At 41.1% G+C, this 140,016-nt stretch overlaps 4 long non-coding RNA genes across 7 annotated transcripts; 2 read left to right on the forward strand and 2 right to left on the reverse strand.

The window, feature by feature from the left end:
• Positions 1-32,995: 32,995 nt before the first annotated feature.
• LOC140621666 (uncharacterized) lies at positions 32,996-49,004 on the reverse strand. 3 transcript variants are annotated; one of them, XR_012021438.1, is made up of 5 exons: positions 48,547-48,998; positions 48,179-48,273; positions 47,182-47,328; positions 35,926-36,171; positions 32,996-35,488 (listed from the first exon to the last, which is right to left on the reverse strand). It is a non-coding gene; the product is annotated as an uncharacterized lncRNA (long non-coding RNA). The 3 variants fall into 3 exon arrangements; XR_012021439.1 differs by lacking the exons at positions 32,996-35,488; positions 35,926-36,171 and adding exons at positions 41,646-41,789; positions 42,305-44,033 and having other exon boundaries at positions 48,547-49,004; XR_012021437.1 differs by lacking the exons at positions 32,996-35,488; positions 35,926-36,171 and adding an exon at positions 41,646-44,033 and having other exon boundaries at positions 48,547-49,004.
• On the forward strand, positions 45,812-49,083 carry LOC140621667 (uncharacterized). The gene is made up of 2 exons (XR_012021440.1): positions 45,812-46,187; positions 48,783-49,083. It is a non-coding gene; the product is annotated as an uncharacterized lncRNA (long non-coding RNA).
• Positions 49,084-74,291: 25,208 nt separating this feature from the next.
• On the reverse strand, positions 74,292-95,043 carry LOC140621344 (uncharacterized). Its single transcript, XR_012021056.1, has 2 exons — positions 93,327-95,043; positions 74,292-74,584 (listed from the first exon to the last, which is right to left on the reverse strand). It is a non-coding gene; the product is annotated as an uncharacterized lncRNA (long non-coding RNA).
• Positions 95,044-95,215: 172 nt separating this feature from the next.
• LOC140621345 (uncharacterized) lies at positions 95,216-107,534 on the forward strand. 2 transcript variants are annotated; one of them, XR_012021058.1, is made up of 4 exons: positions 95,216-95,314; positions 104,386-104,547; positions 104,931-104,988; positions 107,306-107,534. It is a non-coding gene; the product is annotated as an uncharacterized lncRNA (long non-coding RNA). The 2 variants fall into 2 exon arrangements; XR_012021057.1 differs by lacking the exon at positions 107,306-107,534 and having other exon boundaries at positions 104,931-105,565.
• The last annotated feature ends 32,482 nt before the right edge of the window (positions 107,535-140,016 follow it).

Below are 140,016 nucleotides of genomic sequence, written 5' to 3' on the forward strand. Positions count from 1 at the left end.
TAAGAAATTAAGTGCCTTTGCTATGAAGGGAGTTTCAGATGGTTTTACCTCTGAGGGATTTTAGTGCTGATCTTTAGCACTTTCACCCTCCACTTAATCAATTATTGCTTCTCTTGCTTGGATAGACTTTCATCTCCTATACATTTCCTACAGTTACTTTCCTTCCTTACTTTGGAATTCCATTCACTATCCCTATTAATCTTAAATTGTAAGGGCTTATAAGTATTTCAAAATTATGCATTTTATGTTTTTGTTCTGTGGCTTGATAAATGAGTCCAATCTAAAGGTTGATTTGATAAATTCTTTCTTATATAATGTTTTATTAGTTCATCATTTAGTAGGTATCATGCCTTTTAATCACAGTGTCTCCCCCAAGGAATTCATTAAAATGCAATTTGAAAAAGTCATAATAGCTTCAAATATAATATTTCAAAAGACCACGGGAGGTGATGATTACAAACAATTGCATAAATTAGTCTTTCTGTACCTCTTACTGGAAATAATTTTAATTAACATGAAATCTGTGCAACATAAACATTAAGGACCAAAACAAAAAACTTGAATTTGTAAGATGCTCTTTCTGTAGTTATCCATGTGCTAAAATGCCCAGATTCTTTGTTTTACGTTTTTGTTTCTGTTTTAACTGACACTCTTAGCAAGAAGGCTATGAGTTGGAAAGAATGAGATAAAGTTCTTTCTTTTGTATACTACTGCAACTCTCTGTGTGTCATTTCCTACAGTCATGCTGGACACAAAGCAGAACTGGACTTTGTTTACTCTCAGTAATGGTGGGGCTCCAGCCTAGCTTTCACAGCTTCCATGGCTCTCCCAACTGGGCCTTCCCAGCCTTCTTTCCCAGAGATACAACCCAGAGTCCAGTTCCAAATTCCAGATCAGCCTTGGTGGTCTTAAGCAAGATTTGTATATTGAAGCAGTCTTGGCCCCCAGCGCCCATGCCAAGTGATGGGCTTTATCATTTTATCTGTAAAATGGTGTTGCAGGTTGGGTTCTTTGGGAAGCAGACTCTGAAATGCACTTTAGTGTGCTGAATGTTTTAGGGATATTTCTCAGAATGTTATGTACATGAGGTCAATACCTATGAAAGAGAAGGTAAGGAAGTGTGAGTGAGAAGCAGGGCTGACCTCAGTCTTGGCACATCCCACCTAGAGCTCCAAAGATAAAGCATTGGAATTGTCCTGTATTAAGCCAAGACAGCCCCCACTGGATCGGTCCCTGGATAGGAGCCGCTTGGGAAGGGCATGACTTTGGGCAAGGAGGCTTTATTTAGGTAGTCTGTATCTGGTGGCTAAAAACTGCCTGCTTATAGCCTTCTAGCAGTTAGGTCAGTAAGCTGTCTCTTGAGGGAGGATCTTAGTGACACATCTCTGCAGCTACCCAAAATGGGGATAATAGCATTACATATTGTATAGGGTTCCTGTGACTATTATATGACGTATTATATGACACAATCTATATAAAAAGTGGAGCCCACAGTCTGGCATATAGTAGCTGCTTAATAAATGCCGGCTATTTATTAATCAATGATGCTTGTCATTTTTATGATTAAACAAACTCCGAATTGTGTGCTTTTACATACTTCCAGATCTGTATCCATGCAGTTTCAAGTCCCCTTCCAAGTACTAGAAAAATACTGAAAATACTTCTTGTCTCTGAGTAGCTAACAAGTCCAATTCCTGAATCAATTACCATGGTTGGGAGGATGTTATGCTAGACTTGGCCTGTTGGCACCCAGCATCCATTTCTACCATTTTCTGGTACCCTGATTTGGGACTAGGGCACCTTAATTCATGTTCAAAGAGAGATTTAATGTCAGACTGGAGGTAAAGACATTTCCGAGAATGGGAAGAACCCAAGGCTCTGGCATCAGCTGCTTTTCCTCCCATCTGAAAGGGAAGGGGTCTAGGGAGGAATAAATGTTTAGTATATGATATATATTTAATTCTCTAATTATACTGTATATCATTCTCTAATCACACAAGGAAGTTAGGTTCTCTCTTTATGAGAAACAATGGTAAGAATGATCTTTTTGTAGTCTCATAGGAGACGCTGGTAATCAGACAGTGGTTTGCTTTTCCTTGTTATGCAATTCTCACCACTCAGTGATGTATTTAGGTAATTCTTTCCTCTTCTTTTCTCTTTATTTGGAACTAAAGTGGGAGAAATGGAGTAGAGAGTCAGTAAAAATTCCAAAGTCCACAAGGAAAATAAACATCCCAGCCTGGAAGGTACAGTGATGCTGAAGTTTAGCTTGGGATCCCTGAAATTGATTGCTGGTGGCAAACAAAGAAGGGCAGATCTCATTTGCAGCCTCAAGTCCCCGGAGCTGTTGTCACTCCTTGTATTCATCTGCTGACTCAAGACCCACGGAGCAGTAGGAAAAAGAACACTGGTAAAAAAAAAAAAAAAAAAAAAAAAAAAAAAGACAACATAAAGGTGATAAAACCACAGACTATACAGAATGTTGAAGTCACCTCACAGATTATTTGATCTGTGTTTAATCCATGAGCCTTTCTCTGACCCCAACCCAGAGTCCCGAGGCTGCCTCTACCACCCAAACACTTGTGATTCATTGCCACTTTGCAGCTCTTAGATCTGCTTCTTTTTGACCAAGTCCAAGTCTCTAACATCTACTCTTAGCTTGTTTCTTACCTTTGACCCTCCCAGAATAATTTCCCTTCTTCTCAAAGCTATCCGTTCTCAAGTTTGATCCTATTGACTCATTCTTTCTGGTTCCTTATTCTCAGTCTGTCTCATGCATTAAAGAGATTATTTATAGTACCATAAATGTGACAGGCACAAACTTATTCCCCATAGAGTTATATGATCCTTTCCAAACAAATATAATTCAGGGAAGAAATATGATACAAGATAATAAGATAATGGGGTAGAGTCTTGTCCAAACGTTTCACTAGTAACAAGATAATAATAAAGCCTTTAGAAATTTCAGGGATCTTGGGAAAATTACTTAGCTTTTTGGCCCTCTAAAACAGGAATCATTATAATACCTTGTATTAGTTTTCTATTGCTGCATAACAAATAACTACAAACTTAGTAGCTTAAAAAATATCCATTTATTAACTCTTAGTCCTATAGGTCCAAAGTCCAGCAGGGCATAGTTGGGTTCCCTGCCTATGGTATCACAATGTGGAAATCAAGCCATCAGCCAGGCTGAGCTCTAGTCTGGGAAAAAAAATCTACTTCCAAGCTTACTCTTGCTATTGGCAGAATTTGCTTTCTTGAGGTTGTAAGACTGAGGTCCCCATTTACTTATTGTCTGTTAGCAGGAGATTCTCCTTTGCTCCTAGAGGCTTCTTATATTCCTTGTCATGTGGCCCCTCCATCCTCAGGCCAGGAAAGGCACAGAGGATTCTTTTCACTTCTTAATTCTCTGATGACCTCTGCTACTACGAGCCAGAGAAAACTCTGCTTTTGAAAGACCCATGTCATGAGATCAAGCCCACCTAGATAATTTCTCTGTTGAGGTCAACTGATTTGGGACCTTAATTATGCCTGAAACATTCCTTCACAACAGCACTCGGGATAATGTTTGGCTGAATAAGGGGAGAAGGTGTGTGTATACTAGGGGCTAAGAATCTCGGGAGCTATCTTAGAATTCGGCCTACCACATACCAACCTCAGAGAGTTTTTATTAGATGAGATGATACATAGGTAGCCAGTATATTAAAAGCAAAGTTTTTATTTTTTAAAAAAGATTTTATTCATTTATTCTTGAGAGACACAGAGACACAGGCAGAGGGAGAAGGAGGCTGCCTATGAGGAGCCTGATGCAGGACTCAATCTCAGGACCCCAGGATCATGACCTGAGCCAAAGGCTGACACTACCACTGAGCCACCCAGGTGCCCCTAAAAGCAAAGTTTTAATGGAAACACTGAGATACTCATGGTTTTGTTGATCTGCCGATTCATTTCATTGGCATGAAGTAGCAGCTGATCATGCAATTAATTGACCCACCTTTCTCTACTTCCTCTAGTTTCTCTGACTCCTGAGCATGTGTGTTTCCACCTCTGTGATGAGGGATTTCTGGAGAACACTCTTGTCACCAAGGCCAGAGGCACTACGAACTGACATGAGGTTCAGTTCATCCTTGTGGGGTTCCAGACTGTTTGTACCTTATTATGCCTTTGCTATAGTTGCCACATCTCTACCTTGTCCTACAGCTAAGATCATAGTAGTGGATGCATTTTTCTTTCACTATCTCGTGTTCCCTTTACTTTCAGCACATTGACAGGATGGACTACATTACCTAGACAGGTAACTCCAACCTTTATGGGTTAGAATGGGGGCCCTTGGTGGTATTATCATTGTTAAGTTGCCATGATTTTCCAGCACTATTGAACAAGGGAATAAGAGGTGCCCCAGTAAATTATTGAATCAGAAATAGACCTGCTTGCCCATGCTATTGAAATAACAACTCAACTTGTTTCTGGTAATCAGGATCTGTAACCACAACAGCCAGGGGTTCCTTTTCTACCTACTGGTCTGGTCTAGTAACATAAGGAGTCCCAACAGGCCAGGGTGCAATCTCAGCTTCCGATGCATCAGACTACTACTATGTTTTGTAGTAGATACCTTCTTCCCTCAAATACTAGGACCTCCAAACCCATCAAGTCAAGGTACTAGGGATGAAACATAATTCGGTAAAATAGTATGGGGGCTACTCCCCCCATCACCCCCTTGGTTACTGGATTTGCATTTCATGCATTCTAGCTCTGGCACTGACAACATATGTATTAGTTGCCAGTTTAGGGCATTTACCACATCCTGTAAGAGAGAACCCAATGTCACAGTGGCTGTTTCCCAGTTGGTATGACAGAGTTTTCGGAGGACCATTCCACCTTTCTGCCTAGGAAGCTACTTCCTGGTGATGGAATGTATGGTAAGATCAGTGAATTCCATTGGCATGTGCCCATTGACACACTTAGTTTATCAAAAATTTGACCCTTGCTCACTAGGACAGTATGACACAAGTAAGGGAGAAGTTGTTGAAGCAATGAGGCTTGATGGAAGAGGCTCAGTGGAGTGCATCTACTACAAATTGACCTCCTGATTCCCTAAGACTTGTTCTCTGCAGAGGAGAGTGGCTTTGATCTAAGACATGAATACCTTCACATCCTGTGCCCTTTCGTTGAGGCCCATATATATACTTCCTCCTAGACCTCATTATTATCAGTCTTCTAATCCTGATGACATGAATCAGGGCATACCTGTAACTCAGTCCATTTTTTTCTTCCACCTTACAACGAAAATTTAAAACACTTCTCACATGCTTGCCGATAGGGTGATTTCCCTTCACTACCTTCTTTTCTGGACAACTTCTATCTGGTATAAACAACTCAGGGTCTTGATTTTTCTTCCTTCATTAACTGGTCATAAGAAATTCCCAATAAACCATAACCTTGTATTGATGGATAAAAGGCAGAGCAGTAGAATCAATAAATCAATAAATATCTGAACAACTTGCTTGTGGAGTTTACTTGGAACTTCCATTCTATTTTGACTCCAAGTCTTATTTACCTGTGCTAGATTGTTACCCTAACAGCCCCCAACAGATCCTGCATCTGGGTATCTAAGTCCTTATATTGTCCCCTCTCATACTGTCTGTGCTTGGACGAGTGACTTATATTGGTTAATGGGCATCAGCAAATATGATGATTTGTGTACTGGGTTTAATCCTCTTGGAACATTGTCCTGAGATTGCATGTGAGGAAACCATGTCTGGCTTCCTGGAGAATGAAAGACCATAGTGCGATAGACTTGAATTTCTGAGCTGTCTCTATTAAGCCCATTCCCCAGCTGGCCTTTCAGCTTAAAAACTGAGGAAAAACCAGCCTGAGAACCAATCATAAGAAATCAACAGAATCACAAACAATATTTTTTTTTTAAATTTTTTTTTTTATTTATGATAGTCACAGAGAGAGAGAGAGAGGCAGAGACACAGGCAGAGGGAGAAGCAGGCTCCATGCACCGGGAGCCCGACGTGGGATTCGATCCCGGGTCTCCAGGATCGCGCCCTGGGCCAAAGGCAGGCGCCAAACCGCTGCGCCACCCAGGGATCCCACAAACAATATTAAAGTATTGTGTGATTTTTGTTTGTTTTGATTTAAACTTCTAGGTTCTGGGGATGGTTGTTATTCAGCAATAGATAACGGGGAGAAAAATCAGTACCTGGTAGTGGGGAGCTTCTGTGGTAAAAACTTAAAACATGAAGGATCACCTTTAAGGCTAGGCGCTGTGCATAGGCTGGGAGGTAAGGAAATTGCCGTTGGAGACTGGAAATGTGCAATTGAAGGCTTATAGTAGTAAGGCAATTTGCAAAGCTGTCACCAGTAGTAGCTTGGGAGATAGAAAATGTACCTTAACTTAAGGATCTTGCTAAGGAGATCCTCAGGTAGAATGTTGAAAATACTCATGGCTTCCTTTAGCTGGGTATAACAGGAACTGTTTATTAATTTATTTTAAAGATTTTATTTATTTATTTATTCATTAGAGACACACAGAGAGAGGCAGAGACATAGGCAGAGGGGTAAGCAGGCCCCCTGTGGGGAGCCTGATGTGGGACTCCATTCTGGGACCCTGGGATCATGACCTGAGCCAAAAGCAGATGCTCAACCACTGAGCTACCCAGGCATCCCAATAAGGAACTATTTAATAAGAGAGTAAACTGCTCCATTTGTAAGCAGAAGTTAGGGGAAATTCAAGAGACAGAACCTGTTAGTTGAAAAAGAAAACAGTTTCTCATTTCTAGTCTTTCCTACCAGCAAATCAGACTCAGACTAAGGAATAGTCACAGGGCAGAGATCTAATGAAGGATATGGCATTTTACAATGAAATACTGCTATGAACATCTGGTTTTGGATGGTTCAGTGGATCAGATAACACTCAGTGAGGAATAATTTGAGTGGCATGGTCACTTGGTGATCCATGGTAGACATGGATCTTTACCAGAGCCCAAAAATAAGTAAAGAGTTGCTTGTCAAATGGAAAAATTCTGTTAGCAGAAGGGAGCATGGCTTTGCTCCTAAAGCCTAAGTATATATTCTGTGACTTTTCCTATAGGATTTTTTTCTGGTCTGATATCTGTAGCCACACTGCATAGTCCTTCCTCAAGAAACCTGACTGCCACTTGTCCATCAAGGGGCTTCAGTCTACAGCTGACTTAGGTCTGGAAACTGGACTAGAGACTGTGAATCCTCACAAAGGTAACTTGACTTAAGGCTAGACCCACCCTCCAGACTGGACTTTTTCTGATTTTATAAGCAGAGCAATAACCTTAGGAAAAAAGCATTGATTTTATTTCTAGGGATGCCATCACTGGTCAGATCCCTGCAGGCCAAAATATTGACCAGCACCAAGTTCCTGAGGTTCATAATGGAATGGGATTTCAGGTTATGGCTTCCAAAGCATTATTATTTCAATGTAGGTTTGTGATTTGTTTGATTTATATTGAAGTTTTTATTATTAATGGATACTGGGAACTCTAGATAACCTGATTATCTTAGTCAAAACAGAAGGAATCTTGGAATAACAAGTTCTCAATTATAAAATGACTGCCTAGGCAAAAAGAGAGTTAGAAATATCAGGAGACGCTAAGTAATTAATTCTATTATAGTAATATTGGAAAAGCTGAAATTTTGGGGGATGTCAGATTCATGCAGCTGCAAAAGCAGCTAGACATTATCTCTCAGTGGGTCAGTTGTTACAAGTGGACTTGCTATTTGTTTGTTTCTTTATTTCTATATTTATTTGTTTTTTGCTTTGCTTTTCAGTCTTCATATCTCATAATGGAAGGGAATAGGATAAATCTCTTGCTTCTTTTCTTTAAACACAATTCTTAACTCAGAGGGGGACACTAAACGGTATTCAAACTGTAATTATTAATTAACAAACTCAGACAGACGGGAATACCTTGTAATAATGAAAATAATTTTGGAGCATGTTTATTTGAAGGAAAGTGGGCAGGAAACTCTCTCCCCACCATTCTTTTGCATAACTTTTTATAAGCCAAATGAAATATGAAGTAAATTGTTAGAGACTGAAGTACCCAGTGGACTCAGGCTCCCATCATTAAGTGACTCCCTCATCACTAGCTTGCAAGGATCCAGAAACTAGGACTAAGTCAAATGTGTGTCTTGTTGCAATAACCCCACAGCTGAAGACCTCAGACTTCAGATTGTTACTGTCACGGCAACACAGAGTCTGACAGTCCAACTCCTGGAGGAGGCATAAAATTATCTTTCTACTTTTTATTTTTCTTCTGATTTATGTCTTTTTTCTTTAGACACTGACTTCACAGCCAGAAGTGTATGATTTTATTCGAAACATTGTTAGCCATAAGTCAGTGGATTTACGGAAATGAGGAATTCCAGTTTATATTTCTTTTTCCTTGAAATGAAACAAATCATACACTGTTCTATTATTTTAATGACAAATTTGTTAGAACAGCAAAGAACTTGGAGCTATTAATCGGTCTGTTGAAATATTCATGGTGTTTAGGGTGAAGAAATATACTTGGAGGATGTGTTTTTAAGTAGCTCCGTGTTCCAGGTAATTAAAAAAAGCAACACAGTTAAAAAACAAATCCCCCAAAGTATCGGAAAGTTCCCCACTCCCTCAAGCAATTGACTACAATCTATCAAGCGATATTTTCTGGGGGAATTTAGGTGCCATTATAATGTTATGTTTTTAACTGAATTAATAGAGCACATCTTTTCTTTCTCTCAAATTAGGATAATGGAGAGGCAATGCCCTTGGATAAAACTTAGGCCATTATTAGAAAGGTCCTTTCAGGGGATGTCCTGTGTGCTAAGGGGACAGCTGTATACCATGAATGTGGAGCTATTCTTACTCTGCAAAACCCCAGATGGAAACTAACTTCATGATTTTAGAGAAGGAAATCTTTCAGATTGCTAGAGAATTGCCTTCCTCACTGGATGCTAGTGTTAGCCCTCAAAGAAAGGTGTGTGCGTGCACGTGTGTGTGTGTGTGTGTGTGTGTGTGTGACATTGCTCTCATAGATAGATGTTGATGATAGAAGCAAGTATGTCTGCAACTTAATCTGGCACCACTTTGCACAGACCACACCTCAAGGTGTGTCCTTAGGCCTAAGCACCCCACCCCCATTAGCCTATCTGGAACCTGGAAGGTTGAGGAGCAATACTAGTGTCTGGCTAGGACTAAACCCCAGGGTGATTGACTCAAGCTCAGGAAATGCACTAATTGAGAATAGAGGAATTGATAGTCTGCTGGACTTGGTGTATTAGGTGAGTCCCTGTGGTTAAGGGCTGATGTTCTTCACTAGGTGGGAAGAGATTCAAGAGGGGAAAGTCTGCCAAGAATTTTTGGAGGGAGGCACTTTTCTGAAGGCAAATGAACCAGCTGGGGCTCACTTATGATGTCACCAATGTTAGCAAACCGTACGTGCTTTCCCTGTGAATTCAAAAGTCTAATTTAGCCCCTAGCTTCCCCCTTTCTTCCTTCCCTCCCCATGTGTAGTATTTTCTTTTGTAAATTTTTCCAGCTTTTCAAGAGAGATTCATGTGTGCTAGCATAGGCATCTCAGCTTTAGGCAAATGAAAGTACCCCCTTCCTTTTTTTAAAAAAAGATTTTATTTATTTATTCATGAGACACACACACACACACAGAGGCAGAGACACACACAGAGGGAGAAGCAGGCTCCATGCAGGGAGCCCTATGTGGGACTCGATCCTGGGGGATCATGCTCTGAGCCAAGGCAGATGCTCAACCACTTGAGCCACCCAGGCATCCCTGAAAGTGCCCTTTGATCATGAAAATGGTGGCCTGTATTACCTCTTTTGACACTGTGGTGGAGAAGGGAGCAGTTTCCAATTGCAGATCATTCTCCTGGTCTCAGAATTCTATGTGGTGAGTGGCAGCCCAGGTACAGTCGGCTCGAGGAGTGAACCTGCAGTGCTCAGGGATAGCTTTCAAATGAACAGCTCAAGAGGATTAGAGACTTACCCTTCTGCATTACAGCTCAGACATATGAAGACATAGGAAAGAAAAGATCTCTTTTCTCTTTGCTAAAGAACTAAGAGTAGGAAGTAGATTGGCTGATGTCTGGGTTCTATCTAGGGTAACTGAATAGGCTGGCTATTGTTGCAAAAGAAACTAACTAATGCTGATAAATGTATGCATAGGTCAGAAAAAAAAACTTAGTTGAACAAATTTACAAACCTGTGTAAACACGAAATATATTGCAACAGTTATGTATATATTCTTAATTAACAGTGCATAAAGCATCATGTCGAATGAGAAAAGGGAGAAATCAAGTTTGAGTGTGGAGTTTTTACTATTGAGCTAGACGGCAAAACATCGTGGCTTGTTTTTTTTTTTTTTTTTAAGATTTTATTTCTTTATTCATGAGAGACACAGAGAGAGAAGCAGAGACACAGGCAGAGGGAGAAACTGGTTCCTCACAGGGAGCCCAATATGGGACTTGATTAGCAGACCCGGGATCATGCCCTGAGCCTAAGGCAGTCGCTCAACCCCTGAGCCACCCAGGAGTCCCAGCACTGTGGTTTTTTAATATACGGAATGACTGTAGCTGTGCTTAAAGACACAACATACATCAATATCACCAAGCTAAGCTTTCAATTAAGTAAAATGTTATCTGGGACTCCTGGGTGACTTGGCAGTTGAGCATCTGCCTTTGGCTCTCTGCCTTTGGCTCAGGGCGTGATCCTATGGTCCTGGGAACGACTTCTACATTGGGCTCCCTGCATGGAGCCTGCTTCTCCCTCTGCCTGCGTCTCTGCCTCTCTCTGTGTCTCTCATGAGTAAGAAATAAAATCTTTAAAAAAAAGGATTTAAAAAGTAATGTGGTATCTTTTCTAAAGAGAATTTTATTCTTCTCATTAATATACTAATGTTGCAAAAAATTGCACTCAATTATTAGCATAGGCATGCTTTAGAGATATTGTAGGTTCGGTTCCATACCACTACAATAAAACAAATATCACAGTGAAGTGAATCAAATGAATTTGTTGGTTTCCTAGTGTATATAAAAGTCATATTTATACTCTATTGTAGTCTATTAAAGAAACTATAGTGTTATGCCTAAAAAACAATGTACATACCTTAATTTAAAAAATACTTTATTGCTTAAAAATGCCAACCATCACCTAAGCTTTCAGTGAGTTGTAATCACTGATCACAGATCACAATAACAAACATAATAAAAAGTTTGAAATATTGAGAAAATTAAGAAAATGGCACATGGAGACATGAAATGAGAAAATACTGTTGGAAAAATGTTGGAAAAATAATGCCGATAGAGTTGCTTGATTCAGGGTTGCCACAAGCCTTCAATTTGTGCAAAATATAGTATCTTCAAAGTATAATAATACGAATCAAAATAAAACGAGGTGTACCTGTATTAAATTTTGAATTTTCAATAAAACTTTTGTAGAAATTTGTTTTCTCTTTTCTCAATATAATGCTTTAAATTTTTCCTCTTAATGGTCAAGACACACAGTGTATCTATCTAGTTGTTTGCAGAAAATGTTGGGGAACTCCTGACCTAAATATATACAGATTACAGCATGCTTATGAATTGGCGTATTTAATACTTTTAACATGTCAATTCTCCTCAAATTGATCCATGAATTCAATGCATGTCCAAGGAAAATTTCAACAGGAATTTTTGTAGAGATTGGCTAGTTGACAAGTTAAAGGAACTAGAACAGCCAAAACAATACTGAGAAAGAGGAAAAAAGATGGAGTATGTATAGAACCTGATTTCAAGACTTAGTATAAAGCTATAGTAATCAAGACAATATGGTATTGCCAAAGAAATAACATATATATTGATGAAACAGAATCCAGAATCCTGAAATAGACCACACATTTATGGCCATAGGATTTTTTTTATTAATTAAAATTTTAATTTTAATTCCAGTATAGTTGAAAACAGTGTTGTATTAGTTTCAAGTGTATAATATAGTGATTCCACAATTCTATACATTACTCAGTGCTTATCAGGATAAGTATACTTATTAATCCCCATTACCTATTTTCCCCATCACCCCATTCACCTCCCTTCTGGTGATCATCAATTTTTCCCTAAAGTTAAGAGTCTGTTTCTTGGTTTGTCTCTGTCTCTCTTTTTCCTTTGCTCATTTATTTTGTTTCTTTGTTTCTTAAACTCCACATAAGAGTGTAATCATATGGTATTTTTCTTTTCCTGTTTGACTTATTTTGCTTATTTTGATTTATTTTGACTTACTTGCTTAACATTATAAACTAGTTCTATTCCATGTTGTTGCAATGGGGATATATATATTCACATTTTCTGAATGCTATTATATATATATATATATATATATATATATATATATATATATATATGATTATATGTCCCCCACATCTTTGTCCATTCATCTATTGATGGACACTTGGGCTGCTTCCATAATATGGCTATTATAAATAATGTTGCAATAAACATAGGAGTGCATGTATCCCTTTGAATTAATGTTTTTGCATTTTGGGGGGAAGTATCCAGTAGTGTGACTACTGGATCATAAGGTAGTTCTATTTTTAACTTTTTGAGGAACTTCCATACTGTTTTCTACATGGCTGCACCAGTTGGCATTCCCACCAACAGTGCACAAGGGTTCCCTCTTTCTCTACATCCTTGCCAACACTTATTGTTTCTTGTGTTTTTGATCTTAGTGATTCTGAGAGGTGTGAAGTGGTATCTCGTTGTAGTTTTGATTTGATTTCCCTGATGATGAATGATAATGAGCATCTTTTCATGTGTCTGCTATGTCCAAATGATTTTTGAAAAATATGCAAAGGCAAGTAAATGAAGAAAGTGTAACCTTGTCAACAGATGGGGATAGAATAACTGAATATTTTTGCTCAGACTACCATGTGCTGGTTATCAATCCCAAGGGAGTAGGATGCTGTGTTCCAGTTATCAATCTCAAGGGAGGTCTCAAATCATTTCTTCATGGTATCTTGGCATCTGAGGTGCCTATACGAACTAGACAAATTCTTTGAAAACACACACTATCTTGATAGATAACTCAAAACCAGAAAATTTGAATATTTCTGTATGAAGTAAAATAATGGATTAGTAATTTAAAATATCCCTACACACACACAAAAAAAATCAGGGAGTTAGTTTTGTGAAATATTAAGGGAAGAAACAATGCCGATTCTCTTTTAGAAAAGAGAGAAGAGTAATCCTTAACTCATTCTATGAGGCCACCATTACTCTGATACTCAATAATATATAAAAATGATATACACCACGACAAACTGGGTTTTACCATGTGAATGCAAGGTTGGTTCAAAATCCCCAAATCACTTAATATACTATATGTGGTAGGTGGAATAGTGACTCCCCAAAGATATCCATGTCTTAAATCTCTTAAACCTGTGGATAGATTATCCTGTAAGGCAAAAGGGACATTGCAGATGTGATTCTGGTTAAACACCTTGATATGGGGAGATTATCCTGGATTAACTGGGTGAGCCCAGGGTAACCACAAGACCCTCCTAAGTGACAGTGGAGGGCAGAGGGACACATGGCTAATGAGGAGGAGGTCAGAGTGATTCTATATGAGAAGAACTTGATCCACCTTTGATGGCTTTTACAAAGGAGGAAGAGGGTCATGAGCCAAGGAATTTGAGAGTTTCTAGAAGCTGAAAAAGGCAGGAAAATGGGTCCTTTCCTAAAGCTTCCAAAAAACAAGGCAATCTTGCTGACATCTTCATTTTAGTTCAGTGAGACGTACTTTAGACTTCTGAACAGCACAACTGGAAGATAAATTTGTGTTGCTTTAAGCCACTAAGTTTGTGGATCATCTATTATAGCAGCAATATACTATATTGCTATATTCACAAATATAGCAATATTTATGAAATAAAGATGAAAATCATATAGTCATTTCCATAGATGCACAAAAATATTTGATAAAATTCCACACACTTTTATGATAAAAACTCCTAGCAAACTAGGTCTAAAATGGAACTTTTGGAATTTGATAAAATGCATCTTCTAAAAGCCTATAGTTAGCATCATACCAATATTTTCTACCCAGGACTATTAACAAGGCAAGGCAATCCACTTACTACTTCTCTTCAACCTTGTCCTGGACATGTCCTCACTAGTGCAATACGGCAAAGCAAAGAAACAGAAGGCCTATACATTGAGAAAGAAGTTAAGCTGTCTTATTTGCATAAGACATGATTTGACAAACAAAAATCTAGGGAAGCTACAATAAATCTACTAGAACTATTATGTGAATTTAGCAAGGTTACAGGCTACCAGAGCATCGTACAGAAATCAGCTATATTTCTACACACCAACAACACAGAATTTAAACACAGAATTTAAAAAGTTCCCTTGGCAATAGCATCAAAAACAAAATACTCTGAATTCAGCCTAACAAAAGATGTGCAAGATCAGTACACTGAAAATTACAAACCATTGCTGGGGACGTTTAAAAAGACCAAGGTAAATGGAGAGTCCTCTGTATTCATAGATTGGAAGACTCCATATTGTAAAGATGACAATTCTGCTCAAATTAACCATAGATAACATGCAATCCTAATGAAAACGCCAGCAACCATTTTTTGAAATGATGAAAGACTCTAAAATTTATATTGAACGGTAAAGTATCTGGAATAGACAAAATGGTTTTATAAAAAGCAATATCAGAAGAATTATATTACTTTCTTTTGGAACTTATTATAAAGCTCATCAATCAGGAAAGATTAGTCATACAGGTAAAAGGAATAATAATGAGAAATCTAGCAATAGAACCACACATATATAGTTAATTGATTATTTGTCAAAGGAGGTATATGTTAGGGGGATATGTGTGTCTTTTCAATAAATATTGCTGGAATGACTGGATATCTGTATGAAGAATAAAATACTTTGATTATTGCCTCACACATAAAATTAATTCAAAATTTGTTATAGACCTATATATACTGGGACACTTGAGTCGCTCAGTTGGGTAAGTATCTGACTCTTGATTTTGGCTCAGGTCACAATCTCAGGGTTGTGGGATTGAACCCCATGTTGGGCTCAGTGCTCAGCACAGAATCTGCTTGTCTTTCTCCCTCCTTCTGCTTGTACACAGACACAGGCACAGACGCACACACACACGCACACACACACTATTTCTCTCTCTCTGCCTCTCAAATAAACAAATGAAATCTTTTTAAAAAACCCCAAAACTTTAGACCTACATACTAAGACCAAAGCCTTTGATGTTAGATACGCACATGCTACTAATTCCTTATTGACTTTTACTTTACATACAATCCTAACAAACATGCTTATTTAGACTTACAGCCAACAGCAAGTGAGAATGAGTGGTTTTGGGAGATTATGTATTAAGGGCAGAAATATTGTTGATAAAAAAACCCACAACACTGTACTTATTTACTGTACTATATTAAATAACCATGATTCATCATTAAAATTTTAAATTATGTTCATTGTTCTTTTTTTAGAAAGATGGAAACCATGCTGTGTATTTTAGGATAATTTCCATTAAAATAGCTCAATTATTTAAATTAATTCTTATGCTAGATGAGGAAGTTTTGATTCTCTGGAGATCACTCATATATAAATAGAAGCTGATAATGCCAAATGACCAAGATATTAACATAGGACACGTGCCTCTTTTTCTCTTCTACTCTGTAAATATTTTATTTTATTCACGCTGTTCAATTTCTTTGCATAGTATGTATCTGCCTTTAAAGCCAAGATTTTGGGAAGTATTTTTTTATAGTAACAGGTGTCTTTGGGTCTTCTGCAGCGAACTCTCTCAGACAGTATGTGGATTTTGAAATGATATGGCTCATAGAAAATATTAACCATTGTTCTTGCTTACAAAATTCCAACCAGAGCAAGGCTTTTGTTCAGAAGACAGAAGGGGAATAATAAGTGCCAGTTGGAAGAATTCAGTGTAGATGCAATTAGGCATTCTATGCACCAAGGTAACGGATGATAGACAATTGTAGTCAGTGTGATTGACAATTGTAGGCAGTCTTAAGCACGCCATATTACAAGCTACACACTGGGTTGCTGCTTTGCTGAGAAGGGCAGAAAAACATGCCTGTCCTGCTGCAGAACAGCAACTTCAGGAAGGCTGCAAAAGGCTGGGAGCCTAGAGTTAAGCCAGACAACTTTGTTGTGTACCAGGAGTAGGCACCCAGGAGTAAAGACAAAAAAAGGCAAAGAAACCTCTGGTTTTGGTTGGCTACGTTTCTGTTGGGAATAAGATCCCTGAAATGGGTAGAAGGCCAGCAAGATAGATAAACATCTGGGACATGAATGCAGCTGGATTTTTAGATCCAATTCTGCAACCATACAGGTATGGGAAGTGAGTGCTCACCGGGCCAGTTTGTCTCCAGTCTTGGAGAACAGGTAATGTCTACCCAGACATGTATAAAGCATTCCAACAACAGAAGACCTGAGTGGGGGAGGGCCCCATGAGATAGGGTATACTCCATGATTATTGAGTTGGTTATCCAATTGAAAATGTTGATTTTATAATCAGATCCATGCTCTACCGCTGTAGTTGGGTGACTCAGGCAAGTGCATTCATATCTCTGATTCCCGTACACTCATGTTTAAAATGCAGCTCACAGTAGCACCTACTCATAGGCTTGTTATGTGAGATTAAAAGAGAATTTGTTAGCACGTTCAAGCACTTAGCCCAATGTGTGGCACAGAATAAACACCTGCTACGTGGTGGGAGATGTGTTTTTATGTGTGGGTCTAATTCTGGATTCTTTAGCCTTCTTCTTCTTCTTCTTTTTTTTTTTTTTTTTTTGTCTTTACACCAATACCACGTTGTTTTGGTTACTACTGTTTTATAATGTCTTGAAATTAGGTAGTGTTAGCTAACTCTATATTCTTTTCTTATTCTTATTCCAAGTTGTTTTTTCTGTTCTAGATTCTTTGCATTCTCATATGAATTTCAGGATCAGTTTATCAATTACTGCAAAAAAAGCTTTTTCTGGGATTTTGATTGGGATTGCATCAACTGTGTGGGTCAGTTCAGGGGAAATTTACATTTTAACAATATTGAATAAAAGAAGTTTATGCCACCCTTTATGTCTTTAATGTCAGTCAGCAATGTTTTATAGTTTTCAGTGTAGAAATTACTCAAATCTTTTGTCATATTTATCTGTATTTCTTATTGTTCATTGGTAATAGAAATGCAGTTGACCTCTGTTTATTGATCTTGTGTCCTGAAGACTTACTAAATTTACTTATTAGCCCTCATAACTTTTTTGTATGTTCCATAGATTTTTTGCATAAATGACCCTGTTATTTGTGAATGAACAGTTCTACTTCTTCCTTTCCAGATACCTCTTGTTCCCCTCTTGCTTGTTTGTACTGGCCACAACCTCTAGTCCAATGTCAAAAATGAATATTGAGAGTGGACACACTTATCTCATTCCTGATTGTAAGGTTAAAGCATCCTGACTTTCACCATTAAGTGTAATGTTTACTATGGGTTTTTCATACATGCTTTTATCAAGTGGAGGAAGTTTTCTTCAATTCCTAGATTGCTGAGTGTTTTTTTTATTAAGAGTGGATATTGGAATTTATCAAATGCATTTTCTGCATCTACTGAGATGGTCATATGGTTTTCTTTTTTGTTGGTTAATACGGCAAATAACGTTTTTTTTTAAATATTGAATCATTTTGCATTCTTAGGATAAATCCCACTTCATCATGATGCATTGCCCTTTTTATACATTGTTGAATTTGACTTGCTAAATTAAAAAAAAGACTTCTCTGTTTATTTATGAGTGATACTGGTCTATAGTTTTCTTAATTTTTTTTTTTTATTTATGATAGTCACACAGAGAGAGAGAGAGAGGCAGAGACATAGGCAGAGGGAGAAGCAGGCTCCATGCCGGGAGCCCGACGTGGGATTCGATCCCGGGTCTCCAGGATCGCGCCCTGGTCCAAAGGCAGGCGCTAAACCGCTGCGCCACCCAGGGATCCCTATAGTTTTCTTTTCTTGTGTTTTTGCTGGTTTTAGTATTTGGGTAATGTTGGCCTCTAAGAATGAATTGGGAAGAGTTCTCTCCTCTTTGATTTTCTGGAAGAGTTTATGTAGAATTGGCATTCTTTATTCCCTAAATGTTTGATGGAATTTACTAGTAAAGCCATCTGGGCCTGAAGGGTTCTTCTGTAGGGAGGTTTAAAACCTAAATTCAATTTCTTTAGTAGATTTTGGGCCATTTGGGTGGATTCTGGCCCTTTACATTGTTTCCTACAACTTCCTACATCTTGCCCCTTGCCCTGGGGAACTAGAAGATTCCAGTTCTTCCAAAGCGAGGACTGTCGTTAGTGTGTGCAGTTTCACCTAATTCCTCTTAGTTCTAGATCCGCAGATACTTTATGCCTTTTCTAAGATGTTGTCATGCAAACACCCAGAGTCGATGCCACTTCCTTGTAATCTGTGGTCTTGTTTCTGTTTGTTCCCCATCACTTTGACTTAAGTCTCTGAGCCCTCCGATGGATCTACTATCTCTATGCAAACTCTGATGTTTTCTGTGGTCAGAAGATCCAGGGAGAAAATTGGAGCTCCCTTATGTTAGAATCCATTGTCCTTGGGGATCAAGACTCTCGATCAATTAAAAAAATGCAAGAAGGAAATAGTGGTTGGTATTCCTTTCTGGTTTACTTAATATGCAGAAGGGTGGCTGGCCTTGAAGGGAAAGTGAGCAAATGAGCTTTTGCTGGCTCCATTGTCATCTTCATTGGCTGTGATTCTCCTTTTCAAGGACTCTCTTCATTGATCAACATGACAAGCCTCTGATGGTCGGCAAGTGATGGGGTTATTATAATGGTTTATCTTGTAATCCAGTGATTCTTATCTCTAATGGCCATCAGAGTCATCTGAAAGGCTCATCAAGATAGATTGCTGGGCCTGCTCCCAGAGTTTCTGATTTATTGGGTCCAGGGTGGAGGCTTTACAAGGGAAGGAAAAGAAGGCTGCAGAATGGCCATGTTCCTGAGACTGCAGACTGTCACAAGCCAGAACAACCTGCAGGACAATATCTTAAATAGATGAACCTGTGCAGGCTTCCTTCTGGGTAACCATGGTTACCATGGGCTCTCTCTGCCCCTTTCAGGGTAGCACAAGGAGAAAAGCTTTAAACCAGAGGAATGAGCAGTAAGTGGGGGTGGAGCAGCCTTCTCTGGCTGCCCTGTAGGGGCCTGGACTGGGACTGGAGGGAGAGTCAGTGGAGTAGCAGGGATGTAGTGGAGTAGCAGGGATGTGTCCTGAGATTGTGGATTAAAGATGTGACAAGGTGCCTCTGGCACTACAGCTTCCTGTGTTGACACCCAGTTGGTAGCTGGTATAGATAAATGTAGTGACTCATTCATGTACACTGCTTCCTCTGACTTCCTGGAGGAAATTCCAGCACTGGGGGTCAGCTGACCCCCTTCTTCCAGCACAGGGAATTCAGAGAACTGGCTTGAGCCATTAGGCACTTGTTATAGCCTATCTCTGGTCCTTGTTGGCACAGAGAGGGTGGAGACCACCACCCAGGGGAGAGGATAGGCAGACAGGGAGCCCTGAGAGCACCTTGCCTGGGTGGGGAGGTGGGTGGGAGATTCTTGGCTCAGCAGCCAGTCTCCTTACAGCTAGTAAGTAGCCTTTCCTGAGCAGGCCCCCAAATGTCCCACTTGGGCCATGACCATGACGCTGTGCTTGACTCCCTTTACTATGCAGATGCCACTTGTCCCTGGTCTTATAACGTGCCTACCAATGTCCCATTTCCCTTCTGCCTGTGAGATGTTGAAATCTCTCAAAGGAGGTAGTTGTTCTAAAAGAACTTAATCCATATACTTAACAAAATCGTCTTTTCTTTGACAACAAAGGTCAACCTGGGCCACTGTACCAAATTACCTAGAGTTTAAAAATTTTTTTCAATTCTTTCTTAGTTCATCCAGAAAGCACTTAATGAATGTCTGTAGTATACTTGGATACTGTGTTGGGGAATCAATAAAAAAAGGTTCATGACCTTGGGCAACTCAGATTCCCAATCTAGCCAGAAAACTGGCCATTGAGCAAATGTTACTATAATAGGTAGGAACCATGACAGAAGTAAGTTCAGAGTGCCCTGGGAACACAGAGGAAAACCTAACCAATCAGGAAGGCTGCTTGGAGAAGGTGGCTCCTGAGATTATCCCAGAAATATAAATAAGATCAGTTAGTCTAGGGCAGCCTGGGTGGCTCAGCAGTTTAGCATTGCCTTCAGCCCAAGGTGTGATCCTGGAGACCCAGGATCCAGACCCATGCTCCTGCATGGAGCCTGCTTCTCCCTCTGTCTATGCCTCTGCATCTCTCTCTCCATCTCTCATGAATAAATACATAAAATCTTAAAAAAAAAAAAAACAACATCAGCTAGTCTACAATGGGGACAAGGCATTCCAGGAAGAAGGAAAAGCACAAACAAAGCCATAAATGCAAGAAATAATCATGCGGGTGGCGCATACATGTGTGCATACATATTGATGCTTATGTGCATGCATGCATTTGTGTGTGTGCATCTGTGTGTGCATTGTGTTTGTGTAGGTACACACATATGCACATGTGTTTGTGTGCACGTGTGTGAGTGTGTGTTTATGCATGTGAATATACATGTATGCATTGGTGTATATGCATATGCTTTTGTGTGCATGTGTGTTTGTGTAAGTACACAGGTGTGCACGTGCGTGTTTGTGTGTGAATGTGCATTTATGCGTGTAAGCTCACACATGGCTGTGTGGTAGAATTTTCCAAAGGAGGGGTGGATGTAGAGAATAGGGGTAATTCCACATTTCTGAAGGAAAAGTACAAGGTGTGGTAGGAACATAAAGATGGAAGCAGATCCTGAATGGCCATAAAAGATGGCCACATCAAAGAGTTATTATTCCATCAAAGGGTTATTATTCCAGGGATCCTCTCAGTGATAGCCAGGGAATGAGGCCTGTAGTGGGAATAAGTCAGGACAGGTAGCTTCTATGCCTTTGGAATAGGTTAGGCTCTCCAGAAGTAGAGCTTGAGGCAGGGATGCAGGAGTCCTGGGTCTTTAGATACTGTGCTCTCAGGAGAGGGAAGCAGGATAGAGCAGGGGGAGATGCTAAGCAAAGCTATGGGCTCAGCTGGAGGCCTTCTTTGGCCTCATTCTATGGGGTAAGATCCCACCACAGAATCAGCCCCTTCTCCTGGAAGGAAAGTGGCTCTTGATCATGGTTACAGTTAGTTATTGGCTTCAGGCTGGGGAGGGGAGAGTGGACAGTGCCAATCCTCCAGAGAAGGGGAGCTGTGCACACTTACTGGTCCACACCTGAGGGATGGGTGCACACACTGTGACGGGGCTCTGGGCAGGTCACTCACAGCTTCTATTACCAGTGATATTTTTATAAATTCTCTGAGCAGTTCTAGAATTTGGGGGCTGAAACCAATAATACATTATATGTTAATTAGTTGAATTTAGATAAAAAATTTTTAAAATTTAAAATAAAATAAAATAAAAATAGAATTTGGGGGCTTTAGTTTGACAGTGGTTGCTTTAAGTGAAAAACCTTGCTTCTTTAGTATCATGGAACAAATACTCTTGATAAATGTGTTATTGAGTTTTGTAGAATATTTCTCAGTTTCACATGGGATTCTAGATTCTTAGATTACTGATTTCTGCCATTGGTTTTATCCAAAAAAAATCACTTCTGTAGCATTCTAAATAGAAAACATTCTTTTTACCAAAGCCTTAAAAAACTTTCAAATTGAATAAGATCTGTTTGAATCAATAAAACCTCTACTGGAGAATGCTGGTAGAGATTCCTCTGTTTGATATAGGCACAAGGCTTTGATGCATGGCTTTCTCATCCCTAACTCATAAGGGTGAGAATATTGAGGAGAGGGCCAACTATTAAACTGACATTTAGCTACTGTTAAGAGCTATTTATTTTGATATTTTGAGAATTTGTTTTGATTATTTTGATATTTGTTAAAATGGTAAGGGAAATTTTATTCAAGACTATAGCAATAGGGCAGAGAGACTGAACCCAATTCCAAACTGAACCCAATTCCAAGCAAAGACAAGTGAGATGTATGACCAATGAGTAGGGTGAGGGGGTCAGTGGATGATAAGTTGCTCAGGGAGGGAGATTCTTGCTAAAGGCAGGCCAAGAATTTAGACATCAAGGGAGAAGGACGAGGAATTTGATCAGATATTAAGGGTAGAGGATTCAGTAAACTGATGAAGCACGTGTATTAATTGTGTCTTTAGTTTTCATGTATCTTATGATATTTCAACATCTCTCATGGATTTTACAGTCCTGCACATCCTAGGTGCAGCTAATGGTTGGGGGCAGTGGGCAGCTTGCATGGAAGGTGACTTTCATGAGCAGACAGGTGGTCTAAGGCCATGTCTTCCCCACCTTACCCAAGTGTCACGTAGCCAGCCAATATTTCCCTGTTCTAAATCAGTCCAAGGCTAGCTAGAGACCACCCTTCTGTCCCAAAGCCTGGGAATTATTTAAACTAACCAATACTAGAGTGTTTACTCTGCCCTGCCTTGCCTCCCTGCAGAGACCCTGAGAAAGCCTAAGGTCAAGGTCTTCCCCTCATTCCTGCTTCTGCTTCCTGACCCCAACCTGGTGGCCCTCCAGTGGCCTATGTAGTGAGCCATGCCTCTTGCTTCTACAGACACTATGAATAAAGTTCAGTTTTTTTTCTATGGCATTGCTCTCTCCCTGTCTTCATTCATTATTTTTATAAATCAAGACCCGGTGCAGGACAGCAGTATTCTTTGCTAAAACTGGGCTTAGGAAGGATGCATCTAGTTGAGAAGAGGGCTCAGGAGAGCCTGACTAACGTTTGGTCAAAGACAGTATCTTTGTCAACACCATACCCCACTGCAAACATCCCCAGGGGTGTGTTCCTGAGCCTTGAAGCTTTAAAGCAATGGGGCTAATAATTAATAATCATGAAGTGAATTGGCTTTAAAATTCTGGGAGCATATTTCAAGGCAGACGAAACCTAAATGGGTAGCAGCTCTGACCCAAGTGACTTTGATGGACAGTAGAACTGTCTTCAAGAATACCAAAGATGGCCTATTACCTCAACCATTGCTCAGAATCATGAGGCAGCATGATCAATTAACATTTAAAGGAATTGAAATATATCACATGGCCTTTTAGGTTTATGTGTATGTGGTCTTAACTTAAATATTTTCCAGTTTCAGTTCTTGTGTTATGTTTTATTTTATGTACTTAGAGAAGCAGAGCTTGCTTGTTAAGTGGAGCATAGGGCATTGATGGCCAAGGGTGGCTGCAGTCTTACTGTGGGGGAGGAAAATGTGTTCCAAAGAGCCACGCAGCTCTGTTGAAAATTTCCAGGGAGGGCTTTACTTTAAACAGCAAGAAAACAGTATGTTTTAAATAATATCCACCTCTTTCCCAAATCTATTAAAAAAAAAACAATCTTGAAAACTCTATCTTAATCTTCAGTTCTTTTTTAGAAATTATCCTCCTCAGGCTGCTTTAGAAAAATAGCTTACACTGCACTCAACCCATCAGAGTGAGAGCCTGTGATGGGGTTTATTTGTTGTTTTCCATCTCCTCTCCGCCAAACGGGAATATTATCAGTTGTGTACCCAAGGCCTCCAGTGGTCAGTGAGTAATCACTCCTGATTCACTTGGCTAGGGCCCAGAAAATGTTGAATTTAAACATTGACATTCCTAAAACGTAAGCAGTGATGCATATTACTAAGTGAAAGCCGACAATCTGAAAGAGTACATAGTATATGACCCCAGCTGTAGGACGTTGTGGTAAAGGCAAAATGATGGAGGCAGTAAAGAACGACAAATACCCACCATTTGCTTCAATGTGGTTGGAACTGGAGGGTATTATGCTGAGTGAAGTAAGTCAATCGGAGAAGGACAAACATTGTATGTTCTCATTCATTTGGGGAATTAAATAATAGTGAAAGGGAATATAAGGGAAGGGAGAAGAAATGTGTGGGAAATATCAGAAAGGGAGACAGAACATAAAGACTCCTAACTCTGGGAAACGAACTAGGGGTGGTGGAAGGGGAGGAGGGTGGGGGTGGGGGTGAGTGGGTGAAGGGCACTGAGGGGGGCACTTGACAGGATGAGCACTGGGTGTTATTCTGTATGTTGGTAAATTGAACACCAATAAAAAATAAATTTATTAAAAAAAAAAGAAATCAGTGGTTGCCAGAGGGTGAAGGAGTAGCAACGGTGGACGAATAGTCAGAGCATAGAGAATTTTTAGGGTGGTGACACTATTCTGTGTGAGACTATAGTGGTAGGTACATGTCGTCATATGTCTTTCCAAGAATGTATGACACCAAGTGTGAGCTGTAATGTAAACTATGGGCTGTGGGTGATGATGTGTCAATGTGGGTTCATCAGCTGTAACAAACATACCACTGTGGTGGGGATGTTGGATAGTGGAGGAGGCTGTGCATGGGGGAGGGCCGAGGGTAGGTGGTAAATCTCTATATCTCCTGCTCAGTTTTGCCGAAAGTTGGCAATTGCTCTAAAATATGAAGTCTGTTAAAAAAAATGTTTGCAGTGCATTATGTCAAGGGGCATGTTGGCTGTGGAAGAAGCTGAGATTGGTCATGGCTTTAGGTCAAGGGAGATTTGCATCTTCCTCACCTACCACGTTCTCCTGCATGGACTTGATGACTCAGCCAAAGTCTCCTGGTACATCCCATTCCCGTTTATATAGTAGCTCATGTTCTCTAAAGTTACTGCAAACACTGAACTAGTGAATAATGAATCTTTGCTCCCGGGAGAAATATAGGGCTGAGTTCCCATGAGCCTCTGGTCACAACATTTCATCAATAGATTAATACATAACCTTGTTTTGTGTTTGTATCTGTTTAAAGACACTCTATTTAATAAGTATTGTTGACTCATTAACATTGAACTCATGGCCAATGGCACTATTACTCACACCTGAAAGAAGCTTACTTGACACACATATTTTCTTCATAAGGCACATATGGCCTTCTTGCACTTACTGATATGAGCAGCACTTCAGCACTACGCATCAAATGGGAGCCATTTTAAACAGCAAAGTCACCAACAAAAAGCACAAGAAATGCAAAGCAAAAGATTGGCACCAACATAGACCGAGAAGAGGACACTTGTCTATAGTATCAGAGTTGAAACAAGAAGGCACAGTATTATCTTGTTCAGCCTCAGCTGGGAACATGAGTGTCAGGCAAGTCAAATTTTTCACTGCTCTGTGCATGCCCACAAATTGCCACTAAACACCATAGTATTGATTTTGTGGCTGCAAATAAATTTAAAGGAGGAGGTGAATTCGCAAATACTGAAACCTGTGAATAATGAGACTAGGCTGTACATGCTTTGGGTCCAGACAAGGGCGTGGCTGCCTCACTACTGCTGTATTGTGTTGATTGTCCAGGAACCTTGGCATAACTCTGGCTCGAAAGACCTGGAAAACTTTAGTAACTTGAGAACGATGTTAGAACATTGTGTGGGGTTTGTTTAAAGAAGGGAACATTTCAGCTCCATGTCTCTGTGGGCATGAGAAAAAAATCCAGGCTATAGCCTGTAAAGGTCAAGGCGCCAGCCTGTATTGACATAGGCTCCTGTTCATTTCTCTCTCTGTTGGCACAAACGTCCAGATCAGAGAGATGCCCCATGTGTTTCCTTGAGTGCTGCCTGGCCATTCCATATTGCTACCCCCTTTCTCCCCCATCTGCTGTCTGTCAATGCCTTTCATTCATTAAAGCCTGTTTCTGTCTTGACCACTGAGGACCTTTCTTATATACCTTTGTCTTGCCTTTGGATGTGATCATAATTCACTTTATCCAGACTGTGGCCGTGCAAGGTGGCCAGGAGAGCCCATTTGTAATCCTGACATTCCATCCCAAACTGCCTCTTGGAAAGATGTGAATAAATACAATGAAAGCAAGTCAAGGCTTTGGCTAATACACATTTGATATAATAGATTTCAAATGAGCAAAGGGACACAAAGAAACTTTTGGAGGTGATGGAAATATTTATTACCTCAATTGTGGTGATGTGTCCTGGGTGTGTGCAGATGTCCAAATCATCAAGTTGTATACATTAAATACGTGCAATTTTTTTGTATATCAATTATGCCTTAAGAAAGCTTTTAAGAATTTCAACCAACAATGAAGTGTAAGTATGTCCCATGCAATATTTGATATATATTTATATTAAGAAATTATTTATTATTTACCTGAAATGTAAATTTAACTGTCTTCCCTGTATTTTTACAACCTAAATCTGTCATCACTATCTCTCAGGAGCCATGTGGGGCAGTGGCCAGAACTGGTAGTGGTGGTGTGAGAATCCAGGAACCAGTTTACCAGTGACCAACTGTGAGGTCTCAGGAAACTTAGCTCCCCTCAGGGCCTCTGTTACTCCATCTGTGAAATGCACATGATTTCTAGTTTCTGCAACTCTGAGCTTGTTACTGAGAACCAGAGTTTGGACCTCGTTTTTGAATTCTTTCTTTCTGCCTACTAATTTGATGGTTTAGAAGTTCCCAAAGGGAGCTCCGCAAATAAATGTGAATGTACATGTTTATTTTCCAGCAAAACTTTTCCTTTGCTGAAAGAAAGCCCACTCATTTGGGCCAAAACAACATGTTGCCTTGGCAGGAAAATTAATTTGTTGAAAACCATTAAAGTGCTTTTTCCCTCACCTTCCTGCTAGGCCTGATGCACAGGCTATTAAGAGCATATTCTCTGAGAAGACAGGAAGGAGAGGTGCAGGTCCAGGGCTGTAAATCATCACTTTCAGCAGAATGACAGGCTGAGTTTCCATGCACCATGTCCCACTAGACTGTGCTCCATGTACAAGGGGTAGTTCATAAATTAGGCCTCTGGGTCAGGGGACTCAGGATGGTGACAGTCAAAGTCTGGTTCTCTACCTCCAGCGAACCAAGGCAAGACCCAGGCTGTACAACTGTGAACACATTCTTAGCTATAGGGTGTTGCCATTCAGAGATGAGCTGTGCAACAGGGGGTGGCTGGTGGGCCCCTCGCAAAGCCACAGTCTGCATTGCGAACAGAGGCACCCATGTGGGAGTGGTGGGTGGTAGTAGAGGACTAGAGCTGGAATGGGGAGACAAATATTGTCATGCATTTGCTCCAGGAACCCCCATTTCAGAAACCTCAGACAGTACTTCCCTCTTGGTCTGAACTGAGGCCCAGCTCCCCGGGGGAAGATTTTCCAGCAGTTGTGGTGTCCAGAGAAGGGTTTTCCTGCAGGTAGAATGCCCATCTGTGAGTGGTGGCTGGGGCACTGCAACCATAGAACAATGGGCACCTGGCTCTGGTTTCGCTGGCTTTAAACCAAGTTCCATCAAGGATTTGAAGGCTATCGGATCCCTGCAAGCTGTGATTAGTGAATGCTCTCAGAGATCCTCAGTCTTTCATGCATCTTAGGTAGTGGACAGGTGGGGTGAGATAAATATTTTGCTCAGATAAACAAGTAATTTTTCTTGTATATGTATGTTTCATGCAATATTTGGAACATACTTATACTAAGAATATTTTTGTTGATATCCGAAGGACAAACTGGTCGTTGCCAGAACTTTTTATTTTGATGAAGTACAATGATGAATTTGTTTATGTTGTTTTATCTAAGAAGCCTTGGCCTTACTCAACGTCACAAAAATCTGGATTATGCATGTAAGTCTGAGATCTATTTTAGGTGAATTTTTGTGTATGGTGCAAGGGACAAATTGCAGTTTCTGTTTTTGTACATGGAGCTCTGATTTTTCAGTGCCATTAGGTGAACAGGTTATCCTTTCTTCACCAAATTGTCTTTGCTTCTCTGTCAAAAATCGGTTGCCCATTAATATGTGGGTCTAATTTTGGACTCTCTGTCCCGCTGTGTTGTTTTATATGCCTGGCTGTACACCAATACCATCCTGTTTTGGTTACTGTAGTTTCATAATAATTCTTGAATTTAGTAGGATTAGCTCTCCAACTAAAGCGGGAATCCAAGCCCTCCGAGCCAGGGAGTGAGTGCTAAACTCAACTGGTCCATTACTTGGTGATCTTCAGAAAGGAAAGCTAAACTCCATTTACATTTAAGAAGAACAGAAGCCTAACAAAGTAGGGGGGCTGGTCCACCTGCTAGTACATAATGGAGAAGAATATAGGATCCAGCTCTCCCTACCAGAATCTTAGCAAAATTCCCTTCTAATTATCAAATATTGATAGGAATAACTAGATCTGCCTTTTTTTGAGTACTAGCTATAACACTAAGCATTTTACATGTAGTATTTCATGTAATTGCGTGCATGTCTGTGATGCAGTCTTATTCTGTGCTTGTGGCCCACGAGGAAGCTGAGGCACAGAGAGGCTGAGTCGTGTGTGTGAGGTTGTACAGCTGCTAGGTGGCTGTGCTGAGCTACAAATCCAGGATGGCTCATGGCAAAGCCTGGATTCAAAGTGAAGTCCCTGAACCAGCAGCATTAGCCTCTAACAAGGGGAGTTTGTTAGAAATGCAAATTATTATGCTAGCAATATTTGGATGCCTACTGAAGTCAGAACTACTGAAGGGACACTGCTCTGCCAGCAGGCAGCTCCCATGTGCTTAAATCTTCACTGAGAGATAAAAGATCGGAGAGGCTGAGGGGTGTGTATCTGTGATTCTTTTTCTTGGTCATACTCTATGGCAAGGACTTCAGAGGAAGGAGTCATGTATGCCGAGGCAAGTATCACATCCAAGTGAAATGCATGGGCTTTTGAGGATTGGCCGGAGCCCTGATTTTAACCCCCAACTTTCTTTTTCCTCTTCTGTGGCATGGAGATAACAGTAACAGCTGCCTCCTAAGAGGGCTATAAATGTGAATGACACAAGTCATGGAAAGTACTCAGCGTAAGATCTAGTTTAATCTGGTTAGACACTTACTTCAAAGACTGACCACAGTCTGTAGTCCTTCCATGGAACTCTTGAGGTAAGCTTATATAGGATGCACAGTTAAATTTAAATTCCAGATAAACAAGTAATTTCTTTTTCAGCATAAGTATATTTCATGCAATGTCTGGGACATACTTATGCTAAGTAGTTGTTATCATTGATATCTGAAAACTAAATTTAACCTGTCATCCTGTAATTTTTTTTGGCAGTCTGGTAACTCTACCACCTGAACAACAGCGACTCTTTCAGCAGAAGGGATTGGCTCTGCATAGTGGAGGAAGGTCTGCTGCACCGACTCTAAGCCCGTCTGTTTGCTTTCAGGGTGGGGGCTCGGGATATGTTCATGTTGCCTGGAAAGAAGCAGCAGGGCCAAAGACCAGCAGGGCTCCTGTTTCATCCTCTTTTTCAGTATTCAGCCACATGGTATGAAACAACAGAGACAGGTTGAAAAGCACAGGGTGGTTAAGGGACCAGCTTAAAGTGTCTATAATTTGGCCTGCTATAGTGAAAAACCAAAGGGAAACCAAAAACCATTGGCTGCTTTGTTCTGGGAGATAAAGGGAGAAAAAAAATCCCCCACCAGCAAAACAAGCCCCACACAGACATTTAACCAGGAGTAGATTTATTTAGTCTTCTGAAACATCCTAATATGAGGCTAACTGTTCTGTTTTATAAATCGGAATTGCATGTAATTTGCACTGCTCGAATGAGAACATTGCAGGATACTTGTGCGTGTGCGCGTGCGCGTGTCTGTGTGTGTGTGTGTGTGTAGTCAATGGCATTAATTGCGGAGCAGAGCTATATAACTTAATTAACCTGAGAATATGGGCTTCCGTTAAAAATCCACCTCTTCCAGGTGAGCCTGTGTTCCAGGAACAGCAGAGTTTAAACATCTAAAGGCTGTAAATTATTGATGGCCGTCATCAGTGCTTCTGACAAGCAGCCTACTGGGTGACTGGGTTGGAAAGCCAGAAGTTGGAAAGCATCGGATCCCTGTAGGTGGAGACATTCAGGGTACAATAGATGGTGGCAAGTTCCTTCCAGAACCACAGGCCACAGGTGAGAACTGGTGCCAGCGGTCCCCACGGTCGGCTGGTGTCCTCTCTCCATGTCCTCCCTGCACGTCCCCGGGCTACATCCACCCCAGGTCCTCAGCCTGTGCTCAGGTCACAGGAGGGGAGGAAATAAACCAGGTGGGGGACGGAAGTGGGCATCTGAACAGAAGCCACAATAGGCAGAAATAAAAATTCACAAAGGCAATCTTGCATTTCATCCTCATGCCTTCTTTCCTTTCCCTATTCAAACGGGGATTTTGTTTTTTAATGATGATTTCTTTCTTCCTGGAAGGAATTGTCTTCTGTAATTCTAGCTGGTGGAAGAGCTGAACTTAATTTGATGGGATGAAAAGAAATGTGCCTTTGTTTTCTTAAAAGGAATGAATGTTTGCCATTTCTTATTTATGAACACAATAAACCAGGCTCTGCCGGGGAGAGATGTGGCAGGGAAGCAGCAGATGCGCGGAGAAAAGGACACGATGTTTATACCATTGTGAATGAGACAGTGAAGACAGGCGAATGGGAACAATCCTTCTGCAGAAGGGACATACGTATTGCTCGGAACTCACATGCACTTGTTCCAGCCTCTTCTTTGCCATCACGCTGAATGCCGAGCTTATCGGTAATGGGAGAATTTGATGTGAAGTTTGTGTTTTTAAAGGAATCGTCATATGTGTTTGTTCACACACAATAAAATGCAAGCGAGTACACCATGCAGCATCGCACTTCTGGAAGCTTTTTTTTTTTTTTTTTTTTTTTTAAAGATTTTATTTATTCATGAGAGATACAGAGAGAGAGAGAGGCAGAGACCCAGGCAGAGGGAGAAGCAGGCTCCATGCCGGGAGCCTGATGTGGAACTTGATCCCGGGACGACTCCAGGATCATGCCCTGGGCTGAAAGCACCAAACCCTGAGCCACCCGGGCTGCCCACTTCTGGAAGCTTTTTAAGCAGAAAAATGCCATTCTCAAGCTGTCTCACAGGGTGGATACTACATCAAAGGAGAGAATGTTTTGACTTTAATATGTAGTGTGCAGTTACACCCCAAGATATTTACCCAGAGCAGTGGAAGCACACGTGCACACAAAGACTTGCTTGAAAATGGTCATGGCAGCCAAAACCCGAGAAACGACTCAAATGGCCATCAAGTGGGAAATGGGTAGATAACTTGTGTATTCGTACAGTGGAGTAGTAGCCAGCAGTGAAAAGAAACAGACTGTTGGCACATGGAAAAGTGTGGTTGAATCTTAAAAACATTATGCTGAGCAAGTGAAGCCAGAAGTATGTCAAATCTGGACTTGCCTGAAAAGATTTTATTCAAGAGGATATTTTTGCAAGGGGTAGGGGCTAGTGCCTCGGGGAGACCATTCTGACCCTACGATCAGTGGATGTCTTGAAGGTTAGGCATGTAAGATTCTTCTGGATCGAGAGGAGTGAACAAGGCCAGAAAGAAGCTGGTGTGGGGAAGTGGGGTGAAGGGGAGGTTGGGTAGCCGAGTGAGAATGTCCGACCCTGAAGCCAGCATGTGTATAGGAGGGGCAATGTAGTCCAGGCTGTCTGTCTGGGAGGGGCTGTCTGCAGGCTGAGGTTGGGGGTAGGGGGAAGATAGGGCAGGGTTCAGAGCCTAGGGAAGGGGAGACCCTTTTTTTTTTTTTTAGAAAAAAGAAATATTTATTTATTCATGAGAGACAGAGAGAGAGAGAGAGAGAGAGAGAGAGGCAGAGACACAGGCAGAGGGAGAAGCAGGCTCCATGCAGGGAGCCTGACGTGGGACTCCATCCCGGGTCTCCAGGATCACGCCCTGGGCCGAAGGCAGATGCTCAACTGCTGAGCCACCCAGGTGTCCCAGGGGAGACTCTTAACCCAAGTTTAGTTAACAAGCATTTTGTTCTGATTGATTAATGGGATCAAGCAGTTCAGCTTATCATTTATAAAAGAAAGGGAGTTTGTAGGGTCTGTGTCTGGCCCTGTCTTTCGTAATCAAGGGGACATCTAAGTCATGTGAGGAAGGGTGTTCTTTTTTGTTTTTAATTTTTTTTTGTATTTTTTTTATTGGAGTTCGATTTGCCAACATATAGCATAACACCCGGTGCTCATTCCATCAAGTGCCCCCCTCAGTGCCTGTCACCCAGTCACGCCATCCCCCCGCCCACCTCCCCTTCCACTACCTCTTGTTTGTTTCCTAGAGTTAGGAGTCTCTCATGTTCTGTCTCCCTCTCTGATATTTCCCACTCATTTTCTCTCCTTCCCCTTTATTCCCTTTCACTATTTTTATATTCCCCATATGAGTGAAACCATATAATGTTTGTCCTTCTCCGACTGACTTATGTCACTCAGCATAATACCCTCCAGTTCCATCCACGTCGAAGCAAATGGTAGGTATTCATCGTTTCTAATGGCTGAGGAATATTCCATTGTATACATAAACCACATCTTCTTGATCCATCTGTGGAATATACCAATATTCCATTGTATACATAAACCATATCTTCTTGTGTCCATCGACACTGAGGCTCCTGAGGAAGGGTGTTCTTTGCAGTAAGCTGTTTTCCAGAACACAGAGTGGGGAGTTTCCTGAACCTGTGCTGTTTTCCAGGAGCTCAGAGCTTGGGTAATTATATTAAAGGATATCATTCCATTTACATGACATTCTAAGCTATGGTGGTAGAAAGCCAAAGGGCCGCTGCCTGGGGCAGCAGTGGTGGGGTGAGGACTGGCTGCAAAAGAACACCAGGAGGGATGCCTGGGTGACTCAGTGGTTGAGCATCTGCCTTTGACTCAGGGTGTGATCCTGGGGTCCAGGGATCGAATTTCACATCGGGCTCCCTGCGTGGAGCCTGTTTCTCCCTCTGCCTGTGTCTCTGCCTCTCTCTCTGTGTCTCTCATTAATAAATAAAATCTTAAAAAAAATAAAAAAGAACACAGGAAACTTCTGGAGGTGATGGTTGCATTGTGTATACATTTCCCAAAATTCATGGAGGCAGACAGGTTTGGGATTGAACACCAAATCCATCCCTTGTGAGCTGTGAGGCAGGTATTGGACAACTGCTTATCCTCCTTAAGCACCATTTTCTACACTAGTCTCCACCTCATGAGATTGCTTGGAGCTTTAAAGCCACAAACCTAGTGGGAATTTTGTCATGTTAGCCTTATTATTCCACAACAATTGTGACTCCATTTCCCTTCATGTGTTTCTCAAGGGCAGTGTGATGTCTCAGAGAGAAAATGGAATTTCAAGGCAGGATATCGAGGCTGTGTGTTCTTTAGCTTCAGTGTTTTCAGATGTTAAATCTCGGCTCAGCTATGTTACAGTGTAGTTATGAAAATTAAATATGAACGTAGATGGGAAAGTGTTCATAAGCTAGTATCAGAAGTGCAAACAGGCTAATAAATGGGATGGATCATAAGTGTTCTTTTCCTTCATTATGCCTCTGTGTTTTCTGATTTCTTTTTCATAAAGAAGATGGATTATCCTTATAATCAGTAAAAACTTACAATTTCCATCCAGAAAAAGATGCTGTAGGCCTGGAGTAAGTCCTTAGATGTTTATTTAAAAAATAGGTATAGAAGAAGTGATTATATAGTTTATCTACTAAGGTCACTTTTGGAAGTCTAGTGGAGACACTGGACAGTTCCTTGTCTGGGTGATCAAAACAAATGTCCCAGTGAGTATCAGTGGCCATTCTGTGCCTCTGGCTCTGAGCCCCTGAGAAGGACAAACAGCTACCATCTAGAATTCCAGCTGGAGATATACTCTGATCATGAGGAAACATCAAAGAGACCCTCTTGGAGAAATTCATTAAAAAACGGACGACCTATGTTCTCCCCTGATGGGAACATGATGATGGAGAGAGAGAGAGGTCAAGTGAAAAATCTAGAGACATGACAGATGAATGTATGATCCCAAACTGAGTCTTAAGCTGGAGGGAAAATTGCACAAAGGGCATTTTTAGGTGATTGGCAACATTGAAATATGGTCTAAATTTAGATAAAAGTATTTTACCAATGTTATTTTTCCCAAATCAGCAACTGAACTGTGTTTTTTTAATAAGAAAACATTCTTGTTCATAGGAAATCACACTGAAATATTCCTAGGCAATGAGGCATGATGTTTGAAATCTACTTTCAAAAGGTTCAGAGAAAATAAATTGTGTGTGTGTGTGCAAAGTCATTTATTGGGACTTTGAGAGAACACAATAAAGCCAATATAGTAAAATATTAAAAATGGATGAATCTTAATAAAGGTCTCAGGGGAACACTCTGAATTATTCTTGCAAATACTTTTGTAAATTTAAAGTTATTGTGAAATAAAGGTATTTAAAAATTCAGGAAGGTGCTAAGTGGTGATGAGTAATTGAACGTCAGGCTGTCATAAAGCCCAGATGGAGAAGGGGCTGCTGCAGCAATGAGCTGGAGACAGAGAAGCTGACTGTGGTTTGGAGGGACAAGGGGAGGGCATGCATTTCTCTTTTGCTGCTGAAATTTGGACTTTTAGGCTTCGCTGGGGTTGACAGCATGGGGTATAAGAATTATAGGGGTAGTTAGTGCTGAACAATCTGACTCCTCTTGTAACTAAGCTTGAGGAAAGATCAAAATCATCCACTAAGGGGTCATTGCCTCCCCAAAAGTAAGTTCTTTATGCATTATAATACCATTTGAAGATGCCAAGTGATCCCTGTAGAGGAAGGTGTCCCAGAACAGGCTACAGTTTCACCCTTTCCAGAGTCAAATGCAAGTCAGAGTATCAGGCTGAGTGCAGAAATACTGGAAAACACCATTTCTAAAGCATTGATGAGGTGCCAGGCATTGAGGTGGGCAATTAGGACAATGAGCTAGACTGAACGTGACAATACAATTGTGGTTCTCTCATTGCAACAGTACAAGCAAGAGACAAATCAGAGGTAGTGACTGCCTGGCATTCCATTTCCCCCATGGGATAGCACCAGGTGAGGATTAGGTGCATGAGGACAATAGTCTCATTGCTAAGGAGCTCTGAACTAAGGGCTACTATGTTTATGGGCATAGGGGCCAGAAAGGTAGGGTGAGGCCAGAAGTGGAAAGGTAGTCAGGGTGGAGAAAAGTTCCCTAGCCAAGGGCCCTCAATGTTCTGGTCTTAGTGAAGGCTCTGGGCTAGGAATGCAGATGTAGGTAAGATCATGGCTGGCCTGGCAGGGCTCAGGCCTTGACTATAGCACCCTCCAGGAAACTGTAATGCACGGCTGTGCACCAAGTGTGATGTGAGAGTGACAGCTTCCCTGCTGAGGCCCGCCACAGAAGGCCTTGTGTGAGTCAGGTCCAGAGACACAGAATCAACAGGAGGCTGACAAGTTCAAGATCTGCAGTTGACAGGCTGGAGACCCAGGAGACTCATGGCATTGTTCCAGGGCAAGTTAAAGTCCAATGGCAGGAGACAGTGTCCCAGCTGGAAAAGAGAGCGAGCTAGGGTCGGGCCTGAAATATCACACATAGGATTTTTTTTTTTTTAAATTTGAGCACAGTTCACACACAATGTTATTACTTTCAAGTATACATAGTGATTGAACAACTCCATAGTTTATGTTATGCTCACCGCCCTCTGTCACCATATAACGAGGTGATAATATCACCAGGCGGCCAGCAGACACATGAAAAGATGTTCAACATCAGTCATCATCTGGGAAATGCAAATCAAAACCACAATAAACTATCACCCCACACCTGTCAAAGAGGCTAAAATAAAAAAAGATGAGAAAGAACAAGTGTTGGCAAGAATGTGAGAAGAGGGAACACTGATGTACTGTTGGTGGGAATGTAACTTGGTGCAGCCACCGTGGAAAATAGGATGGAGGTTCCCCCCCAAATTAAAAATGGATTCCTTACATTCTTTGTGGAAGAACACCCGAGTGAAGTCAGGGACTGCTCTCTGTTGGGTGGTGCCGGGTTGCACTTTCTCCCTGTAGGAGCCCAGTATGGATCTTGGGGACTGCAGCTGGAATGCCCAGCCAGGCTTTCTCAGCTCCTGGGAGCAGGCTGTGCAGGGTGGCAGATGGGCTTTAGTGCCTTGCTGGTGCTCTGCAAGCTGGTGGTTATGTGAGCATCTCCTAGCTTCCTTTTGTCTCCTGGCTTCTGCAGAATAAATTGACACCTCAGGAAACTCAGAGTTGGGCATGTGCTTCTTGAGACTGCCCTGTGTCACCATTTATAGCTTGTGAGGAGGGGATTGCCATCTACTACTGTGAGTTGGAACCCTTGGTGAGACAGTTCTCAAGCTCCAGGCCAGTATAGGTGGTTGGGAAAAGTCACAGCTTGGAGACACAGAGAGGGCCTCCTGTGCATTCTCAGGGCATAGTTTAAATTCATTCATTTTTGAAATCATAAGGGTGGTGGGCATGATCTGCAGAAGATTGCAGTCCATTCATTGCTTTCAAGAGTGGGAAAAATATCCTTGGGTGATGATGAAAAGATAGTACACAGAGCAGAGAGACACACATGGCCGTGTCCACATGGAGCTATCTACCGTTCAGCTGCTTTGGAGCCTCAGACAAGGAATTGGAACTACACCTCAGTGTCCGTGTCCTATGATTTGCTGATTTTCATAGTACCTCGTTCACAGGGTTGTTGTGAGGAGTGACTAAGATGATGCTGGTAAAAGCACGAGACAAGTTGGACCCATTCTGAGTGCTGGCTGTAAATATAGGCGTATTCTATACACACATATGTCACACCTGCGTGTAAATATGCAGGGTACTATAAAATGAATATATGTATAGAGACATTTATATACAAAGGTGAAGTCTATTTGTGGTCCGAGTAGAATGAATCTATTTGCATGCTAGACAACAGTGATCATTTGGCCAAGCTTTCAAAGGAATGATACATTGAAAAGCGATTTGTGTATAACCATGGAAATGGACTGGTTTTCCTTCCCGAAAGACATACTTATCAAGGACAGAAGGATAGAAGCCTATGTTAGACTTACTCACTGTGAGCTTAGAAGTGAACACTTCCCTAAGGTCAGGAAGTGAGAAGTGGAAGGTGGTCATAGTTGAAATTGCTGATGTTGTGTGCACACGCTCGGGGATTATGTGCATGTTATGTGGGACCTGGCCCATGGCTCTTCAGATCTCCTCTCCTCCAGACTTCTCTTCCCCCTCCATTCTTTTCTCTATCTCTCTGTTCTGTTCTCATATTTTCCTCTTTCTGTTTTGTCCTTTTCTGATGTTCGCCTCCTGGTTCCCTGGCATCTACACTTACTCATTTGAGAGTCTAAAAAAGGTAAGAAGAAAGCTGAAATATGAAGAAGCACTTCATATTTTTTAAAGATTTATTTGAGAGAGAGTGAGTGTGAGAGAGAGATAGAGAAAGCATGAGCAGGGGGAATGAGTAGAAGGAGAGGGAAAAGAAGAGACCTTGCTGAACAAGGAATCTGACACGGGGCTCAATCTCAGGACTGCAGGATCAAGACCTGAGCTGAAGCTCAGATGCTTAACCTACTGAGCCATCTAGGCATCCTGGTATGTCACTACCAAGTTCTTTTTTTATTGCTAGGAACATCTCCTCCTGTTCAAAAATGGCTGTGAAACTTGGTTCATGGGAAACACAGAAGGACTTGGAAAAGTATATTTCTTCTTGACCTGTTGCTGCTGAGTTGGAGGTCACCCACAGCAGTGAGCTGCTAAAGGAGGAAGAAAGAAACATCAGGGAATCATGGGGGCCACTGCTGTCCATCTGAGAGAATTTCTGGAATGTTCTTCAGTCACAGCCTCCATCAGGGCACTATGACTTCATTCTCTGCCCCCCACCCTAGAATGTCTTCCTCCCACTCGGATCCCAGCAGTAAGCTCCCAGGAGCTCACTTTAGCTTGCCTGGGGGTGCCAGAGACCTCTGAGCTCAGAGATTTCCACTCATGGTGAATTTATGGAGAATCTGGTCACTCAGGATAACAAGTGGAGCCTATTGTAAGTGGATACTAATGAAACTGGAGATTTTGTTGTTTTGTGGAAAGTGTTTGCAAATCTTCCATCAGATGGTATCATGAGTGCTACAATGCAGTGAGATGTGGATGCACATGCATTTTGCTTTCCAGAATGAGTTTGACATAAGATGCACTTAAATCAGTGGATTGATTTGGAGAGAACATTCCACATTGCTAATTTAAAAATCCCACATAGAGGTGCCTTGAGTGGCTAACTTGATTTCAGCTCAGGACATGATCTTAGATCTTGGCAGCAAGGCTTGCATAGGACTCCACACTCAGTCTGCTTGAGATTCTCTCTCTCCACCTCTGCTCTCCCAACTGTCTTTCTCCCAAATAAATAAATACATAAATAAATCTTAAAAAAATACCCATGTATATGAAGATGGAATGTAGGAAGAGAGGAGAAGTGAGAGAGGCATGTATGATACTTTGAATTCTGGTAACCTCTATTTTACACATAAAAGATAATTGATTTTTATTATTTCATTCTATTATTATTATCTTTCACTTTTCTCAAGCACTAGTGATGGAGGTAAGTGTGATGGATTTTACTATAGTATAGGCAATGAAAATCTAAATACCTGACTCTTCCTATTTACTTAGTTGCCACCCATTTATCTTCACAGCTAAAGAACTCATTTTGGAGTTGACTGAATATGACACTTAATTCAAAATGATTCCTCAAGTGACCAGAATTCTCATCATAGCAGCATAAAACTGTATGATACCTATTATTCAAAACACGGTGCAAAGAAACAAGTTATTCTGCAGAACATGAGTCTGTGTTAAATGTCTTCATTTGAATGCCATTCTATGTCTGGCAGTTTTTGAATGCAGTTGTACTCATGTCAAATACTGCTGTTTGGAAATAATATGTTTGAAGTATAACAGTCATCTTTTTCTTGAATGTGCTGGTTTTCTCCTATTATCTTTGCTTAGGTGTTTTCCAGAGTCCTGCTTGAAATGTTTGGTTTCCTGAGTGTCCATCCTGAAATGGATTTTTCTCTTCCTCCCACATGTCTTGAGCACAAAGTAGCTGATCAGTCAGTATTTTACTGAGTGGCAGAGACAGGAATATCCAGACTTCATGTGCTAGGTGACTCCTCAGACACTAAACATTTGATCAGGAGACAAGTCGTTCATAGCCGGAAGTTGGGAGGACATCCTACATCTCATGGCTCTTCACACCATTGTCCTTAACATGGATGGTACCTGAGTGTATTGGGGAACCTCTGGGGCTGGATTGGACATGAGGGTCAAGTCTGAACAGCTAGACTTGAAACAGTTATAACAACTCTGTGTTAAGCTCTTTACATTTTAATCTCATTTGATATTCACAAAAACCCTATGGGTAGATTCTGTGATTATAATAGGAAGACCTCAGCCAACCCAGAGATGGGACCCAGATGATATACAGGGCTAGGAGGATCAAGTGAGAGTCTGGGAGAACTAGGCTGAAGGGAATGGCGCATTGCCTCAGATCTAGAGTATTCAGGTTCATGAACCAAAGGATCAGAGAGCTGTGAGGAAGCAGTGTGAGTGAGTCCAGGGCTGGCTAGCCCACTATGGGTGGTTTCTAAGTTTGAATTAGGGAGCTGCTTCCAATGGTGTACTTGACCAATGCAAGGGAGCAGAGTAAAAATCAGGAGGCCATTAGCTCACCTGAGCAGTGGCCAGGATTCATAGGGTTGTGCACACTCCCTTAGGCTCTAGAAGCAATAGAACTTCCCAGGCCTGCTCCACAATTCTGACATGAGCCATCTGGGACTCCAGCTGACTCATCTGCTCAGCCACTGGGCTCTACTCAGGAGGGTGGTGAGCAAGCAGACACTGGTTTCTGCACTGCCTTGCCTTCTCCACGTGTCACTGCAAAGCCACGAGCTAATATCCTTAGCATTTGTTGTGTGGCTTTTTTTGTTTTTTGTTTGTTTTGGTGTTAAGAGATAGCAGAAGCTTTGCAGGAACAATTATACTGTCAGTACTGTTTGATGATGCTGAGCTAGCTCCTTGCTGATCAAGCCATTACATTTCTAAATATCATGTGTCTGTGTAGCTTGTTTTAACTTCTGAGCTGTCTAGGGAGGGGATGACAAGTTGGTAGCATGACACCCTCTGTTCAGCTGGATGATGTTACTAAATGGTGATATTACCCCAACTCAGCCTCAAAATCTTTCTCAATGGAAATTCTGGGCAGCCACTTTTTATTGGTCATAATCACCTGCCTTTCTCCTGGAAAATGTGATGATATCTGAGTAACCAGGAATTGAACTTTTAAGAATATTGAGTTCTGATGGCTTCTTGGATTATAGCATTCCAATAATCAATTGTCAGTAGTTAATTTATCATTGGTATAGAGTTAGTTGTTGAATATATTACTCCTGTTGATTGTACTTTTACTTTAGGACATCTTTCTCCTTCCTGCCTTTGTCCTCACCCCAAGTAGAGAAGATTCAAAATCAGCTACGATACAATTACTACAGTACTCTGTGCCCGTCATTCTGGTCAATGCTTCAAAGTCATTTTCTCATTTATTCTTTGCAGCACCCTTGCAAGGTAGGCTGGAGTACTGAAGGGATGAGGAGACAGGCTCAAACAACTCACTCAGAGTCACACAGTAGATGGCAAAAGGAGGACTGGAACCCTGATCCACTTGACTCCAATGTCTATTATTTGTCCTATGATCTGAACCCAGCTTGTTTGAAAGGCACATTCATCCTTTGTGCTTTAGGAGGAGCCTGGGTAGTGCCATCATCCATGTGACCAATCTGTTAGAGTGGTCTCCCTCCAAGCAAGGTGTCCCGGGATGGTCCAGAACTCACGTCAGGGCTGGATTAGAACCAGGACAAGTAGAGCTGACTGGAACAGGAGGCCAATCTAACAGGTGAGTTTTGTGTAACAGAGGTGAGGGAGCAGCAGAAGCAGTGCTGGAAACTCCTGGCTCCTATTTTCTGAGGCACAGTTACTTTGTTGTATTTCATGGCAAAGGAGCATTGTTTTGATTGATTTTAGGTGGAGAGGGATGAAGGCACTGAGGCTGGCTGTGAAGGGGATTAAGAAATTTAAAGCTAGATTTGTTTTGGGGCTGGATTTTGGAATTCAGGAGGTTAACACCACCTGAGTTTAGGAAACTTGTCTTCTCCTGGCTCAAAATATTGTGGTGTTGTTGTTGTGTGTATGTGTATTAAAAAAAAAATCTGTGTGAAGACACCAGTGTTAATATTCATAATAAAAGCTAATGCCTATGAGTCTCTAATGGTCTGGGCTCTCTCTTTTTTCTTTTTCTTTTTTTATTATTAGCCTCAGTTTAGCACCCTCAGAGAGATTGTTAGACTCAGATCTCCTGTACCATTGCTGTGGGAATAGGCATTAATGTCATTCTTCTTTGGTTGTAAATCCAGCTTTTAAAAACAGAACATCGGCAACACTCTGCCCGTAAACAATCCCAAATACTATGTGATCACCACCTTGGCCAAAAAAATGAACATTAATGAGACTGTATCCTAGCCATTGGTACAAATACTGCAGGTTCTGGGCATAATTTCTACTAATGATTGAATTATACGCTTGGGTTAGGAACAAATAATTTTACTCAAAACCTCATCACAGAGATTAAGCGGAGCATTCTTCATTTTACTTAAGAGATGTAGACAGCTCGATAAGGGACTCTGGGCACCTGCCATATTTCCCCATTTGGAAGCGATCAGTCCCTGACCTGTGGGCATTTACTTGGTCTCAGAGCAGAGGAGTGGTGTGAGTATATCTGACCTGTCGGGGAGAAACAATCATAAATCATGCTCTACCGACTGAGCTAGCCAAAGAGGGAGAAACAATTTTAAACTCTGTTAATTCTGCTGTGCTCCCTGAATTTGGAAAAGCCCTTTAGTGTGATTTTGCCTGGAAACCTGTGCCATCCTCCACAATCCGCGCTTTGCTCCCAAGATATCTGCTAAAGTGTAGTTTGGTGACTCCAGACTAGTGCTTTAGTGCTGGACAACGATTAGGGTGACACATTTCTTTTGGGCTATATCTGATTATTTTAAATTCTGAGATTTTTACAATGCCTTGGTGGAATTTCCAGGACACCAGGAGTTCTCACAGCCTTGAGAATGTTCTCTACTCCAAAGGGTATTACTTGGCATTTAGAGGGCTATATCTCTGCTTGAGAGATGGGTTTTCCAAGCCTATGAGTGGATATGAAGACCCCTCTTACAATTTTGCGGGGGTAGGTGTAGATGGTTTTGCCCATCTACAGAGATGTCCTGATTCTGTTTTTGACCTACCTTTGGGCTACAGCATTGAATCTGACCCTATAACTCCATTTCCTCCCTCGAGCTGGTTCCACTGCAGAGCCTTCTGTCTTCCAGGGGATGCACTGTAGTCATAAGAGAAGATTCAGCATCTTCTTTGTTAAGCATCATTGAAGCATTATGTGCTTTTTGTGTAGCAGTGTGTAAACTCTCTTCTGAAGAAAGGACTCATCTATCTCAGGGTCATTTAAGTACAACGCTGACAGTTTGCTGGTTACAGCGGTTCCTCAAAAGGGAGAGGAGGACAATCTCTAATTGTGCAGCAAAGGCTAGGGAATTTTGGATTACAAAGGGAATTTGAGCAAGGATCTCCTAGCACCTTGAGCCAAGTCATATTTTGTCTAGGTCCTCTGAGAAGCATGTGTCAGGGTGGGATGAAACAGGGGTGGGCTTTATTAGGGGGAGCTATTGTGTGAGGGAAAATGGGGAGAAAATCAAGGCAGGCTGGTGGACGCATCCTAGACTCTCATGCTGCTAGTCTCTGGAAGGTTCTGCAGGGTTGTTGGGGCTCACTGTGTCTTCAGGAGCAAGGCTGTCTGGGTCATTGGCTAAGAGAACCCTGGGAAGCTGTGCAAATGTGGGGATGAGGAATTTCAGCACAGCACCTTGGTCAGTTACAGTCCTGGCAGTTGGAGGTCCGTAGGGCAGGCACCTCCAGGGGTTGCCACCGTCCACTTCTTTGAGCTTCCCGTGTCCTTAACTTAAAATAGAGAACTTGCTTTCATTAAATGCCTATTTTGTTCCAGATGCTGGACACATTCTGGAATCATAAAGGAAACAGAGGTGGGGGCCACGTGCCCCGCAGCAGAGGTGCTTTCGTTGCCAGCCTCCCTCTACAGACCAGAATTTTATTATAGGCTGGTTAGCATGTGAGCAGTAGAGACCGAATTAGGTTCACAGGCAGCAAAACCTCTTGGCCTGTAATGTCCCCTGTCCCACTGCTACTGGTCATCACCGCTGATTATGGCTGGACACTGACTATGAGCAGCTCCCGTCACTCATGGATGGCTTATATCTTTGCTGCCCCTTCTCCCTGTGTTTTCCTCACCCTCTTTGATGAGGCACAATTCAGGAACTTTCTCTCACATTCCTCTGCCAAGTTTGTAACAGGAGGGAGCAGCCACTCATACCCTTGCCTAGTCGGAAATGAGATTCCCGGCTGCCCTTTCAAATCTTTGCAAAAGTTTACAGTGTCCCTCTGTCTTCTCTGTGGAGTGAGGGTCTCATGCTTTTTGAGAGACAGTGCCACATGTGTGGGGCCAGAGCCAGGCTGCCCACCTGCCTCTGAGTCCACTTTGCACCTGCTGGCTGCGTGATTTAGAGCACATTGTCCAAGTGCTCTGTGTCTCAGTTCTTATTTGTAAGTGGGGACAGCAGAACCTGTGCACCAGGATGTTGGTGTCCTGGCCCTTTTCAGTCCAGAAAACCATCTAGGTGGAGGAGCTGGTTCTCCAGAATTTCTTGTATCCTTTCCAGGCTTTTCCATCACTCTACTCTATTTTTCATTTACTCAGAGCTTGAGTCTTTCCAGGGAACGAGCAGAACAACCAAGAGACAATAGAACACAGGGAATCATTGGGAGTCATCGAGAAGAAGATCCATGGATGTCCATTTGGGCAGAACTTTCTCCACTGACTGCGTTTTCTCCATTTCCGGGCAGTGTTGCTCAGCTGCTCTTCCCATTTCTCTTCCCATCATGGGCCTGAATAAGACAAAAGGCAGACCAGAGCCCACTTCCAGCTATGCTCTGGGCATGGCCATGGAATTACTTCCTCCCAACACAGCTTGAAGGACTTTGAACTTACCAGAGATGGTTTTGGGGATAAGGTGCACTTGTCATCCTGACTTTGGTACAGAACCCGTGTGCCATGCATGAGGCTCCAGGGAGGTGAGATGCTTGCACACAGCCACACAGCTGGCCCAAGAAGAACTTAATTCTGCTGTTTAAACCCACTGCTTTCCCACATAATGTTAAATTGCCTCTCATGTAAAAATGTATTGGTATTTTAATAGTGGCTCTGGGAAGTAAATGTGTTGATCTCAAGGCATACCTGTGATTTTAAGCATCCAAGTGGGAGTGAGGACAGTCAGCCAGTGGAGGTCCCTGTCCCTCGCCATCAGGGTCTGTCCACACGCTGACCTGGGGCAGTTCTAAGAAGGAGCGCCTTTCATTGCATGGCTAGCATAGAAGAATTCCTATGGCCCTGCAGAATTTTAGGCCATTTTCTACAAGGACAGGCTCTTCACAGAATTGAGATCACCACAAGAAAATCTGCTTGGACAGTGGCGGCTAATTTTATGTGTCCACTTGACTGGGCCACGGGTTAACCAGACAGCTGGTTAGACATTACTTCTGGGTGTGTCTGGAAGAGAAGAGGGTTAAATGGGCAGATGGAGTAAAACAGATTGCCCGTGCCAGTGTCAGTGGGCCTTGTCTAATCCACCGTGGGTCTAAATAGAACAAAGAGGCAGAGAAGGAGGGATTGTCTCTCTCTGCCTGACCGCTAAGCTGGAGTGTCATCTTCCCCCTCTGATTTCCTGGACTTGGACCAACACTTACACTATCAGCCCTACTGGTTCCTGGGCCATAGGACTCAGACAAGAACTTACATCATCAGTTTCCCTGGTTCTCAGACTTTTGGGTTTGGGCTAGAACTACACCCCGAGCTTTCCAGGGCTTCTACCTTGCAGATGGCTGAACTCAGTTAATTTTTCTGTTTTGATGCCAGAACCAGTATCCAATAAACAATCACTGTATGAACATCTCAAAACAAACTCTCCTTCAGTTTTCTGGGGGCAGTTTCTCTGGGCAACATCATTTATATATAAACTAGGCAGCAATGTTTGTGACTTAATTTCAGGGACATGATAAATTCCTCCAGATTAAAATCTTTACTTATCTTATTAGACTTTATCCAACTCTTGAAATTGATTTCAGGTTTGATTGGATTGGCTTTCATAATGATAGACTGTCTAGAAGCATGCTACCTTTTCCTACCTATTCCATAATCCCTAAAAGACTGACAACAAACAAGTTAAAACTGAATAGAGATGCCACAATCCAAGATAAGATCACACACATGCTTCTGTAGAAGTTGAGAGCAACATCCAGGCCCTTTCTAATGTGGACTGGAGGAAGCAAGAAGCAGGTGGAGTCCCAGGGGAAACTGAAGGCTGGTTTGTGAGGGTATGATTGTGGTAGTCACCAGCAAGGTTCACTCTACCCCTTCTCCTTTCTCCACAATATTTGGGCTGTAACAATGTATGAGAGACAACAGATTCAATAAATGAAAAAGAGTACAGCTAAGGAAATGGAAATAATAGAACAATCAGGGTGTATAATTAGTTTATCAAAGAGGTGAAGGTTTTTGGAAAGAACTAGATCTCTCAGGGATGGTTGTCAGACTTCTGCAGTGACATTCTTAACAAGTACTCTCTTATATCTGGAAAAAAAAACAAAATGAAGCAAAATGAAGCAAAAGAAGTTTCTTCTTCTTCTTCTTCTTCTTCTTCTTCTTCTTCTTCTTCTTCTTCTTCTTTTTGAGAGGAGTGGGTTCCATCATCCCATGACCCACTCATTCATTCAACATGTATGTTGAGTCCCTTCCAGGAGTCATACACTGTTCGAGGTGCTGGGATACAGTGAAGAACCAGACACACTTGGTCTCTGTTGTCACAGATCTTGCAGTGGGAGGATGGAAGGAGATACACAGTCAGTTGATAACTGAAGCAATAAGAAAACTTGGGAGTGCCATGTGTAAGAAGTGAAGCAGAGCAATATCATGGAGAATGTGTATCAATTGGCTGTGAAACTTAAGTGACATCTGAAGCTCAAGAAGAAGTCAGACATGTGAAGGTAAGGAAAGAAGAACAGTAAGTGCAGACTCCCTGGTTGGTCTGAGGAACCATAAGGCTGGTATTCTTAAAACCTAGTGGGTGAAGGGAGGTGGGCTATGGAAGTAGACTAGGAAGATGGGTAAGGGACCAGGTTCACCTAGGACTTTGTGAGGTGAGAACTAGCTCATTGTGCCATTCTAAGCTAAGTTGTTATTACCCCAAATTTTTTTTCAGTGCATAGCACTGTGAAGCTAACATGATAAATCCAAGCTCTATGGAGGTAAAACTCACCATGGGCCATAGAAGGCTCAATGTGACACATTGCAGGTTTGGTCATGGGGAGAACACCACTAGATGAGAACAGAAAGACCTCTTACTTTATTTAAGGAATAAACAGCAGCTTAAACTAAAAGCAAAATATATGACCACAGGAGCAAAGTTAAAATTGCTGCTTTTTAAAATATATCATTAAGGAAAGTAATAAGCCACAGACTGGAGGAAAATATTAGCAACACGTATACTTGGCAAAGGATTTACATCCAGAACACATAAAGAATGCCTGTAAATAAGTATGAAAGAGAAACACAATTTAATAACAAAAAATTGGGCAAAAAAACTTGAACAGATACTTCATACAAAAAGATATGGGAATAGCCCATAAGCACATGAAAAGATACTTGACTGTATAAGGAAAATAAGAAAGCATAATCATTAGGAAAATATAAATTAAAACCATAAGATACCACTGCAAACCCACTGGAATGTGCTAAAATTAAAAAAGACTGATAACCTTAATCATTGGCAAGGATGTGGAGCAAAGAGTACTCACAGACATCCTCGATGGCAGTGTAAAATGGCACAGCCACTTTGGAAATCTGTTTGATGGCATCTTGGAGAGTTAACCACACACCTTCCCAATGAGTCAGCAATTCTGCTCCTGGGTATGGCCCAAGACAAACAACATTTACCTACAAAAAGACTCATACAAGAACATTTATAGGAGGTTTACTCACATCAAAGACTGGGGATAATCCATACTTCATCAACAGGAAAATGGATAAGCAAATTGTGGTATATTTACAGTCATTTACTTGTGTGTCCCTTGGTGTGGCTCCACTCTAGTGCAGTTAGGTCTGTACCTTGTAGTAGCCAACACTGTCCTATAGAAGAAACACTGTTAAGGAAATGAAGTGATCACTCTAATATTGTTATTACCACTAGATCAATTGTAGATCAATGCATCATTAATTTATAAAGTTTGAGCTTTTTTTCTCTTTCTCACTGTTTCTTTTCTTTTACTCCCTTTCTCCCTTCTTCCTGGATTTTATTACATATATATTTCAGACAAAGTATCAGACAGCTCCAAGACCATACTCAGATTCTACTTACTACTTGAGATGGATGTATTGCTTGCCAAAGACTTTACTGCTTACAGGAATAAATTCATCTAGAGCCACTCTATGACCTCACAAAGGAATCAGTACACTGGCTTCTTAACCTGATATCCCCACTTTTGCAGTTTCTGCCCTATCAGTAACTAAACACACAGCACTATTAAACTTCCTAAATGACCAGTTAACTGAAAATCCCATAGACCCTAAGAATAAGAATCCTTAAGAATAAGACCTTAAGAATCCTAATTACTTAAAGGATAAAGTCCAAATTTACTTCCCATCTAAGACTTGCAATGATAGACTCCCACATTCTTGTCCAGTTTTACATTCTGAAGCTGCTCTATCCCAAAGCAAAGATGGACTCCACGTTGTCCCCACCTACTAAATATATTTGTAACTCCAAACATTTGTTAACATTCTCCCTCTTGGAATGCCTTTGCTCCCTGTCCCACATGAATCCTACCCCACCCACCAAATATTCAGCCCCAGTGCCCCTTTTTCTAGAAAGCCTTTCCTAATGGTTTCAGTTCTCAATGAATCTCTTTACTGATTTTTTCCCCATGTTTATTGCTTAAACACTCTCAAGTATGGGATCCCCGAAAACATCTAAACTCACCTTGACCTTGACCTGAGTAAGGGCTAGAGCTTGCATAATTTGAACTTCCCATTGATGCTAATGATAGGAACACTTAGATTTCTTTAGCTGCCAAGCTGTGGGGTAGAAGAGGAAGAGGGTATAGTGGGGCCTGAAAGCTGTCAATAGACACTAAACATGGAGTCAAACTCTGCATTTCACCTCTACTCAACCCTCTCATTTCTCCTTCTTTATCCCCTTCACCATCTAAAGAATCCTATGAATAGTCTTCTCACATATGTGAAGAGGACTGAGGGAATACAGTACATTGAAGTTGTTATACTCAATGTTCTTAAGAATTCAGTAGAAATTCTAGTGTGTAATACTAACTTTAGAAACAAAACACTAACCTATGCTGTGGTGGACAGACTCTAAGATAACCCCCATTGACCTGCCTTCCGCTCTTCATGCCCTCTATATAATCTCTCTCCCCTTGAGTGGAAGCAGATCCTACAACTTCCAGAATGTGGCAAAGGTCAAAGGGTTTCTCAGATGCAATCAGGATCACAAAGAAGTTGATTATGAGTTAATCAAAGGGGAGATTATCATTGGTGGACCTGATGGGAGACTCCCTTTGCTGGCTAAGGTGCCTTTTAGGAGGGAGTCAGCCGAGCTCCTGGAAGTCTCTAGGAGCTGAGATTGGCCTCTGGCTGACATTCAGCCGGTAATTGGGATGCTCAGTCATACAACTGCCAGGAGATGCATTTTGCTAACAGCCTGTGTGAACTTGGGAGTGAATTCTTCCCCGTTAAGCCTCCAGATGAGAATACAGCCCAGCCAACATCTCGATTGCAGCCTGGTGAGATTGTGAGCAGAGGACTCGACTAAGCTATACCCCAAATCCTGATCCACCTAAACTGTGAGATAATAAATGTGCATTGTTTAAAGCGATGAAGTTTGTGGCTATTTGTTATGTGGTAATAAAGAACTGATGTATATGTGTTGAAGTAGTAGTTTACTCTCTTAAGGTAGAGAATGGAAACAGTATCTCAAATTTCCTTAAGAATATAAGAATAAAAGCAGTCAGTGTATTTGGTGTATTTAAGGGTATTTAGCAGGGTGTCCTTATTATACAAAAATGGATTGGCCACTGTTTCAGTACCTTCTGCATTTCACTCTCTAAGGAATATTGTCTTTCCTGTCCAGGTTTCCCTTGTCAAGTCCTCATCACCTTGCATATAGCGTAGGCAAGCAGCCACGAGTGTCTGGCCTCCTGACTCAGTTCACAGATGGCACAAATATTATCTACCTGTAATGGGAAGACTCTAATTACACACTAACAATTGGATCCATTCCAGTCTTATAACATTCTAAATTATTTGCACCAGAACATAACCCCTAAGAACCATTTTCAGATATATGGCACCATAAAACATAACCCAAATTAACTTGGCCATGAGCTTCATACCCTGTCACTGAATGTTTGCTTGCTAATATTTGCATAACTCATTACCACCTTTTTGTGTGTTTAGACAATGTATTGTTCATTTCTCCCTGTGATTAGCATTTTATTTAGATGCAATCTTTTCTCTGTTATGTGGCATAGTCCCTCAGGCAGAGGCTTGGGGCAGTTCCTTACTACGTACTTGCTTATGGGGTGGATGACTAGCCTGTGGCTGCCTTCTGGGTTGCCTAAGGCAATGACTATGTATTCTGAAATGAGTCGTAGTTAATAGTTTTTCTTTTGCATAAGACTCTCTCTACCTGTTTGGGGAAACAAACTGAAAGCTGTTGGAGGGGAGGTGAGTGGGGGGATGGGATAACTGGGTGATGGGCATTAAGGAGGGCACTTAATGGAATGAACACTGGATGTTATATGCAACTGATAACTTACTAAATTCTACTTCTGAAACTAATAATACACTAAATATTAATTAAATTGAATTTAAATTAAAAAATAGTAAGCTCTTCTTTCAAAAACTTTTTTTTTTTTTTAGTTTGCAAGGACAGCACCTCCCCCCACCTAATCAATCTGCCCAGCACTATTGTGGTAGACCCTACATGAAAACATAGCTTAAAGCTTCCTTTGCCTACTCAAAATGATCTATATCCTTACTCTCATTCAAGAGAATAATTTCTAGGGATGCCTGGGTGGCTCAGCTGTTCAGCGTCTGCCTTTGGTCTGCCTGATCCTGGGTCTGGGGATCGAGTCCCACATTGGTCTCCCTGCATATGGAGCCTGCTTCTCCCTCTGCCTGTATCTCTGCTTCTCTCTCTCTGTGCCTCTCATGAATAAATAAATAAAATCTTAAAAAAAGAGAGAGAATAATTTCTAGAGAAGGTAAAAGGGAGAATATATGTTCAATAAAATTATGAGTAGGCCAAAGTCTACTTGGTGACTAACCCTATTTTATGACCATTTATTCTCTGTGGGAATCCCGCCTGGCATCTGTATTAGTTAGCTAGCACTGCCATAACAAAATATCATAGACAAGATGGCTAACCAACAGAAATTTCTTTTCTCACAGTTCCAGGGGTTGGATTTCTGAGGTCAAAGTATCAGCAGGTTTCTTCTGAGGCTTCTCTTCCTGACTTGTGGATGGCCACCTTCTCACTATGTTGTCATGTGGCTTTTATTCTGTGTGTGCGTATCTGTATTCTAATCACATCTTCTTATGAAAACACTAGTTGTACAGGATAGGACCAAGCCTAATGACCTCATTTTAACTTAAGAACTGCCTGAAATTCCAGTCTCCAAATACAGTCACATCTTGAGGCATTGGGAGTTAAGGGATTCAATGTATGAATTGGGGAAGGGCACAATTTAGCCCCTAGCAGCATCCCACTTAGAATCCAATTTCAGCAACATAATGAAGATTGACTCTGGAGGTGGAGGAGCTCCTGGAAACCTCTGAAGTGATAGGTACAGAATTGGTTTTCAAGGTTGGCCAAAGTCTCCTCTGGACAGTGAGTCAAGAATGGCCCATGGCCATTCTCAGAGATTGGATCAATTGAGGCAAAGCCAATGCCAGTTTTCTCCAAGACCCAAGAAGAGGCAGTAGAAACCCAGAATTCATATTTTCTTTGAGGACACTTCAGAGGTGTTCACAAAGAATTGAGGAGCTTCACTTTACAATGGCATATGGGAGGGTCTTACAGGGAATGGCAGATGGAACACAGGACCAAGGCAGAACCAACTCCTCTGCTCTAGTACTTATGCAGAGATACAGTCAGTGGAGACAAAAAGCAATCCAGGGTGTCACACACAGAAATAACTAGATAGCCAAATGGTTAGGAAGCAGAGATACTGTGGACACACAATGAGACCAGGGCTGTTCAGTAGACTCACCCAGGGGTCCAGGACAGGAGGCTTGGACACTAAGGCATGACAGGACACTTGTCTTCTGCAAGATGGAGAGACAGGCGAGCTTCCTTTGGAGGGGTCCCAGAAAGTTCATGAACAATGTTCCATACTGTTGCAAGGAGTTTTTGATTTATGGCAGTATTATGATGTTTTTGTGATGCAGGGTTACCTTTAGGAAGTTTCTGCTCTGCAGGGTTTGCCTCAGAATGCAAAAGTTTAGGAGGGGAGCCTTTTCCTCTAAGATGTATGAATGTGAATCCCAGGGTCCCAGCTGACATGTATGACATGCTGAAAGTCACACAGATCTAGACAAAGGACAGAAGAGGGTCAGGACACTTTCCCCTTTCCTGGTGATAAAACCTCATCCATAGACTAAGAAGACTGAGCAAGTTAGTCTTCTGGATTCATATCCCACAAATAAACAAGCAAGGAAAACAAAAAGAAAGCCTCTATCTGTTTTGAACCAAAGCCTGTGGACTTTGCATCTCTTGCAACACTCTTTTAAGGAGTTATGACACCAAAGGGGAACTTTCTAAGCTAATAACTTAGGGTGCCCTATGGTATGTTTCCATGAGAACAAATATCACATGGTATAGAGTTTCATGAACAGAATGTATCAGACACCTGATGGGTGCCTGGGTAGCTTAATTGGTTAAGAGTCTGACTCTTGATCTCAGCTCAGGTCTTTATCTCAGGATTGTGAGTTTAAGCCCCACATTGGGCTCCACACTGGGTGTGGAGCCTAGTTAAAAAAAAGAATGTATCAGACACCTGAATGGAGACCTCATACATTCACATAACTTAACCATCCGGAGGGGGATCTAAGGATGGTTATAATAACATAGTTCATTTTCCTTCTAGGAAATTCTTTCTTAGTAAGAGAATAATTTTGTTGTTTCAGGAATTTCCCAGATGAATTTATTCAAACACTGGATGTCTCAAATAGCCCCCTTTCTGGATGGTAGATCATCCAGCAGGATAAATTTATCCTGGTTTATCATCCCCCAGTTTACATATCCAGACTTGCTTGGAGACCCTGATTGAGTTGTGCTTCCAATCCTAAATGAATATACGATGAATCTTTTCCATTCCTGGTTAAATTCCTGCCTAGAAAGACATTCCTTGAACCTTTGGAGTCCAGACTCTGAAACACTATAAATATCCACTATGCTCTCTCTCTTCTGAGACACATTTTACCCTGTCAAGATGGCACCCTTCCTCACTGCAGTGGGTAATAAACTTGGCTTTGCTTGATCAACAGTAATTCTGGCAGCCTTTTTAGAGAATTGGCAATTGACATGCCCCCAAATTAGTTCCTAATGAAAAGTTAAGACCTTGGATGGTTTCTTGGGTCCATTTTCTACGTGCACATTCTGGCAAAGTATGAGATATTGCAGAGGAAATATCAGAAATGCAAAGTAGCTTTCCTTTTGCCTTCCTTGAATCTGTTGCTATAGGCAGTGCTGTCTTCTTAAAAGGCAAATGGAATCAAATGACTCGCTTGCCTCCCAATGTCCTTAGAATCTCTGCATGCCCTGCTCTCAGCCCGTCCCAGCATCTATGCCTAGGACTGAAGGACTGAGATGGTGCAGGCACCTGTTGCCATACACTTATCATGTTCTCAGGTCAAGTCTAAGGAAAGATGCGGCCTGTTTGGATCTACTGAACCCTGATCTGGAATTGGGTGTTGGCCACATGGGGGCGGGGCAGAGCTCATCTTTTGGTTTCCATCACTGGCCTCAGTGGCCTCAAAGGGACATGAATGTGCTAACCATCACGCAATACCCCCATTCATCTCCGAGCTTTAGTCTCCTATGATTCAGGACTCTCCTCAAATCACAAAATTTCTGAGGATCCATCTTTAGTAATGTTTTTTTCACAGAGATGAAGTGATTTGTGAGTGACTCCCTAAGCACTCATTAACAGCAACAACAAAAATATAAGAAAGAAAGAAAATAAAAAGAAAAAGACCTTCTTCTGTAATTTTATATGAATCAGGACACTTTTTGGCTGTGGATGACACATACTCAACTAAAAGTGGCTTAAAGAGATGACATTTACCATCTGTGGCAGTAGAAGCCTGGGAGTGCCAAAAATGTTACCCACCATGGTTGCCAGACGGCTGTTCTTGCTTGTATATCGCATTCTGAAATAACTGTCTAAAAAGTAGGAAGGTATGTGTGGGGAAATAAAAGTCCCTTGAATGTCTCAGTGATCCTATGAAAAGTCCTGACCTCCTAAGACTCTTCACAAATGAAGACAATGGGATCTTGAGTCATCTGGCTAATGTCCACTGATGGATGAATGGATAAAGGAAATGTGTTCTATACAAACAATGGAATACTATTCAGCTTTAAAAAGGAAGGAAATCCTGTTGTAAGCTATAACGTGGATGAACCTGAAGGACATTATACTAAGTGAAATAAGTCAGCCACAGAAGAACAAGTTTTGCATGACTCCATGTACATGAAGTATCTAAAGTGGTCAAACTCATAGACATGGATTGCAGAATGGCGGTTACCGGGGCTTACAGAGAGGAGGAAATGGGAGTGGCCCTTCAGTGGGTGCAAAGTTTCCATTCTGCAAGATGAGGAAGCTCTAGAAACCTGCTTTGCCACAGTGCCTCCAATTAACAATATATAGTGTGCTCTTGGAACTTTGTTAGGAGGGTAGAGCCCATATTAAGTGTTCTTACCACAGTAAAAAAAAGAAGTAAAAAAGAAAAAGAAAGAAAAGGAAATGAGTATTTCTAGCTTTTCTGAAGCAACCTTCCTGCCCTCTCACTCAATACTTGCCCAGTATCTTGAAACCCAGTATCTTGATTAACAAATTAATTTTTTTCTAATTTGGTCTTCATATGCATATAATTACAAGAAATGTACCCTGTTTTCATCTGGCTTCAACATAATGTCGTTCAGCATTATATATGCAAGCTCTTCCACATTGTTGCATGGTTCATCCATCCTTGTTGGTGTATATCATTCCATTATATAAATACACCAACTTTGTATATTTTGCTGTTGGTGGATATTTGAGTTGGCTTTTGCAAACAGTATAGTGCTGTGTAATAACAACAAAGAGCTGCTATGATTGAGTGTATAGGTACATGGGAAAATCTGATGAAAAAAACAAAACAAAAAATGAAGAAAACTTGAAAGGATATTAAAATTTTTCTTCTCCTCTTCTAAACTCCAAGTAGTTATAGCCCCCCCCCGCCCCGCCCCTCTGCAGCCAGGGTGCTAGAAAGACTGGAAACACTACCTGCCTCGGTTTTACATTTCAAGGGGGAAACAAGACATGGAAAACTCCCAGGTCTTAAATGCTGAGACACACCTGGGGCTACCTGGCTTCTAGGGGGATCTTTTCAGGAGCGGAGTTGCCTCCTTTTCTTTATAAATGTAGAAAACTCATTTCTCTTTGTGTTTCATCTATGGGCTATTGGACCACTTGAACAGGAAAGATTTCTGTAGGCTATTACCACGCTGCCTTTTGGGTCAGCACGGAGGCAGGGGCAGACAGGTATTCTTTACCACAAAGTATTTAATAAGAAACCCAAGTCTGACCCCGCACCTTTTGTGTGTGTGTGCATCTAGGATAAAATGAATAAAAACAAATATTAACAATGCGACAGTAGAGCACAGTGTGCCTTCTACCTCATTCTCTCTTCCTGGAGGAGATTTTTTTCTAAAAACCTCTTTTGCAAAATTTTCCTTTGATTTCATGGAGAGCAACTGGATTATAAACCCAACCCTGGCTAAGAAAGTGTGTCTCTGGCACTCATAGCCTATCAGAGGCAGGTTCCCAACAACAAGAGGCAGAGACAGAGAAGTGGCTGCTGTCCAGGCGATACACATCATTTCCATGTATTATCAATATCAACGATGACAGATGTGGTCTTCCAATAAAGTCTATGTTTTTAGTCAATTTTAGAAAATTCATTACTTTGTATCCAGGGCTCAACAATACTAAATTTTATTTCCTGTTCCAATTTAATTTGCATTACATTGAAAATTACATGAGGAAAAGTTACTCTGACAGAAGAATACAATATTGATGGAGACAGTGGCAAAGCAGTTACTCCTCTGGAAGATGTCCAGGCTGGTTGCTGTCCCTTTGGGCTCTGAGTTTGCAAAACCAAGCCAAGGATAGACTTTCTCTCATGGCAGCTGCATTTTGCCTGAAGCTAAGGTCAGTCCACTAACCCAAGACTAACTTCTAGCAATTAAAATACCATTACTTGTGTAAGGGAGACATACATCTCTCTATCAGAACAAAATAGTTCACCCAATAGATTATTTATGTCAGACAGGGTTCAGAGTGGCGCTCTAGTGGAAGGATATCTGAGGGTTTCCCTGTTCTCTGTGATCAGCAGCCCACGCAAATAGCTCGGTTTACATTGTCCTTAGCGATGGCTGTGTTTCTCACAAGGGAAGACTAGAGAAGGTTTCACATCTTCTCTGCAGAACTAAAACAAAGACACTGGTAACCCAGGACACACACTCACACACACACACACACACACACACACACATATACTCCACACACACACTCTCTGTCACACCCACACAGTCTTAAACGCTCACTATATTCTCAACCACAAAAAGAAGGGCAAGGCTGTGGCCTGATGTATTCACTTTGAATATATTCTAAATATTCCCAGTTTCTTTACCTCTTTTTATTTTTAAAAAGATTTTATTTATTCATGAGAGACACACAGAGAGAGGCAGAGGCACAAGCAGAGGGAGAAGCAAGCTCCCTGTGGGGAGCCCGATGTGGAACTCGATCCCAGGACCCCGGGATCATGCTCTGAGCCAAAGGCAGACACTCAACTACTGAGCCATCCAGGCGCCCTCTTTTCCCCTTTTTACTCAGATCTGAAATATAGTACACCGATTGTAATTTGGGTAGATCAGAAGAGGATAGACTGTCACCCCCCTTTTCTTAAAAACATAATTCTGCTCATACAACTTAATTTAAGATTTATTCTTGAATGCTTCATATTGTGTTTGTGAACTCCCAAGAGCTTTAGGTTTTGTTTTATAATCCACATTGCCATTGTTAAGCCACGTCTTCCAGCTGAAATTCAGGTTGGTGGTTGAGTTTGGGGCTTTGGTATAGGCTATTCTCTCAAACTTTCTTTCTCCTCCTCCTCCCTTCCTCCTCCCTCTCTCCCATCTCCTCCCCTCCCTTCCTCTCCCTCTTCCTATCTTTTTTTTTTTAAAGATTTATTTATACAGAGAGAGAGAGAGAGAGAGAGAGAGAGAGAGAGGCAGAGACAGAGGCAGAGGGAAAAGCAGGCTCCATGCAGGAAGCCCGACGGGGGACTCAATCCGGGGTCTCCAGGATTGCGCCCTGGGCCAAAGGCAGGCGCCAAACCACTGAGCCACCCAGGGATACCCTCCCTCTTCCTATTTCTGTCCTCCTTCTCCCCCTCTCCCTCCTCCCTCCCTCTTCCCCTCACTTTTTCCCTCCCTCCCCTTTACCAGGTTTCTCTTTTTCCATTTAACTGATTTCTTTTTTTTTTAAGATTTTTTTTTAAATTTTTATTTATTTATGATAGTCACACAGAAAGAGAGAGAGAGAGAGAGGCAGAGACACAGGCAGAGGGAGAAGCAGGCTCCATGCACCGGGAGCCCGATGTGGGATTCGATCCTGGGCCAAAGGCAGGCGCTAAACCGCTGCGCCACCCAGGGATCCCTAACTGATTTCTTTTTAATCTCTCTCCAATTCTTCAGACTCAAATTCACCTGTTAAACTTCTTTTGTATTTCTAATTGGTATCTACAACATTACATTTTGTAATTATTGCTCACCATCCGTCCATGTGTTCACTTAGACAGAGCTCCTGACCAATGTGCTGCAGGATGAAGTAAGGAATGTCAGTTTTAAGCCAAAACTTGCAAAAGCTGGTGCCTGACCCTCCTGCTTTTTCTGCCAAAGTGACCATGGGTGCCTTGTCTTCCAGAAGGTACAGGATCTTTGAATACTGGTTATATAATTAAATTTCTCATTTGAATAGTTTTATGTGTGTCTACAGTCAAATATACTAAGATGCTTTATTATATCAAGCCTAACTCCTAATCGTAATATGTTGATCTAGTCTTTTAATTGTTATATAATGTGGTTTATTCTTAGTAGAATATTTTAAATTAATGCAGATATTTAGTTAATGGCAAAGGACATTTTCTTCTAAAAATTGAAAATATTTCTGGTATAAAGGTTGGATACATACATTAAGCAGAAAATGGTTTATTTGTTTTTGGCTTTCCTCCATAATTGTTAGAATTCCACTTAACATTCTTGGCTGTCTATAAAGAGTCATGAATTACAGGAGCTTAAGAGTTATCCTCTTTCAGTTGAGATTATGATTCATCAATAAAAATGCTACATGTTAATAGTTTCTAAATTGATTACCGTCACATAAAAGACCACATTAGGTTGTGATCATCTATGACTACATCATAGAGTGTGAAGCACGCTTGGGCAACAAGGTGACGATTTCCAATTTTTCTCAAATTATTACATGATACCCTTTCACCTAAATTGTTGTTCTTTACATTGAACTAGAAGAGGGGAAGGAAAGAAAATAAACTCATAATGCTCAGCTTATTATTCAAAGTTTTATCATCATATTTATTTGTGGGTCATACAAAGGTCTTTTTTGAATACCCAGTCTATCAAAGATGACAGAACTAAATTTGCTGAATTGATTGGAGAGATGAAATACGAGAAAAATAAACAGTGACTTCTATTGTTTGTCTTCGAGGATTTATTGCGCCATTACATTATGACTGAAAACTGGTTAGGAATAGTGTTTCCTGACTCTGTAAGGCAGCCAACGGAGTACCATGTTTCAACCTTATTGTTAGAATGAACTAATCACCTTAATGGCCAAAGTAAGAAAAACAAACACTTACTGCATGTAAGTGTAACAATCACTCTTCCTGTAGGAACCCATTTATTCTCTATCAGATCATTTGGCTCTGCAGCCACCTTTTCCCTGAGTTGGTGATTCTTGCTCTAGTGCTTTCCTGTACGACACTTACTTTTTATGCTTCATCGATGGCTATTTTCCTGCTACAGTGGCAGAGCTGTGCTGTTGCTGCAGACACCATATGGTTGCAAATCTTAAGATATTTACTATCTGGCCTTTACAAAAACTATTTGCCAGCCCCTGGTTTAGATAAAGTTCGTGGGGTCTAGACAAAAGTGGTATTATTTGATTCACTCTATTTTAGTTTTCATGAGATGACATAACACTTTCCCCCATGATCTGCCACTTCTCTAAATCTCAGTCCAAAACAATTAATTCTCTTCACTATGGAGCATGTTGTTTTTAATTCACTCAACCTTATTTCAAATTTAGAGAGGAGATAGATGTCTATTTATCAGTGCGTTGAGTACTATGGGAATTTTCAAAAGTCTCCAACAAAAGGGCCATGTTTCAGGTTTCAAAACAGTTCATCTGGGACTAGAATAGAGGAAAGAGGTTTGATGCAGAAGGAGGTTTGATGCACTTTTTTGGAATTAGGTTCTGAGTATCCCTGAGTCATAAGGCGGGCCTTCCCATTTTGCCTTTACTGGAGAACAGGGAGTATCTCCAAGAAGCTGTCAGCACCCCGTTTTCCTGCCCCACACAAACTTAGCCTAATACAAACAGCGTAATTCCAACATCTATACTCAAGCTCAGTACTTCTCAGCTTTCTCTTTCCCATGTGAGAAAAGAGCAGTGATTGTTTTTGCTGCTGCTTTAAACAGGGAGTCTGATGGCACACTCTAAAAAAAATGATTTTCTCATCCTAAAGTCCTTTACAAATTATCTTTGTCTTATGATCCCACCGTTTGCATTATGCTGGATATTAGTAAATGACGTGAGTTTAAAAGGGGGTCTGTAAAAGCAGGAGTTCTAGGGACTTCAGCCACCTTGGTGGAAAGGATGTTCAGTAGGGCTCAGGAGGCCAGAGCTTGTTTGAGCTGGAGGGAAATGGAGTCCTTCTATCCTCTGCTGTCTGAAGAAACCCAATGAAGATGGGTGTGGAGTGATGGGTTTAAGGAAGAACTTTATTTGAAGGACAATATTTCTCTGGAAAGGATTAGAAAGGATATCTAAGGAGGATCTGGGAATTCTAATCTTGAAAGTTCTCTTAACATAGGATCCTAACCATCTGCCTTAGAAGGTTTGATTGTAGAAACAATAACAAGGCAGTAGTAAACAAAATGCTTTTAAAGGTTGGAAAGTGAAAAATTCAGATGAAATACTTATTGGATTCCATGGAAACTAACACATAACAATCCACTCATTCCCACTAGTTCCCTTCTCTGCCCCTTCACCACGCAGAATAAATCTAATTGTGCTGGCATTAACCTGTGTTTGAAAAATTGAATTCAACCAGACAAGTGAGCAAGTAGACAGGGGGTGTTACCTCAACCCTTGAACCAGCCTGGGTCTGCTGACCATCTAGTTCTTTCCTCATCTGTGAAATGAGCATAAAAGAGGTCCTGACTCCATAGGGCTTTTGTGAGTTATACACACAGAGCTCTTAGAGCATTACATGGTCCATAGCAGGTGCTCATTCTTGTGACTGTTGTAATGAAGTGGAAATCTCTTTAGATCCCTCACACGTATTAGAGCCTCTTATTTAAAGGATTTCTACCCACAGTTTGTCTATTTGTTTACTTTTCATATTGTAAAAGTAGTATTTGATCTGAGTGAAAAATTTATAAAACATAGACATAAATATACATGAGTATTGTTTTTGTTACATTTTTATCTTTTAAAATGTATATTCATTATTATTTTTATAAAATTGGGATCATACAACTGTGTTGTATGCTTATTTTTAAATTTAGTATTGTTTTAATAATATTTAGTATTTATGTATTTAGTATTTATGTATTTAGTATTTATGTATTTAGTATTATGTTTTAATAATATTTAGTATTGTTTAGTACTATGTTCTGAAAATTGTTCTAGGTCATTAGATATCTTTTGAAAACAAGCATGATTTGAAACACCCCCAGGAAGAGCACCATGTGATGATGCAGGCAGAGATTGGAGTGATGCTTCTACAAGGCAACAAATGCCAAAGATTTTCACCAAATCTCAAAAGCTGGAAAAAGGGTGGAACAGATTCTTCCTCATGGCCCTCAGGAGGAATCAGTCCTGCTAACTCCACACTTTGATTTTGACTTTGTAGCCTCCAAAGCTGTTTCAATTCAAGGATATGAGAACATCACAAGATCGCTTGAACCCCATCACGATAGGGCTTGCTAAGAGTGGAATGGATGGGACATTGTCAGTGACTTCAGCTCTCATCCATCAGACTTTTACTTTCCAAAGCACACAACCAAGTAGTCAGGTATTAAGTTAGCTCATTCTTTAGCTTCTGTCTTCCTGACACCAAGACAAATTTTATAACTTGAAGATCAACCAACCAAACCAGCAAGAAAACAAACAAAGAGAAGAATGCCCAGAGATCAGTAAGGTAACATCTGGGTGATTTGGAGAACACTGATGGGGTTTTGGTGGCAGGGGGCAGTTGATTTGTTTTTATATAGATAGGTGACTGTATCTTAAATTCCATACTCATCCTCTTTCTGCCTCCTCTCATGTGAATCAATAGCCATGTATGGGGTGTGTGTCTTTCTGAACTTTCTAGTGTTTTCCATTGGTTTAGAGGTTTTACATATTTTTTGGCAGATTTCTGGATACTTGATTTTTTTATTGATAATTTATTTAAATTTCATTTTGAAACTTTGTCACTGGTGTGTAGAAATCCTATATGTATCTATATATCTACACAATATATAGAAGTATATATCTATAGACACACATATATGTATCTCCAACAAATTTTTATTTTATTTTTTTATTTTTTTATTTATTTTTTTAAATTTTTATTTATTTATTTATGATAGTCACACACAGAGAGAGAGAGAGGCAGAGACACAGGCAGAGGGAGAAGCAGGCTCCATGCACCGGGAGCCCGACGTGGGACTCGATCCCGGTTCTCCAGGATTGCGCCCTGGGCCAAAGGCAGGCGCTAAACCACTGCGCCACCCAGGGATCCCTCCAACAAATTTTTTTTTTTTTTTTTTTTTTTTTTTATTGGTGTTCAATTTACTAACATACAGAATAACATCCAGTGCCCGTCACCCATTCACTCCCACCCCCCGCCCTCCTCCCCTTCTACCACCCCTAGTTCGTTTCCCAGAGTTAGCAGTCTTTATGTTCTGTCTCCCTTTCTGATATTTCCCACACATTTCTTCTCCCTTCCCTTATTTTCCCTTTCACTATTATTTATATTCCCCAAATGAATGAGAACATATAATGTTCGTCCTTCTCCGACTGACTTACTTCACTCAGCATAATACCCTCCAGTTCCATCCACGTTGAAGCAAATGGTGGGTATTTGTCATTTCTAATAGCTGAGTAATATTCCATTGTATACATAAACCACATCTTCTTTATCCATTCATCTTTCGTTGGACACCGAGGCTCCTTCCACAGTTTGGCTATCGTGGCCATTGCTGCTAGAAACATCGGGGTGCAGGTGTCCCAGCGTTTCATTGCATTTGTATCTTTGGGGTAAATCCCCAACAGTGCAATTGCTGGGTCGTAGGGCAGCTCTATTTTTAACTCTTTGAGGAACCTCCACACAGTTTTCCACAGTGGCTGCAAAGTATTACTAATTTTATTAAATTGTCTGTGGGCTTATTTGGGTTTTTACTTGTATTATTTTATTATCTGTGATTAGTGAGGGCTTTGTTTTTTACTATAGCATTCTTAAAGTTTCATTTCTTTCTCTTGCTTTGATATAATGCATCATACCCCTTGCTAAATAGAAATTGTGACTGAAACTGCTAAATAGAAATTGTATATACTTTTTTTCCTCTGGATTCCAAAGCAAAATTTTCAATGTTTTAACACTATGTGTTTCATAGATACATTTATCAGAAAAAAAAAGATGCTTTCTCCTTTTGCTAATTTACCATGAGTTTTTTTGTTAAATGAACTGATATTACATTCATTGAATTTTTTTTCTGCATCTGCTGACATGGTTGTACTTTTAAAACTATTAATGTGGTTGATCATATTAGTTGAAATTCCATTGTTAAACCAAATTATCTTTCCTCAAATAAACCAATTGGTTCATGATGTGTTAAAAAAATTAGCAAGATTTTCATTGTTGAATAATATTCCAGATGAATGCTTCTCAAATTTGTGTGTGTCTACAAACCCTCTGGATCTTATTAACACAGACATGCTAACTCACTAGCTTTGGTCTGGTGCCTCAGATTCTTCATTCAGCTCCCATGTGATCCTGGTGCTGGGCCCATGGACCACACTTTGAGAAGAAAGACTATAATTGTGTTTACATTATTAATGTAAACAATCACTTACTCATAGATATATCAATTAAAGTTTTATTGGACTTTTAAAAATAATTCTCTGATGAGCTTTGAATTTAAATATTTTCCTACTTTCCTGGATATTGAATTGGTAGGTCAAAGACTATATAAATTAATAAATATAAATTTTAAAATTTATTGTCAAATACTTATGTTAGAGGATGTGTACATTGTAGTCTCATCATCAATATTAAGATCTCCTCTACCTGGGCAACTGAAAAGCTTCTAGGAATTGACGATAAGTCCTTCTGTTTGTAAGTCCCCATGATACTAGTTTTCTATTCATGCATAACAAATTATCAAACTTATCAGCTTAAAACAACATCCACTTATTAGCTTTTAGCTCTTGTGGGTCAGAGTCCAGCACACTGTGGCTGGATTCTCTGTTCAGAGTCTCACAAGGTCAAAATCAAGCTGTTGGCAGGACTGTGCTCCTACCTGGAAGCTCTTGACAGAAATTTGTTTTCAAACTCCTTCAGGCTGCTGGAAGAATTTAGTTCCTTGGGATTGTGGAACCAGGGTCACCATTTCCTTGCTGGCTGCCAGATGGGACTGTCCTTAGCTCCTATAGGCTACCTGCATTTCTTCTCAGGTAGCCTCCTCTCCATCCTCAAAACAGCCATGATTTTTAAAAAAATATTTTATTTATTTATTCATGATAGACACAGAAAGAGTCAGAGACACAGGCAGGGGGAGAAGCAGGCTCTATGCAGGGAGCCCAATGTGGGGCTGGATCCCAGGACTCCGAGATCATGCCCTGAGCCAAAGGCAGACGCTCAACCACTGAGTCACCCAGGTGTCCCAAAACAGCCATGATTATTGAGCCTTTCCAGCTTCTACTACCTGCTGAAGAACAGCACTGCTTTTAAGGGCTTGTGAGATTACACTGGGTCCCTTGGATAATCCAGGGTGATCATCCAATTTTAAGCTCAACTATGCTATGCAATATGACACGATGTTATGACTTGATCATCTCATCATTTTCACAGATTCTGGGGAGTAGGATAGGACATTTTCCAGGGGGAGTGTGTGCCCATTTAGAAAGTCTGCCAAGTATTCCATCCAAGTAAAATCTATCATTTCTTCCTTGCTTTCTCTGTTTTAACCAGTTCTATTCCTCACTCATAATCTTATGCCTCTGCATTCTAACATTTTCAACCCTGTTTTTGCTTTTGTGCTTATCTGACGTGCCAGGGTTAATGATGTTTCTAAAGCACTCAGAATAAGAATGGAAACTCGGCAAACAGATTATAAACTAAAAATTGCTTCGATAATGAGGGATATCACCACTCTGAACATTTGTTAAGAGTCTTTGAGTGTGAGCAAATTGATGAACTTTTGCTCTGAGGTTTAAATTTGAGAGGTTCATTAAAGTGAAAATTTATGCACCGGTTGGAAGACCGTTTCCCCAGCATGCCCAGGATCTGCTCTGTTCCAGGCAAAGAACATTTCCAGATTTTTGATAACTAAATCCAGAACAGTGAACTTAGTGATGTAATTACCCACAAAATTGTGTAATTACATCATCTTAAAACCCAAGGAAACATTGTCTTCTAGGGTTCAGGCAATGCTGTCTTTATCATGAAATGAACCTATCTTGACATTCCCAATTGGAGGTGGCCTCATCACATGCCACACACTATAGAAAAATGTTCTTCGTCGATTATAGAGCTGTGCTTCTTCCAAATGTAAGATTATAAAAATTCTTTTTGAAGTAATTCTATTGGGCAATGCATTCTATCTGGCCAGAAAGAGAGAAGCTTCTCAGTAAAAGGGTATCTATTTTACCATAACATCACAAGTCAAAATTATTATTGAAAGAAACTTTGTTAGTTTGATAGATGAAAAATGATATTCCAATTTGAGTGAGCCAAAAAATATTTTAGGCTAGTTATTCATTTCTGTTTCCAGTTCTGATTCTGTTCTTGTCTGTTTTTCATTGGGTTGTAACCACTTCATGGATTCAAGGTAAAAGCCATTTTATCTGTGATATTTCTTATATGCACCTTGTCCTTTAACATTTTGTTTATGTTTGGCCATATGGACAATTCAAACTCTTATGAGATAATTTTTTTTCTAATTTGACTTATCATTTTTAAAAGACTTATTATTATTATTATTATTTTTTATTTTAGAGAGAGAGTGAGCATGAGTGGTGGGAGAAGGGGAGGGAGAGATAATCCTAAGCAGACACCCCCCTCAACATGGAACCTGAAGTGGGGCTTGATCCCATGAGCCCCTGGATCATGATCTGAGCTGAAATCAAAAGTCAAATGTTTAACTGATTGAGCCATCCAGGTGCCCCTCTCATCATTTCATTTCAAGTTCAGAAGTTCACTTTTTCATCCTAAGATCAGACACATTTTTTTTTTCCAGGCTTGTCATTATTAACTTTTTTTGACTAGGAATTTCTTTTGGACTATTGTGTGAGGTTGGGACTGTACATTTTTTCCCTCTAAATAAGTAGTTATTCTAAACTACTTCATCAAATAATTATTTTTCTTTCTGAATGATTTTTCTGCCATATTATATAATATACTGGGTTCTCATTTACATATTCAGGGCAATTCAAAAGTATAAGTATTGAGGGAAGATAAAGATGACAAGGCTGTGTTTTGGGAATAATAACTGGCTCTGGGTTTTAACTGCCTGTTGTTTTCCCCTTGGTCATTGTCACAAACCCATTCTTGCTCTGTAAACAATGCAGAGCAAAAGCCAGGACACACTGGGTTCCTTAGTATTCTGTGTTTGTCCTCCCTAAGGCCAGTGCTGGGCTTGGTCAGTGATCTCTGATCAGCGAGTCTGTCTTTGGGGAACCTCAGTGCAGTGCTGGACAAAGGAGAAGAAGGGTCATCTATTGCAGCCAGGAGCTGCCCTGAGTGGTCTTGAGGCATTCCATCTTGTTTGCAAACATCCCCAAATCTGTACCAGGAAACCCTGTGGATGAAGAGACCCGGGCCACTTGACAGGTTTAGCTTACCTGCACCTGGGGTCTCACATCCATCCCCTTATCCTTCAACACCAAACACCAATGCAAGAACTCCTTTCAGCTGTGCATGCTACTCATTTTGGGAAGAATTCTGATAAATTCAATTGTCTTCATTCCAGAAAGGTTTGGACCTCCAGAAAGGTCCAGTGAACACAGGGATGGGAGTTCCATGTGGCTCCGCAGCTGGCCCACCACTTCACATGGCTCTGTGAAGGATGCAGCTCTACCTGGCCAGGTTATATCCCCTCAAAGGCTAGTGCTGGAAACAGGCAGTACCATGAAGACTGCAGCTCATGGCTATAAAAATAAGAGCTGGATTTATGAACACCATAAATCAAAACTTTACATTCCCTGTCATTTTTTAATGGGACAGAGCTGTGTTTTCAGAATTTGTGTGACTCCAAGCAGAAGAGGTCCTACATTTTGACATCCCAATTCTCTATTAAGGCAATATTGACATATTCTTCATATGCTCCTGCCTTTTTTTCATAGATCCCTCATGCTCCCAGGTTTACAAATACTAAGGTTGGATTTATTTGCTTCAAATTTTTATTTTTAAATAATTATAGATCCCCAGGAAGTTGTAAAGATAGTGAAGAGAGATTCCATGTACCCTCTGTCCAGGTTCCCTCAATGCTTACATTTTACGGAACTATCATTAAATATCAAATCCAGGAAACTGGGACTCCTGGGTGGCTCACTGGTTGAGCGTCTGCCTTCGGCTTAGGGTGTGATCCTGGGATCAGGGATTGAGCTCTGCATCAGGCTCCCTGTGGGAGCCTGCTTATCCCTCTGCCTGTGTCTATGCCTCTCTCTCTCTCTGTGTCTCTCATGAATAAATGGATACATTTAAAAAAATAAAAATCCAGAAAACTGATGACAATACTGTGTGTGTGCAGTTCTAAGTCATCTTATCACAGGTGTAGGTTCTTGTAACCACCACCACAATCAAGGTACAGAATTGTTCCATCCACACAAAGACCTCTCTCATGCTATCCCTTTATTGTTATGACTCATTCCTTTCCCCATCTCTAACCTCTCTGAAGCACTAGTCTTCACTTCTGTGATCTTGTCATTTCAAGAATGTTATGCAGATGAAATCATACAGTATATGGCCTTTAAAAATATTTTTTTTGGAGTTCAATTTGTCAAGATATAGCATAACACCCAGTGCTCATCCTGTAAAGTGCCCACCTCAGTGCCTGTCACCCAGTCACCCCCACCCCCCGCCCACCTCCCCTTCCACCATCCCTTGTTCGTTTCCCAGAGTTAGGAGTCTCTCATGTTCTGTTTCCCTCTCTGATATTTCCCACTCATTTTCTCTCCTTTCCCCTTTATTTCCTTTCACTATTTTTTATATTCCCCAAATGAATGAGATCATATAATGTTTGTCCTTCTCTGATTGACTTATTTCACTCAGCGTAATACCCTCCAGTTCCATCCATGTCAAAGCAAATGGTGGGTATTTGTCGTTTCTAATGGCTGAGGAATATTCCATTGTAGTGTATGGCCTTTTGAGATGGGTTTTGTTCACTCAGCATCCTGCCCTTGAAATCCATTCAAGTTGTTACATGTATCAGTGTTTTACTCCTTTTAATTGATGAGAAGTGTTCCATACTATAGTCATACCACAGTTTGTTTAACCATTCACCTACCCAAGGACATTTTGGTGCTTCCAATTTTTGGCTATAACAAATAAAACTGTTATGAAAATTCAAGTCCAGCCTTTTGTGTGGACGCAATTCTTCATTTCTCTGGGATAAATGCCCAGGGGTTCTCCTGCTGGGTTGTAGGGGAAGTCTATGCTCAGATTCTTTAATAAACTGCCGAATTATTTTCCAGAATAGTCGTACCATTTTATACACTCACTTGCAATGTATGACAGATCCAGTTTCTCCAGTTCCTCACCAGCATCTGGTATTGTCATTATTTTTTCCTTTTGGCTGTTCTGGCAGGTGTGTGGTGATATCTTGTTATGGTCTAATTTGAATTTCTCTGAGAGCTGATGATATTGGACATTTTTGTCATATGCTTATTTGCCATTCACATAGTTTCTTTGGTGAAATGTCTCTACGTGTCTTTTGCCTATTTTCTAATTGGATTGTTTCCCTTTTTAATGCTGAGCTTTGAGAGTTCTTTATATATTCTAAACTTGGGTGCTTTGTCAGATATGTGGTGTGCGAATGTTTTTCTCAAAGACTATAGCTTGTCTTGTTATCTTTTTAATGGGGCCTTTCGCAGAGTAAAAACTTTAAATTTTAATGGTGTTAAATTTATTGATTTGTTCTCTTATGCATTGTGTTTTTGACATCTTGTCTAGAACTCTTTGTGTATTCCTAGGTCATGAAGTTTTTCTATTCTTATTCTCTAAAAGTTTTATAGTTTCACGTTTTACCTTTAAACCTGTGGTCCATTTTGAGTTAGTTTTTGCATATGATATGAACTTCAGTTAGTGTTCATTTTCCTTTGCCCACAGGAAACTGAATTGCTCCAGTACCATTTGTTGATAAAGCCATCCTTCTTCCATTTAATTGCTTTTGTATTTGTGTCAAAAGTTTTGATTTGGGGCATGTGGGTGGCTCAGTGGTTGAGTATTTGCCTTTGGCTGAGGTTGTGATCCCAGGGTCCTGGGATCGAGTCCCACATTGGGCTCCCTGCAGAGAGCCTCCCTCTCCCTCTGCCTATGTCTCTGCCTCTCTCTCTGTCTCTCATGAATAAATAGTTTTTTAAAAATCGTTTAAAAAAGTTTTGAATTTTGCCCCTTGTAGAGAATGCAGCCCAAATTCAGGTATGATGAAACCATCAGTTCTGTGGTCTGAAATATCCCATCCAAGGACAAGCCATGTTGGAACTCAGTGGTTATGTTTTACATACTCTTGTTGATGTGCAGTGCGTCATGGAGAGAACCTAACATCTAGGACAGTTGTTATCAAAGCTGAATAAAATAGACAATTTACTGACAGGCTGAGCAGAGAGAGAGAGGGAGAGAGAGAGACAGAGAGAGAGAGAGAAACAGACAGAGAATTATAGTTTGTAGACAGGAGAAAGCATTCTTACTGAAATGTGCTGGCTGAGATGCAAGTGGCCTATGAGATCGTCAAACAGCCAGCTTGGGAATGCTTAGTAGGTTCAGAGAAATGCTGGTGCATCACAAGCCAGTCCTCAGGATGCAGCTTAAAACTAGTGAGCCTTTTTCTACCTTAACAATGCTTATACTCCTGACAGGGAAACAATAGAACTGTGGCTTGAAAATGCTTCTCACTCTAAGATCTCCCCAGAGAAGTGACAAAAACAGGCAACTCCAATCTTTTTGACACATTCTCTGAACTGATGTCAAACTCACAAGCAAGATGCAGTTTATTTGCTTGAGTCATGGGACCATGGATTTTCTGGGTGATAAACTGTGGCCATGATACCATGAACTTCCACTTGGGAAATCACTCCTTCAAATAAAGGCTTCAAATCACTCCTTCAAATAAGGCTGCAGTTGGCTTCTCCTTCTGGTTGACTTCCTCTCCTTTTGCACACATACCCTGCTCTGGACTTGGGGATACACGACCACCAATTTGGGGCAAAAATGGCTAAAGTAAAGGGCCTGCTTGCTTTTTGCTGAGGGACTTGACGGAGTATAAGACAAAACAGCTACTGTGGCCTCTGGAGTCCAGAGCACAGCCGGCTCCATGGAAACCACCACCAGCCTCTTGCTCAGACCCAGACTGTTTAAAACAGGATCTCAGTACTAGGATACCTGGCTGAGAAATTAAAAATGTTTATGACCTGACAGGTGGTCAATTCAAGGGCCCAAGTGCAATTTAATTCCCCAAGAAACAAAAGCTGGGAAATAGGGGAAGAATATCCAACTAGAGAAGGAAAATACACTTGAAGGACAGTGAAGGAGAAAAACAAATCATGAAGACAGCTGCTTCGTCTGATCCGCTGGGGCCCAGCTCATTGTCACAGATACATGGGGCACTATGCTTGCCCGTCATGGATAATTTGTGAATTCACCCAGGATGTCCAGCAGCTTTTATGTGCTCACCACTTTTATTGAGTTCACTCCAAGGGTCTACTAACAAACTGCAGACCATAAGCTAAAGGGATATCAGTGTGAATAGGAAAGAGCCTTTGAGGACCAAATTAGACTTCGTTTTTGTGGTAAAATACACATAACATGAAATTTACCATCCTAACCATTTTTCAGTTACTGTTCAATAGTGTTGAATATACCCATACTGTTGTGCGGCTATCATCACTATCCATTTCCAGAGCTTTCTTCATCTTGTGAGATCAAAATCCATACCTACTAAGTACTAACTCCCTCGTTTCCCCTCTCCCAGACTCCTGGCAACCACTTTTATAATTTCTGTCTTTATGGTTTTAACTACTCTAGAGACCTGATATAAATGGAATCACCAGTATTTGTCTTTTCAGGACTGACTTATTTCATTTAGCATAATGCTGTCGAGGCTCATCCACGGTGTAGCATACGTCAGAAACACCTTCTTTTTAAAGGCTGAATAATATTCCATTGTATGTATAGACCATATTTTGCTTATGCATTCCTCTGTTGATGGACACTTGGGTTGTTTCCACATTTTTGCTATTGTGAATGATTCTGCTAAAAACATGGGTGTACAAATATCTGAGACAGTGCTTTCAATTCTTTTAGATATAGACCCAGGAGTGGAATTGCTTGGTTGTATGGTATTTCTATTTTTAATTTTTAAAAAAGATTTTATTTATTTATTCATGAGAGAGAGAAAGAGAGGCAGAGACACAGGCAGAGGGAGAAGCAGTCTCCATGCAGGGAGCCTGATGTGGGACCTGATCCCAGGTCTTCAGGATCAGGTCTTGGGTTGAAGGTGGCACTAAACCACTGAGCCACCAGGGTTGCCCTATTTTTAATTTTTTGAGGAATTTCATACTGCTTTGCATAGTGGCTGAACCATTTTACATTTCTGCCAACAGTGCACAAGTGTTTCAATTTTCCCACATCTTTGCCAACATTTGTTTTCTGTTTTATAATAGTTGCTGTCCTAATGGGTGAGGTGATATTTCATTGTGGTTTTGATTTGCATTTCCCCAATGATTAGTAATATTGAACCTCTTTACATGTGCTTATTGGCCATTTGTAGAACTTCTTTGGAAAAATGTTTGTTTAGTCTTTTGCTCATTTTTGAGTTGTGTTGTTGTTGAGCACTGAGCTAGACTTTAGAAAGGGATGATAGAACTTTTTTTTTTTTGAATAAAATATTTAAAAATAGAGTGGGGCAGGGAGCAAGGCCCAAAATAGGGAGGCTAAAAACCTGTGCCACCCTCAAACTAAGTTGTCTTTTGAGATCAAGCCAAGAATGTAGCTTCTGTGAATTTCAGATCCATGTTTTTGAAGCAAGAAAATGGGAACTTATCTTGTGTTGTTGTCTAAGCAAAAGATGCTTAGAGGTGTCTGGAAAACAGCCACATGGAAACCAACTGAGGGCCAGAGCTCGTTGCAAATCAGATTATTGTCCATCCCAAATGGAATAAGACACTGCCTCCATTTTCTTTTTTTTTTTTTTTTAAATTTTTTTTAACTTTTATTTATTTATGATAGTCACAGAGAGAGAGAGAGAGGCAGAGACACAGGCAGAGGGAGAAGCAGGCTCCATGCACTGGGAGCCCGACGTGGGATTCGATCCCGGGTCTCCAGGATCGTGCCCCGGGCCAAAGGCAGGCGCCAAACCGCTGCGCCACCCAGGGATCCCCTGCCTCCATTTTCCATTTATTTCATATGCTTCATTTGCAAAGATACTGCTCCTAACTCTACATATTTTTCCACATATTTCTACAACACATCACAGTGAGCTTGAAGGAGTTGGTGTATGCAGGGGAGGTGAGGTGGATGGCACTAGTAGGTTTAATTCATCAAGAGCCTGCTGGACACCCACTGGGAAGCTGGCACTGAGTCTGGTGGGCACTCTGAGGGAAAAAACAGAGAACGACAAGATGTTGATTGATAGGGAAAACCTGAAGAGTTTCCAAGCTCACTGTGGAGAGAAGATGCCAGCCCAGGAAGAGTACAACAAAAACACAGTGGGGTGTACTGATTAGGAAAATGAAGGTGTAGGCAGAGTTACAAGGATCCAGGAGTGTTGCTTTGCTGCTCTGGCTCACAGAACCTTAGCAGGTTTGACTGACCTTCAGAACAAGAGTCAAGTGAGACCATGATGTTCATTCCCATTCCTTCATTTCACTCTCTTTTCTTTTTCTCCATTTGCCGAGGACAGTGGGGAGGCTAAGGCAGAGGTTGGGAGGACTATGTCACTGACCTTTATGGAGGCGTCTACTCAGGGAGATCTCCTTCTAACTCTGCTGGAAAGGCCCACTTTGGGAGAGTCAGTTTACCGACTTGGCTGGAGTGTCCTTCTGCAGGGTCTAGCATTAATTGAGCAGAAGGACATAAGTTGCTTATCAAATAAGAGGGAAAAGACCAAGTTTTCTTTAATCAACAGAAGTGATAGGTAATCCTGGTGGTCCTTTTCAGCAGTTAAGCAACTGCAGAGACAAGAGAGGCTGTGAGGCCCTTCAGTACCGGGGCGTAGTGAGGATATTAACCCAAGCAGTATTAATGTCAGTCTCTTGTGGTCTTAATTTTGAAGCCCGGGAGAGGCTGCTCAGTGCTCATTGAAGATGACCTCTAAATGATGACAAGATTGACCAGGCCAAAAACAACTGACAAGCTGGACTTCTAGAGACTGAGAGATTTTCCAAATATTTGTAAGGTGGTGTCTCCAATTAAACTTTCACCACTCCCATCATTCAAATAAGAGCTGTTCCCTGGAAGACCACTAAATAAACCTGTACATTCTACCCCCCAACTGCCAAAGGGGAAACCCGAAAGGACAGGATGTGGGTCTGCCATTTCAGGTGGATTTCCTTTCTCTCTCATGGGTATTTTTTCACAATGCCAGGGAAGAAAACCAGAGGCTATATTTGGACCCATCCATGGTCATCTTTGGCTCATGCTCCCCTCTGACTAAGGGTCTGGGGGAGGTGAGTCCAGGATCATCAAAGCTGTTCCAATTATGTCTCTATGTCCCTTTGATGTCTGCCCAGTAGATGTCTGTTCATGACTTGTTAAATGCAAGTCAAAACCACAATGAGAAATGACCTTGGACCCACTAGGATGATTATAATAAAAAAGACAGATGGTAACAGATATTGGCAAGGCTGTGGGTAAATTTGGATTCTCATTGGTTGCTAGTGGGATGCAAAATGGTGCAGAGCTTTAGAAAACAGTCTAGAAATTCTTCAAAAGGTTAAACATAGAATTACCATATGATTCAACAATTCCACTCCCAGGTATATACCCAAGAGGAACAAGACCGTGCTCTCTTCTATGATGCTGGAAAAGTTATTTAGGAGCTATTATAGTTGTTTCCCAGATCGGGAGTCAACATGCATTTGTTCATATAATCCATTCATTTAATAAATATTGAGTTTTTACCATGAGTCAGGCACTGGAAAACAGTATTAAAAAATAGGAAAAAAGCCCTGTACTCATCTACCTTACAAGCCACTGGGGAGAGGGTCACAGACTGCCCACTACATCAATAGAATAAGTAGTAAGTTAGGTGGAGATTTTGGGGTCAAGGGAGATATTGCAATTTTAAGTGTGATGACTGGGGAAATCCTTGCTGGAAAAAGGTATAATTTGAATGAGGACCTGAAGGAGATGCAGAAGAGAGTCAGGCAGATATCTGCAAAAAATAAAAGAAGAAGAAGAATGTTCTAGACAAAGGGATAACAAGTGCAATGGCCCTGAGGTATGGACTTGTGGCTGGCACACCTCAGGGGCAGCAAGACCAGAGGGACTGGTTATGGAGATTGTGGGTAATGGCTTTTCCTCTGAATGAAAAGGGGAGCTGTGGAGAATTGGGACAGAAGAGGGACAGGTATGACTTGGGTTTTAAAAGGACCCTGCCATCTATTTTATGGGGAATAGAGTTGCTGGCTCTCTGGTACTCAGGACAAGGGGAAGCAGGAAGATCAGTTAGGAGGCTGTTGCAGTAATCCAGCAGGGGATGGTGACATCCTGGATGAGGCAACCACAATGCAGGTGGTGACTCGAAGAGTCTCTGCCAATGCCCTTGGAAGAGGAGGCAGATCAAGTGGTGCAAGGTTTTGTCATGGAGTTAGAGAAAATGTGGGCAAGTCAAGTCCAGAGAGAAGCAATGTAGAGAGGAGGTCTGGCTCATGGGCAGGCTGCTGGGTGTTGTTTATACACAGCAAAGGAAAATGGCTGGTGTCCTAACCAAAGGATTGCGGCTGCCCATCTACTATGAAATTGCAGAATTAATCCGCTTGCTGGCTTCATTGTAAATGGTGGCGAAAAAGCAACATTAGTAAATGGAGAGGATAAAGTTGCTTTATTCGTTTGGTCTCCAAATCACGGAAGGAAAAACACCATATCAGTTCAGTGAGCAAACACACACAGGTGCTCCTGAACCGTGAGGCAGAAAACCATTTGTGTTTGTTTACTTCTGTAGCTGGTTTTCTGGATGGGCCAAGAACAGAGCACCGTCATTTCCTTCGTTAGCATGAGGGAAAATTCAGATTCCTTCTCTGTCTTATATATTCTCTTCCTTCCTCCTCCCCTTTTCCTGATTGTTATAATTTCCTCTTTGGGGTGGTTCAACTGCACTCTGTGGAAAATAAAGCAAAAAATATCTATGAGAAAATATAAAATGTAAAGGTTTAGAAGAACCTCCTTACCTAAGAATGTGTAATTAAGGGACGTCTGGGTGGTTCAGTGGTTGGGCATCTGCCTTCGGCCCAGGGCGTGATCCCGGAGTCCTGGGATTGAGTCCCAGGTCAGGCTTCCTACATGGACCCTGCTTCTCTCTCTGTCTGTGTCTCTGCCTCTCTCTCTCTCTCTCTCTCTCTGTGTCTCTCATGACTAAATAAATAAATAAAATCTCTAAAAAAAAAGAATGTGTAATTAAGAAGACATTTACTTTAAGAAAAGTGCTCCTTGATTGAACTTAAAATTCATTTTGAATGTTCAAACTTTTATTTCCTTGGAGGTTTTCAGAAACACAATTATTGCTTCAAATCCTAGACACCTATTATTGCAGGTGCTGAGGATACAGCAGTGAGCAACACAGATAAAACTCCAACATGATGGAGTTATGGTCTGGGGTTTATGTTAGCTGGCTGGATGATAGTAGAGGAGGTGAGAAGTAGGGTCCAGGGCAAGATGATTTGCTGATGGACCAAATGGGGCTGTGTTCTCACTCCATTGTGAGGATAGATGCCCTGAGACAGAGTGGGAACATATCCGTCATGAGCAATCTCATGGCCCACCTGTAGGGTAAGGTAGTGTGCTAGGTGTTCCACAACAGGCAGAGGGACCAGATCCCACCCTTGCCTCAGAAGGGTTGCAATCTCAGTGCAAGTTTCATGCTAGGAACTCAAAAAAAGGTAAGTGAGTACAAGACTTCAATTGGGTGTTCTGGAGAACACTAGATGTATTGCAAGAATGAATGGAAACTACTAATTGCTGTAGGAATTCAAGTATATGACTCAGCACTGCACTAGCGTCGAGGCAGGAGGCAGGGCTGAACGTGGGGAGGTGGATGGGATTCAGGAAGAGGGCAGGAGGCTGTGGTTTGGAAGTCAGGATTTACAACTGAGGCTGAAGTCAATTTCACGTGGAGATGTGGAGGGAGGTGAGGCTGGACCAAGCAGACAATGATTCTCTTTTAAAATGCAGAGGGGAAACTAGTTTGTCATCATTTGACTGATCATAAGATTGAGCTCAACAATTTTGTTCCAGTTCATAAACCAATTGCCCTCTTGTGAAATATTAACTGCTATAAGGACCTCCTGGCTTTGCTCCGATGATGGGACGATAAACAATGCATATGACAGATTGCCTGGAAAATGAGACATGGTAATGAGGATCAAACCCTGATATTAAATCTGTGTGCAAGGAAAGTCGGGAGGAGGGGAAAACCACTCTTAATTACAGTGTGGAAGCTGAGTTATAAAGTGGTCAGAGGGGCTTTTCTATAGATGTTTGAATTTAATACATTAGGATCCTGTCAAAGAGGTGCGTTAAAACCAGTAAATATGTTCTAGCTACAATGGGAATTGATTACCTGCTCTTCTTTCAGAATAGGTAAATGAGATGGCATATGGCATTTTGAGTAACTGGAAAATGTTTCTTTGATTTAGATTTTATTTTATTTTTCCTTGGGAAAGCTATATACCTCACCCTCAGGTACTGAAAATATTCTCCTTCTAGCTGAGAAGTGAGGAGCTTGTGTCTTAGAGCTAGGCTGCCTCTGCTTTCATCCCTGCTCCTCACTTGACTCCCATTTCATTTCTAGGTGCCTCAGTTTCTTTATCTGTACAATGGGATGCTGGTGATGGCGGTGTCTACTTCACAGGGTTGCTGGAGGATGATCGTTAGCTTTGGTGCAGCCAGTACTCTGTAATGTTGGCTGTGAGCCCAGTGGTCTGTTTTCTATCCATTTCCAATGGTTTGTAGCTAACCAGTGTGTTTCTTGTTTATTACAGATTTCCTTGTGCTTTATACAAATTGCACGATTCCCAGTCTTCCTGGAAGGAGGAGCCTTTTCATGGGCAGCAGCCTGGTCAGTAGCTGAAGGAGGGATGGAAAAACCTCAGACAAATCCCAATGATGCCCATGGATGCTGGAGATGGGGCCATGGGTTCATCCACTCCCCCATGGTACATGTCTCAGGCAGCCGCTAGAGATGCCTACTGAGTATTGGCTGTGGTAGCAACTGGTAGAGCAGGAGACACCAGGTATGGTTTCCAGATCTACTGGGTGAATCATTTTGATCAAGCATTAGGTTGAATGGTTGAAGTGTTCATTTATATAGGTTAGAAGTGATACACATTGGCAATCTCATATAATTCAACCTAATATTTCAGGTTTCCTACCACTCTTCCTTAAGGGATATAAGTAGTTATATCATTTACTGATTTTTAGCTGAAGCCACCAATGTCTCTGCCTGCATTAGTGACCTGTGGAGGAGAAGACAACTCCATTCTACATCTTGCCTGAAATCCTTGATTGAATGTGCAATTCATTCAGTAACATTTACTAGATTCTCTGTATGCTGGACATGAGACAACACTTGGTATTAAGTGTTGACCTGGTATTAAGTCTAAGATGAGTAAAGTTTGTCATCATCACCACCAGTCATAAGTAGACACACTCAGCCTCACTGGGAGGCTATAGGAATATTCCTAAGCATTTGAGGAAGTCGTAAAAGGACTCCATGTGTAATATGAAGTATAACTTGGATATATGTGGAGAAGAGCTAAAAAAAGATTCTCTTGATCCAAAATGTCTCTCTTCATGGTTTGATCTCATTTTGGGAGCAGGGATTTCCAGGTTAACTACAAATAGCATGATTGTGAAACTACCATTTTTTTTCCAGTCTTGTCTCACTCTTTTTGTCCACAGGCACTGTTCTCTTCTGTTCATATGCCATTCTTGTCTAAGACTGTTCAGTGTAGAACTGGTTGTTTCTTCCTTCATGGCTCTTATATGGAGAGTTTTCAGACTTTGTATCTCATATGCTAGAAGCCTAATATTTATTTTATTTCCTTTATTTTTAGAGTGAGGGAGAGGAACAGTGGGAGAGGAAGAAAGAGAATCTTAAGCAGACTCCATGCCCAGTGTGGAGCCCGACCCAGGGCTCAATCTCATGACCCTGAGATCATAACCTGAGCCGAAATCAAGAGTTGGACACTTAACCAACTGGACCACCCAGGTACCCCTAGAAGCCTAAAATTTCTTTAACAATAATCTTCAACTAAAGGTTTTGCTTTCCTTTAAAACATTCTGCCAAATGTTGGGTAGTAGATCAATCTTAGTAATATATCAGTCAGGATAGGCTAGGCAAGGCTGCAGTAACAAACAACCCTAATATCTCAGACACTGAAACAACAAAGGTTTCTTACTGTTTCCTTCTACTACATGCCCACTGCAGTTTAACTGGCACCTCTCTGCACATTGTTTTCATTGGCACATCCTGGCTGGAAGAGCTCCAGCTCTGTGCAGCCACAATAGCTTAAACAGGAAAAGGAACACCAGTTCTTAAAGCTTCTATCTGAAAGTGACACATGGCTTTGTCAGTCTCATGACATGTAACTTCAAGAGGAGGTAAGAAGAGTGCAATCACTCATGTAAGCAGAAATTAGAAGGCTGGGATTATCTAGTGAAGAGCAATACTGACCACTGCCAGTGGCCAATGGGAAGGCATGCATGATGCTTGTGCTTTCTCTCACTTCCCTGAGCACTCCATCCTATATCCTTGTTTGCTGAACTGGTTGTGCTATTTTGGGTTTTGCCAGGAAGGAGGGAGTTGCATTTTGCCTCCTTTGTTGGAGAGAGAAGCGGAAGATGACTTCTGATACTTAGTTGAAGGAGACCATAATGTGTCCTGTGTAATTCCCTAGAACATCAATATGACACAGAAAGGGGTTTTGTATGTACCCACACAGATGTATAGTGGTAAAATATGTATAACATAAAATTTACTCTTCTAACCATTTTTCAGTATACAATTCAGTGGCACCAAGTACTTTCACACTGTTGTGTAGCCATCACCATCATCCATCTCCAGAGCTTTCTTACCTTCCCAAACTGAAAGTCCATCCCCATTAAACACTAGCTCCTCATTTCCCCCTATGCAGCCTCTGACAACCATCATTCTACTCTCTGTCTGTATGAATTTGACTCCTCTAGGTTTCTCATATAAGTAGAATCATATAGTATTTGTTCTTCTGTATCTGGCTTATTTCAACTTGGCATAAAGTCCTCAAAGTGCATCCCTGCTACAGCATGTGTCAGAATTTCATTCCTTTTTAAGGCTAAATAGTATTCCATGGTATAGATGGATCACATTTTGTTTATCCATGCATCTGCCAGTGGATGCTTGGGTTACTTCCACCATTTGGATATTGTGAATAACGCTGCTGTGAACATTAGTGTAAAGTATCTATTCAAGTCTGCTTTCAATTCTTTTGAGATATATATAGGATATCTCCAGATGGTAATTCTATTTTTAGGTTTTTTTTTTTTTTTTGAGAAAATACAGTGGTAATACTTAACCCAACATTTCCTAGGGTTATTTTCTGTAGAATTATGGCCCCATCTTGGTGACTCAGTGCATAAGCCTAGTAAATTCCTGAGAGTATTTATAGGAAAGAAACCTCTTTATCTTGGATTAACACAGCAGTAATAAATTTATTTAACCATAGATTCTCTTTCTCTCTACCCTGTTTTTGATTGGGATGTCCACTAAGACCCTATAAAATATGATTAGTGTGAGAAATATTAAGCATTAAACTCTTAGCATCTTGTTGGCTACACAAGAAATGGCTAAATGATTAAGGAAAATCCTTAAATGTGGAGGATATAGATGCCACAGTATGACTGGTCAACTTGCTAAGGTAGCTCTCTTGTTAGCTAAAAATTACTAAAAAAATCCTCAATTCAATCAAAGCTGAGAAACATAGATGAGTGACAGTAATAAATGCTGGAAGGGAGAGAGAAAGTGGTGGCAGTTGGCAGGAATAAGGAGGATGCTAGCTGCAGTGGCAAGGCTGAGGACATGGTGCCATCTACCTTCATTCATAGTGACATCACACTTTCATCAGTGGTCTAAGGAATAGATTGTGGGACTGAGGTGGGCAAGAAATGGAACATTTGATTCCTTGGGTGTGGGGAGCAGTCTGGTCCTGGCCTCTGAGATAGAAACTAAGAGCTTTGTACTTGAGAAAGAACTTTCTGGGAACAGGTGATGATCTTGCATTATATGATGACAGCAGGTTGGGGTGGAGGTGTCCCTGGTGATGGACACTCATTAACCCATCAGAAGCTGGTGGGTTTTTTAAAACTAAAATTGAAATGGATTTTATCATAAACTATAACATTGTTTTCTTATAAGAGTAATACATATTTACTGTATAAAACCTGAAAAGTAGCCTAAAGGTAAAGCAGGACAAAAAAAGATTAGTGGGTGTGTATAAGAAGCATTCTCTTAAGAATGATCCTTCTATTTTAAAAAATTTATGTATTTATTTATTTAAGGGGGGAGCAGAGGGAGAGGGAGAGAGAGGATATCAAGCAGATTTCATGGTGAGCTTGGAGCCCCTCACAGGGCTCCATCTCACAACCCCAAGATCTTGACCTGAGCTGAAACCAAACTTGGACACTTAACTGACTGAGCCACCCAGGCACCCTAACAATTTCCTTACTGAAAATTAAATTTTGTTCAGAATACTGTTTTCTTAGACATTGATGTGTAAGTTAAATGTTTTTTTTACAAATTTATTTTTTATTGGTGTTCAATTTGCCAACATATAGAATAACACCCAGTGCTCATCCCGTCAAGTGCCCACCTCAGTGCCCATCACCCAGTCACCCCACCCCCCGCCCACCTCCCCTTCCACCACCCCTAGTTCGTTTCCCAGAGTTAGGAGTCTTTCATGTTCCATCTCCCTTTGTGATATTTCCCACTCATTTTTCTCCTTTCCCCTTTATTCCCTTTCACTTTTTTTTATATTTTCCAAATGAATGAGAACATATAATGTTTGTCCTTCTCCGATTGACTTATTTCACTCAGCATTATACCCTCCAGTTCCATCCACGTCGAAGCAAATGGTGGGTATTTGTCATTTCTAATGGCTGAGGAATATTCCATTGTATACATAGACCACATCTTCTGTATCCATTCATCTTTCGATGGACACCGAGGCTCCTTCCACAGTTTGGCTATTGTGGACATTGCTGCTAGAAACATCGGGGTGCAGGTGTTCTGGCGTTCCATTGCATCTGTATCTTTGGGGTAAATCCCCAGCAGTGCAATTGCTGGGTCGTAGGGCAGCTCTATTTTTAACTCTTTGAGGAACCTCCACACAGTTTTCCAGAGTGGCTGCACCAGTTCACATTCCCCCCAACAGTGCAGGAGGGTTCCCCTTTCTCCACATCCTCACGAACATTTGTGGTTTCCTGCCTTGTTAATTTTCCCCATTCTCACTGGTGTGAGGTGGTATCTCATTGTGGTTTTGATTTGTATTTCCCTGATGGCAAGTGATGCAGAGCATTTTCTCATGTGCATGTTGGCCACGTCTATGTCTTCCTCTGTGAGATCTCTGTTCATGTCTTTTGCCCATTTCATGATTGGATTGTTTGTTTCTTTGCTGTTGAGTTTAAGAAGTTCTTTATAGATCTTGGAAACTAGCCCTTTATCTGATACATCATTTGCAAATATCTTCTCCCATTCTGTAGGTTGTCTTTTAGTTTTGTTGACTGTATCCTTTGCTGTGCAGAAGCTTCTTATCTTGATGAAGTCCCAATAGTTCATTTTTGCTTTTGTTTCTCTTGCCTTCATGGATGAATCTTGCAAGAAGTTACTGTGGCCAAGTTCAAAAAGGGTGTTGCCTGTATTGTCCTCTAGGATTTTGATGGAATCTTGTCTCACATTAAGCTCTTTCATCCATTCTGAGTTTATCTTTGTGTATGGTGAAAGAGAGTGGTTTAGTTTCATTCTTCTGCATGTGGATGTCCAATTTTCCCAGCACCATTTATTGAAGAGACTGTCTTTTTTTCCAGTGGATAGTCTGTCCTCCTTTGTCGAATATTAGTTGACCATAAAGTTGAGGGTCTACTTCTGGATTCTCTATTCTGTTCCATTGATCTATGTGTCTGTTTTTGTGCCAGTACCACACTGTCTTGATGACCACAGCTTTGTAGTACAACTTGAAATCTAGCATTGTGATGCCCCCAGCTATGGTTTTCTTTTTTAAAATTCCCCTGGCTATTCAGGGTCTTTTCTGATTCCACACAAATCTTAAACAATTTGTTCTAACTCTCTGAAGAAAGTCCATGGTATTTTGATAGGGATCGCATTAAACGTGTAATTTGCCCTGAGTAATATTGACATTTTCACAATATTAATTCTTCCAACCCATGAGCATGGAATATTTTTCCGTCTCTTTGTGTCTTCCTCAATTTCTTTCAGAAGAGTTCTATAGTTTTTAGGGTATAGATCCTTTACCTCTTTGGTTAGGTTTATTCCTAGGTATCTTACGCTTTTGGGTGCAATTGTAAATGGGATTGACTCCTTAATTTCTCTTTCTTCAGTCTCATTGTTAGTGTATAGAAATGCCATTGACTTCTGGGCATTGATTTTGTTAAATGATTTATTATGAAAATTATTAAAGTGTAAGTTTTATATTTTCATAGCCTAATTTTTTTGTTACAGATAAATGTTTAAAATTTGAAGTAGTTTTCGATCTTCAGAAAAGTTGCCAAGACAGGGTAGAGAGTTCCTCTGGAGATGTCATTAGCCTCTCCCAATGACAGCAGGTCACGTTAGCACAGTGCATTTGTTGAACATGAGAAACCAACACGAGAACATTACTGTTAACCAAACTAAACAGACTTTATTGGCATGCAGGTTTACTTTCAGATTCTCAGGATACCTCCCTCCGCATCCATTTTTTTTCCGGAGCATGCATTAAAGGTCACAGGGTTTCTATCCCTTACTCCTGAATACAATTGCCTGTTTTAAAACACCTGCCTCAAATTTCTGGAACTCATCAGCACTGTGAAAGAATGCTTCCTACTATTTCCAATAGGTGCTTTTGTATGTGATAGCCTGAGTAGAATAACTAAGTCACAACTCAATAGGCTCTCCTTGTCATGCTTATCATCATCTTTAGTGAGCAATCCCGTTTAGTGAGGTTCCTAATGAATCTAAGTTTTTTCATGCCTTCCAATTATTTTGTTCTTCCTCTTTCTTTATTCTGTAATTTTAAAAGAAAAAGAAAGAGGAGTTGTATCAGTCAGAGTCCTAGAAGGGAGCAGATGACGTACTCAAGTGGGGTGATCGAGGATATTTTAATAAGCCATCGACTTACAAAGCTACGAGCAAGTTAAAGGACACGCTGGGGGACAGAGGGACACTCTGGAGCAATAGCAGTGAGGAGCTGTTGTAACCTCCAGGCTTGAGGTTCCAAGGAAGATCCATTGTAAGAAATGATGGCAACATGAGTGCAAATGAAGTCAACACTGAAGTCTGTGTTCTGACAGATTTCTAAAATAGTTTAGCCACAATTATTTACAGCATTTAGTCTAGATGCTGTTGTCACATCAGCTGTGTGGAGCTGAACAGAAAGAAATCAGCACTTCTGATAAAATAAAGGATAACACGTCTAGTTCAACTTTAGGATCATACTCTCTGCCCTTCCTGGCAAATGTTGTGCCTAATGGCAGCCATGTCAGAGCTTTGAGAGTTTTCTAGAATTAGGATGGCCAACATCTTTGGTGTAGAATGAGCTGCCCCGGCTTCATGGTTTCCGCTACACTGTGAAAACATAGTGACCCTGGGTATCCTCTGCTCTGGATATTGGCGGTAGATCCTTTCATGTGTTCATGTGGCCAGTGGTGGTTTCCAGTCTATGAACACTGTAAGTGGGTATACATCCTCCTTTCCTATGTAACTTCTCCTTGTTTGGGTTAAAAAACTTCTTAGATTCCTTGTCAGACAATTTGTATGTCAGTTGAGCTTCATTAAGTCCACCGTGATTTTCAAAAACTTTCTTGTTTGATCTCCAACGTGAGGACATGGATTTTTAAGTCATCATTCCAACCAGGATAAAGCTGCTGAAGAGCGTGTGCAGACTAATGGCAGCTAGATCGAAGAATGAGTTCATTCTCCTTTCACTCATTCACATGTTCATGTTTTGACAAAGACATTTTGGACCGAATAATCGGTAACTGGATGAAATTCCATTTTGATTGTCATAATAAAAAACCAATTTGTAGAATAGCTTTATTTTAGGATTTCATTAGGAGGTTATGAGTTTATTATGAAAACAAAACATTTGAAATTTTTCAAAAGGTTGAAAAGGAAGACATTATACTATGCTTGTAGATGAGACAAATATAAAAAGATAGGTCATTTACAAATAAATTAGGGAAGTTAGTTTTTATGTTTAATGACTGGTAAATGAATCCATGTCTCCACGGGGAAATTTTCTCTCAGTGTGCTGCAGTACTTGTCTTCGACATTGTCAACCAACCCTCTGGGAACAGAAATCAATGACATCCAAAATATCATCGCCAGCAACAGAAGTACAAGTATCAAGCGCTAGCCATCTGCCAGGCTTCGTGCTAAGCATCGCACAGGATGATCTCAGTTGATTCCCACAAGAGATAGGCCTTATAATGAACCCATTCTTATATAAGGAAACAGAGGCTAAGAAATGAAATATGCCCAAGATCATGGCGGGGGCGGGGGGCGCAAAATGTGAACCCAGTTTTTCTGATTCCATTGCCCAGTCTTAACTCTGTTATCTAGTAGTGATTCATATTCATGCAGGTTTGGAAGAGGGTATGTCTGTGAGAATCTTGACAACCCCAAATGATCATAACCTTGCAAAATGAAACGTCACATGGTTAACTTCCTACCGAAGTTGCGCTCAAACTCCCTATGCAAATATGCAAAGGGGAGAAGATTTTCAGTATCAACATCTACAAAAAAGATGAGAGGTTGTAACGATTAGCATTTTTCAAGTGAGTCTACCATAAATTGGCTGCTATATATGCTAGACAGCATATGGGAAAGTGTTTTGTAAACTATAAATCACTGTACAATGTCATGTGTACATACATGTTGCATTGTCGATATTGATTCTGCTATAAAAGCTAGAAATGGTGTACGGAAAGTGTTTTGTAAATCACTGCACAACATCAGATGTGTGCAGGCATACTTCATTTTGTCAAGCTTCATTTTATTGCAGACTTTTTTATTTTTTATTTTATTTTATTTTATTTTATTTTTTTTACAGATTGAAGGTTTGTGGCAACCCTGCATTGAGCCAAGTCTGTTGGTGCCATTTTTCCAAAAGCATTTGCTTGCTTTGTATCTCTGTGTCACATTTTGGTAATTCTTGCACTGTTTCAAACTTTTTCATCATTATATTCATTGTGGTGATCTATGATTCATTGATGTTACTATGGTAATTGTTTTGGGGCACCACAGACCACAAGATGGTGAACTTAATATTTAATGTTGTGTGTGTACTGACTCCTCCAACCAGCCATCCCCCAATCTCTCTCCCTCTATTTAGGCCTTCTTACTCTGAGGCACAGCAATATTGAAATTGGGCCAATTAATGACCTTACAATGGCCACTAAGTGTTCAAGTGAAAGGAAAGGTCATACATCTCTCACTTAATGTCAACAGCTAAAAATGATTAAGCTCAGTGAGGAAAACATGTTGAAAGCTGAAATAGGCCAAAAGCTAAGCCTTTTGCATCCAAAGATTTAAGCCAAGTTGTGAATGCAAAGGAGTAATTCTTGAAGGAAATGTAAAGTGCTATTTCAGTGAACACACAAACAAGAAAGAAAAACAGCCTGATTGCTGATATGGAGAAAGTTTGGATGGTCTGGATAGAAGATCAAACCAGCTACAACATTTCCTTAAGCCAGAATTTAATCCAGAGCAAGGCCTTAATTCTCTTCAATTTTATGAAGCCTGAGGAGGTGAGGAAGCTGCAGAAGAAAAGTCTGAAGCTAGCAGAGGTTGGTTCCTGAGGTTTGAGGAAAGCATCTGTGCAAGGTGAAACAGCAAGCACTGATGTAGAAGCTGCAAAGCAAGTTACCCATATCTAGCTAAGATAGTTCATGAAGGTGGCTATGGCTATACTGAACAACAGATTTTTAGTGTGGACAGAACAGCCTTTTATTGGAAGAGCCATCTAGGGTTTCATAGCTGGAGAGGAGAAGTCAGTGCCTGACTTCAAAGCCTCAAAAGACAGGCTGACTCTCTTGTTAGGGGCTAATGCAATTGATGAGGTTAAGTTGAAGCCAATGTACATTGATTACTCTGAAAATCTGAGGGCTCTTAGAAGGTTATGCTCAATCTACTCTTCCTGTGCTCTATAAATGGAACAACAAAGCCTGGATCACAGCCCAACTGTTTGTATCATGGTTTGCTGAATATTTTAGGCCCAGTGTTGAAACCTACTACTCATCGGCAATGTACCTGGTCACCTAAGAGCTCTTATGGAGATGGATAATGAGATTAATGTTGTTTTCACATCAGCTAATAGCATCCATTCTGTAGCCCATGGATCTAGGAGAAATTTCAACTTTCAAGTCCTATTATTTAAGAAATACATTTTGAAAGGCAATAGCTGGCATACACAGTGATTCCTCTGATAGATGTGAGCAAAGTAGACTGAAAACCTTCTGGAAAGGATTCACCATTCTAGATGCTATTAAGAACATAGATGATTCATGGGAAGAGATCAAAATACCAACATTCACAGGAGTTTGAAGGAAGTTGATTCCCACCCTCATGAATGATTTCAAGAGGTTCAAGACTTCAGTGAGGGAAGTCACTGCCAATGTGGTGGAAACAGAAAGAGAACTAGAGTTAGAAGTGGAGCTTGAAGATGGGACTGAATTGCTGCAATCTCTGATAAAACATGACCAGATGAGGATCACTTCTTATGGATGAGGAAAGAAAGTGGTTTACTGAGATGGAATCTACTGTTGGTGGCGCTACTGTGAAGATTGTTGAAATGACAACAAAGATTTTAGAATTTTACACCAAATTAGTTGATAAAGCAGCTGCAGAGTTTGAGAGGCTTGACTCCAATTATCAAAGAAATTCTGTGCGTAAAATGCTATCAAACAGTGTGTGCTACAGAGACGTCATTTGTGAAAGAATGAGTCAATTGATGGGCACACTTCATTGTTGTGTTTTTTTAAGAAATTGCCACAGCCATCCCAGCTTTCATTAACTACCACCCTGATCAGTTAGCAGCTGTCAACATCAGGGCCAGACCCTCCACCAGAAGAAAAAGTATGACTTGCTGAAAGCTCAGATTATGGTTAGCATTTTTTAGCAATAAAGTATTTTTAAGTTAAAGTATGTATGCTATTTTTTAGACATAATTCTATTGCACTTAATAGAGTGTAGTGCAAACATAACTTATATATACATCAGGAAACCAGAAAAATTGATTTCATTCACTTTATTGTAGTATTATGCTTTATTGGGGTAGTCTGAAACTGAATATACAATATTTCCAAGATATTCCTATACATGCCTGCTTCAGTGATAGATATTCTTAAAAGTAGGAGGGACTTGGAGCTTCCTGTTCTTGACTAGAGCCCACACTATGTGTTTGGAGCATGGCACACACAGCTTGCATCATACTTTGCTCGGGCATAGAGAAAGTGGAACATATTATAGGAGGGTCTTTGGGTTAGTGAGAAAGCTAAACCAAGATCATATGAAGAATGAAAGACTTGCTGAGGCTGATGCTTCCTTTCACATAGCTAGAGCTTCCTCAAGGAAGGAAAGTCAGACTGGTACCTGTGACTACAGAGTTAGAGCCAGAGTTAATGGGTGCAGGATGGAGTCAAGATTTGCTTCACAGAAGGGGTAATGAAGAGCCTGGCTTGCCCTAGTCAGAAAGAGCTGTGCGAGAGACACAATGTTCAGCTATAGGCTGGATGAACCAATAGCCAACGGCAGAGGCTGGTTGAGGGTGATGGCACATAGATCCTTGAAATTCACTGCCAAACTTAGAAGCTTTATGTCAGTGGCTATTGGGTAAGCCCAACAAATTAACTGGTTTATCTGAAGCTTTGCCAGATTCGTCAATGAAATCTCAATTCCTACCTCAAATGATACAATCTTATATATATTTAGATAAGTAAACTCTTGTAATGTAATCATTGATATCTCCAAGGTGTGTCCTAAGTTGAGGTGAAACCAGGTAACTTCAGGCCCTAAGTGGTCTGTGATGATCTGGAAGTGTTTCTCTAGAATTAATTCATAGACCATCATTAGACTGGAAAGTAACTGGCTCTGACTTCTAGAGCCCTCTGAGAGGACTATACACTTTCTAGATCAATCTCTGTGGTCTGCTGATGTCAGAGTCCAGCCAGCCAGTCATGAACTGTCATGAACTGTCTCCTTCTTCACTTTGGGGAATGATGGTGGCAGGGGTTATTTATTATTGCAATAAGAATGTTGAAGATACAAGGGACAATTTCACTGCTTTTCCCTGTACACCTTCAACTTTGCTTGTTTCCCCTTACCTTTGGAGGAAAACTCAGGTCATTGCATATTTCTGGTCAACTTGAGGTATTAAAAAAACCTACGGTAACTTTTAGTCCAGTCTCAATTTTGTACTTAGAAGGATGAGTCCTACGTAAGAATCTCTGTGTTCACCATCCATTCAAGGTACAGGTATTTCTGTAGGAAGTCTTAGTGAGCAGAAAACTTCCAACTTGGGGGTGAAGGGGTTGGACGGATTCTCTTCTTTACGATTCTCTTTTCTCATTTCTGAAAAATTTGGTGTGGCCCCCCTGGACCATAGAGAGTGGGGAGGGGAGAATGATAAAGGAGGCAGAAATAATCTTCCTTACCAGGAACTGCTGGAGGCCAGCATCATGCCTTCTGGGCAATTTGTGCAAAGGTAGTGCCTTTCTCTAGTGAGCTGCTTTGTTCAGAGATTGTTTCCTTGTGGAGCAGTTTCTTTGGAGCTGGTGTGGTCCCTTCCTTCTCAGGCTTCATCACTGACTCTTCCCGCAGACCCCAGGAGCCCTCCTCAGTCCCTGTGGCTTCCTTCTGCCAATGGCTTGCCAAGGCATCTCAACCAAATAGCATCATGGTCTCCTGCAGAGGAAGATGGATGCTACCCAAAGTTTGTTTTTGATGAATTTCGACGACATCTGACGATGCCACACACATACTGAAAGAACATGGAAAGGTGTATAGCTCATATAGTGGAGGTCTTTGGGCAGCAGAGCAGGCCTCTTGAGTAGGCCCCAAATGGCTTGAAAGAGCAAGGGATGGAGCCCAACCTGGTCTTTTAATGTGAGGGCAAAGGTTCCCCCCAGCAGAGGGAGTCCCCAGGCTTTCTAGGCTCGTGTTCATAAAAAGGCACAAGGGGAAGAGGATGGTGAGGCTTCAGAGCCATCAGTAGTCAGATAGGAAACATAGGGTCAGTTTCCTCATTACAAACAGGCTCTGTAGCAGTGCATCCTGGTCCAGATCAGTGTGTGGGATTCCCTCATGCACACATCTTTTCTCCATCACTACAAGTCATGGTAGAGTGGTGAATTGCTAATTTGATCTTTATTTACGTAAGATTTATTTATCTATCTATTTATTAAGTGTGAATGGGGGGAGGAGCAGTGGGAGAGAGACAATCTCAAGCAGACTCCCTGTTGAGTGCGGACCTAGACCAGGGCTTGATTTCACAACCCTAAGATCAGAACATGAGACGAAATCATGAGTCAGATGCTTAACCGGCTGAACCACTCAGATGCCAATAAAAGGAAATATTTTTATTAAGAGTTTGAAATCCAGGTGAAGAAAAGTTGGAAGCTGAACATGAGTTGGTTACCTTCTGGAATGATTCAAATCTTAGGCACTGGAGAAAGTAAGACGGGAAATAAGGTTATGGAATCAAACTCTGTTGTGGATGTAGGTTACTCATGTCTTATTAGATTTCTCACTACCCAGGACTTCTTGGCTTACCTCCATCTATTGTCAATCAGTTCAAGTTTTGTGTTTATGTGATGAGAAACAGAAATATGTATTAATACAGCAAAGAATGCAGTGTAGAAAGAGCTTTGGATAGTTGGCAGACTGTGATATTTGTCCCAGCGAAAAGTCTTCTGAAGATAATAACTATGCTGGGACCCACAGTGTGATTTAGGGTTGCATGACTGAGCTGGGAATGAGCAACTCATTTTGTATACCTCCGTCAACTCCCATGAAGAATGTCCTACCCCAACTCCATTATTCCCATCTTTTGCTGGGCTGATTTTTACCTTTATTTTTGACATCTTCATTTGTTTTGCTTGGAAACTTAATTAAAGTTTAAGGTGGTCAGACATTTCTGAAGACAGAGTGATCTCTTTTTAATGGCATGTTGCAGTTGGAACCCAGCCTCTTAGGAAGTGTGAAACTGGGAGGCATTTTGTCTGACTCCTTCCACTTGGTGAGGTGACTCAGGACCAATTTAGATTTTGCTGAAATTATAGTAATATTTTAGAAAACTTATGCTTTGGATACATAAGTGCAAGGGATGCACAAAAATGCAAGCATCAGGGTGCGGGAGTCCTTGACCATCTACATTCCCCAAATGAAGTGTGCATTTCTGGGAAATAAGAGACAGCTTTGAAGATGGAATGCTAGTAACTATGTTGTAGAAAGGTCTGGGAACTTTTTTTATTATTAAAGATTTTATTTTTTGAGGGAGAGAGAGAGAGAGAGCAGGGAGGGACAGAGGAAGAGGGAGAGAGAGAGAGAATCCCATGTGGACTCCATGCTGACTACAGAGACTTATGTCGGCTTGATCTCACGACCCTAAGATTATGACCTGAGCTGAAATGAAGAGTAACAGGCTTAATGGACTGAAAGCCTCTTCTTACTCTCCTTCCTTCCTTGACACCTCTTTACTGGGTGAGTAGCCTTGAGATCCATGAGTCTGGCTCCAAGCCTTCTTCACTGTGCTGTCCAGATTTTTTGTCCTATTATGCATTCTTCTCTTTTCAACATTGCTCCAATGTCAGGTCCTTTCTCAATAGGGGAGAGGAGAGGGATTTTCTTTTCTCATTACCACTTGTAGGAGGTGAAGACACGCTTGCTCAATAAAATATGTGATACAATAATGAGGCCTCTTGATTGCAGGTGAGAACATTCCTCCAACAGAGCTAAAGTCAAATTCGTGTAGCAGTGACCAGCTGACACTGCCATGTCAGCATAACCTAGTAATAGAGGGTATCGGTTTCCTAGGCCCTCCAGTGCATATCTGAACAACATTTTTGGGAAAACATGTCTCTTTCTCTTACTAGATGTGTAACTCAAGCAGGTTGGTGAAACTTTGCCAATCTCATTTCTTTCCCCCTGATGAAGTAGAGATGCTGACTCTGTTATTGGTTTCTGTTATTTTGTCTGCTAGGTGTCTCTTTCTTTGGGGAGTGGTTCAACACCATCTGGTGCTGGAAGGGCTGCCAATCACCAGCCACACATCTCTGGCCACAGGGCTGGACATTTAACTCAGGCCTGGCCAACAATAGTGATCCACTCTCTTAGCCACAGACAGTGGCCCAAAGCTGGGAAAGTGACTCAAGTGAGGTCAATTGGAATCCTTCTCTGGAGTTTTATTCATTCTAGTGACAGTGGCAAACCCAGTCTTATTCCTTGCATCAAGAACTAAAGGGAGTTGCTGAATCCGCGTTTCCTATTACACAGGGGGAAAGAAAGCATGTTTGGAAGGAGAGAATAAACCAAAGAGAGCCAAATATAAGTAGAGGGAGGAGGGGAGAAGGGGTACCAGGCTCATGAGACTCCAGGAGACCCTTTCCCTTGTCATCATCCCCAAGGATGCATTTACCCCCAGACTTCTTTCTCAATGTGTTTCTTCAAAATTCCTTTTTTGTTTGTATTAGTTTTGGTTGGGTTTCCAGCACTAGAAACTAAAACTAAAAAAAAAAGTCCTGACAAAATAAAATATTTACTTTATAGGGTTTTGAGCATTAAATTAAGTATTATATTTATTAGATGCTTAATTAGCACAGTATCTGAAGAATGGTAAGCACCTAATAACTTATGGTTAACAGTACTGGTGGGATTTGTCTTCTTCCTTGAACCTGGCCAGTAGAGTGTCATTTGTAGCATTCAAAAGCATCAACATCATCTGAGAGTCTGTTAGAAATGCTAAATCTCGGTCCCTATATATGATCTTCTCAATCAGAATGTGCATTTGGCAAGGTCCACACATGAGTTGTATGCAAAATACACTGTTAAAAGCACTGGCCTGGGTATGGCAATGAATTTTTAGATGTACCACCAAAGGTATGATCTGTGTCATAAAGAATTGATAAGCTAGGCTTTATTAAATTGAAAACTTCTATCAGTGAAAGACAGTATCAAGAGAGTTAGAAGGCAAGTCATAGACTGGGAGAAAATATTTACAAAGATATATCTGACTATTATCCAAAATATACAAAGAATGCTTTGAATAAAAAAGACAAGAAATAGCAAATGTTGGCAAAGATGTGGAGAAAAAGAAATGCTCATGCGCTGTTGGTGGGAAGGTAAGCTGGTACAGCCACTGTGGAAAACAGTATGAAAGTTCCTCAAAAAATTAAAAATGGAATTGCCATATAATCCAGTAATTCCACTACTGGGTATTTACCCAAAGAAAATGAAAACTCAAATTCAAAAAGATATATATACCCGTGTTTACTGCAGCGTTATTTACAATATCCCAATAGAAACAATCCAATAGATGAATGTATAAAGAAGATGTAGTGTATTTATACAATGAAATATTACTCAGCCATAAAAAAGAATGAAATCTTGTTATTTGCAACAATATGGATTGACCTAGAGGGTATTATGCTAAATGAAATAAGCCAAACAGAGAAAGACAAAATACCATATGATTTTCTTCATGTGTGGGATTTAAGAAACAAAACAAAGAAAAAAAGACAAGCAAAACTCAGACTCTCAAATACAAAGAATAAATTGGTGGTGCCAGGGGAGTGGGAAAAAATAGATAAAAGGTATTAATAGCGCACTTACTGTGATGAACACTGAGTAATGTACACAATTGTTCATTGTATTTACATTGGAAACTAATATAACACTGTTATATTGTACCCGATTAAAAACTTTTTAAAATAAAAAGTGACATTCTCTTCTGGTCTATACATATGAAAATATGCTCCACATCATTGTCCCTCAGGGAAATGGAACTTAAGACAATAGTGAAAAGGGGACCTGGGTGGCTCAGTCAGCTGAGTGTGTTGGACTTTTGATCTCAACTCAAGTCTTGATCTCAGGGTGGTGAGTTCAAGCTTCATGTTGGGCTCCATCCTGGGCATGGAGCCTATTTAAAAAATAAATAATAATAAAAAAATAAAGCAGTAAATTCTTTGGGGTGCCTGAGTGGCTCAATTAAGCATATGACTTTGGTTCAGGTCCTGATCTTGGGGTCCCAGGATTGGGCCCCACATTGGGCTCCCCACTCAACAGGGAGCCTGTTTGTCCCTGTATCCCATCCCACCCCCTCCCCTCACTTGTGCTCTCCCTCTCTCTCAAATAAATAAATAAAATATTAAAAAAAGACAATAGTGAGATACCACTATATGCTTATTAAAATGTCAAAAACCCAGAACACTGACAACATCAAATGCTGGCGAGGATGTGGAGCAATAGGAACTCTCACTCATTGCTGGTGGGAATGCAAAATGATATAGCCACTCTGGAAGACAGTTGGTGTTTTCTTTTTAATAACATTAAAAATACAGTTATTATATAGGATCCAGCATTCTAGTTCCTTAGTAATTACCCAAAGGAGTTGATGACTTAGGTCCGTCCACACAAGAACCTGCACATGGATGTTTATAGCAGCTTTATTCGTAATCATCAACACTTGGAAGCAATCAAGATGTCCTTCAAAAAGGAAATGGATTAGTAAGCTATGCTACATCCAGACAATGGAATATTACTCAGCATTTAAAAGAAGTGAGTCATCAAGCCATGCAAACACACAGAGGAAACTTAAATGCATATTGCTAAGTGAAAGAAGCCAACCTGAAAAAGCTACATAATATATGATTCCCAATATATGGCATAATGGAAAAGAGAAATCTATGGAGACAATAAAAAGATCAGTGATTACTAGGGGTTGGGGAAGAGGGGAAGGATGAATAGGTGGAACACAGATTTTTAGGGAGCTAAAAAACCCTGTAAGATATTAAATTATAGATACACGTCATTATACATTTTGCAAAACCTATAACATGTACACCACCAAGAGAAAACCCTAATGGAAACTATGGACTGGGGATGATTTTGATGTTTCGATCCACGTTCATCAATTGTAACATGTGCACCATTCTGGAGGGTGTTGTGGATACTGGCAAAATCAGTGCATGTGTGAGAGCAGGAGGTATGTGGGAAATCTTTCGCTGACGCTCAGTTTTGCTGTGAATTCAAAACTTCTCTAAAAAAATTAAGTCTGAAAAGAAAGCACAGTCTGGACACCAAAAACACAAGCAGCAAAAGTAAAACCAGACAAAATAGATCAAAATCGAACTTCTGTGTGTTAAAGGACACATTCCACAGAGTGAAACGCAATCTAAAATATGAGGTAAAATATTTGCAAATCATATATCTGATAATATATAAAGAACTACAAGCCAACAACAAAAAGACCTCAAATAACTCCGTTAAAAGACAGGCAAAGGATTTAAACAGACATTTCTCGGAAGATGATATACAAATGGCAATAAGCACATGAAAAGATGCTTAATATTACTGATCCTAAAGAAAATGCAAATCAAAACCACAATGAGGTATCACCTCCCACCCAATCGGTTGGCTACTATTAAAAAAAAAAAGCAAAACAAAACAAACAAAACCCCAGAGAATAATGAATGTTGGAGATGATGTGGTAAAATGGGAACCCTTGGACAATGTTGGTGGGAATGTAAACTGGTACAGCCTTTGTGGGAAATTGTCTGTCGGGTCTTCAAAAAATTAAACAGTTACCATATGATCCAGTAATTCTACTTTTTATTTTTTTTTTTTAAGAATTCTACTTTTAAGTAAGTTCTTAAATGAATGAACACAGGAACTCAGAGGCCATGTCCACCTGTGTTTATAGCAGCACCATTCACAATAGACAAGAGATAGAAACAACCCAGTGTCCATGGATAGATGAATGGATAAATAAAATGTGGTCTCTCCATACAACGGAATATTATTCGCTTAAAAAGGAAGTTCTGACATGCATTACAATGTGGATGAACCTTGATGACATTGTTCTGAGTGAAACAAGCCAGTCACAAAAGGACAAATACTAATCCTATTCATATGAAGTATCTGGAGACAGAAAGTAGAGACAGGAAGAAGAGTGATAGTTGCCAGGGGCTGAGGGGAGGGGGGTCAGAGTGAGGAATTGCTGTTTAATGGGTACAGTTTTAATTTTATAAGATGAAAAAGTTCTGGAGATTGGTTGCACAGCAGGGTGACTATACCTAACACTCCTGAACTAGACACTTAGAAATGATTAAGGTGGTAAATTTTATGTTATGTGGGGTTTTTTATCCCCTCTCCCCCCACCCCACCCAAATTTAGACAAATAGAAAAAAATAAAAATTAAAAAGCACTGGCCTGGTTGATTGGAAGTTCTCTGATGATGGTTTGAGGAAAAGTGATGTCACAAGTGTTTGTCTTACTATTCCAAACAGAGACACTCCGAGATGTGCCACAGAAGTCAGAAAGTCAGTGAGGTAGAACAAAGGCTTCACAAACATGTGGAAAGAATTGAAGGTGAGAATATCACTAGCACAGAATTTACGACAAACAGTCTTCGTCTCTCCCCTGGCTTTCACAGAGCTCAAAAAAGACTCTTCGCAGCTGAAGTTCCACTTGGCTCTTCCATAACTGTTACCTTGCTTCTTTGTAGTAAAATCTAGTCAGAATTCTTTTCTAATCTAATTAGGGCAAGTTTGTTCCAGAACTAAATGTAGCCCTCACAATACAGAGGGCTCTTGTTCTAGAAAAATTTTTTTCGAGGCCCGTTGAGTGGAAGTTTGCACTGATTTGTAATTTGAAAACAATCCTAGAAATGATCTTTATCAGTTCTTATCATACCGATTTTACGAAAGTATCAATGATCTGAAAGTTCTCAGGACCAACTTCATTCACAACCAGTGGCAGCTTCTAATAGAATTTTCTATGGTTCAGTCAAGGAGATTAGAAAAAGAATTCCAGGCCTGAGATTCTTTCCTTCCTTCCTCCCTCCCTCCCTCCCTCCCTCCCTCCCTCCCTCCCTCCCTCCCTCCTTCCTTCCTTCCTTCCTTCCTTCCTTCCTTCCTTCCTTCCTTCCTTCCTTCCTTGATTCTGGTCAATGTAATAAACACACAAAGGGTTGCTTTCCAAATAGAGACCAAAATATTATATTAATGGCTAGACAAATTCCCAGTGCCCTCTCAAATGCATGGCTTCTGGGACACTTTAATGGGGACACAGGTTTGACCTGTGCTCAGAGTAGGGCTTTTGGGGGAGACTGGAAAAATAGCTCCCCAAAAGCACATCTGTGCCCTGATCTCTGGAATCTGTGAATGTGACCTCATATGGTAAGAAGGCATCCTTACAGATATCATTAAATTAAGGGTAGTGCGACAGACAGATTTTCCTGGATTATCCAGGTGAGTCCTAAATGGCATCACATGCATTCTCTATATGAAGGAGGTAGAGCAAGGTTGGACAACTCGCAGAGGAGAAGGTGACCTGAAGACAGAGCAGAGAGAGATTCAAAGATGCTGGCTTTGAAATTGCAATGATGTGGCCACAAGTCAGGGAATGCTGGCTGCCACCAGAAGGTAGAAGAAGCCAGAAACAGACTCTCCATTAAGCCCCTGGAGCACAACCCCACTGACACTTTGATTATGGTCCAGTGATTCTAATTTCAGACTTCTGGCCTCCAGAACTGTGAGAGAATGATTTCAGTTATTTTGAGCCAAATTTGTGGTAATTTGTTATAATGACAAAAATGAATACATTTTTTAATTGTTACAACTAAATGAGGCCTCTATGCCATGTGCATCCATCCTTGGTGCACTGGTGTATGCACCCAGATGCATACCTCCTGTATGCATTCCCAGGAGGCCAGCTGCAAGGAGACAGGAGTGGGGTGACAGGCAAACAGAAGGCTTTTGCACTGAGGAGGAGGCGAAGAAGAGATCTGTCTTTGAGGCACACTGACCCTGCCCACTAGTAAATACAGTTCTTGAACTTCATATTTCCAATCCAGCTCCCTTGGGGAGGAAAGAGCAGGAAGGTCACAAGGGATCAAAATTGTTGCTTACAAAATGACCCATCCTTGACCCACCACCTCCCTTGTACACATTATGGAGAAAGTTTGCTTGGGGCAAAAATAGTGCTCCTCCTCTTCCCCCCATCCTCTATGTCCCCAGTGAATCTCATCTTCATTTCCCTTTCCACCCCCTCAATTTACTCTGCCTTCCTGTGGATGGCATCATCATGACACGCCCTATACACAATAGGAAAAGGTGTGACTTTTGACTCCCCTTCTTCCATCATGCCCCCATATGCAACTGGAAATTTAAGCCATTTTATGCTCCACTAAAAATGTTTGGGAAAGAATCTCCTTTTTCCATTCTCTTGTCCTCTTTCGCCTGAGACTCGCATACCTAAATCTGATCCATTGTTGCCCCAATACAACTCCTTTAGTGGCTTCCTGTTACATTTAGCATAAAGTTCTAGCTTTTTATGGTTTAAACTTGCTTTCTTTTGAGATTCAGCACCTCTCTTACTTTTACTCTGCCCTTCACTCTAAACTGAGACCATGGCCACATGGATGCTGTGTGTCCTGACCACAGAAGTGGTTTCATGGCTCTGAGTCTATTGTCCTTTCGGCTGTGCAATCTTCCATGGCTCCCCATCGGAACTGGGAGAACAAAGCCCAGCCCTCTGAGAGTGCCTCTCTTTGACACTAGAGGAGGAAACCTGACCAGAGGGCTCCTGGGAGGACAAGTTGTCCTGGACATTGCCGATCAGCATCCTTGTCATTTTCAGCAAGATTCTCAGAATTTTTTGGAACACTTGTTCCAAAAGTTTCCAGATTGCCACCTCAACTGAGTAGATTCCCACCCTTGGTATTCTTCTAGAGTGTATACATTCATTTCTTGTTTAAAGAAAATTGTTTTACTTTTTTTCTTTAATAAACTCTAGTTTATAAGATGCCAATCTTTGCACTTAATTTTTTTTTGTGGTAAATTAGAGGAAACTACTCTGATTTCACTCTGTATCCAGACCACCACCTCCTACTGCTCCTTCTGCTTCCTCCCTCCAGTTTGTGAGCTTCTGCAGGGCAGCCTTCTTAGCCTTGCCCCAGCACCAGTCACTCAGCACTTCCTTCCCCATTGGAGTGTGTACAGATGTGCAAAGACTGCCTGATGGTATAGTAGATCCCTTGGGAAATAGTGCATTTTCATATCAAAACATGTGATGTGCAGCTATTGATTAAGTACCACAACTCTGAATTGTTTGAGCATTTTCCCAGAAATTTTAAACCAGAAGTTACTGAGCTGCCTGACAGAGTCAAGTTTATTTTGTCTCCACTGCCAGAAGAAATAAGGGATCATGAGCATGTTGGGTTTTGCTATGGAGGAACATGTTGCATCTCTGCACAGGCAAATTTTAACCTTAGGCAGAAGCTGAGTTCCATTGTCCTATTGGGAGCAATTGGCTCCCCACCTACACAGACCACATTTTTGCTTCAGATCAAGCTCCTGACCTGGGTCTAACTGTTGCATCTCGGAAAGCAAGTTCAGTTTTACCCAAAGCACTCTTCATGAGCTATGGCAACTTTTGCAGGAAAAGTCTATTTTGTGTGGTGGGATCTATAGTCAATCCCATGTATGCCCCTTGGAAGAAAGTACTCTGCATCTAGCTTTTCCTGCTTTTGATTGGTTGACATTTATCACCCACGATCTCTAGGTCAGGGATGCTCCAGTTGCAGCATCTCCTGTTAATGGATAATATAGGAACATTTGCACTATAGGCAAATATAGTGGCCATATTAATGGACAAACCAATAGAACGGAAGATTTAGGTCTTCTCTGCACTTCCTACTGGACTTACCACTTTATGCGTGCTTTATCAATGTCGGAGAAGAGACAACGATACTGAACAAGACCTAGAGATCATAGTTGTAAGCTCTGAATGAGTCTGTTCCCATGAAAGGGTTTTAGCCGTCCCCTATTTGGGATCATGCTGTGCAAACAGATACCCATTGGATGGAAGAGAAGACTGCTTGCCCTCTTTATAAGGTGGAGGGGGCTGCAACCACAATAAATGGCATCAGCTGAATGTCTGCAGTGACCTTACCTCTTATAGAGAAGTCCTAGAGATCTTTCTAGCCCGCTTCATGAAAATGAGACAGCCCAGTACCTCTGAGAAAAATTGCCATGTGCCCTGAGTGCACCTTTTGGGTTCTACCCATTCTGGGTCCCTCCTAACAGAGTGAAACAACTTTTCTCTGCCCAAGCAGAACTCTCAAATGGTACCTTGATTTGTTTATGCAGAAATTCTTTGGAATTATAGTTAAATGCCCTGTCCATTCCAAGATAGTTCTTCCTCCGGCTAAGACCCATAACTGTGGAAGGAGTAGCAGCCGAGAGCCACTCCCTTTTGGAACATTTTCTGTCCACTAGCAAACCAACCTACACCTGTGCCTTGATCACACTCCTGGAACCTGGTCTTCCTTGTGGCACTTGGGTCCATTGATCTCCTGATTGTATTTTCAATGTCCTCCTCTGTCCCAAACACCTAGGATAGTGCTTCCACCCATGGAAACAGAAAGAACCCATAAAGTTCTGGGCATCAAGGGACTACTTGGCAAACAGAGCCTCATTTCCTACTCATTATGCTCAGAAATATGAGGAATGGAAGGAGCACAAAACTAATTGGAAAAAAATGGAAAAAATAAAATTAGCCATCAAAAAATAAGGGATTGAAATAACATAAGGTACAACTATGATGATGAGATAGAATTAATAGCATAGATAGAGTGGGGGGCAACACACCAAGGAAGTGGTCAAAAAAGGCAAGAAACATAGGTGGAGATTAACATGAACATAGGAGTCATTAACAAATGGAGCAACAGGTTTTGTTTTGTAAGATGAACTTTGCAACCAATTTACTCCACCAATTGATTTTATGGTTTTGTTTTGTTTTTCTTCCCCGTAGAATCATCTGGTTGTCAGATTCCTCTTTCCTCATTAAATTGCCTGGTTTACTTAAAAAATATAATGACCCCAATCTTAAAGACAGATGGGGCAAAAGAGAGAATTGTGTCCTGGAAACATATCAGAATTTTCTCAGGTTGGATGGCAGAGGGATTATCATCAGCAGAAATAGAGAGGAGAAGGTAACAAGGAACATTGATCACATCTATAAACTGATGAACCAGAGTGTTCCTTGGATCCAAAGACTCTTTACCCTGGAATTTCATCTTCATGTGAGAGTTAGGCTACCCATTGAGTCTGATTCCATAAGAAACAGAAAATAAAGGAACAGAGAGTAGACAGAGAAGGAGAATTCAGGGAACCAAGGCTTCCCAGGCTGATGGTCATCTCCTGCTTCCAACAACTGCTTCCTTCAGCAGAGGTGTTTTGCCACTGAGTATCTGGGGTCTCCCCAGTGCCATCTTGGGTCCCTTAGCAGCCTAACAAGGAAGTCATAGCAGGTACCTTCCAAGGCCAGGAAATGCCAACATTTACTGAGCCACTTTACATACAACCTACAAATCCTTACACATGAGGAAACAGAAGATGCCAGAAGTTCAGTCATTTCTCCAAGTTCTGCTAAGTGGCGAAGCTATGCTTTTAGGCCATCTGATGCTCAAGCCTGTACTGCCTCCACAAAGTCATGCTGTCTCATTCACAAGATAACATATTTCCCAACACCTTATTCAGATTGTGTGGTTGCATTAGGAAAACAAGCCTAACAAATAATGCAGGGTCACATTGTGCTGAGATATCCTTTGGCTTGTACTTTGAGAGAGAACCCAGGTTTGTTGACTTTCCCCTGGATCATTTTCTGAATTTTACGGCAAACATCTTGAAGGATATTTCATGTAGACCCTATGTCTCCTTAAAAATTCATTCCAGGGATGCCTGGGTGGCTTAGTAGTTAAGCGTCTGCCTTCCGCTCAGGTCATGATCCTGGGGTCCTGGGATCGAGTCCTATATTGGGCTCCCTGCAAGGAGCCTGCTTTTCCCTATGCCTGCATTTCTGCCTCTCTCTGTGTGTCTTTCATGAATAAATAAATACAATCTTAAAAAAAGAAAATTTATTCCACAACTCTTGCTGGGTATCTACTAAGATCAGTTTCCATGTGAAATGTCTAGAGATGATAAGAGCACATCCCTGCCTACTGGATGTTCAGGGGTAAGTGAAGGGGACAGTCACAAGCCCTGAACTATCTATAACCTGATGAATACAGTGATACAGGCTAAGCACCAGAGCCAAGAAAGAGGCTCATACCTTCAACAACTACTTACTGGATGCTCACTATGCCTCTCTGTTTCTCTCTTCTCTCTGTCTCTTGCATGCCCAAGTATGCTATTTCCAAAAATTGGATATGGGGGTATAGTAGCTACCTGTTGTCTTTTCCTGTCCCCCTTTTCTCATTGTTTTGCTGGCACTATACCATTTTTCTTCTGGGGGAACTGTTATTTCTCCACTTCTTGTCCATGTGACTCTAAAGGTACCTTGACCTACTTCCTGGAGTGGAGACATAAGTTGCTCCACAATCCTGTTCAGAGATAGGTTTGGGAATGAGCATGTGATCCAAATCAGACAAGATAAGATTATCCTAGGACATTGGGCCTATGGAGAAAGAACACTCTCTTCTGTGGTTGCTAAGCAGGTGGGGTGTACACCTGGATATGCAGGCTCCCCCAGCAGAGAGATTCATGGAGAATGAAGATGACCTAGAGGGAAGACAAACAAAAGGCAGAGATGGATTGGACCTGGGTGGTCATTTTGCACCCTGGGCCCCATCATGTGTGAGAAGATGTGTGGACTTGTGGATGTGTGATTCTTCCAAACCTCCAGCTTAATCTTCACACCAGCTCAACAGGAAGAGCTTGAAGAGCTGTTAGTCATACAGTACTCTCTGACTTCCATCTGCTATTGTTCTTGGTAAATAACTTCTTTGGGAAGGCCATTGGAGGAAGGGTGTCTGGCAAGGTAGGATTCAGGTATGCTTGGGTCCCTGGTCATAATCTTAATCACAATATTGTCAAAAGTCATCAATATCCTCAGCAGGGGCCATGAAATCATTTCCCAGCTTGTATTCAGATAGGATTTAAGTTCTCTAAGAGCTTTGTGTCAACACCATCAATGGTTATTTGCAGGGTCATATCATTGGCTTTCTCACCCAAGAAACTGTTAATGAACTATGGCTATAAAACCTGAAAAAGTGTGAATGGAAAAACACCCAAACCTCTGTCTCCATGGTGTTCGTATACAACCAATTACTTGCAATCATTGCAAAGGACTTTAACTTGAAATAAAACACCCTTTCCATTATATCTTAAAAAGTATGGTGATAGGTGGTAGCTACACTTGAGGTGAACACAGCATAACATATAGAGAAGTTCAATCAGTATGTTTTATACCTGAAACTAATGCAATGTTGTGTCAACTCTACTCAAATTAAAAAAAAAAAAATTAAGGTACAGATACCTGGGCATCTGGGTGGCTCAGTCAGTTGAGTGTCTTGACTCTTGGTGTCTGCCCAGGTCATGATCTCAGGGTCAAGATATCCAGCCCCATGTTGGGCTCCATGCAGAGCAAAGAGTCCATTTAAGATTCTCTCCCTCTCCCTCTCCCTCTGCTCATACTCTCTCACTCTAAAATAAATAAATAATAAATCTTTAAAAAAGTAAAGTACAAATACCACAGTCAGGTCTTTCTACTAATATAAAGTGCTAATTGACCATCACCCAACTATTGAAAAGGTTAAATAAAACCTACAGTAACATATCTGATAAGAAAGTGAAGCAACAGGAACTCTCTGTCATTGCTGGTGGTAATGTGAAATGATACAGCCGCTTTGGAAATTGGCTTGGCAGTTCTTAGAAAGTTAAATATAGACCTACCATCTGATCAAGGAATCACACCCCTAGGTATTTACCTAAATGGGTTGAAAACTTATGTTCACACCAAAACCAGCACACTGAATGTGGATAGCAGTTCTATTCATAATTTCCCAAACTGGTAGCAACCAAACTGTCCTTCAGGATGTGGTTCATCCATACAATTGAATATTATTCAAAACTGTGCTGTGAAGCTACAGACATGGAGAAAACTTAAATGCATATTGCTAAGTGAAAAAGCCAGTTTGGAAATGTTACATATTGAATGAGTCCAACTATATGACACTTTGGATAAGGCAAAAGTGTAAAAACTAGAAAAAGATCAGTGGCTGCTGGAGGTTTGAGGATGAGGGGTAGGGAGGGAGGAGCAGGTTGTGCACAGATTTTCACGGCTTTAGTGAAACTATTATGTATGACAGGGTGACCCTGCATTTGTCAACAATTAGAACTGTAAAACACCAAGTGTAAACCATAATATAACCTAGAAACTTCAATCAACTTTAACAAATGGGCCACACTAATACAATGTATTAATTAATGCTAGGGGATACTATAAAGGGAGGGTTTTATGGGAACTCTCTGTACTCTGTGCTCAGGGTTCTGTTCTATAAACCTTAAACTGTTTTAAAAGTGAGGAATTAACTTAAAATGCTATTGATAACTCAATTTTTTCAATAGTTCAGAACATTGGCAAAAAGGCTTACATAAAATGCAAAACAATAATTTAGGTGTGTGATGTGATTTGAGATGTTAAATTTTGTAACAAGTAAAAAGCAATTAGATTAAAAACTATATCAGATTAGTATTTATAAATACACACAAAGTAAAATGTGCTGAAAAATAAGTTTCTCAGTTTCTGGATTTTTATGCAACTCTACCCACAATTGTAGAGAATTGGGTCAATCAGATATTAACTTTGAATATTAAAAAGAACAAAAGCGTTATGGCATAGCTAACATTTGAGTGTGAAAATCTGTATGTATGTGGCAAAAATCAATGCACACATTGATAAACATATTTTGTAAGCAAGAAACATATTTTGTAAGTAAGAAAATGAAATAAAGCATTAGTTAAGGAAGTAAGGTTATTAACTCTACACCCCATTCACATAGCATACAAAATATTAAACACTGTACAAGAGAAACTTAAACATTTATCTAAAAGTTCAAACCACAGATTATGCTTTGGTGCTACCGGCTGAAAAATGTCATTTTAAATAAAAATGACAATACATATGGATATACATTTCTAGTAAGATTTTTCAGCTGTGATGGCATAAATCCTTCTGCTGTAAATTATATCACACTTTGCTTGCAGGCTTAAAGAAATCACTGCCCTGGAAATGACTCTAGATTTAATTTTTGTATTTCTATGTGAACTCCTGAGGTGGACATATATTTCTTCAAGAACGAGAACATTCCCCTGTGCAAGCTCTGCCTTCCCCAGGCTCTGTGCAATATTCTGTGCCCCATGGCAGGAATAATGCTTAACTATTAGCATCATAAATCTCTTGGAGGACAAGGTGTAGGTGATTTGAAAGATATATCGAGTGGAACCGAGCAAATTAGGCCTGTCTCTGTTGTTTCATCTTTATTTATTAATGGCAATAATTCTGTCCTAATCTTTTGTACAGCACTTTATCTATTATGTGGCATGTGAAGCTCTTCAAATGATCCTCATTGATGTCTTCCGTCTTCTCCTGCACAGGCAAAAGATGCAGATGGCTCTAATTCTTTTGCATGAGTCCACGAGGTCAACAGATTCTTGTGCTTCCTGCTGTTAAGATTCTGTACAGACTCGTCCTACCTTCCCCCAGATGAGAACTTCTAACTGATGAAATAAGCAGTAGACAGATCAGAGCTGATAAAAGTATGTTATTTTCAAGAGATAGAACAATTTTCAGGCATTGGGGTTGTTAACCTTAATTTTGTTGCAAGTATGAGCATGATTAAAGAAAGAACATATCAGTCAGAAAAAGTAGGCCAGTCACCACTGTAAGTAATGAAAAGTCAAGTCAGTAGAGGAATGTGGGTACTGCTCACCTAAGCTCTGTGGCCTGGGGAGGAGCCAGTTGGGTTTCCAGTTGTCTGGTCCCACTGCCCCAGGCCTAGCTTTTGAGAGGATGGATAAAGGGGAAGGGAGCTGACCCACTGGTAAGATTGTTTCCACTAAGCATTTCTCTGCCCGCCCCCCCACCCCAGTCCAATGCCATGATCACCCAGCAACTTTTTTTTTTTTTTTTTTTTACCCAGGAACCTTCTGATGATGAAGCGGGTTTTCAAGTACATGTTCTAACCACAGGAAGAAATGGTTTGGTCATATACCTTTTGAATTTTAGTGTTTTTTGGATATAATTTCTTATTTTAAAAACAATTTTATTGTGGTAAATATACATATAGCCTATTATTTACAATTTTAACCATTTCCAAGTGTACAGTCCAGTGGCATTAGTTATAGTCACAATTACTATCACTACTATCCATTTCTAGAACTTTCTCATCATCTCAAACGGAAACTGTCTCCTTTAAATACTAACTCCCCATTTCTTCTCCTTTTAGCCCCTGACAAGGACTACTCTTTGCTTTTCTGAATTTACCTATTCTAGATACCTAAAATAAGTGGAAAATGCAGTACTTGTCCCTTTGTCTCCTTTCATTTGGGATAATGTTTTCAATGTTCACTCATGTTGCAGCATGCATCAGAGTTTTATTCCTTTTTAAAAATATTTCTTTTAATTTATTTATTTGAGAGAGAGAAACTGAGAGAGCAAGAGGGAGGAGCAGAGGGAGAGGGAAAAGCAGACTTCCTGCTAAGCAGAGAGCCTGATTCAGGGCTCGATCCCAGGACCCTGAGATCATGGCCTGAGTCAAAGGCAGATACTTAAACAACTGGGCCATTCCGGCGCCCCTAGAGTTTTATTCCATTTTAAGGGTGGATTATATTCTACTGTTATCTATACTACATTTTGTTTATTCATCAATCTTTTGTTGGGCATTTGGGTTGTTTCCACCTTGTGAGTAATGCTGCTGTGAACATGAGTGAACATGTGTTTGAGTCCCTGGTTTTGATTTGTTTCGGTATATACTTAGAAAGGGAATTGCTGGATCATGTGGTAATTCTATATTTAACTTTTGAGCAACTGCCAACATGCCTTTCATAGTGGCTGCACCATTTTGCGTTCCCAGAAGGAAACCAATTTCTACACATCCTTACCAACACTTCTTTCCTTTTCTTTTCTTTCTTTTTTTTTTTTTTTTTTTTTTTTTTGGAGCGGGGATAATAGCCATTCTAATGCATGTGAAGTGGCATCCAATTGTAGTCTTGACTTATATTTCAGGAATGATTCCTGATAATGAACATCTTTTCATGTGCTTATTGGCCATTTATGTATCCTCTCTGGGGAAATGCCTATTCAAGCCCTTTGCCTACTTTTTAAAATTGGGTTGAATGATATAATTTCATAATGTAAATTTGTGTAAGTTCTTTGGTTACCCAATTCCTGGGCAACCTGGTGTTGAGAAAGACTGTGTTGGTCACGTTGACTCCAGAAGCTTGGCATGGCAGTTATTTCTATTATGAATTGAAATCTCCCTGTGGCTTTGTACTTCAGTCTTCTCAGCCTGGCTAATGGGACTTTATGCCCAAGACATGGCTTTGCTCTTGATCTCCTGACAAATTATTCTGAATGTATGAGGCAGGGGTCTACACCCAGATCACTATTTATTCCTCCTTGTGGTGAAAGACACTCTCTGAGGTTTTGGGGAGACAGTCATGGTGCTCCATGTTTTCTTGGTTAAAAGCTGCACTATCCAGTACAGTAGCCACTAGCCACATATGGCTTTAAAACTAGCCTTTCAAATTAAAATGAAATTAATGAAAAATTTTTTAAAAATGAAGACATCAGTTCTATTGTCTCCCTAGCCTCCTTTCAACTACTTGGTAGCCTCATGTGGCCAGTGTCTATTGTACTGAACAATACCGATATAGAATTTTCCCCATCATCTCAGAAAGTTCTATTGCACAATAACGATCTAGAAAATACACACTTTAAAATGGGAATTGGAAACATATAAATAAAACAATAATAGTAAAAAAATGGCAGTAAAGAATAATGTTGGAACAGAATTGATATAGACACTATAACTACTAGGACAGAGTCCACTAGTATTCTCTGTTATAAAATCATTTGAAAAAATAACTAGGGGTGGTGGAAGGGGAGAAGGGCGGGGGGTGGGAGTGAATGGGTGACGGGCACTGGGGGTTATTCTGTATGTTAGTAAATTGAACACCAATAAAAAATAAATTAAAAAAAAAAAACTTAACACTAGTGCCATGGCACAGGTTTGATGTGAGCACTGAGTGAGGATTAACAGCCTAGCACATAGTAAGCATCGTATGAGCATGTGATGAGCACAGAAACGCACTGTTGAGATCTCCTGCTTGTGGGAGTGCAGTTGAGAGCACTGTGCACACCGATGCCAAACTTTTTTGTGGACAGCACCAGCCAAAAGCAGAGTATGGCAGGGTGTTAGGGCCCTAGTGGCCTACTCCAAAATTTTTGGAACTCTGCTGCACTCCAAAACTCTTCCTTATCCAATCTGTCCTCCTTTTTTCTCTTTTTCCACAGGTGTCAAACCTACAACATGGTGTGAAGTCTGTCGCATCTCCATCTCCTCCTGTTCTTTCCCCTAAGACATCTCTTGCATGTTGAATCTTGTCTTTGCATTGGCTGCGTGGCAGACCCAAACTGAAGAAAGTGCTTGCTTCTGCGAGTATTAATTTCTATGAAATGCATCCTCATCTTTTCGCCACATGAAACTTCTGAGAAGCCTTCTTACATTAAAATGCCCACATCAGCTGAGCAACCACTGCTTCTTTCATTTCTTCTCACTCCTTATCAGTGGGAAGCTCTTCTAAGCTCCCAGCTCTGCCGGCACAAGGCTGGTAGCACATCTTTCTGGTGTCCTCCAGAGGCGACTCTAATTTGGAGCTCTTGAAAGGGATGTTGTCTCCGATGTTACATTCAGCTCTTGAAACACATTCAATATCCAGATGCTGCCCATCGGTTTTGCCATTGGGTATAGGTTACCTATTTCCAATTGCTCTATGTGAGAAGAACACTGTGTACCTTTAGCCATCAGTTTCATGGAAAAAACTGGAGATACTTTTCCTTTAGTTTTCAGAATCTTTCATCAACCTTACTGTCTTCTTTCCCAGCTTGGTCAAAACTCAAAATGAAACCCTTGTGAGCACTGGACTTGAGATCCAGTTTTTGATCTGTTGTCCAGTCAGTGCTCAGGCCTTTTCTTCCATAGAACTTTACTTGTTCCTGTCTCCTCTTCCAGGGCCATGTCTATCCAGATTGTTAGCATTATTTATCTATGCAATGCCCAACAGATACCAGTGTTTCCCATGACCTGAAACAACCTGCACATTCTGCAAGGTAAAAAGGCATTTGTAGCAGATGCTGGTGCCCAGCCAGTAGCCCTTTGGGTCCTATCATTGTAGCAGCCTGGTTTCCAATTGCCAACATCTGCATCTTTGCCAGAGAGCTTCTTCTTGCCTCTAAGCTCTCTGTCTATGTGTATTGTGGGCCAGACAAGCCTGAGGAGAAGCTCATGCTTCAGTTTCTTCACCACAGGAAACCTGCTAGTGACTTGCTCAATGACTCCTCGTTGGATGCTTTCCCTTCCCTGTCTCACTGCCCATTCTGTTATGGGCGTTTCCTCTGATCATTTCCCAATAAACATCTTGCAGTAGAATATCAGGGGAACCCAAGCTAAGATAGTGTTCTATGGAGAAAAGATGTCTCATGACCAAATATGTTTAGGAACTGCTAAGCTCAACAAAAGTGAAGAGGTTTCCTATACTGTAGGACTTCAAAACACATCTATGTTAATTTACTTAGTGAATCTCCAGGGATGGGAAGTGGACAGACTATCCAAGTTACTTGGTAATGTGTTAGTGTGGAATACAGCACATGCATGCACTGGCATCCATGACACAGCTTAAGAACAGCTGTGATGTGGTAACTGAACCAGATATTTGGGAAGAACATGGTTTAGGGATTTTTTTAGTTCCCTTTTCTAGTACAATTTCACACAAAATGTATAAAAGTCATTAATTCAAAGGCACACAAATACTAAAAGCATGGACGTATTTTCAAGAAGCAGTGGACAAGTTAATGAGCAGTGCTTACTGTGCATTATGGATCACCACGAAACCAAAGCACCCGGGGAATGGACCGGAAGGCAAGCTGGCCAGGACTGGCGTACTCATGGAACAGTCGATAACAGAGTCTTGCTCAATGCTTAATTAAGCAGTTCTGATTGTTCTCTGAGAATGAGAAAATGCATTTGGAGATTCATGCTGGTAGCTCTGCCCTCCCAATTAATCTAGTTACAAATAGGTCCTTAGACAATTCACTTTTTCATTATTAAGGGGACAAATCATAACAGAGCATGAACTAGAACTAATTTAGCATGGTAAATACTTGGAGACTTAAGTGGACTTGAAATTAGGTTCATTTAAACCCCCACAGCAAATCTATTTTCTGTTTCAAGACCCTTGCCTTTCCCAGGGGCTAAACAGGGGCAACTTATTTAGTATCCAAGGTGAGCCTCAGCATAGGTCTGATATTCCAAAACCTCTGGGGAGGAGGGGTCGCGTTTTTCAATGGCTTCACAGAATTTACCTCCACCCCTGATGCTCCAACCAAGAGAGCAAACTGTTGGATCTACAGGTCAAGTTTAACCTTCAACTATTATTTATTAGGGGGACCAGTATATGTGTTTGTGTGTGTTTCTCTCTCTCTTCCCACCTCCCTCTTTCCATCCTTCCCTCTCTCCTTCCTCCCCTTCCCCACTCCACATCTCTCTTCTAAGAGAGCAGCCTCCCTCAAATCATACCTAAAAACCAAATTAAGTACACATATATATTTAAACATAACAAATGGATTTAAAGCTCACAAAACTTCTTCATGTAAAATATTTTTAAGAAATCTTTCCAATTTTATTTTCTTTGAAGATATTATGGTTTTTATAAATCACACAGTTGCATAATTTTAAGCAACATTGCAAACATCCATTTTTAAAATGCTTTTTCTATAAGTAGTCCTTCCTTCCTTGCTTCCTTCCTTCTTTCCTTCCTCTTTCTTTCTTTTACTTTGTTTTTTTTTTTTTTTAAGTCTCTACCACAAAAGTAGGTTTGGAAAGAAATTTTCTATTCCTATCCCTCTCAAAACATAAGGAAATGTGGATTCAGAACAACAACAGTTCTTTTCATAGTTTGCCCTTTGAGCATGGTCATATGTTGCTGTGTGGGTTGTATTGGAGGGAGAGGAGGGCTTTCTCTTTTATTTTTCAGTTTACTTTCAGTTTTACCTTTTATTTTCCACTTCTCATTCTTATAGGTTTAATTTTATTTTAAAAAATATATTGAACATTAGTATGTCACTAGAAGTCAAAAGTATGCCTTAAGTAAAATTAGGGAAGAGCTACTCCTTTCTAACTGCCTTTGTCCTACTTCCTCTACACCTTGTGAGCAATCAGCCTTCCTGTTTACCAGTTGACCCTCCCTAGATTTCTTTCTGAATTGTCATTAAAACATCACCTTCATTTTCAAAGGGAATGTTAACTTTTCCTTTTCAAACCATATGTTAAATAGTGTTCTAAGTCTGGACCGCTTGTCACTTTGCCATGGGATTCTGAAGCACAATGGTCAAGAAAGAATTCTTGAGATGTTTTACAGTGCAAAAAGGTGGGGTTTTTTTGTTTTGTTTTTTTTTTTTTTAAAGGTGTTTTTATTATAGCACAGGGACAGGACCCAGGGACAGGACCCATAGGCAGAGCGAGCTGCACTGGGATTGTGAGGAGTAACTGATTATATACTTTTAAGCTTGTGGAGTGAGAGGTGGGTAGAGATAAAGTAGGTTTCTAAGGAATTTTGAAGTAATTCTTCAGGACCTTGAGGGATTAGATGCTGTTAAGATAAGGTTGCTGTTAAGATAAGGTCTCCAGCAAAACATCAGCATTAAGACAGCCATGAATTCCTCCAGAAGGCCATGTTCTGCATGTCTCAGGGATCTATTAGTGGACTGCAAACTGTAAGGAGATTTCAATTTAAGCTACATTTCTCTTGCCCTTGTTTTCCTCATCATTTTTCTGCCTGAACTATTTTGACCCTTAAATCTTTAAGGTTGTTGAACGTGGAAGGTTTCATCTTCTGTAGCTTCTTCCTGCTGAATAAGGGTGTAGAGGTGTCCCTACCTCTGGGTCAAAATTGGTCAGTCTGGAAACATAGAGTCTGGGAAGGCAGAGCAGTCAAGTCCAATGTGGACAGCAAAGAAGTATCTCTGTGGGTGGTAAGGACCATCTATTGACATGAATTATTGTAGTGATGGAGTCTCAGCACCAAGTGGAGAAATATTGGAAAAAGCAACCTCTTAGAATTAGGATGGCTATAAGAATGAGAAGTCCAACAAAAAGACCCTTAATAGTTGACCATAGTTCTCCCTGGAACCAGGAATTTAGCCAGCCCTTGAAAGAGAGGGAAGGATTTTGCAGAGCCTCAGTTTGGGTATTCATATCTTTTAATAGCCCTGCGACATTTTTGTGGTAATCTGGAGTATATACATAACACTCTGGTCTCTTTTTTTTGAACATTTTATTTATTTATTCATGAGAGACACATAGAGGCAGAGACATAGGGAGAGGGAGAAGCAGGCTCCCTGTGGGGAGCTTGATGCAGGACTTAATCCCAAATCCCCAGGATCTCTCCCTGAGCCAAAGGCAAACACTCAACCCACTGAGCCACTCAGGCATTCCCATAACACTCTGTTTTAATAAAGCATAGATTCCTCCTTGAGCGGAAGTCAGGATATCAGAAGCCATTTGGCTCTGGAGGGCTACCTTTTGAATTTGTGAGTAACTACAAGTTGGGTCTGGTTAAAGGTGGCCGCTGTATGCTTGGCTAAACCTCTGTTTGCAATTTTATATCAATACAGGTAGCTCCTGGGGCAAATATGGCTAAGGGATAAAACTATCAAAGAACTCTTTTTGTCTAATGTCTAACTTAAACAATACCCTGATTGTAAGGAATCATTGGCAAATGGTAGAAGGCTTGTCTGGGAATATGGGTGTGCCTAACTGCATCATGCAATCCAATCATAAGGAAAATGGGGCCATCCATTATCTCCACAAATCCATAGTTAACCCCATGGAACAGGGTACACTCTGGCTTTTAAGGAGCAGTTTTGTCATTCCAGCCACACAGAACTGGTTAAGATGATAGTTGAATTATACAATTGTTGGGGAATCCATTCAATTTTCCAGCTGTTTTAATAATCATATGGCCCATGGAGTCCTGTTAGTCCCACAGAATAACAAGCAAGAAGGCTGTCTATACATGAGCTACTGTGGCAATTTCTCTGACGTTTACCTCAAGTTGTCTAGTTTAGGCAAACAACAAACATTTAAAGACAATCAGAACTAGAATTTAACATCTGCAGAGATGTATTATTGAAACATTTTTTCTCTCTGAAATCATCCTTATTTTCAGAGACAGTCAAGTCAAGACTAATTCATTTGAAAAGCAAGTTTAATTTTAACAAACTTGGCCTAATTATTTACATAAGCTCAGCAAGAATAGCGATTGATCATACAGATCTTTTAAATTTTTTTTTAAATTTTTATTTATTTATGATAGTCACAGAGAGAGAGAGAGAGGCAGAGACATAGGCAGAGGGAGAAGCAGGCTCCATGCACCGGGAGCCTGATGTGGGATCCGATTCCGAGTCTCCAGGATCGCGCCCTGGGCCAAAGGCAGGCGCCAAACCGCTGCGCCACCCAGGGATCCCCATACAGATCTTTTAAAATCTGCTTTGCTTATAGTCCTGGATTGTTTATTTTTATAAGGAATCTAGATTGAACTTTTAGTAGCCTCTCCAGGCCAGAAGCCAAGCCAAATACTTGCCACCTGATATGCCTGCAATACCTGTAGATTTGAGTGAATTCCTGTCCTCAAGGTCCCCCATATACTGAAGTCTCTGTACTTGCCAGGAAGTGACATTCTTTACTCATCTGGTAAGGCAGCTGAGAACTCCGAAGCAAGGTATCAGGCCAACATTTCAAATGGTATTTTTGGCTCCATGCTTCTTCATAAAGTCAACCTTTTAGTTCCTTAAAGCTCTCTGGTCATATATGAGTCTATACAAAGTCTCTCAAATATGACATTACTGCTGAAACCTTGGTACAATAACCAATGTTTCTAATGGGGTCCTGTTAGGAGAAGAACAGATACTTATTGAACTTATACAAATGATTATAATTGCCATGAAGGAAAGAATATTTACTGAGAGTTTCTGAGTTTTAGAAGGTTCAGGTAAAGAGAAAAGTTAAATGCTTCAGTTTGTTTACAAAGGAATACTTTATTATACTTTTATTTCTGTATATCATGGATATCTTAAGAGAAAGCTTTCTCATTCTGCAAGAACAAACATTAGAGAACCAGCAATGTTTTAACAAGAGTCAGAAAACTATAATTATCTTCTTCAGTTCATTTAGTTCCATATTACTAATTCTTGTTTAGTTTGAAGGCAGCTTTTAGTTGTGGAAATTCTTGTCAATTTTAGTTTCATGGTTTTAAAGATATCAAAAACCTACATGCATTAACAAAGTCCTTTTTATGAATCTCCTTGAAGATGAAACTCATTTTGTAAATGACAAAAGAATATATTGTAATTGACAAGGAAATTCAGTTATTTCTGTAACGCGTAACACTTCAATAATCAGAATATCAAGTAATGACCTTATTTCATTTTTATATTTATTTTATGAAAATAAAATTTCAGGGATCCCTGGGTGGTGCAGCGGTTTGGCGCCTGCCTTTGGCCCGGGACGCGATCCTGGAGACCCGGGATCGAATCCCACGTCAGGCTCCCTGCATGGAGCCTGCTTCTCCCTCTGCCTGTGTCTCTGCCTCTCTGTCTCTCTGTGTGTGACTATCATGAATAAATAAATAAAATCTTTAAAAAAAATTTCATTTATTTTATATTTTTATACAGTTTATATATTTATGCGGTTATAGCATTTACCCAAGCAATACAACCCAAGGCTAATCATTATTTGTTTGACAGTACTTTCTAAGTAACTCAAAATACCAAAAAAATAAATCTAGTTGGTCAAAAAGACTTCAATTACAATTTAAATCTTGGGGAAGTCTGTTAAAACTCTCAGAAAGTTTTAAAGCACATGCCTAAATAGAATTATGGATCATTGTAAAACTTAAAATTTATTTATTTAACCGTGGTGGCATTAAGAGATTCCAAAGGCAAATATGTAGCGTTATATTGTTAGCAGTTTAGCTTCTTTAATATTGAGAAGTTTTAACTATCTTAAGTAATTAAAGACTTGATAAGGACAAAACATAGAACTAATCTGGGTTGTCTGGGCAGACAAAAGAGAAAAAAACTTCTGTTTACATTTTCTCATTAAGAGCAGACCAACAATACAGGGAAACTTTGTCTTTGTTTTTTTTCTAAGACAGAAAAGCAGAATTTCAATCTTATACCAATTATTTTTTAAATTCATACATTTCAATCTTGATCCATCCTGACTGCACATAAAATTCCTTTCCAAAGATATCCCTTTATAAACCTTCTATAACTATTTTTTGTTCATTCAGATTTTAACCTAAGCCTTCCCCCCCACACCAGTCTTAATTACATTTAGCAGAATTTTAACTCTTAGAAATCTGTCTCCAGTGAAAACTAATAACCAATTGTGAATGGTCTATTATACCAGAATTCCTTAGATATGAAATTTATAAATACATTTTATAATTTTAAAAAATCCATATCTTCTCTAGTACAATCTTATAATAAAGCACAAAGTATATTTGCCAACAGACCCAAGTATATTCAGCTTCTCTGCAATTAGGAAGCCAAAAGCAGATAAATCTTATGTTTAGCAATCAATGCTTCAGTATCTTATCTCATTTGGAAAAGACTTAGATGTCTAATGAATTCAATCCAATTTATCATCTAAGCAAAACTTTAAAGTTTTAGGTTACCAAAGACTTTGAAAACGATTTTAACAGCTACCTATGAAAACTCTAAGACACAATTAACCATCATTTTAAGTCATCTTTTTGCTGAGACATTGCAACAGAGATCATAGAACTTCTTTGCCCATCAGCAAACCTTGGTAGAATAAAACTTTTATATTTAATGATGACAACTTTAAGGACATGTCTATCTTGAGAGCTTGTTTAGAGGTTCTTGGAGGGGAGCACAGCTACTTGTATACCCTTGACCGAAGAATGGTCCTGCTCCATCAGGGAAGGTCGTCCTCTTCAACCAAGCATGCAGCGTCAGGAGGGACACACATAGAGTGGTGAGGGAGGAGGGGGACACCTATCTAGCCAGCCAGATCAGCCAAATCAACCCTGGCGATCGGTGGGGTGACAGATGTCGCAGCCAGGTCATCCTCACATCCAGGACAAGTCTATCTTAATTAAACCAATAAACTTAAATTAGTTTAAATACCGAATATGTTCCACTTAAAAGTCATTCAGTTCTCTACCCATTGTCAGTTTTTACCAGGGACACTGGTGGGGACCTCTGAAGTGGGCCGTGTAGTCCAAGGGGATACTCTTCACTCCTTGACGGCAAGGGGAGGAGGAGGGTGAGCCATTGGTACTGGAGGCAGCCAAGATGGTACAGGAGCCAGTTAGTTATGCAGGCTGTTGTCCAAGGTGGTGCAGAAACACAAGGGGGAGGGGAGGGCATAAGAGATGAGGTGCCATTTAGAAGACTGCAGTTGATGAAAGCTCAGAGAGCAGAGAAAGAGGTTTCCCAGTCCCAAAGCCCATCAGCTTGGACAGTTGAAAAGACAGGTTTGTTTGTTTTTCCACCAACAAGTGGAAATATATAGTTCATGTCAGGTGGAGAAGACCGGGAACTTCCCTGAAACAAAATGAGTTTTGGCAACTGCTTGGGAGTATTCCATAAAGTCCCTGTATTGAGGTAGACTAACCAGAGACACTTGGGTCCAATTATTATACTCATTAACCCCAAGGAAGTGAGTCCATGGCCAAAAATCCACATACAACTAGAGTAACCAGAGTCTATTAGGAGGAGCAGTGAGAGAGAGAGAGAGAGTCAGCGTCCTCTTTGTCAGGGATGGAGCATGTTTCCTCCAGCAACCTGGGTTTGTTTGGAGGAGGCCTGTGTAGACAATCATCCAATATATCAGGAGGGAGTTTATCAGCCTGGTTAGTGGCCAAACATTCTTCAAGGAACCCTTAGATTGGGGTCCTGATTTAAGGCCATTCAGGGCTGGACAGAGGGCACCACCATCCATTTGCTCTGTTTCTTAGATCTAACTGAAAGGCCAGAATGAAGTTTAATGACCCATGAATGGGCCATTTTTCCTCAGCTCCTAAGGAGTACTGAGGCCATGCAACGTTACAGAAGATTATTTTTTTTTAATTTTGCAATCTGAATTGATTCCAGTGGGTTAAAAGGCATGCCAAGGGAGAGTCCTTGGGAACTGAAGAAGCCTACAGAAGGTCCATGACCAAAAATCCTCCTAACTCCCAGGTGGCATCCTATGCAGATATGTCAGAGGTTCTGGGTGCCAAAATGACTGGAGGTATCCTGTGAATGATATCCCTATTGATCACCATCTTGCCATATAGCCCCAGAGGAAGGATGCTTTCCGTTCTCCCCCGCAACTCCCCTTTGCATCCTAGACTACAAATGGGTGTCGGTGAATGGACGGAAATACCATGCTGTGCCATGAAGAACCTACCATTTCTAACCTATGGAAAACATTAGAAAATTTTTTCAACCGGAAATTACCCAATTTTGTAACTTAAGTAATCAGTAGGGGGGCACTAATAAAAGATAATGAAGATAGAAATCCATCATGGGGGGATCCCTGGGTGGCTCAGCGGTTTGGCACCTGCCTTTGGCCCGGGATGTGATCCCTGAGTCCCGAGATCGAGTCCCACATCAGGCTCCCTCGTGGAGCCTGGTTCTCCCTCTGCCTGTGTCTCTGCCTCTCTCTCTCTGTATGTCTCTCATGAATAAATAAATAAAATCTTAAAAAAAAAAGAGAAATCCATCATGATCTAAGGGACATTCCATCACATATAGTCCTTATAGCCAACTTCCCTAGAAAATGTCTTGGTTGGGTTTTCATTTAATCTGGTACTGGTGTCAGGTGGTTCTGAGTGGAGGTCCCGCAGCTAGAAGCAGCTGGACCAGGGATGGGAAGGGTATCATATTAGACCACTAAGGAGGAAACCTCATAGGGGAGTCTTAAGATTGGTAGCCATAGTAGTCATAGTCACTTAGGATGTCCTTTGCCCAAGACAGACAACTTTGTGTAAGAACAGGAATAAAGAGAGGACATCAAGTTTCTGGGTCTTATTATTCTAGCCATGGTACTAACTTCCAGCCAAAAGCTAGGCTTTCTCCTCCCTGGAAAGGGGCCACGAGCCAGAGGATCTGAGCCTGAGCAATGGACAGAAAAGTGTTTTAATAAGACCATGTCCCTTAAAAAGTCTCTGAAATAAAAAAAGAGATGAGAGTAACTCACTAAGTTTGCACTGAAACTCAAAGTCAGATAACGGAAGATGAAGAATTCCTGTACCAGGGCCACCAAAATACGATGCGGGATCCTCGAGCCCAATGGTCAAGAAAGAATTCTTGAGACATTTTACAGTGCAAAATGGTGTTTTTATTATAGCACAGGGACAGGACCTGTGGGCAGAGAGAGCTGCATGGGGATTGTGAGTGATTGATTATATACTTTTAAGCTTGTGGAGGGAGTGGAGGATAGAGATAAAGTAAGTTTCTAAGGAATTTTGAAGCAAGATTTTCAGGACCTTGTGGGGTTAGCTGCTGTCAAGATAAGGTTACTTTTGGTCTCTAGCAAAACATCAGCTGTAAGGCAGCCATGAGTTCCTCGAAGAAGGCTACACTCCGCATGTCTCAGGGATCCATCAGTGGGCTGCAGCTGTAAGGAGATTTCAACTTAAGCTACATTTCTCCTGCCTTTGTTTTCCTCATTATCTTCATAAAGAAAACACATTTGATTGGTTTTTAATTTTGGCCACCCTTTGAAGTATTTTGCCATAAAATAGCCATTGAACACCTATCAGAGGGGATCCCTGGGTGGCTTAACTGTTTGGCCCCTATTTCGGCCCAGGGTCTGATCCTGGGGTCCCGGGATCGAGTCCCACATTGGGCTCCCTGCATGGAGCCTGCTTCTCCCTCTGCCTGTGTCTCTGCCTCTCTCTTTCTGTGTCTCTCATGAATAAATAAATAAAATCTTAAGAAAAGAAAACCTATCAGAAAGAACAATTTTATTGGTCATTCCAGAATCGTTACAGCATGCTCTACAGATTGTACTACATTTGACTGGTTGTGGCAGATAGACTTTAAGGTGGACCCTAAGGCAGCCTGGGTGGCTCAGTAGTTTAGTGCCATCTTCAGCCCAGGGCATGATCCTGGAGACCTGGGATCGAGTCCCACGTCGGGCTCCCTGCATGGAGGCTGCTTCTCTCTCTCTCTCTCTCTGTGTGTCTCTAATGAATAAATAAAAATCTTTATAAAAAAAAAGGTGGACCCTATGTGACCCTGGCCTCCTGGTACACACTGCCCTGTGCATTCCCTCCCCTGGAGTGTGGGAAGGACCTGTGACTTGCTTCTAATCAATAGAATATGGCACAGGTGATGGGATATCCAGTCCATGATGATGTTACATAGAACTGTAACTTTTGTCCAGCTATAGACTGTCTTTGCTGACTCTCCCTTGATGGTCTTGGGATGAACTGACATGTGGAGAGGACTTTGCTGCCAGGAACCAAGGGCTGCCTCCAGCTGGCAGCCAGCAAGTTGCTAAGGCCCTCAGTCTCAAAGCCAGTGAAGAGCTGAACCCTGCCAACCACAGACCCTTCCCTGGCTAGCCTCTGAGGAGAGCTGGTCCCCACCTTCCCCTTGACTGCAGCCTTGAGAGAGACACAGATGCATCAGACCCAGCTAAACTGTGCCTGGACTCTTGACTCCAAAACTATGAGATAAGGCATATGTGCCATTTTAAGCCAATAAATTTGTGGTAACTTGTTATGCAGCTATCAAACGACAAATGCACAGGATCTGCCTTTATAAATGCAACCAGTCCTTGCAACAGTAGCTAGCTTTTGAAGACGGTAGTGCATGAATTTCACGGGTGGGGCTACCTCCATAATCTTCACCTAAAAATTGTTATTACAATTCTGGTCCAAGCAGCCTTTCCATCAGGGTCTCCACAGCACTCTTTCTCTATTAGACATTTTTATTTTAAAAATTACTCTTGTGAAAATATCTTCTCCAATAAATCAATTGGTGACTCATTAAAAAGATGTCGTTTATCATACAACTCCTTACTGGAATGGAATCTAGCAGATACATAAGCTGAGGTATTAGAAACATCTGTGCTTTCACCCAACTATATAACTAATATTCCCCATCACATAATTTATTCTAACACTTTTATCTTTATGATTTAATGATGCTTCCTAAGTCCCTCTCAGGTCTGCTGGCAAGGGAAAAGTGGTTTAATCTGTTGATGTAAATTGGTTCCTATGTATCAGTGTAGCCATTTTTCCTGGAGGGGAAGAATATTTCCCTAATGAGAGTTTTGCTACTGAGTGAGAGACTCCAAAGCAACTTCCAAACAATTATCATTAATTTTAGTGGGAATTTCAAGGTATTGCATATCCAGTAACTTTAAACACAACAAAGAAAAAATTAGGCAGCTGCTTTTACGTTCTGGTTTTTAACTGTCTTAGAATTCTAGTTTTTAAGTGTTTTGCTAATTGTGATGGCATTAATAATTACCAGCTCAAGTCTCAATTATATACTTAGATGAGTGGCACTAGTAAAGGAAAGTGGATTTACATCCAGGTTGCAAATATCCTGTCTGGTCTCCCTACTTCTGTTCCCCACTCCCCTTTGTTAATTTTCTGCTAGTGGATAGATTTACTATCTATCTATCTATCTATCTATCTATCTATCTATCTATCTATCATCTATCTATTTATTTATTTAATTTTAAAGATTTTATTTATTTATTCATGAGAGACACAGAGAGAGAGGCAGAGACACAGGCAGAGGGAGAAGCAGGCTCCCTGCAGGGAGCCTGATGCAAGACTCCTTCCCAGGACCCCGGGATCACGACCTGAACCAAAGGCAGACACTCAACCACTGAGCCACCTAGGCATCCCTTTTTAATTTATTTTTTAAAGATTTATTTTTGGGGGGGTGTGGGGGATAAGGGGCAGAGGGAGAGAGAGAATCCTGAAGCAGACTCCCTGCTGAATGCAGAGTCTGACACGGGGCTCCATCCCAGGACCATGATCATGACCTGACCCAAAATCAAAAGTAGGCTGTTCAATCAACTGAGCCACCCAGGTGTCCCATTCAGCCAGAGGATTATTTAAAAATACACTCTGTTACATCCCTGTGCAGACAGCCTGGTGCCTCTCATTCTGTTCACAGTAACAAGCACAAGTCCTTACAGACCCTTTTCCAGTACAAAGAAGACCTTCAACCTCATCAGCCTCAGTGCTTGGACTTCATCACCCCAGGCCTTTGTAATTACTCTTTTCCTTCTAAGATAATTTTGTCACTTCCTTCAGGGTCTGTTCAAGGTTCTCCTTGGCAGAGAGGCCTCCCCTAGCACCATATCTACACACATAACCATTCCCCAGACTCTCCTATCTCTGCTGCTCTGTTTTCCCTATAGTACCTCTCTCACCTGATGCTTTATATACATGCTCATTGTCTCTATGTAGGAGTGGAGCTGTTTTGTCCCTGTTTTATCACCAGTACCTAGATTGTGTTTGGCTTGGAGAAGGTGCTCAATAAATGTTTATTAATTGCAAAAGTACATTCAAGTAGCCTTCTTGATAATATTGATTCTTTCCCAATGGTTCTCATCTCAACCTGGATTAGGCTGTCATTGTTTTTTATCTTGTAATGGGGTGACAAAGAGCTTATGCTAGGAATAGACCATGTTAAGTGTCATTGTGTTGTGGTTCTTTCATGATTGCATTTTTAATATTCTTTTTTTGTATTTAAGATTGGTTTTGAAGACAGTTACTCACTTTGTCAGGAAGAGTTCAGTTTAAATGAGATAATATAGTCCCTGCCTTCACCTAGCTATGTATAAATGCAATATCGTGTGATATATGGTATTAAAGTAATGAAAGAGGGGTGCCTGGGTGGCTCAGATATTAACTGTCTGACTCTTGGTGTAAGCTCAGGTCTTGATCTCAGGGTCATGAGTTCAAGCCCCGTGTTGGGCTCCACACTAGGCATTGAGCCCACTTAAAAAAAATAAAATAAAGGTAATGAAAGAAGACCTTTGGTGTTTTAGTACAACATGCTTGTGCCCTCAGGACATCTTGCGTACTGCATGTGACACATGAGAATCTGGCTTTCACTCAGAAGGCAGGCTGTGCTAGTCAGGGAGGCAGGCTATGCCATGTTAACAAGTAGCCTCTGGGTCTCACAAAATGAAAGTTTGCTTCTCACTTTGCAGAAAGACTACTGTGGTTCAGGCAGACCTTTCCTATGCTATTGCTTTGCCTCTGGGATCACTGTAATAGTCAAGAGAAGACTGTGATCAGGCATCCCTGGCCAGTCCCATCTGCCAGATGCTAGTCACATGACTCCAATGTAACTGCAAGGGAGGCTGGGAATTACGGAGAAGCCTACAGGCATTTGGTGGGATTAAAAATGCCACATTTCAATCCATATATATATAATATTAATAAAGCATATTTTTTTCCAGTACAAAAAAATACAAATATTTCTATTGCCAACTTGAATAGATCAATTCATGTGTGTCTGCCGTACTCTGGAGACCACAGCTAAAACCACGATGGCAGAAAACCCATATTTAACCAAAATGTGATGTATCATCTTGTTTTGTCATTTCCTTCTTGATCCTAAGATGGAAGAGAAAAACATCTACTTAATAATGGTGTCTTTTAAGAGATTTTCTAGATAATCAAGATCTGTTGCCACATCCACATGGATGTGGATCTCAATCAGTAGGCTCATCAATAATGTTAGCTAAGAGATTAACCAAAAAAGGAAGAAGGTGAAGGATATGCCCATGTTTATGTTTTGATTAAGTTCTGTTTCAATATCATTTCTGCAAATTATAGTTAGGAATGATAGCTAGAAGATTCTATTTGGCATGATCCTGCCTAATAGGGGCAAAGAAGAGGGATTAAAAACTTTCCTTCTCAAGGAAACAGAAAACAATGGAGGAGAACTATTTGCTGAGCACGTGCTAAGTAATTGCTAAGTGGATGTTCTGGGTCCATTACCAGCAGCCCCAGTCAAAAGAGAAGGTTAGTAGTGGACCGAGTGGGAAACAGGCGGAACTGTAAGCAGTAGGTCATGAAAATGGGAACAATGCTTTCCCGTGAAAAGGGTCAAGGAAGGTGACTTCTGCAGTGTGGGCCTCCTGGATCTGCAAGAACAGACCACCCCACCCCCTCAGTGCCAGTTTCACCCATGGATGCTTTCTTCGTCTCTTTCACTTAGCTTCCCAGGGTCACAGGTTTTGTGATGTGATCATCTCCATACACCACCACCTCCCCAAATGTGCCTGCCCTAGCCTAACATGACTTCAGCCCCCAAGGGAGTCCACATCCCCAGTTTTGGACAACTTCTCCCATGAGCCTTGTTTCCCTGAGGAAAGTTTGGTGGCTTCCAAGCCTTGGCAAAACTCCCTTCTAGGAAAGGGAATGAGGCCACTGTGCCTGAGCGCTGATTTACCCATCCAGAGGGGGTCCAGGTGACTCAATCCTGATGGTGTTCAGAGACGCACTTCACTACCCAAGCTTCTGGAAGAGTGTGCTTCCTTGAGCTGGGCATGTGCTGCCAGCCTCTTCCCAGCATGTACAGTAAGGTCAGTAGTACCACCTGGAATCCCATGAGCCAGATTCATCCCTGTCTTTTCTGCATTGGACATGGGCAGATACAATAGCAACAGCCATCACAAAATCCTTACTTCACCCCAGTAAAATGCGAGACCCCACTCATCACGTTTCAATCTTTGTTGTCACCTAACAATCACAACTCTGGTTATTGGTGGACTGCTTTCTCCAGCCCCTCATTATCTCATATAGCCTTGCTGGCAGTCTGCATTTCCTACCCACTGACTCCTCTGATTTCTGATGACTCTGAATACCTCCCAGTCTGTGTATCCTCAGTCCAAGTGGGCTGCTACTTCCTACCCTCTGCTGATGGCATCTTTCATCTTACTACTGGCCAGGTCTGCCTTTTTAAACACTACTTGGTGTTAATGAACTGTAATTGAGCAAAGCTGTCATTCGCAGGGAGAGAGAATGAAACAACTTCTCCAGGGCCGGCTATCTCAAACTCCTACCTAAAGGAAAATGTTGGGGCTTTAGGGCTCATGCACAATGGCTTACTAACATTATAGCCACAGACATCATTTACTATGTCTGAAATCCAAGATTCTTCATCTATGTTTGTGGATAATAAAGCCTGTACTATCCTCATATGGTTGTTGTAAGAATGAGAGTGGGTCTACAAGGAATGCAAAGGACTGAAAAAGTAAGTTAATGTCATCACTCTATTATTGAGAAGATCCTGGTGCCAGCTTTTAGTTCCTTCAATTTAAAAAATGTGCTCATTATGTTATTTACACATAACTTGCATTTATTATTTAAAAATGTCCCTCTCCCTTTTTTGTGTCTCTTGGAAGCATAGAAGTCAATGGACCTTCTAGTTACACTTTGTTGTTGTGGCCAAAGAATTGTACATCAGCTACTTGTCTTCCAGCTATTAAGCCAGCACAAAACTATTTGCCTGATGCAGCCTTGAGCATTTCCAGGCATTCTTCTACTCCACTTATCTGCAGTATTAAAGGCCTTTCCAGAGAGCGCGCTGGGATGGAAGGCTGTCTGCAGGTTAGTGGAGAGGTTGGGTGCAGCTCTTGAGAGGAGTTTATTCATGAACATGCCAGCTTTTTGCAGAAGCATGCTCTTCATACTGAAAATAAATGCCACTGGGTACAGAATTACACATGTTTATGGGATATTAATATTGATCTTTTCATATCAAATAAAAATGGCCAAACAGACATCTAAATGTAGTAGAATGACTATTGATTCTCACCATTCAGGGAAGTACATTTGTTTCATCTTTGGGATTCATTCTTGTAAACTAATGTATATGTAGAAGAGGGAAATGTGAAGTTAGCATTTAGAATAAGAGACAATTTTGAGCATTTATTAAGCTAGCATGTCTAGTGAGCTAAGGGAATCTATCTTTATTCAACATCTCTGTGTGTAAAACAGCAGTGCTTACCCCACACAAATGTCTTGGAGTTCTACTCAACGACAAAAATCAGTCAAGAAAATTCATTGCTAGATTCCTCCTCAATTACTATGCCAGGTGCTTGATTCTTTACTGGGCAGAGGAAGGGGCTGATCTCAGGGGAAGTTGGTGGGAAGGGAGAGTATGAAATTTAAAATAAATGCCAAAGTACCTGTCACTCCCAACAACAACCACTTGGAAACATACAAAAACTACTTGTTTTGCATATGTGCCATGGTAAGTCAGTCAATTTGGCCATAGTGTTCAATAAGTATTTATAGAATTAATGAAGTAAGTGTCAAAAGGGAGAGCATGGAGTAAGAGTCCAAGATGCAATTGTTTCAGGTGCCCATCTGACGGTTGCCCATGGTAATGGTCCATTTCCTATCTGCTCGGAGAACACTGAAGCACTTGATCTGCTGCAAAAGGAGGTCCAAGGGTGATTTGAAATCCTGGGTGGGGTCCTGAGGTCCAGAAATTAGGCATATAGACCTGCTTTGACTTATTTGCATGTTTTGTCCAATGTCAAACGTTGTAAGGTGTTGAGGAAAGAAATTCCTGATTTATATAAAATGTTTTGAATATAGAGGAAGTACACTGATTTTTTAAACAAAGATCATTAATCGTTATTTATTAATCAAATGCATATTCTTTTCTTTTCAAATGCATATTCTTTTCAAGATAGTGGGCCATGACATTTTGTCAAATGTGGTAGCTTATTCTTCTTAATCAGTAAGTATCAATTTGCCTGATAACTCAGGATATGATTAGAGGAATAAAAATTATATGTGGAAAATAGTTGACAATAGTTAGTACTTAAAATTGAATCTCTTTCCTACATTAACACCTGATTCTTTTGTTCTTTAATTTATTCATAACTTATTTATACCTTTTTTGTTTAAATTCAATTAATTAACATATAATGTATTAGTTTCAGAGGTAAAGGTCTATGATTAAACAATCTTATGTAATACCCAGTGATCATTACATAATGTGCCTTCCTTAATGTCCATCAATCAGTTACCCCATCAACCCACCCACAGTCCCCCTCCGGTAACCCTCAGTTTCCTATGATTAAGATTCTTATGTTTTTCCTCCCTCTGTTTAAGTCTTGTTTTATCCCCCCCCACTGCTTCCCATGATCCTCTATTTGTTTCTTAAATTTCACATATAAGTGACACCATATGATAATTCTTTCTCTGACTGACTTATTTCCTGTAGCAAAATATCCTCTAGTTCCAACCACATTGTTGCAAATGAAAATATTTCATTTTTGGTGGCTGAGTAGTATTCCACTGTGGGTGTGAATGTGTGTGTATGTCACATGTTCTTTGTCAATTCATAGATTGATAGACATCCGGGCTCTTTCCATAGTTTGTCTATTGTGGACATTGCTACTATAGATACTAGGGTGCTGGTGCCCCTTCAGATTACTACATTTGTATCTTTGGGGTAAATATCCAGTAATGCAATTGCTAGGTATTAGGATGGCTCTATTTTCAGTTTCTTGAGGAACCTCCATACTGTTTTCCAGAGTGCCAGTATCAGTTTTCAGTCCCACCAACAGTGTAAGAGGCTTCTCCTCTCTTCCCATCCTTGCCAACATTTGTCGTTTCCTGACTTGTTAGGCTTAGCCATTCTGGCTGGTGTGAGGTAGTATCTAATTGTGGTTTTGATTTGTATTTCCCTGATGCTGAGTGATATTGAACATTTTTTTTTTCATGTGTCTGTTGGTCATTTCTGTCTTCTTTGGAGAAATGTCTGTTCACATCTTCTGCCCATTTCTTAGCTGGATTATTTGTCCCTTGGTTGTTGAGTTTGAAAAGTTCTTCATAGATTTTGGATACTAGCCCTTTATCTGATAAGACATTTGCAAATATCTTCTACCATTCTGTGAGTTGTCTTTTGGCTTTGTCCACTGTTTCCTTTTCTGTGCAAAAGCTTTTTATCTTGATGAAGTCCCAAGAGTTGATTTTTGCCTATGTTTCCCTTGTCATTGGAGATGTGCCTAGGAAGCAGTTTCTGAGGCCAAGGCCACAGAGGTTGCTGTCTGTGTTTTCCTCTAGGATTTCTATGAATTCTTTTCTCACATTTAGATCTTTTATCCATTTTGAGTCTATTTTTGGGTGTGGTGTAAGGAATGGTTCAGTTTTATTCTTCTGCATGTGGCTGTCCATTTCCCAACACCATGTGTTGAAGAGACTACTCTTTTCCATTGGATAGTCAATCCTGATTTGTCAAAGATTACAATACCATAGACTTGAGGGTCCATTTCTGGATTCCCTATTCTGTTCCACTGATTTATGTGTGTGTTTTTCTGCCAGTACCGTACTGTCTTGATAATTAAGCCTTTGTCATAAAGCTTGAGTCCAGTATTGTTTTTTTTATTTTTTTATTTATTTTTTTATTTTAATTTATTTTTTATTGGTGTTCAATTTACTAACATACAGAATAACCCCCAGTGCCTGTCACCCATTCACTCCCACCCCCCGCCCTCCTCCCCTTCTACCACCCCTAGTTCGTTTCCCAGAGTTAGCAGTCTTTACGTTCTGTCTCCCTTTCTGATATTTCCCACACATTTCTTCTCCCTTCCCTTATATTCCCTTTCACTATTATTTATATTCCCCAAATGAATGAGAACATATAATGTTTGTCCTTCTCCAACTGACTTACTTCACTCAGCATAATACCCTCCAGTTCCATCCACGTTGAAGAAAATGGTGGGTATCTGTCATTTCTAATAGCTGAGTAATATTCCATTGTGGAGGTTCCTCAAAGAGTTAAAAATATACCTGCCCTACGACCCAGCAATTGCACTGTTGAGGATTTACCCCAAAGATACAAATGCAATGAAACGCCAGGACACCTGCACCCCGATGTTTATAGCAGCAATGGCCACGATAGCCAAACTGTGGAAGGAGCCTCCGTGTCCAACGAAAGTTGAGTCCAGTATTGTGATGGCACCAGCCTTGTTTTTCGTTTTCAACGTTCCTTGGGCTATTCAGGGTCTTTTCTGGTTCCATACAAATTTTAGGATTATTTGTTCCAGCTCTGTGAAAACTGTCAATGGCAGTTTAGCAGGGATTGCATCGAATGTCTAGATTGTACATTCTATACAATGTATGAGGCATAGACATTTTAATAATATTTGTTCTCCCAGTCCATGAGCATGAGACATTTTTCCATTTTTTTGTGTCTTCCTCAATTTCTTTCATAAGTGTTCTGGATTTTTTCAAGCACAGATACTTTACATCTTTTGTTAGGTTTATTCCTAGGTATCTTATGGTTTTTTTCATGCAGTTTTAGGTGGGATTGATTCCTTAATTCTCTTTCTTCTGCCTCTTTGTTACTATATATAAATGCAACTGATTTCTGCGCACTGATTTTATATCCTGCCACTTTGCTGAATTCCTGGATAAGTTCAAACAATTTTGGGGTGGAGTCTTTTGGGTGTTCTACATAGACTAGTCTGTCATCTGTGAAGAATGAGAGCTAGACTTCTTCTTTACAATTCAGATGTCTTCTTTTTCTTTTTGTTGTCTGATTCCTGAGGCTAGGACTACTAGTACTATACTGAATAGAAGTGACAATGGACATCCCTGCCATGTTCATGACCTTAGGGGAGTAAGTCTCAGTTTTTCTCCATTGAAAATGGTATTTGCTGTGGGATTTTCATATATGGCTTTGTGATATTAAGGTATGTTTCCTACACTGTGAAGAGTTGTAATCAAGAAGGAATGTTGTGCATTGTCAAATGCTTTTTCAGCATCTTATGAGAGGATTATAATTTTTTTTGTCTGTTATTTTATATATGTAGTGTATCACATTGACTGATTTGCGGATCTTGAACCACCCTTGCAGCCCAGGAATAAATCCCACTTTTAATGTCTCTTTGGATCCTATTGGTTGGTATTTTGGTGAGAATTTTTGCATCCATCTTCATCAGGGATATCGGTCAGTAATTCTCCTTTTTGGTGGAGTCTTGGTCTGGTTTTGGAATCAAGGTAATGCTGGCCTCATAGAATGGGTTTGGAAGTTTTCCTTCCATTTCTAAGTTTTGAAACAGAGTCAGAAGAATAGAAATTAATTCTTCCTTAAAGGTTTGCTAGAATTCCCCTTGGAAGTCATCTGGTCCTGGATTCTTGTTTGTTGGGGGATTTTTGATGACTGCTTCAGTTTTCTTGATGGTTATGGGTCCTTTAGGTTTTCTATTTCTTCCTGTTTTAATTTTTATAGTTTATGCATCTCTAGGAATGCATCCATTTCTTCCAGATTGACAAATTTGTTGGCATAAAGTTGCTCATGGTATGTTCTTATAATTGTTTGTATTTCTTTAGTTTTGGTTGAGATCTCTCCTCTTTTATTCATGATTTTATTCTTTTGTGTCTTTTTTCTTTTTCTTTTCTTTTCTTTTCTTTTTTGTTTTGTTTTTTTATTCATAGGAGATACAGAGAGAAAGAGAAGCAGAGACGCAAGCAGGGGAAAAGCAGGCTCCATGCAGGGAGCCCGATGCAGGACTCAATCCCGGGTCTCCCGGGTCATGTCCTGGGCCGAAGACAGTGCCAAACTGCTGAGCCACCTGGGCTGCCCCTCTTTTCTTTTTGATAAATCTGGCCTGGGGTCTATGAATCTTATTAATTCTTCAAAAGAACAAGCTGCTATTTTGTTGATCTGTTCTACAGTTCTTTTGGTTTCTATTTCATTGATTTCTGCTCTCATCTTTATGAATTCTCTTCTCCTGGTGGATTTAGCCTTTATTTGCTGTTCTTTCCCCAACTCCTTTAGGTGTTGTATTTTGGAGACCTTTCTTGTTTTATAAGAAAGGTCGTATTGCTATATACTACTCTCTTAGGACTGCCTTTGCTGCATCCCAAAGATTTTGAACAGTTGTGTTATCCTTTTCATTTGTTTGCATAATTTTTTAATGCTTTAATTACCTAGTTGACCCATTCATTCCTTAGTAGGATGCTCTTAAACCTCCATGTATTTGAGTTCCTTCCAAATTTCCTTATGTGATTGAGTTCCTGTTTCAAAGCATTGTGACCTGAAAATATGCAAAGAATGATCCCAATCTTTTGGTACCAGTTGGGACTCTACTTGTGACCCAGCATGTGATCTCTTCTGGAGAATGTTACATGTGCACTTGAGAAGAATGTGGATTCCATTGCTTTAGGATGGAATGATCTGAATATATCTGTGATGTCAATCTGGTCTAGTGTGTCATTAGAAGCCCTTGTTTCCTTGTTGATCTTTTGTTTAGCTGATCTGTTCATTGTGGGGAGTGGAGTGTTAACATCCCCTACCCTTATTGTATTATTATCAATGTGTTTCTTTAATGTTGTTATTAATTGGTTTATATTGTTGGCTGCTCCCATGTTGGCATAAATATTTGCAATTTTTCGATCTTCTTGTTGCACAGACCCTTTAATTATGATATAGTGTCCTCCTCATCTCATATTATGTTCTTCATTTTATAATCTAATTTGTCTGAGAAGAAGGATTGCCAGCCCAGCTTTCTTTTGGGGTGCATTAGCATGAGAAATCGTTTTCCACACCCCTCACTTTAAATCTGGAGGTATCTTGGGGTCTAAGATGTATCTCTTGCAGACAGCATATGTACAGGTCTTGCTTTTTTATCCAATCTGATACCCAGTGTCTTTTGATTGGGTCATTTGGCCCATTTGCATTCAGAATAACTATTGATAGATATGAATTCTATGCCCTCGTATTACCTATAAAGTCACTGTTTCTGCATACTATCTCTGTTCCTTTCTGGTCTGTTTTAGGCCCTCCCTTTGCTTGAAGGATTCCTTTTGATATTTCTTGTTTTTTGGTGATCACAAATTCTTTAATTTCTATTTATCCTGGAAACTCTTTTTATCCCTCCCCCCCTTATTTTGAATGACAGCCTTACTGGATAAAGTATTCTTTGTTGTATATTTTTCTCATTTAGAACCCTGAATATATCCTGTCAGTCCTCTCTGGCCTGCCAGGTGTCTGTGGACAGGTCTGCTGCCCACTCTGTGTTACTACCCTTGTAGGTTAAGGACCTCTTGTCCTGAGCTACTTTCAAGGTTTTCTCTTTGTATCTAAGATTTGCAATCTTCAGTGGTATATGTCAGGGTGTTGACGTATTTTTATTGATTTTGAGAGCAGTCTCTGTGGCTCCTTGACTTGAATGTCTATTTCCTCTCCCAGATTTAGGAAGTTCATAGCTATAATTTGTTCCAGTATGACCTCTGCTCCTCCCTTTCTCCTTTTCTGGGACCCCAAATATTTTAATACTGTTTCATTTTATGGTATCACTGATCTCTTGAGTCCTACCCATGTGATCCAGTATCTCTCTTTTCCTCAGGTTCTCTATTCTCCATAAATTTATCTTCCATATCACTGATTCTCTCTTCTCTTTTATATATCCTAGCAGTAATAGCCTCCTTTTTTAATTGCATCTCATTCATAGCTCATTTGATTTCAACCTGATGAGATTTTAATTCTTTTTTCCTCCAGAAAAGAATTCTCTAGTGTCTTCTATGCATTTTTCAAGCCCAGCTAGTATCTTTATCATCATTATTCTGAATTCTAGCTCTGACATTTTACTAATATCCCTATTTATTAAGTCTCTGACAGTCAGCACTGCATCTTATTCTTTTTTATGGGGATTTTCTTTTTGTCTAGAGAAGAATAGTTGAACAAAATACAAAAATATCAACCAAGACTACAATGAAATATACACTAGACAAATTAGAAAAGGTCAGAAATAAAAAAACAAAAACAAAAAAGGAAAACGAGAGAATATAATTAAGCAGGTGGGCAAAACAGGGTGATACTCCAAGTCCTGGGTGTATTTTGGTCTGGTTGTTAGAAGACACTAGATTCCAAAACTGAAAAGAAAGAAAAATTTATATATATACCAAAATAAAATAGAATACAATGAAAGGAAGCCAAACATGAAGAATATATGTATATATAATGAAAATGTAAAAATTAAAAACATCTTTAAAAAAAGAATTGACATAAGAAGATACTAGTTGAAAAGGAAAAAAGAAAAAAAGAAAAAGGAAATTTTAAACTATGACTGAACAACCAGAAGAAAAAAAAAACACCCCTCAATTTCAATATACTATATTCCCTTAGTATTGGAGTTTTTCAATTCTGTGCAACCAATAAATTTGGTATTAGCTGGATGTTCCTGCTGGTCTTCTGGCGGAAGGGCCTGTTTCATTGATTCTCAGGTGTCTTTGCCTGGATGGAACTGCACCATCCTTGCCAGGGTGCCAGGCTCAATGTAAGTGACTCTTGGTTACTCTATGTGGGTTTTGTTTATTGAAAACTTTCCTTGCCGATATAGAGGATGGAAATAAAAACATTAGCACCCTGATCGCCAGTCCCAGACCTGAAAGATTGCCTGCCCCACTCTTCAGTGCACCCTCAAGGAAAGGCATTCAAACACTTTGTCTCCCTGGTATCCAGGTGCACTCTGTGTTCACCAAGCCTATGACCAAGTCTTTTTATCTAAGACACATGATCCCCGCTTTGAGGCTCCACAGTTGCAGACTCCTGGGGGCTCATACCCACGCCTTTCCTCACAGGAAGAAGCAGGAGGGTCTCCCTGTGGTTCTTGCACTTGCTGGGGCCCTGCTGTCAGAGCAGTCACCTGATCATAAACTGATTTGGTTTATGATAATCCCAAGCTGAAAGCCCACTCCTGGGCTTGCTGACTGCAGTCTGCTTCCCTGCTACACTTGGGTACCCACAGTCTTCTGTGACCACAAGGATCCTGAGACCACACTGTGCCACCTAGAATTCTACCCACTTTGCCTCCTGAGTGCCTCTCAGGCCAGAAGGTCCCTCACCAGACTAGACTTCTAAAAGTTCAGATTTTTAGTTTCCTGCTCTATCACTCTCCTGAAACTGGCTGATGGAGGTCCTTCCCCCTGGGGTTTGTCTCCCAATGTATTGTCTTGGATTCACTTCTCTGCTCCCTCTGCCTTGCAGAAAGTGGTCACTTTTCTATTTGTAGGTGTGCAGCAATTCTTTTCTTACACCTCAGAATGTATTCACATGTGTTCAGAATGATTTGAAAGCTATCCACCTGAATTCAAGGAACCAGATGAAATGAGGGTCCCTATTCTCACACCATCTTCCTTTTATCTCTCATTTGCTTTAGTCTTACAAATATTCTCATTACCAGATTTTGTTTCTCTGACTTTAGGATTCAAATATGAAACCAGCCCCAAAACACTCACCATTGAAACGAACGATGAAACTGCACCAGGGAGTAGGTGCAAAGGTAGTTGATCAGAGGCTGGTATGGGGGCGCTGGCACAGAAGTGCCGTCAGGAAGAATGTGAGCATCCATGAGGACCCTCCCCTACAGACCTGGATGTTATTTCTGGGAGTCTGAGGTTGGGGGATTCAGTCAGGACCAGTTTCCCTCTTCCCTCCGGGCCCTGCAGAGATGCCTAGGGCAGAGGATTGCCAGGCATGTGCAGCCCCTTCAGGACTCAGCCCTAGGACTCTCAGGGCATCTGTGGCCCCAGGACCAGGATTCCAAGGACCAGGAGGAAGCCTGGGTCACAAATGCAGGCAGTCATTGCTGGGTCAGAAAGGCCTGGATCTTGTCCCTGAGTTCACCATAGTGCCAACCTCCAGGGCTCCATGAAGACCCTGAGAGTCCCCTCCCACAATCTAGCCCTCCCTCCCGCTCCCCAGGTTCCCCTGGCCTGACATCTAGGGAGATCTCTGTAGAACACACATCACACACGTGCCCAGCCAGCACCCCCTGTCCCAGGTCTACACCCTCCCCTGGTGTCTCTACCCTGCATTGGGGAGAAGTGTGTGCAGTGGCCCTGCTCCCTGCCCCCTGCCCCCTGCCCCCTGCCCTGTCCCCACTGCCTTGTTTCCCCGCCCCAGGAGCACAGCCCTCAGCCTCTCTACTCCTGGGCTCTCTGCCTGGAACCTCTGCCCCTCCCCCCCCACCTCCTGTCTCCTGCATCTCAGCCTGAATGTCCCTCCGGGTGTGGCCCCTGACCCCGCTAGCCACCACCCTTTGGGAATTCTCTGCAAGGCAGACAATTCTCCTTGTCACTTTGTTCTTGATTCCTCGGCCTCGCCAGTCACTAGGAGGAAAGCTCGGGGGTCCACGGGCCTCCCTGGGTTGTGGCTTCCATCCCACACGCACCCCACCCACTCCACCAGCACCAAAGCCATCGGAGAAGCTGCTGGATGCTCACTGCACATGTGGGCGCAGATGAGACAGTGACACACACACACACGTTGGATCCACGGAGTCCCGGGCGCTGGTCCTTCTCCAAATCAGTCTGGACCCCTGTGTGCCTGCTTTGTGCCAGAGGCTGACTCTCCTGCTGCTCTCCCCGGCCCCAGGGTGGCTGCCCTGCTCCCGCCGTCCCAGGGGGACTGGATGACAGAGGGGCACATCTCCCCGTTCCTGGGACAGCCCCCCATGGGGCTCAGCGGGGCCACCTCCCTCTCCTCCCTGCAGGCCCAGGGCTGGGACCAGCACCCCTGCTCCTGGAGGCCGGGGGCCCCCTCCCGGGTCCTGGCCTCCTCCCTGCCACAGCTCGGGACTGTCCCCTGGCCTCTGTCTCCTCTGCTCCTTGTGGGGGGAGAGCCCCTGCCTGGGGTCTGTGCTGGGACACGAGGGCCTCTGCTCCCTGGGAATAAGATCCGGGAGTCTGTCCTCTATTCACACAGTAAACACACACGGTTTTTCTTTCCTGTTATTTATTTATCAATAAGCAATGTTTACAATTTTCCACTCTGGTTTTACATTTTCTGGGACTCACAGAGCAGATGAGGGTGTCTAGATTCTGCATCGGGGGTGTGTACGTGCACACCCAGGGGCAGGGGAGTGTGTGTTTGCCATGAGGAGAAAGCTTAGCAATTGGGACTGCATCCAATTCACCAATGTGAAACAACAAATGGTATCTTTTTTTTTTTTTTTTTACAACAAACTATCTTAAGCTAAACAAAGTTTACGAAAAGAAATTACAGAACAAGAAATTATTGCAAACTCTTAAGTTTTTTATCTATACAATTAGGACTGAATTAATCCTATGATTTATAACTAAACAATAAGATTTTAGGAATAAAATGTGATTGAAGACTAAAATATGAATTTAGGACTATAATAGTAATTTAGAACTAAGATACGAATTTGTGACTAAAACTTGAATTTAAGACTAAAGCATGAATTTTGGTCTACATTTGAATTTAGTACTAAAATATGAATAGGGCTGCAATATGAGTTTAGGACTAAAATATAGATTTAACACTAAAATATGAATTTAGGACTAGAATTTGAATCTAGGACTAAAATTTGAATTTAGGACTAAAATACAAATTTAGGACTACATTAACAATTATACGTAGTTTCAGTGGTATGTTGTTTTTTTTACTCTCTCTCTCTCTTTTTTTAAAACCAACCACATTTGATTCACATAAATATTGAGTTACTTCTGTACATGAACCCGTCCTAGCACCCAGAAGTGGTCTTGTTTTGAACATCTCTCTCCTCGTCAACCTTAAGGGATGTGGTAAGTCATAGTGGATTAATTAAAATCAAAATATCACACCTATAGTATAGAACTCTAAAGCATCCGATGGGGAACCTACATACTTAGGAGACTAGTAACCAAGCTCTGGGCCACAGCACAGCAGGAAGGTCATAATGCTGTCGTGCTCAGCATGACTGTGGCCCGAGCTGAGCAAGAGCAGCCTCGCTGGAGAGAGGGCATCAGGCCTGGTGTGCAGAACTCCAGGCCGGGGCTGTGCCGGGGGGGTGGCTGTTCAGGACCCAGCTGCCCCGAGCCCCGTCCCACCCGCAGGGGCCCGGGATCCCTGTGCCCTCCCAGTGCGACCTTCCTCCTTCCTGGGGGCCTGACCACCCCGGGGCCCCCCCGCACACTTGCCAGCCTCCGGGGGCTGCGGGAGGAGCAGGGGGGCCAGTCGGGAAAGGCCGGCAGGTCCTCTCCAACACGGCCAGCCTCTGCCTCTTGCGGGCATTCTCTTGCTTCAGCTGCTGGAACTTTCTCTCGCTGGACGCAGCTGCCTCCCAGCCTTTGGCGGCCCTGTCCTGATGGAAGAGGACCTCCTGGTGATAGTGGGCCATGGTTCTCTCCAGCTCCTGAGCCAGGTCCTGGGCGATCTTCTTGTGGAGGTTGCAAACCTGGTAGGTGCGGTTGAGGTCTCTATACAGGCCGGCCAGGCGCTTCTCTACCGCCAGGCACTGAGCTTTCTTTTGAAACAATTGGCGGTGAAGTTGCCGGGTGTGTTGGTCCTGTTCGTCCTCCTGCTTCTGAAGGGTGAGCTTCAGCTGCTGAATCTGACTCTCAAGCTGGGAATTTTGTGCCTGCAAAGAGGCCTCCCGGGTTTGGAGACTGTGTATTTGTCGGACGAGCTCTGGGATCTCTGGCCTTTCTGCCCGAGGCTGTGTGGCTCTGTCCCCAGGCTCCCCTTTGGGTCGTCGAGGGGACACACTGAGGCCGCCACCGTCAGGGCCAGCCTTCAGGTCAACGGCTGCCCGCTGGACGGGGTGATCACCACGTCCTGCTTCTCTCTTTGGCTGGACCCCCCTGTTCTCGGCCCCCCCTAGTTTCGCAGGGAGGTGGGGCGAGGGGACGGCCTGCAGGCCCGGGTCTACACTGGGTGGGGACCGGCTGGCTGGACCTCTCGGGACCGGCTCCATGCCTGCCTCCCCCTGCTCCAGCCTTTCTTCTCGCTCCTTGTCCTGTCCTCTCTGCCTGCATCTCGAAATTTCACTGTGGAGCAGATCTGGACTTTCTGGAAAGTGAACGTTCTCCCTCACATCCTTCTGGGCTTCGCTCAGCAATTGGTCCCCAGCCTCCTCTGAGGATCTTAGGATGGGTTTGTCCCCAGGAACTTTGGGACGTTGAAGACGTCTCTTCTGTGCCATCTTCACAAAGTTGAGAGTGTTCCAAAGTAACAGCGTGTCCAGGTTTCTATTAAATGCCAACAAGCACAGGATTTGTGACCTGGGCGGGCTGACCTCCCCCCTGGGAGGCCTGTGGGCGTCATCTGTCTGTGTGGTGGCCGCTCTCTTCTCACTGGGGGCTCCACAGACTCCATGGGGGTCAGAGCACCTTCTGCCCAGGGCCTTCCCTCTTCGGGGAGTGAGTCGTCTCTTCACGAGGAAAACCAGCCCCACGGTACACAGCAGCATGGCCCAGGGAAACACAGGGCCACATGGGCTGTGTCCCCAGCTGCCAGTAATCACCAGCAGCGCTTGCCACAGGCACTCCAGGACCAGCTGGAAAGTGGATCCGGTGGCCGAAGCCGGGCCCTCCAAGGCTGTGTAGAGCTCCATAGCTCTGGCTCCGAGTGCCAGGGTCCTGTGGGCCACAACTGCCCACTCAGAACCCTGTGGAGAGTTCCATCTCTAAAGTAAACAAGTTCCAGGCAACCAGGGCATGTCAGTTGGTTGGGGGAGGGGAGCCCAGCAGGATCTTGAAAACAGTTCTCCCTAACTGCTCTGAAGGAGAACGTGATCTCAGTCACACAAGCATTGGGGGAGGTGCGAGGATGGATCCCAGCCTGGAGCTGAGGCACCCACGTCCCCTGGGAGCTGAGGCATCCATTCCCTCCAGGGAATCTAGGGGGTCAAGGCAAGGCCAGGCCCTATTCCTTTCTGGGGACAAGAGAAGTCAGGGCAGAGTGTTAGGGCCTCTTCCTCCAGGCAACCCCACTCCTCTTTCTGAGGCTGGGACTCCTGGTCCTGTCTGCAAAGGTCCCAGGGATCTCCCTCCCCTGAGGCTTCCTCCCTTATTGGTGTGGTTCCTGTGGGCAAGCTGGTCACTGCAGGGCTGAGAACCAGGTGTCCCTAGAGCTACTAACTAAGACTCCAGGATTCCCATCCTAAAAACTCTTAGGAACTGGCAGGGTCTAGAATTTCATGGACTCTGTGGGGCCAGCCTATCTTTGTTCACTGCAAGTATTCCTGCAGGGAGGTGACTCTGCTACAGGATAACACAGTGACCCGGTCTCTTCCACTCATGGGGCCATGCATACAACCCCTGTCACCCAGAAGGGACCTTGGGTGGCCAGCAGCATTTCCTCCTCCCCTGAGAGTTTGGGATCCTTGGGAACCCACGAGCAGCCTAGTTGCTCTGGAGGGGTAGGAATTGCCTGACATTCCAGGAGCTATCCCTGATACCTGGATGAGGGACCCCACTTGATTTGTCACCATAGAAATGGATAGAGGACCCTTTAAAACCTCGCTCAGGACACAGTCACTCACACAGCTTCCCAGGGTTTTACCCTTTGGTGGCATGGCCAGAGTTCTGGGGGTTTTTTGTCAGTGGATGACAGAGCCTTGGGATTTACTGTTAGTACTATTATGTCATGAACCTGAGAACTTGGTGGGATTGCCTTTGAAAAGCCCACCTGTAGCATCTCACTTGATGTTGTCCAGCAGGATGTGAGGGGGAACAGTGTGGTCTGTGCCTGGGAGTTAGTGTCTTCCTGCAGCTCTCCCATTCCACAAATACTCTGCCCTTCAGGTTTTGTCTCCCTCATTAAGTTAGCCAAGAGCACTCAGCATCAACTTTACTTGGGAGGAAAAAGTGCCTTCTATCTCCAGCAAATGTCTTCCATATCTAAGAGATAGGGAAAGAGCTGCCCTATTGTCTCATCCCATTCAGCAGGTCTAACGTTCCTGGACCAGACAGAGACTTTCTTTCAGGTGACTGAATCTGTGTCCAGCCTGAAACAAGATGTTTCGAAGGCACAAGGAACAGAAGTGTCCATTTGCTTCAGTCTTTTTTTTTTTTTTTAACAAATGGCAAATGTCTTTATGATAAGCAGCTTTCTTTTTTTTTTTTTTACTTTTTGATTTTAATTCAATCAGCAATCATATAGTACATCATTAGTTTCACATGTAGGGTTCAGTTATTCTTCAGTTGGAGTTACCATCCATAGCTCTTCCAATCATGTGCCTTCCTTAATGTCCATCAGCCAGTTACCCCATTCCCCCCAAACTCCTCTCCAGCAATCCTCAGTTTTTTCCTATAATTAAGAGTCTCTTATGGTTTGTCACTCTGATTAAGTCTATTAAGTTTTATTTTTTCCTCTCTTCCCCCTATGATCCTGTGTTTTCTCATTTAGCACCTGAATGTATCCTGCCAGTCCTTTCTGGCCTGTCAAGTCTTTGTGGCTAGATAGCTGCCAGTCAAATGTTTCCACCCTTATAGGTTAAGGTCCTCTTGTCCTGAGCTGCTTTCAGTGTGTTGACCTATTTTTATTGATTTTGAGGTGGGGGGGGGGTTGGTGAGGGGGAAGAGGGAGGGGTGTTCTCTGTGTCTCCTGGACTTGAATGCTTGTTTCTTTCCCCTATTTAGGGAAGTTCTCAGGTATAACTTCCTCCAGTTATACCTTTTGCCTCCCTTTCTTCTTTTGGGACCCCAGTTATTCTAAAATTGTTTCACTTTATGGTATCACTCATCTCTCAAGTTCTACCCTCGTGATCCTGTAGTTGTTTATCTCTCTTTCTCTCACCTTCTTTATCACTAATTCTCTCTTCTTCTTTATCACTAATTCTTTATCACTAATTCTCTTTATCACTAATTCTCTCTTCTTCCTCATTTATCCTAGTAGGTAGAGTCTCCATTTCTAAAATCCTCTCATTAATAGCCCTTTTGATTTTGTCTTGATTAGACTTTAATCATCTTATTTCTCCAGAAAAGGATTCTCTTCTTTTTTCAAGCCCAGCTGATATGTTTTTATCATTCTTCTGAATTCTAGTTTCCCTATTACTTATATATATGCTGATATTAGATCCCTGGTAGTGTTTAAGCCTCTTGTTCTCTTTTGTCAGATGAGTTTTTCTGCCTTGTCCTTTTGTCCAGAGAGGAATACATGATTTAGAGAACAAAATACTAAAATGGCAACAGTGACCCCAGAGAAATATATAGCAAGCAAACCAGAAGGGTTTCAAAACTGAAATAAATAAAAACAAAATAAAAATTAAATTAAATTAAATTAAATTAAAAGTAAAAAATAGAATATAATCACACAGGTACAGAATAGAGCAATTCACTGGATCCTGTGTGTATATTGGTTTGTTTGTTAGAAAACTAGATCCCTAAATTGTAAGAATGGAAAAACTTACATATGTACCAAAATAAAATTAAATACAATAATAGGCTAGAATGTAACTGGAAAAATGAATATTAAAAGAGAAAAAAGACAAAATAAAGAAAATATAGATAGACAGGTGAACAGAACAGAGTAATAATACATTATATCCTGAGCGTATTTTGGCAAGTTTGTTAGACAATTGTATTTCTCAAAATTGTAAAGATAGAAAAACTTGAGGATATACAAAAATAAAATTAAATACATTAAAAGAATAGATGTAACCATAAGGTGATTGTTTTAAAAGACTTTAACAAAAACATGAAGAGGAAGAAAAAAAGAAAGAATGTGATCAGACACGTGAAGAGAACAATCACGCAGTAGATTCTTGGTGTACTTCAGTCTGTTTGTTAGAAAAAAACTGCATCTCAAAATTGTAAAGAAAAAAATAAATATATATTCAAAAATAAAATTAAATACAAGGGGGCAGCCCGGGTGGCTCAGTGGTTTAGTGCCGCCTTCGGCCTAGAATGTGATCCTGGAGACCCGGGATCAAGTCCCATGTCAGGCTCCCTGCATGGAGCCTGCTTCTCCCTCTGCCTGTGTCTCTGCCTCTCTCTCTGTGTCTCTCATAAGTAAATAAATAAAATCTTAAAAAAATTAAATACAAGGAATGTATAGAATGTAATTCTAAAAATGAAAATTAAAACAGATTTTTAAAAATAGAGTTGATAAAATAAGAAATTGGTTTAATAAAGGAAAATTGAAAAGAAATTAAAATTGAAAGACTAAAGAAGTGTGGGAAAAAGAACATG

Source organism: Canis lupus, chromosome 30, assembly GCF_048164855.1.
Source record: "Canis lupus baileyi chromosome 30, mCanLup2.hap1, whole genome shotgun sequence".
Lineage (NCBI taxonomy): Eukaryota > Metazoa > Chordata > Mammalia > Carnivora > Canidae > Canis > Canis lupus.